The sequence below is a fragment of the Scleropages formosus genome, chromosome 19 (genome assembly GCF_900964775.1).
Source record: "Scleropages formosus chromosome 19, fSclFor1.1, whole genome shotgun sequence".
Lineage (NCBI taxonomy): Eukaryota > Metazoa > Chordata > Actinopteri > Osteoglossiformes > Osteoglossidae > Scleropages > Scleropages formosus.
In genome coordinates, this window is record NC_041824.1 from 1,331,825 (window position 1) to 1,470,797 (window position 138,973).

Genomic DNA, 138,973 nt, shown 5'->3' on the forward strand with positions numbered 1-138,973 from the left:
GGGCCCACCACCCACAAGGTCCTACATGGGGGTTGGGTGCAATGCCTTTCATGCAGCGGGAGGGGATGGGGTGGTGCGTGGCGTCACGGCCCCTCGCGGCAGAAACTGGCTCTTGGCACCTGGAATGTAACCTCGCTGGGGGGAAGGAGCTGAAACTGTTGCAGGGGGTAGAGATACCAACCAGCTCATCGCTGGAAACAAACTTCCAGTCCTACGGGACACTTCCCAAACATGCTGTTTGAGAAAGGTCTGAAATATCATTAAGGACTGCACTCACCCAGCTCACCACCTGTTTGCCACACGTCCGGCAGACGCCTCTATTGTATCCGTTCAAGAACAACAAGACTGAAGAACAGCTTTTACCTACGAGCCATCAGACTACTTAACAGCGAGTAGTCCTGCTCTGCGACACTTATAACTGACACGTTATTACTTCTCTTCCAGAGCCCTGGACATTACTTCTCAGTGTTCACTATTTACTGTTTATTTACTATTTATTGTACTTGTATTTATTTGTACCTGCCCTTTTATACTTGATTTTTGTGCCGCCTTACTTATCAGCACTTCTTTGTCTAAATACATGTTTGTTCATGTCTGTTCGCGTCTATATGAGCCTCGTCACAAGCATTTTAATGCCCAGTGTACCCAGTAGAACTGTGCAAATGACAAATAAGCAACTCAGACTCTGACTCTGAGCTTGCCTCGGTGAACGAGAGAGTCGCCTCAATGCAACTAAAGGTCGCAGAAAGGAAGACTTCGACTGTTGAGTGTGCTTATGCACCAAACAGCAGTTCGGACTATCTGACCTTCTTGGAGAGGGTGGGTGTGGTTCTGGACAGGGCCCCACCTACAGACTCCATAGTCCTTCTGGGGAACTTCAACGCTCAGGTTGGCAATGACTGGGCAATCTGGAGTGGGGTGATGGAGTAGAACAGCTTGTCTGATCTAAACCCGAATGGTGAAACGTTATTGGACTTCTGTGCTACCCATTGTTTGTCCATAACAAACACCATGTTTAAACACAAGGATGCTCATAAGTGTACTTGGTACCAGAGCTCTGTGGGCCAAAGGTCAATCACTGACTTTGCAGTCCTTTCATCTGACTTGATGCCTTATGTTCTGGACACTCAGGTGAAGAGAGGTGCTGAGCTGTCAAGTGATCACCATCTAGTGGTGAGCTGGATCAGATGGCGGTGAAAGTCCAGAATAATTTTAACTCCCACCTCGGTGAGAAATTCTCCCATGTCCTGAAGGTGGTAGAGGACATGGAGTCTGAATGGACCCTGTTCAAAACCTCCATTGTGGAAGCAGCCAGGCCCAGCTGTGGCCAAAAGCTTGTTGGTGCCAGTCACGGTGGCAACCCAAGAACCCGCTGGTGGACATCAGTGGTGAGGGAAGCCATCAAGCTGAAGAAATAGGCCTTTAGGGCCTGGTTGGCTCTGGGGACTCCTGACTCAGCAGATAGGTACTAGCAGGAAAAAAGTCAGCAGCGGCTGCGGTTGCAGAAGCAAAATCCAGAGTATGGGAGGAGTTTAGGGAGGCCATGGAAAAATGACTTTTGGTCGACCTCAAGGAGGTTCTGGAGAACCATCCAGTGACACAGGAAGTGTCGAAGGAGCTTTGCCCAAGATGTGCTCAGTAAAGGTAGAGAAACTCTGACATCGAATGAGGATATTGTTGGGAGGTGGAAGGGACAATCTGAGGAATTCCTAAACCCAAAAGATGTACCTACCTTATAGGAGTCAGGGCCAGAGGCTTCCCGGGTATCAGAGTCCATTTCCCTGGTGGAAGTCACTGAGGTAGTTGGAAAGCTCCACAGTGACAAAGCACCGGGGGTGGATGAGATTCGCCCAGAACTGCTTAAGGCTATGGATGTTGTAGGGCTGTCATGGCTGACACGTCTTTGGAATGTTTTATGGACCTCAGAGACAGTGCCTTTGGATTGGCAAATTGGGGTAGTGGTTCCAATCTTCAAGAAAGGAGACCGGAGAGTGTGTGCCAAGTATCGGGGTATCAGACTTCTCAGCCTCCCTGGGAAAGTCTACGCCAGGGTGCTGGAAAGGAGGCTCCGGCTGATAGCTGAACCTCGGATTGAGGAGGAACCAAGCGGATTCCATCCTGGCCGTGGAACAGTGAACCAGCTTTTTACCCTCTCACAGATAATTGAGGGAGCATGGGAGTTCGCTAATCCAGTCTACATGTGTTTTGTGGACTTGGAGAAAGCCTACGACCGGGTCCCCCAAGAAATTCTGTGGGAGGTGCTTAGGGAGTATGAGGTACCGGGGCCACTATTGTGGGCCATTCGGTCTCTGTACACACGGAGCGTGAGGTGTGTCCGCATACTCGGCATTAAGTCAAGTCCATCTAATGTGGGTGTTGGACTCCGCCAAGGTTGTGTCTTGTCTTCACTCCTGTTTGTCATTTTCATGGACAGGATATCAAGGTGGAGTAAAGGTCAGGAGAGCATTCTTATGCAGGAGTCAGAAGGTGACGTCTCTGCATTTTGCGGATGATGTCCTTTTGGCACCATCACATGGTTGCCTCCAACATCTAATGGAACGATTTGCAGCCGAGTGTGAAGCGGTTGGGATGAGGATCAGCACCTCTAAGTCTGAGTCCATGGTTCTCTCACGGAAAAGGATGGCATGCCCCCTCCAGGTAATGGGAGAGAATTTCCCCCAGGTGGAGGAGTTTAAGTATCTTGGAATCTTGTTCACTAGTGAGAGGAGAAGCGAGCGTGAGATCGGCCGCAGACTGGGAGCAGCGGCAGCAGTAATGCGGTTGCCGTACCGGACTGTAGTGGTGAAGGGGGAGCTGAGCCATAAGGCAAAGCTTTCTATTTACCGCTTGATCTATGTCCCTAACCTCACCTATGATCATGAACTCTAGGTAAGAAGGAAATATGGTGTGGTGGTGTAGTGGGTTGGACCACAGTCCTGCTCTCCGGTGGGTCTGGGGTTCGAGTCCCGCTTGGGGTGCCTTGCGATGGACTGGTGTCCTGTCCTGGGTGTGTCCCCTCCCCTTACGACCTGTGTTACCGGGTTGGCTCCGGTTCCCTGCGACCCCGTATAGGACAAGCAGTTCTGAAAATGTGTGTGTGTGTGGGGACAGAGCAAAAGCAACAGCCCTGAGATGTATAAACAAGTCCCTCGTCACTTGCTCTCTGTTCCTGGGACAAACTGGAGAAACATTTTACTAAAAATAAGTTGTCCTCAGCCAAAAGCACTTTGAATATTCACAACGGATTTTTGCGTGTTGGGTTTATTTTTACATCGGCCACTTTCTCCCGTTAGTCTGGTTGCAAAACGTCAGAGAGGACAATGCAAGTGACGTGAACTCGAACAAGATGCTCCGGGGCCCAGATGAGAAGCATTCAAGGTTTTTGTGTTATTCTCTCCTATTTAACGAATGAATAAGTCGAGACATTGTGTTGTGGCTGAATGATGCCCATACGATGAGAAAGGTGCCGTGTGAAACAGCAGTTCTTTCTGTACCGTGAAGTGCCACTTTTCACTATGCTTCATGGCGACAAACAGGATAAGCTGCTTTATTGGATGGAATGGAGAATTAGTTACATGTTTCTCACAAAATTATTATTTTTTCTTTTAGAAACATTTTGACTTGATATCGCTAGCAGTGATGTTGTAATAAAACGATGCATAATTTCTGTCTTTGAGGCTGTTTCTTGTGTTCTATAAAGCAGCATTCTCCGAAAAAGAAGTAACTTCTGCACAAAATGACATTACATTGGGTTAATCTTTACCTTACTGTGGAACTTCACAGCTTATATGCAATTTGTGTGTGTGAGTGTGAGAGAATCTTTTACCTGACAGCACGGTGTGTACCATAGTAATTACCCCACAATAAGCGCAGGGCTCACTTCCTCATACCATTGTCCTCGAACCCCCATCTCTGCTGTTTAAGCTTTACCACTTCCATACAAAGACTCTAATCCCTTCATTATATTTACCTGCTCTGATGGTTGCTTACATCAGTGGCCATTACAGCAGACAGACAGACACACACACACACACACACACACACACACACACACACACACACACACACACACACACACACACACACACCCTTTTGCACGGGGATTTCCATCCTGGACACTTCACAAATATGCAAACACCATACTGCAGGACACCATGCGGTGACACTAGTTACAGCAGGTATTGTTCCTAAAAGGGTCGTAGTCATGTTTATATCTGGAAAGTTAAGAAGAGTGCGGTACAGTGGTGCAGCAGGTAGCACTCCTGGGTTGTGGATTCGATTGTGGGTCTCAGTTTGACTCAGCCATCTTTGAGGTGAATTATTCACTCTATATTGTCTGCCATGGATGAATGAGTGACTCTGTGTGTGTGTGTGTGTGTCTGGTTTACCGCATCCTCCTCCTCCACCTCAAGCTCCTGCATTGCTCTGTGGCTTTGAAAATCTGCATAAAAAAAAGATAACAAAAATATTTTTCAGAAACATAACACTTATTCATTTGCTTTCAAGTTCTCCATCATAAGGTTTTATTTGAACAACACTGAGTGTTTTATATATAATTTATAACAGCATGTAGGCTACTAATGTCATGGTTCCACCAACAAAACTTTTCTGTGCCTCAATATCCACTAAAAAAGAAACTTGCTGTTGCACCCAAGTGGTACAACTCACCTAAAGTCAAGAAATTTCCCGGAATGAGGATTTTTCCAGAAAGTCAGAAACAGGAATAATCTGTTATGTATAAACTGGTTAATGAATTGCACCAGTTAATGAATTGCGGAGGAACGAGACACTGATGACGCTAATATTGTCCGTCCTTCGCACAGCGTTCTCGGAAATGGGAACCTGCTTTCTCCAAGCGGGAGTGTGTTCCTTCGCGTCCCGCTGGTAATTACTATGGTACGCACCGTGCTGAAACCCCTCGGACTTTCCGCTGCTCCCCTCCAGGTCAGTCCCTCACTGGGGGCTTTGTCCTGTCCTCCTGCACCCCTCACCTCTGTCACAGCACAGACTGGCGTCCCGCACCCATGCAGCCATACACAGGTGAGCCAGAGGACCTAATGAGGCCCAGCGCTGCTCAGGTAACGACACACTCTACGTCTTTCGGTGCCTCCGCTCAGGTGCAATGTTTAGCTACTTACAATTATTTGCACACCTATACAGCTGGGTAATTTTTACCGCAGCAATTTAGAGAAATTAGCACGATCTAGGGTCCTACAGCTGGAGGTGGGATTTGAACCTGCAACCTTTGGATCCCAAGGCAGCACCTCTCAGCCCTTTTCAATTTTTCTATCGAAATGCAGTCCCCCTGTGACAGCTGCAGCGCCTCAAGGGACAACACATCCTCTTACAGTAGGATACAATGTGGAAAAGCCAGTTAAACAAAAGAGGAACTTTCCAGAATAACAGCAGGCAATGAATGTGTCCGAGCCACAAAGTCAGCCTTCGGGCAGGTCCCTGCAGGTAGGAGCAGCGCCGCGGTCAAGAGGGTGTCTCTCTTCCCAGCTCGTGAAAGGACAGGAATAGCATGCAGTCAAAGGACTCTTCTTTGTTTTATGTTTTTTATTTTTAACATTATTTTGTTTTCCACCTGTCCAAGCCAGGGCCAAGTTCCCATTGCAGCCACAAAGGAGCGTGTGTGTGTGTGTGAATCCCCTCCTGCGCGTACATCACGCCTCGAGATGAACACTGAAGGAAACTCACGCCCCCCTCTCCACCCACACCGTCCTATTTAAAGACAAACGAAGCAGAAAAGGTTTTAAAATGTTAACGGTGCTGTTATCCTGTGTGTAACCGTGTGATGTAACCACATGATGCGGTACGACTGTGACCTTTAGTTGTGAACAGTGACAGATGCACATTAGAAACTGTTCAAAAACAGCAAACACCGAAATGTCATTTGGCGGATAATAAAACACAAAACTGTTATTCCTTTTTAATGCTGTTGCTGGAACCGGTTGTGTGAACAAAGGACACGGGTGCGTGAGTGTAAACACCAGCATGCAGCACAGTGTCGGTGTTGAGCTACTCAACAAATGTAAATATTGCAGGTCTGCAGCAGGAAGGAGACTGCTGCTTTTCCTCTTTGGCGACAGATGTCAGTGAAAATTCCAGAAGTATTCCTTCATTTTTAGGTGTACGGCTTTCGTTCCTTAAATGTTGCCGGTACATTTACATGTATTATTTATCAGACGCTTTTCTCCAAAACGACCAACATCTCATAGAAAATACTGTGCTCATTACTTCAGCAGGAAGAGACACTTAGATACAGATGTGTGATTCTTAAGTACAGTTAGTTTCTTCCTTTCCACCATATGAACCGATGTTCATCGCACGAGTAGCTGCATAAAATTTTATCAAAATATCCAGGATTCCTCATCACTCTCCTAGTATAAACTTTTTTTGAGATACATATAAACATTTACATTACATTACAGGAGTAGCTGCATAAAGGTTTATCCGTTGTTTAACAGGTACGATCTCAAAGTTATAGAGCATGAACATTTACACCTTATATGAACTTAAGAGACGATGGGCAAAGTGAGTCTGGAAGAGATGAGTTTCCAGACCCTTTATAAATGTGGACAGAGATTCAGCAGTTCTGAGCGAGAGGGGGAGGTCGTTCCGCCACAACGGAGCCAGAACCGAGAACCTCCGTAATTTACTTTTCGTGCGTGGGACCACCAAGCGGGCAGATGTGTAAGAGGGTAGGGGTCATGTTGGGGTGTAGCAGACGGTCAAGTTGTAGATATCTGGGAGCACTTCTATTGACGTATTAAAGTAAAAGAGCAAAAACAGCAGTAAAGTAGAGGAGCAGTGTGTCTAATTTCTGTGAGCTCATTGATGCTTCTCCTCTCCGTCCAGTTTAAATAAGTGATTGTCCCAAAGATGCTCGCAGGAATCTTGTCCGTCGTGGGACACAGTCCCCAGTTCACGTCAACATGGAGCGTCGGTGTCACAGAGGGGAAGCAGCGGTGATGGTTTATATTTAACAGTCCAGGGAACCGACTACTTCCCGGTGCGCTTATTATTTCCTCTTCACTCCTACATGTAACATTTGATTCAACATGTGCAGCTGCGCAAGCAACGAGGTCGAGTAGCGTGTTCGTGGACACTTGAGCGAGAAACCGTGGGTCGACCTCTATTTTCCTTCACCAAGTGCAGGTGAGGAACAACGCGAGCTTCCGTAGAGCAGCGTCACATCATCACGCTTCTATAGCAGTCAGGACTATGAGACCCTCCGGTGCAAACCCTGTTCCCTCACGATGTTCCCACATGGCAGCATGGCAATGCCCCACACACACTGCTAAAGACACGCAACACCTCGCATGGCCTTTCAGGTGACCACATCTGAACATCACTGAACCTTGAAGGAAAGTTCTCGATCACAGAGTGGGAAGTTAGCACTTATTAAGTGCTTGGTAAGCGTTATTATTAGTTGTAAATTGACATAAAACTCTTTATTAATCTAGAATGCCCATAAGGGTGGGAGGTTACTGGCACTTGGACCCCAGATGTTTTTTTTCTTTATTGACTCTCAGTTGGGAGTTTTTTGTTCCTTTCCTCTGTGGCCAGTAGACATACTTAAGAGTTTTAATAACTGTGTGGGTACTGTATTACTCTAATATATAGTCACCTGTCTTATTAGTTTGTCTAGTCCAGGGGTCTCCAACCTTTTTGTGAGTGAGGGCTCCCTGAAGGGATAAAATAGTCTAGACTAGAGGGCTACTTATTTGATATACTCAAAAAATATATAATTCGTTATAAACACAATGGTGCTTTTTAAACTTTCAGTTAACAACATTATCATGTCAAAAGGAGAATAAAATATCTTGATATCCAATCGTGGCATAAAAAACATTAATGATTTCTCACAAGTTGTTTTAATATTTTTTATTAAACAATCAATCCTGGATAATATTTATTGAAATATGAACATTTATCATTTTTTTCTTTCACACTGATTGATTGCACTGAACACATGATTTCCCTACAGACTCATCATCACCCTGGATGAAAACCATTTTGCACGAACCGAAGTCTTTCTCCAGTTGTTTCGTTACGTTCGCTGACATGATAGCAGTGACTCGTCGTCTTGCGATTGTGTTCGGCCCGAGTTGAACACCGGAGAGTGCAGACATGATTTCATCTCCATTCATTCTTGTGATCTTTAAAACAGTGTTCGCTATCACTGACAGTCACATACATAGCTCACTTGACAATAATTTCGCCATCCGAGAACGATTTTTTTGTGTTTTGTCAAAAAATGAGCAACCCTTGTACCTCTCTTGGATACCGCGATGCTAGCCAGAGGCATACATTCTACACTTTTTGCCTCCTTTGTGACGAGAAATTCTGTCTCCCACTCCTCGTCACAGTAATAAGTCTTTTTGTTTTTTGCAGGACCTGGCTGGTGCACCATCAGCCATAATTAATCTTGTGTTGTTTTTTCGTTATAGCTGATTTCACCTTGTTTATGCCGTCAGCTCGCTACCGCCTCAACTCACAGAGAATCGCCTACGAGAAACGTACGCTGCGTACGTTAATAAGATGCGTAGTAAACTTGTAAATATTTAAATTTTTTAAATGATGATTTTATTTGATGTTTTAATGTGATATGAAATGTTAACATAACACTTTTTCATTTTTTTTGTAAGTATAACAAAAAAAACCAAAATCAATAATTACAATTGAGCCTGTTTTATAGAACGTGCTTGGCGGGCGACTCGCAGACATGGCGGGCACCATGTTGGAGAGCGCTGCTCTGTCCCTTTGTTCAGCTCTGTGTCGTCACTGTGTGAGAAGAGCTCTGTAAAAACACATAGGATTTCACTGAAATGAAGTACTTTTCAGCCTCATTTACCCTCCAAAGAACGGGAGGCTTTTTTTTCTTGAGGTCTTCTGCATTATTCCGTAACACAAACACACACACGCAGGAGGACTTGTACGACTGCATTCCACGGAGGAATCAAGCTGTTTTAAAACACACACACAGAAACCGCTTGCCCCAAGCAGGGTCACGGTGAACCAGAGCCTAACCTGGCAACACAGGGTGTAAGGCCATAGGGGGAGGGGACAGACCCAGGATGGGATGCCAGTCCACCGCAGGGCACCCCCAACAGGACTCGAACCCCAGACCCACCGGAGAGCAGGATCCAGCCAAGCCCGCTGCGCCTCTGTGCCACCGCACCCCCCGCCATTTTAAAAGCAATGCTCCTCACTAGCTCCCTGATATGAACATATTGTTAGGTGTTTCCGTTATTTTGTCCGCCTCCTGCATTATCACATTTGAGACGAGATACTCTATCGTCATTGTATGCGGCGCAATGAAATTTCGTGTGGCAGCCCTCAGAACAGCAGCAGAAAGAAGGACCACTTTAAATAAATAAATAAATAAATACATAAATAAGAATTAGATTGAAACGTAAGTCCTTTCATGTAGCTTTTCTAGGGCTAACGTACCCTTGGCTTGCGGGGAATGTACTGTATTTGTTCATTCTGGTATGATTCTGTAGCCCAAGAAGGAAATTTTGATATTGGAAATCTCTCTGAACTGTGTGAACCTGCAGTGTATTGTTTTTACATATTCTCCTAGAGCAAATAAGGTGGCAATATTATCATTTTTATTCTCTGCTCAAGTGTGAAATAATTTTCATTGTTAACCATTCCTTGTATCTGCGTTTGATCTTTAAGCTCATCAATATTTCAAAGGGGAACTTTCTCATTCCACCCATGCGGCTCTGAAATTCCACACCTTTGACGCATGATTTGCATTGGGAACGAAGCCGTTCCCCTGGTGCAGTGAAAGAAACAGCAAAAAGTCATCGAGGAATTTTCCCTTTTTTCTCACACGGGGTGGAGCTGCTCACAAAGTAGGAGGATTTGTTGACACAAACAAGAAGGAATGAGGAAAAACCGTGCCGGGAGACTATTTAAGCAGTGAGCAGAGCAGAGGCAGGAAACACGAGTTCTGCGTTCACACCTCGTCTCACGCTCGTCTCCTCTGGCTTCACACCTGCCGCAACGCCAACACATCAAGGACCAAGCATGACGTGCTCTTCAGCGTGCACTCTGGCCCTGTTGGCCACCCTCTGTCTGCACCTGTTCGTCTCCCCCTCGCAGTCAGGTGAGTTTCCTCCAGCTTCGCGCCACTCCCGAGAAACGGCAAACCGCAAACGCTCCTTACTGAGCCACGGTCCCGCGTTGGGCCTTCGGTAAGGTGCCCAAAGTACAGCGGTCGGGTCGTTTCCTTTTCTCAGAGCCACGAACGAGGTCTCAACCTGAACTGCAGGATGCAAACTTTGGACCGTAGACCCACCTGTCTCTGTCTCTGGAGGGTTGTGGTCATTCAGCCGTTAGAAGCAATAAGCAGCACTGGACCGTATGACCACTATGAGTCGCTACTGCTTCTACGTGTGAACAAACGGCCACGGTGCTGACGTCCCTGCTGTCCTGCCCCCCCATCCCCCGTCCCCACAGCGAGCTGCTGCCTGCGTTACTCCATGAAGAAGTACCCCTGTCACAAGATGAAGACCTACAGCATCCAGAGCATGATGAGCAGCTGCGACATCAACGCTGTTATGTGAGTGTCCCCTTGGAGGACTTGGATCACTTCTATTGCAGATTCCCATCATCGGGTCCAGCGCTACATCAACTACTGGTGTAAAAAGGTGGTGAAACGAGATGTGACACTGTGACTTGACGTGATGTGAGTCTCAGGGTTTTATGACTCACTGGTCAACGGACTGGCTACTAGTGGCCGCCGTTAGCAACACGAGTCATGATGAACAATCCCGTCGCCGAAGACCACGGTGTTCACTCTCTGCTCTGTGTGTGTGTGTGTGCCCCGCCTCCAGTTTCCACACAATGAAAGGCCGCTACATCTGTGCAGACCCTGCTCAGAAGTGGACTTTGGACAGCATCCAGTGCCTCAAGTAAGTGTCCGCTAGCAGGAATGTGCCCGTAGAAAGAGTTTCACTGCATCGTTCCATGAAAGTCAGTTCCACAGCCAGTCTCACCCTCCCGCGGTTCTTGGCGTGACCTCCCATCCAAGTAGTCCAACCAGCTTTGGAGAACCTGTTCATTTGCTATCTTGTACGTGTCTAAGAACCTCTCCTGTTACCACAATGGGCACTTAACCCCACTTTAATTTTGCCTTTAAGCTGCTGCTTTTCTCTTCTTCATAATTTCCTTTTTCATTTACATGTATTTATTTATCTGACACTCTTCTCCAAAGCAACTTCCAGTGAACTGTATGTAGTGTTATGAGCCCACACACCTTATTCACTGCGGTGACTTACACTGCTAGATACACTACTCACACTGGGCCACTCATCCATACATCAGTGGAACACACACACACACACACACACACACACACACACACTCTCTGTCACTCACACACTGTGGGTGAACCTGAACAGCATGTCTTTGGAGTGTGGAAGGAAACCAGAGCACCCAGAAGAAACCTACACAGACATGGGGAAAACATGCAAACGCCACACTCTTGGTATATAATTGTCTTAAAATGACATTAAACTCGGTTTGGTTGCGTTACCATCAACCGGATAAGGAGTCAGGATGTGGCATGGTTGTACGACGCCACCTGCTGGCGGACAGTGTTGTCACATGGAATTCCTGAGAAAAATCATAAGGAGAATCACTCACTGTACTGCTGTCAGTGCATAAAGTACAGTAAAACAGCCTTAAAAGGGATCCTTTGTTAAAGACCATGTTTTCACTTCCGCAGCGCAAGGACCAAGAAGGCACAGTGAGAATGGCACTTCAAGATCTGGAATCGAGAACGGATGAAAAATATTCAGAGCTTTGATATTTTTATTGATATTTCTCAATTTGAGAGTTTGAATCTTTCGCTTTCTTGAAAGCTGATAGTTGCAATGTCCCTTTTCCTTATACCACACTTTACCCATGGAATCAGGAAAATGTTCTCATCCTGCTGTGTATTCTGTTTTTGGTTGCTGTGCTTATGTTTAAACTATGAGAGTAAGTCCAAATGTCAGCAGACATGTTAACATCACTGCGGGAACCCATGTTTTACCCTCATATTTACATTTGGTCTGTATTTTTGAAGCGCAGAAATAATGCAGCATTGGGGACATGAAGCAATATAATGTGTTAAGCAAAATATTTTTGCTGTTATTTCCCAAGTGTAGCTCTATCTAAGTGCTCAAAAGATCTTTTGTGTCATACTGCCTAATTCTTATAGGATGCATGAAGCAAAAGCTGTAATTGCTGAAATATTTGATTAAACATGTTGATTGGTTCTGTCTGAGCTTTTAACTTTGTTTTCCTCGTGTCCGAGTGTTTGTTCAAGTGCGTCCATGTTACAGGCGTCTGCTGAGAGATCAGTGTCCGATCCTGTAAAATGAACATTCAAAGATATAACACAGAATGATGGTGTCACTCAGCATTCCCTCTCGATTTTTATTTATCACATGTATTGCCTTTCCCTAGATACTGGAAAATTGGCCTTTTTTCCTCCAAATTGGCAAAAGTATTGAAACATAATAATTCTGCAGTGCACACCACTTTATCTAACAGGTCCATGTTAGTGGACTTAGTTTGCCTTAGTTCGGTGTGGCTCCAGGAAAAATCAACATCAGATCCAGGATGGATTACAAATAACACCCAGGCTTAAATCTGCCCTGCATTGTGGCTCAAACACACAATGCCATTAACCACTTTCAGCAAAGTAGGACTCGGACCATTATTTACTGTTACTTAATATTTACCAACAAGATGCTACTATGTTCACACTTGTAGGAAGCCCTGGAGCGAAACGAAACCACCAACTTCTGTCTCACGTTCACGCCGGTTCAACTAATTTAGTCCAGCACAGCTCCACAAAAAAAAAGATGCGGAAAAACAAACTTTGAGGTCACAACCATAAACTCGTTACTTCCGACTGTTATGCCGCTCATTTTCGTTTATTTATGTATTCTGTCGCTGATGACTTTTGTCGACTTATTCAGCTTATCGTTCACAAAAGTGAAATTAAACGAGCCTCACGAATCTCCGACCTCCCTCTCCAAGTAGGAGGAAGTGTCTTCTTCTCCTACGTACAGCTTCCGCCCGCAACACACCGCCCACCACGATCACAGCGCCCCCTACCGGCGCAACTAAGTCTCCGTTTGTGTGAATGAGAAGAGTTGGAGGACTGATCCCTGATTCGGGTTCGAGTCCTCGCTGAAGGGTCCAGATTGAGACAAATAAATCAAATAAAGGAAAACATGAAGACAGTACGTCTTGGTAAAATAATGCATCTTGACACAGACGAGCGCACTTTGTGTATTTTTTTTTTTTTTAGATATTACTCCACTTGCCTTTGACTGAAGCGGGGTGAACGACGGGAACGTCCACGCAACAAAGTGAACACGTGTCCAGTGTAGTGTGGGTAGGGGGACAGGAGCGCAGGGCAGGATTCATTTATACTTCTGTTTTTCTGCGGGGGGTGCGGTAGCATAGCAGGTTGGACCAGGTCCTGCTCTCTAGTGGGTCTAGGGTTCGAGTCCTGCTTGGGGTGTCTTGCAGCGGACCGGCGTCCTGTCGTGGGTGTGTTCCCCTCCCCCTCCAGCCTTGCGCCCTGGGGTAGGCTCTGGTTCCCCAACCCTGTATGGGATAAGTGGTTCAGAAAGTAAGTGTGTGTGTGTGTGTGTGTGTGTGTGTGTGTGTGTGTGTGTGTGTGTGTGTGTGTGTGTGTGTGTGTGTGTGTGTGTGTGTGTGTGTGTGTGTGTGTGTGTGTGTGTGTGTGTGTGTGTGTGTGTGTGTGTGTGTGTGTGTGTGTGTGCGTGCTGGTGGTGCAGTGGGTTGGCCCATGTCCTGCTCTCCAGTGGGTCTGGGGTTCGAGTCCTGCTTGGGGTGCCTTGCGATGGACTGACGTCCTGTCCTGGGTGTGTCCGCTCCGGCCTTATGCCCTGTGTTGCCGGGTAGGCTCCGGTTCTCCCCCCACAACCCTGTATGGGACAAGCGGTTCAGAAAATGTGTGTGTGTGTTTTTCTGCCCGAGACGCATGACTGCGTCAAAAACGACCTTGGACTTTTGTTTTTCTTTAATTTCTTTGTGTTGAAAAGTTTAATCATTTCAAACTCCCGGAGTTTGCCCAAAATTTTTACTTTTGATAGCCCTCCACTCCGTTTTTATGCATTTTATTTATAGTTTGTACTTTTTATGTGAAAAATAATAATTTTCATTTTTAAAGAGTACAGAACGCATGGATGCGGTAGACAATTTGAACAGAGCAGGGATAAGGAAATAGGCCTCTTACGGTAATGAAGTCCTCAGCAGTTTTGTTCCCAATGGTGTCCACTATGTTTATGGAAATAATGATGATGGTTAAAAAAATGTATGATTATAATGTTGACAAAAATATATGCTGTCTCATGTCTTCCAAAAGGATGATATTATTTTAATTTCCTTAAGATTCTTCAACAATGACGACGTATTTAAGTTATGAAAAGCAAAATATGACATCACATAAAATCACGGAATTTAAGGTAGTATTTCAATATTTTAAAATGTGAACAGTGTCAATAAACATATTAATAGTAACTTCCTCATAAATGTTTATCTGCATTTTTCATACACAGATGAGACGGTCGAAGTACTTCACAAAACAAGAACTGAAGCTCAAGCAAGTTAAAGTTCTTAACATTAAGGAAACCCCCAAATGCAAGGTTGGGAGAAATAAAACAAGATAAATAAAAGCAGGCGGTGGCGCAGCGGACTTGATGGGGTCCTGCTCTTGAGTGGGTCTGGGGTTCGAGTCCCGCTTGGGGTGTTCTGTGTCACTGTGATGGATTAGCATCCCGTCCCGGGTGTGTCGTGTCGTGTTCCCTTTCCTCCAACCCCAGGGCTAGGCTCCAGCTCCCCGGGACCCCGAATGGGACAAGCGGCTTCAGACAATGTGATGTAAATAGAAGCAGGTACTGCGCGTTCATAAGCGACTCAACTCTCGATCCCACCGAGAACATTATGCGTTTATGCGGCCGGTAAAGAATATTTACTTTATCGCCACGGAAAAGGGGCGGTTCGTCCAGTTCTCCGTTTTTCTGTGTCACAGGCATCACCTTACAAAACGATCAATGATGAAAAATGTACTTCAGAAATTAAGTGTAATAATATTTGAGCTGCTAGTGCTATTCTGTAAATTTTTTAAAATTGTCTGGAATATGCTAAAGCTCTGTGTGTGCATGTCAATAGTGCGAACGTACATATGGTAATACTGTACTTTGGGTTCACACTTAGGCGTGGGGATTAAACTCATCAATAACGAACTACCGTCATTTTTTTTCGCACGGCTGCCGCCGTTCACCGGAAGTTACGTGTCGGGCGAACCCGGCGCGCTCTGAAGCAGCGCGAGCCGTGATAAGGCAGAAAGCGGGCGCTGAATGAAAGACGGAGTTTCGCGCCACTTCGGCTCCACTGGCGCGACGTGTGCGCGCGAGGCGTATTGCCACCGCCCCCGGCTGTTCGCTGTGCCGAATGTGAACTGCACGCGTAGTTATCATATGCATATATATTGATGCTCAATATTTTACTTAAAAAAAAAAAAACACAGTTCAGGTGCATTAGACTAGTCGAACAAGCTCACGCTCCGTGTTTCGTGCCACGCGCCTGCCGCCGCCAGAGTCGTTCATGAAGAAAGTCGAGTCACTTGTCTTGTCATAATAATTTTCCTGCCAGGTAGGAATCATGTAGCTTTCGGAAGTTTTTCGGAAGCCGTTTCCCTAAGTGCTGCGCTCTTACATCTTCGTTATGTTTTCCACATCCCTCCGTTTTGGTTTTTTTTTTTAATAATATAAACTTTGCAGGAGTCCAAATGGTAAGTGTCACTAATACTGACTGACGCGTTCAGTTAATCCTCCTCCTTGGTTTCGGCAAAACTGCTGTTCCTCGGTACCTCATGGATGTACTTTGCATTTATAGTGTATGTCCTCATTCTGAAGAGAAAAGTTCCCTGAGAGCTTAGCACAAACACACACACACACTTGGTCTTTGGTTTTGCAATTTCGTGGCCTTCGGAGCCCTTCCTCTCAAGTAAAAGGTGAGACACAAGCTGTTTCACACCTATGGTCAAAGTGAATATAAGGAGAGATCTGCTGGATTGGGTCATGTTTGTACTAATTGTCTTTTTTCTGAAAAGGTTTTTGGATCTTCCGCCAACCGGGTCGATGTTTGCCGACACTGCAGACATGATCCAAACAAGTTAATGGCGCCTCCTTGTTATTCATGTGGTTTCATACTAAATATTGACACTGTAGTTAATGGCGAACAGAGCACACAGCCAGTGACGGGGGGTAGAACAGCCCTGGATGAGGACAGTGGACAGATGGACCCCGTTATGCAGATCCCTATGAAATGAACAGTGAAGTTCTGACAGAGCACCACTGACCCTTCCTCAAATACAGCATTGCCTGTGCACTGCATACTCGCTTCTAAACAGCTCACATTTATAACATGGTAAACGTGCGGCACGTCTAACGCTGCCCATCGCCTTTCAGTCCACGTGATGGGGTTTTACCTTGTTGGCTCCCACCCGGACAGAGAGCACAAGCAGTGTGCAACGTGGATCTTTGTTAATATATTTATGTTTCCTTGCCAGGAGGGAGATTTAGTGCTTTATTGCGTTTTATGGCCCATCACTTGTGAACTCGTACATATCATTTTAAGGTTTGTTCCTTGATTTGCATTTGTTCGTTTGCACCACGAGCAGGTTTGTCTTCTGTTATGTCCTGCAAAGGATGCTGGGAAACTGCAGCTTGAAGATGAAATGTGGAAGGTTGATGGATGGTTTTTCATTGCTGTTTTTGTTTTATTAAATAAATTCTTCCATTTAGTGCACTCTGTGTTTTCGTCATGCATTTGGGGAAAGTGAATAAATGTAAATATGGTTAGGCAGCTGCCACATTTATCTTATTAACTGTACTTTTGTGAGATGAGCTCACTTTTGTAGCATTTCAAGAATGGTCCTAGGAAGATGGTCCTAGAATGGGCTGTTTTTTCCTAGAAAATTTATAGCTCTGTTTTGTCTTTTGATATACAGAAAACTAATTTTATCTATGATATTTTAAAGATGGTCAATAACTTCTCGGAACACAAGGGCCAGGCAGGGGATGCTTTACAATATTCTGAACCTGTGTAACTTGATCCTCTTCTTAAGTATGTTGTGCATCTTTCATGTGGGACGTGACTGTGGTGCTTCTCTCCGTCTTTTCGCCACTTTTTCTATAACTGATTGTAGGAGTCGGAGTGCTGAAAGTCCATTTACACATGACACAAGGTGTGTGTGTGTGGATGGGCTGGTGATTTTCTCAAGGATTTAGATTTCTGTTCTGTGTGAGCTCACCCATTTGATGGAATTGGAAAGTATTGTTTCATACCTCAATCTATTTTTTTTCCTTTTTGGGTTGAGGGCATCTTTTTCAGTTTCAGTGGTGTAAATCATCAACCTCTTTATTGGCAACTTGCAGACTTTCCCCTGCATTACAAAATTTAATACTGAATGTCTCTGGGTTTGTCAGAACAAGGTTTTTAACGGTTTTGAAATTCTGGTGCCTTGGGTAGTTAACATGGTGGATAAGCGCCAAAGCGAAAAGCTCAGAGTCCAGACACTGCACTCGCCTTTAGTAGGAGACACCTTGGCGCCCAGGGTACCTAAACCTTCACAAGATAAACCCCAGTTTAGGTCTCTTTAGTTCATCTTGTTTTTTGACCCTGTAGGATACCTGAACACCAGATACCATTAGTATCTGAGGTGTGTGTGTGTGTGTGTGTGTGTGTGTGTGTGTGTGTGTGTGTGTGTGTGTCTACTGCTGTGCGTCTCTTTTCCTGAATGGTCGGTGTTGAATTAATGTAAAGACAGTGAACAGCGATCTCTCAATGGTCCCACAGTTGTGCGTAATGAAAATGATACGTACTATGGTAATAATGGTACTTGTACTGTGATTGCTGTGCCATGGCTAAGGTCTCCAGAATAACAGCCCATGGTTACTGTTCACATTTCTTAACACGTTTCATCTCTGTGCTTGATACAAATATAGTTGCACATGTTTGTGATGTTTTCAGTAAGCATGAAGTGTTGAAATGATAAAAATGAATGAAGGGGTGTGCAATTGTAAACATTGTTGTGAAAGTAGATCGCTCCCCCCCCCCCCCCTTCTTTGAACCTTTTTGGCAACAAACTAAGCGAGGCATCAGTTATGTAGCCATGAAGTCTGTTGGAGTGAATGAGGGCGATAAACGGTTCATTACGCATCATAAGAAGTATTTTGAAATCCCAGCCCCTTAACTACGCACCTGTATATGAGTATTTAAAACCGTGTGCAGGATTCAGTCTGGGCTCTAGAACAGTTGAAGTGGAGCACTGCTCTGTCCTTTAGTTTTCACCTTGCTGTTTTTCAGGGTAAGTGTGATGAAAGTTATTTTCATTATTTCAAATGTGACTTTTAAATACCAATAAATACAGTACATCAGTCTCATTTTATGTGGAGAAAGTGTTATTACTTTTAACCAAGCTGAATTCTTTGCTTATTTATGTAAGAGAAGAGCAAGAGTTAGGGTTAGAAGGAATTAAGTATGTTGATAAAACCAAGTTATTCCTCTTTGGTGCTGATTGGCTTTACATTTTGAGCATAACTTTCTCATTTTGAGTTGTTAATTTACTTAACAGGCTATTTTAATACCACATGTGGACAATAATCATGTTTGCCTTCTTTGTTTCCCTTGGGGTATACTGTTTTCTAGCTACATGCTGATTTGTAAATTTGATTTGCATAGGCGGCAAAGCAATATCTGATTTGCAAAGGGGACAGGATGGCACGGTGGCATAGCAAGTAGCGCTGCTGTCTCACAGCGTCTGGGTGGTGCTAGAGGATCTGGGTTCAATCCCTGCTCAGTCTTTGTGGAGTTTGCATGTTCTCCCCGTGTCTGCGTGGGTTTCCCCTGGGTGCTCTGGTTTCCTCCCACAGTCCAAAGACATGCTGTTTAGGTTCATCCCTAGTGTGTGTGTTCCACTGATGTATGGATGAGTCACCCATTGTAAGTAGTGTATCTAGCAGTGTAAGTCATCATGGTAAATAAGGTGTGTAGGCTGATAACACTACATAGAGTTCATTGCAAGTTGCTTTTGAGAAAAGTGTCTGCTAAATAAACGAATGTAAATAAAAACCACTTGCAATATGGAAATATTTGCACCCAGAACAAATTAATCCTGTGACATAATGCCATTTGTAGAGTCAGGCTGTTGTCTAGTGTACATTTTTTCTCTTAGGTTATGTAGTTGCTACATGTAAATTTACATTTTTTTCCTTTAGTCCACAGTGGTTACAATGGACCAAGCAACATCAGCAATATCCAACATAGTAAGTTTACCAAAATTTATTTGTTTTTAAAAAAAAAAAAAAAAAAAAAGTACAGAAAAAGCTTGAATTAACCTAATTTGTATAAAAACATTCAGATGTTTGAATTTTGTCTGAACACAGTGCAGCACCCTTTCATGGTATGGAATTGCAGCCAGATGTGTCAAACACCATTATCGTCAAGCTTCTACTGATCTCTGTTCAGTTTAGCGGTGAGACGCGCTTCTACACACGCTTCGATGCAGCACAGAGCGAGGAAGGAGACCACAGCCAGGTGGAGATGAAGAACTCCTCTGACACCGAGGATGAGCTTGGGGTCTCTGTGGGTGAACACCCTCAGGACACCTATGACTCCAGGCAGCGGTGCTCCCTGAAATGTGCCTTTTTTCTGGCCTTCTGCACCCTCTTTGTCTTCGTTATGGGTAAGTGAGGCAAGTGAATGGCATAAATCACTCTGGTTAGACCCTGGTTCTGTGTCTGTTTCTCAGTGATGGCCTCACTTTGTTTTTTGAGCAGTTATAACAAACTTCATACAAAATTACATTATATTTTTGTGAAACAACTCATTAATTATTAGTGTGTAAGTGTCACGGAGTGAGTATGTTTCACTTATGCATGGATGAGTAACCCCTTGTAAGTAGTGTATCTAGCAGTCTAGTCACCTTGGTGAATAAGGTGTGTGGATTGATAAAACCATATAGTATCCATTGTAAGTCGCTCTGGACAAAAGCGTCTGCAAACTGAATAAATGTAATTGAGTCGATAGGTTTTATTCGAAATGATGATGATATAAAAACGTGATCATTTCATTTTCTTTTCCGCTCGCTTGCTTCGTTTACTTACTTGCAACTCAGGATATCTGCTTGGCTATGTGACCAGCCCTAAGCCAGCGGTTATGGAACCAACCCGTTCTCCAGAGATCGATGACGAGATGCTCTTTGAACCAGAACCCACTCTTGACTGGGTTGGTGTTCAGAAACTGCTGGGTCAAAAGCTGTCAGCTGCCAGTTTTGAAAACTGCTTAAGGTACTCGGGGCAATATCCTTCTGTACTCATCACACACACACACACACACACACACACACACACACACACACACAGTCTTAACCGCTTGTCCCATACGGGGTCGCGGGGAACCGGAGCCTACCCGGCAACACAGGGCGTAAGGCCAGAGGGGGAGGGGACACACCCAGGACGGGACACCAGTCCATCGCAAGGCACCCCAAGCGGGACTCGAACCCCAGACCCACCAGAGAGCAGGACTGTGGTCCAACCCACTGCGCCACCACACCCCCTTCTGTACTCATCCACTGATAAATTGTTAGCAATATATTTATACTGAAATTGAATGTGTCTTTGGAAATATTCTGCTTTTATAAGAGCATTTTGCTGTTTTCATAAATCATGAAGTTATCAGTGTGATGTTCCTTTTTCCAATCACTTGCCATACTCCAATCACAATGTTTTCCAAACACTTGCTGGTCTGACGTTCTTGATTTTAAGTTGCTGTTTTCCAGTGCAAGTCCATCTGCCTTTTTAAACCCTGTGTGCAGTCCAACTCATCCCTTCTGTATTTCTCTGCCCAGGGAGTTTTCCAGCCAAAGTCATGAGGCAGGATCCAAAGGGGATGAGGAGCTTGCAGCCCAGATACTTAGTGAATTCCTGAACTTGGGTATGAACCCTTGGACGGATGAACACTACGTCAAGCTCCAGGTCCCCTCCAGGTCAGTGTGGAGGACAGTTAAGAGGGAGGTCTTGTTAAACATTAGATCAGACGCTACTTTAACTTCATGGGTTTTTTTTTTTCCAGATTCTGTTGATGGAAATTGACAAATGAAAATGTCTCTTTGGATTGTTTTTTTGTTCTAGGATATGTAATTTGTGTCACAGCTTGAGAAAACCTAATGGAATAATTCAGGGTCTGTGAAGCAGTATACGGACAAAATCATTTTTGAGGGTGTGCTCTAAGTTTTTGCTTCTTGATTTGAACTCAGAACTGTTTTTCTGTGAATATAAACCTGATTTTCATCCATGTCATCTGTCTGACAGTGTGAAACCAAACAAAGTCCTCTTTGGTACACAGGAGATAGGTACACCTCAAGGATATCTGGCTTACAGCAGCACTGGCTTGATAAAGGTGTGCTTTTAAAATGACTTTTGTTAGTGTTTTTTTTATTTTTTTATTTCCCCCATCCCTTTTCCCCATTCTTATTGTGTGTCCTATGGGTTGGTGATGGGTGGACTTCTGCATTTTGTTTTTGTGGTTCATGATGACAAAACCAAGTTGACCAATCATGCCAGTTTGTCTACTTTATAATAACTGAAAATTCCTTTTTTCCTTCCTTTCTTTCATGTCCAGAACCTATTTAGTGTTTTCTGTTTTACATATCCTAGACAGTACCATGTTCCTCCTGCCCATTAGGTACCATGAGAATGAGACAGTGGGGTAGAGAAAAGAATAAATTATAGTGTAATGAAAGATTGTATGGGGATAAAATATTAAATGTTTCACCTTCAATACTGCCTCTGTCATGTTTGCAACTGAGGGCACAACAAAGTTGGGCATAAGGAATTGAGATTTGTTACATATACATGTTTGTCAGCATCTGGAAATTTATTTGCTGGGTAGTTCCTGTAAAGCTCTTGGACAGAGCTATTTCTAAAAAAAAAAAAAAAAAAAATGAAAAATGAGTACAAAAATTAGTCCTGGACAGTTCTGTGATGTCCCCACCCACCCCTTGCAGTACCATTTGAGTCTTAGTGCCATTTGCTGCCATATAGGGTGACAAGAAGGGCATTTTTAGAAAATTGAACGGTAAAGAAAATGTATTTAACATTTCTCAGTTTGTGTTCATAACACGGTATACCAGTGTAAACATAAATGCCACCAAAATAATTTGGAGGAAATGGCTTATTGGCTCAGGTGCAAGGGTATTATAGAGTAATGGCACTGGACAGTACAACAAACACTAAATACACGCACAGCAGCCACAAAATGCCAAGTAAAAACATCTGTTAAACATTCTTTAAGAAGCACTCCCAAAATTCTTAGCTTAATGTCTTCTCGCAGCCCTTAGTCCATGAGGTGGGAGTGTGGGCTAGGCTTTTGTCAGGGCTGTTCCTTTTTATGATACGTAATGTGATTTCTTATCAGTTCAGAGTTGATTCAAATGATGCCACTGATGTTGTTTTTTTAGGGTAGGGTGGTGTATGCTCATTATAGCCAGCCAGATGATTTGGAATTGTTGCTGAATATGAAAATCAAGTTGACTGGAGCCATTGTTCTTGCAAGAGCTGGAAAGATAAGTTTTGCTGAGAAGGTGAATGACCCCCCCCACTTTGACTTCAGTTGCATGAAGCTATTGAGAGTCCCTGGTTTTCATACTGTTGTTGTGCTCCTTGAGTGACTCTGCTGTAGGTTGGTGTATCTACCATTGTAAGTCACCTTGGATGGAAAGCTGTGGGCTGAATGTTACATGGTGTTCATTGGAAGTCACTTTGGATAAAAGCACCTACTAAATGAATAAGTGCAAATCTACTTTTCTTAATATTAAAACGCATTCCTGAATTCCTTTCTAATACATTTACATTTATTCATTTACCTGACACTTTTTCCAAAGCTTCGTACAGTGTTAAGATACTTACAATTATTTACACAGCTGGGTAATAAGCTGTAAATAAGAAACTGATTTTGAGTAACTATTGGGTCAGGGTGTAACCCTGTGTGCCTATCCTGCAGGTTGCCAATGCTGCCAGATTTGGAGCAGCTGCTGTGCTGATATACCCTGACCCTGTTGATGTTGTTTGCAATAGTGACTGCGAGCTCTTTGGTCATGTGAGTATGGATACGCTGAAGTCTGTGCTTAGGAAAATGTCAGATCGAAGTTTCAGTCCTTGAACATCTCCTAGAGCAGAGGTGTCAAACTCAAGGCCTGTGAGCCAAATCTGGTCCGCCCCTTATTTTATGTGGCCTGCAAGAGCTTACAAATTATTTTCTTATTATAAATTTTATTTTCGGGACCTGAAAATGCATCTCAATTTTATTGCCTGTGTGATTGAAGGCATCTAGCCAGTAGATGGCAGTGTCCGGATATGTTTTTTTTTTTTTTTTTTTTTTTTTTTTCTCTCCTGCGGCGGGGTTTTAGTGGAGTGATAGGATTAGGAATAAAAAAAAAAATACGAATAGACCCATCATGTCGAAGAAAAGAAAAGTTGATGCAGGTGTATAAGTAATGATTTTTTCTAGTCTAAATTAATTCATGAAATTATCATAGAAATCTGAGTGTGTGCTCATATACAGCAGAAGCATGTGTTTTTGTTACCTCTTATTTTTTAAATAAACTGTACCTCTGCATTCGATTACTTGAATACACTTTGTCATTATTTGTCCTGGGCTTCTACTTTCAAAGCTAGGTATTAATTGAGTTATTACCAAAACCAGTAGTAATCGAATGTAGAGGTAATTATGTAGTGAGTAGATACATTCATATTGTCTTACAGTTACAACCAGCCCTTCCATAATGCTGATGTGGCCTGGGATGAAATTGAGTTTGACAACCCCTGTCCTAGAGTATGCACAGTGTTACAGCAGGTAGAGGTGCCACCTTACAGCACCTGGGCTGTTAGGGTACAGGTTCAAGTCCAGCTGTGTCTTCGCATGTTCTCCCCATGTCTCTGATTTTCCTCCCACAGTTTGGAGAAAGGGTGGTTTTTAAAAAAAAAAAAAAAAAAAAAAAAAGAAAAAGTACTGGTCAAGTGAATTGGTGACTCATTGCCTGCAGTGTGTGACCATGTGTTCCATATCCTGCAATGAATATCTTGCTTAGGGTTTACATCCTCCTTCTTTAGCCTTGTACCCAGTGATTCTGTGATAGGCTCCAGACCTCCATGGCCCTGACCAGGATAAGCAGTTAATCAAAGTGAAAAAGAGGCTGAGAATGCACTTTCCTAAATACATATGTACACCCTTGTGTTTTACACACACACACACACACACACACACACACACACACACACATACACATTGTCTGAACTGCTTGACCCCGGGAGCCGGAGCCTAACCCGGCAACACAGGGCGTAAGGCTGGAGAGGGAAGGGACACACCCAGGATGGGACGCCAGTCTGTTGCAAGGCACCCCAAGCAGGACTCGAACCCCAGACCCACCGGAGAGCAGGACCCGGTCCAACCCACTGCGCTACTGCGCTACCACGCCCCCCCCCTCCTTGTGTTAGTAACAGTAAACTAAGGCATTCTATGATTGACAAACTGACCAAAGACCTCGGTGGTTGTAAAATGAATCACAGTCCTAATCTATCTTTTTGTTTCCAACAGTAATTTGCATTGATGTTACTGTGTTTATTTTGCATGTCCAGGTCCACCTTGGTTCTGGTGATCCCTACACTCCAGGATTTCCCTCTTTCAATCACACCCAGTTCCCTCCAGCTCAGTCCTCAAGCTTGCCTGACATCCTTGCTCAGACAATCACCCCTGCCATGGCTGCTCAGCTCTTTGGGTATGTTACTGACCTACTGATGGTAGGACTCCTGTTTGAGTACTTCCTCTTTGAATGTGCTTCTTTTGTGGCCACAGGAAAATGGGTGGCCCTAGTGTTCCTCGGTCTTGGGTCGAGACCGGGTTGAACAGAGTTTCTCCAATCAAGCTGGGTTCAGAGAAAGATGTGATTACAGTAGAAGTCAACAATGTCCTTGTGGAGAAAAGGATCCATAATGTGTTTGGTGTCATCAAGGGCTTCATGGATCCTGGTACAGTGACTACACCCCATAGTAAAGCTGAGGGGAAACATGCTCTTTTGTTTTGAATCTTTTATGCCAAGTGTCCCTGATTTTTAAATTGTGCCTCTCATAGATCGCTACGTTGTCATAGGGGCTCAGAGGGACTCTTGGGGTCCAGGTTATGCAAAGTCAACTGTGGGCACATGTGTGCTAATGGAGCTTGCCAGGGCCATCACAGAAATGTTAAAGAGAGGTGAGTAAAAGGAGAGTTCAGTGTGAAGTCATTCTGAGCCTCCGATCATTGAAGAGTCAACAAAAGGAATTTAACACACACAAAAAAAGGTACAGCTTTTATGTTCTTTGGGTCTCCCAAGTGCTGTTCAGTCAGCCCACATCTGATGAACTCTGAAGATACGTCAGTGTCGTCATAGTTTAGACCACCCGCTGTTAAATTGTCCCAGTCAGGGTTGTAGAGGTTTGGAGCACAGGGCACTAAGCTAGGCAATGGTATGCTTTCGACAAGTGCTCATGCATGCATGCGCGTACACACACAGCATCACACTCTTTGGGCAGCGTAGTGGCACATTTACGTGAAACGTGTCTTTAGTCTGTAGGAAGAAACTGGAACAAAGACTTGTACCTCGGTATTTATACTACTCCCCCCCCCATGCTGACTTTAGATGATTTCAGACCCAGAAGGAGTATCATTTTTGCCAGTTGGAGTGCTGGAGAATATGGGAGTGTTGGTGCTACTGAGTGGTTGGAGGTAACATTACATTGCATGATTGTCCATTGTCATCAAGTTGCCTCAAGTTTGTGTGTACTAATTGTTAATTCAAAGCTTAATGTTACTGCCTAAAGCTGGGTTGCTGAAGGTTACTGGTGTAAAGTTTACTGGAGATCATCTGGTCCTTTTCCTCTAGGGCTATTTGTCTTCTCTGAGTATGAAGGCTTTTGTTTATATCAGTCTGGATGGAGTTGTTACTGGTGAGTTAAGTTACAAAATCATCTCCCTTCACTCCCAGTTTCTGTGTGTTGTCCATTAGTGTGGGGGATGTATTGTGTATTGTTTGTTTTTTTTTTTTTTTTTTCAATGTACAGGTTCCCAAACCTTTAAAGCTGCAGCAAGTCCCTTGTTGTATAAACTGATCCGAGAAACAATGATGGAGGTACTAGATTTAAAACTAACTTGGGGTGCACATTAAATCCAGTGTATTTACAGTGGATTTCATTGTAATGTCTTGATGTTTTCTTAATAGGTGAAAAGTACAGTTTTTTCCAATGACACCAGCAAGACTCTTTATGATGAGTTTGCTGGATCAAACTGGGAGCAGTCTGTGTAAGTTAAAAAGGCAACTGAACTTATTGTAACTGGTGGGTTGTTGTCAAAGCCAAGGACAAAATGTTGCAGCTGTACTTCCACTGTCTTGAGAACCGGATATAAAATAAAATGTAGCCATGAATCAAAGCATTAAAGGATTAGAAAGTAAATATTTGTGCTCTAGGGTTTTCAGTAGAAATCTGCAGCAACTTTTTACAGTGCATGTACACATGGACTTCATTTAGGAGTGAATGGAAGACATTCCCCCTGTAGTAGATGATCTTAAGCAACATATCTAGCATATCTGTTACCCTTCCAGGTTTTACATTCAAGGCTTTTACAGCAATTTCTTTAATGCTAGTTTACCCTGTTTTACTTTCAGCATAGTGCCCATGAAAATGGATGACTCTGCATATCCATTCCTGACTTTTTCTGGCATCCCTTCGGTCTCATTTAGTTTCACTTCACTGAAGGTGAGTCTCCTCTGAGAAATGTTACATGATCTCCCCCTCCCCCCCGAAAAAGGTGGCTTTTTTTTTTTTTTTTTTTTTTTTGAGAGAGAGAGAGAGAAGGCACTCTACCATGTGCTGAATTTCCTTGTTTGTAGGATTTCAGCATTTGTGCTTTTGTTGTTTGTCACAGCATGGAAGTAATTACCCATACTTCTGTACGCTGCTGGACGATAAGGACCATTTGGACTTTGCCACAAGGCATCTCACAGCAGATGTGGCAGTTGCTGCAACGCGGTTGGCTGGCCACATGGCCCTCCGCTTGGTGCATGACTACCTACTGAGGCTGGATGTGGACAAGTATAAGTCCCTTCTCCGCAGCCATGTGTCCCAGATCATGCATCTTAGCACTCAGCTGAAGCAGGTGAGTTTGTCCATGTGTCAAAGGTGTTGGTCTAACATCAGTTCAAGATGTACGAATGCTGTAAGTAAACAAAAAAAACTACCGTTACCACAAGCTGCGTAAACATAATAGTGCAGCCACTGTCAAGAATCCATTTACAGGAGGAGACTGAATTCGTGAAGAATAATTTTTTGATTCTCTGTGTGTTCCCAGTCAGGACTGGTGACCGCAGATCAACCTGAGGTGCTGTCCACCCAGTGGATCACATCAGCTTTTGGCTCGTTCAGCCGTGCCGCCAGCTCTCTCACTACCACGATCCAGAACAGCGACCTGAGTGACACAGAGCTGTGCCGCATTATCAATGACCGCATCATGAGGGTGAGTGCAAGCCAACTGATATGTCCCACCTCTGTGGGATTCTACAGCCATGACTCCGTCATCCCTTGGTTCCCACCTGTACTTGCCAGTGGCCTCTATAGCCACCTGCTAACCAACCAACTGAGAAACGTCCAGATGGATTACATGTAACAAATGGTCATCTGGTAATGCTAGTTGGGAGGAGTAATGTTCTGCTGCCATCAATCTGAATTCATACCTTTTATTTTCTTAATTTTTGCTCTTAGGTGGAACACAATTTCCTTTCACCCTATGTGTCTCCTAAAGATGTCCCATTCCGTCATATTTTCTTTGGTACTGGAACCCACACTCTGCAGGCTCTGGCTGACCATCTGGAAGCCTTGAGGAAGCGCACACTAGATTCCGATTGGAACCTCTTTCGAAACCAGTTTGCTCTCATCACCTGGACCGTGCAGGGTTGTGCCAACAACCTGGTCGGCAATGTGTGGGATTTGGACAACGAAATCTAATTCGCCCATTCATTCTTAGTTTCAGTAGGGGTTTAATGTCACCAATTTCTAGGTGCGAGGGGAGAAAAGAGATTATATGGTTATTTAATAAGTCCTAAAACCTTTTCCCGTTAAAATATTTTCATCTGCGAAGTTCCCTAGTTGATAAAATTAGCATCCTAACACTTACAAATTTGACTTGCTGCTTGCTTTAAATGAGAGGGAGAGAACAACAGATAAATTTGTCATCTCTTGGCAAGAACAGTAGAACTTGTCATGGTTGGAGAAGTCATTTGGAATAGCACGCCTTCTTTGAAAGTACATGCCATTGACTTTCCTCCTTTCAAAATAAAAAAGGAAATTTAGATAGGCTTTACAAAAGTGTGGGGGTTACAGACACATGATGTCTTTCTGAAAAGATTTTAACGATATCCACTTTTCATCTAATCTGAAGTCATAGTGCTTCCCTGAACCACACTGTATTATGTAAAGTGTTGCAGTGTTGCTAGTAGCACTGCTTGTTATTCATGCCAGATGCAGATACTACAAATGCAAACCATTGAATTCAAGTTACTCATGTTGCGCTTGTATTGCAGAAGATTCAGTCAAACCTTGCTGCTTTACTTTTATGTCCGGTGACATGCATCTTGTGAATGAAGCACATTAGGTTCACATGTCTACACAAGTATTTTGGGAAGATAAAAAGAATATGATTTGTTGGAGATATTTAAAAGCCATACCTTACTGAAACTGACTTCAAACTGCAGAATTTATTCTCTTGCAAATTTCTGTCTGCAAGTGTTCTTAGTGTTCTGTGATTTGACTGAAATAGAAACGGTTCGTTGTAAAAATTTATTTTCTTTATAAAATACATTGAATTAGTGCCTGAGCTAAAGTACTGCTGATGGTGTTGGATGTGTACTTATTCACTAGAATCCATATATCAGGAAAGGAAGAATGTGGCTTTAGCATTTCAGTTTGTCACTTTACATGTTTATTAGTGACAGGGTTCACTGTAAATGCTTTTTTTAAAACTTATTTTTCTCATGAAATTATCAGAAGCAACGCCTTCCATAATTGTGATGGTTATACTGTCTGTTTATGAAGCAGCATCTGCTAAAATGTTTTACAAACAGTGATTATGGGGGTCAGGGATGTGTTCCCCAGCAGATGTTGGCTTCTTTGCTGTGCTTGGTCAAAAACTTGGCGGTTATACATGGTGTCAATATTTCTAGAACAAGCGTTTTTGATATATTTTATATGTCTTGTCTTAAGACATTATCAGGGGCAGGGTCCTCCATAATGTGATGCTTTGATGGTAGCTTTTTCCTACCGGCATGTACATATTGAGGGCAGTGACTCATATTTCGCTGTTTGGTGCACTTAATTATCGGGAGGAATGTTTCCCATAATAACACTATTTATTGTTTGCATTTACAGACTTGTGATTCATGACATTTCTGATGCATCATTTTTGACACAGAGCTCTTGTGTGCAGAATGGGGGGGGTTGGGTGCCATTGGGGTGATCTCAGAAGCTGTAATGACTTAAGTAGTACCACAGTTTTGTGAGGTTTTTGCTTTTCTCCCAAAAGCTTCAGGCCAAGGCTGCTTTTATGAGAGGTTGTTTACCTGTCAACTTCCACAACAAACTTAAAGCCTATTTATGCTGATGTCTTCATTTTAAACATTACCTCTGGAATTATCCTGTAAGGGGAAGGGGAAAGCAGTGTGGAGCTACCAGATTGGTGGTGTGGTACGGTTGGAAACATTGTATTTTGCTTTTTGAATTAAGAATTGGGGACGAACAGTTTCACCATTTTATTCTTGACCATCCTCAAGAATAGTATAAAAATGTATTTTTGGGACATTTTCAATATTGTATGCAACTGATAAAACCTAAATATGCAATGACTTACTTTGACTTTGTAACCTCTGTGGAAACAGGTGAAGCTGCTCATGAAAGGTTGCAGCTCCAGTAAGATTTCAAGCTGTTGGGAGCAATAGCATGGAAATTGTAAACTGAATCTTAGCATGTAAGAGTTTGAAAAGTGCTTTGTAACCAGATGCAAATTGTCTGCGCTTTGAGAACATGTTGGACACATTCCCCCCTTTTTCTGCAATAAACCTTTCCAAACCAGTCATCCTCTGGTCTGTTGCTCAGTAGAATGTCTAATACTACATTTCCCATTCTTAGCTCATCAGTGTCTATCACCATCTGTTCTATACACTGCTTTTGGGGGGGGGGGGGTGTGGCTTACAGTAGACTGCTGTCTCATCCAGGGCGAACCCTTCTTCATACCCCCTGTTTCCAGTGTAGACTTGACCATCTTCACCCATACCTGGACAAGTAGCCATTTTGACCAAGTAACAAATACATACACTGTATTGATTTCTACTTTAGTCAGAGTAAATTTGACAGCTATGTAGTAAATGATTGTACAGAGTAGAAAATTACATATTCATCCCACTGTTTATTTATGAATTATTGAATAAATTTAATCTAGGCTTTATTAAGCTTCCACATTTATTTTGAATGGAAAATATCCCTTTAAATTTACAAAAAGGGATTAATGTCATTTTCAATAAACAAGTTTTTTCTTTTTTTTTTAAGCATTGTGGATCCCACTGTAATGGTATTTTGATGATGGTTCTGCGAGATCAGCTCAAAAGACAAATGTCAGCTTTGACAGTGGAGATTGGTTCCTTCTAATGCAGATACTGGACAAAGAATATCTTTAAAGTTTTGAGAAAACAACCACTCAAAAACCTTATAAAAAAACAAAACACACCATCCTTCCCACTTCCTCTTTGCAATGTGTACATTAATCATAGCAATCTTTCAAATCACAACTCCAAAATATGAATCAAAGCCACAGTCACACTTCTGCAATAGGCCATGACATTGAAGGGCCAACAGATCAAAAATATGCATTCATGTTAAATTAATTTAGCTAATGCTCTTCTCCAAGGTGACTTCAAAAAAATGTAAGCTGCTGCAATGTACACACAGTCTAAAACTGCTTGTTCCAAGCAGGGTCACGGTCAGCTGGATCCTAATCCGGCAACACGGGCCAGAGGGGACGCACCCAGGATGTGACACCAGTCCATCACACTGCACCCCAAGCGGGACTTAAACCCCAGACCCACCAGAGAGCAGGACCCAGCCAAACCTGCTGCACCACCAGACCCCCCCCCCCCGCTGTAGTAATGTACAAAATTTCTATAATATTTCTCCTTTCTATACTGTTGAGCAATTTTTACAGGAGCAATTTACTTATTTAGAGGATGCTTTCTCCAAAGCAACCGAATCTCATGTACCATGATTTACCCATTTAAACTGTTGGGAAATGTTTACTGAAGCAATTCAGGATAAGTCTTTCTCAGGAGTACTGCAGCAGCAATCATTGGAACCCAGCTCCTCTGAGTGCAAGGCTGTGGCCCTAACCACTACACCACCTACTGGCAGCATGTCCACGGGTGTCAGGACAGGGGACAGTTGCCTGTGGTACCCTTGAGCAAGGTACTTACCCCAGTTGCTCCAGTAAAATTACCCAGCTGTATAAATGGGTAAATAATTGTAACCTTAATACTGCAAGTCGCTTTGGAAAAAAAAGAGTTGGCAAATTTGACAGCAATGTCACGCACGCGGCAGTGTGTTCAGCGGTGCGCCGGCAATCGGAAAGTGGGCCACGCGGAGCAAATTACGGTCGCTGTCTCTTTAAGAGTGGGATGATGGAGCGGGAGCTCGAGCTGCAGGCAGCCGCGCGCACGGAGAGCAGCGATCGTCGACGCCACGATATGTGCGCGAAAAGGTACGAACATAATGACATATGGATGGACTAACAATAACATGCGCTCATAAGTGGCAAGCGACCTTTCCTTCGCCGAGCGCTTTCAATGAAAGCGAGGTGTTCGGTGGCCTGCGGAGAAGAGCCGGTTTAGCGGCTAAGGAGCGAGTCGAGGCGTCGCGCCGAGACGAGACGAGACGAGAGAGCGGGTCCGTCCCGGAGCTCTTTTTTCCCGGCACATGATACATCATCATGAGTTATCATTTCGCACCTTTTGCTTTTCCTCCTTCGCTTCGACGCGTGCAAGCGGTCAGCCGCTCCGAGTTCCTATGCTGCACCGAGCGGATGAGCTTGGCGGTCCGTTGCGTCTGCTATATATAGCAGGACGAGAAGTGCGCTTCGGACTCAGAGGCTCAGGCAAATGGGTTTAAGCGGCGTGAGACGTTCGCAGGTGCGCGAGTCCGCGAGACGCTTACAGCCAGGGGGGGGCGCGTGAGACGCGGGCTGGATGGATCATCATGTGGGGTGTCGGGTGTTTTTTTCCGGGTATCTGCTGTGCACTTGACCCTCCTCGAGTTTTCTTGTTAGAAAAGCGGGGTCGGGGTGAGTTGAGTTGAGTTGAGGGGCGCCGGTGACCTTCCTGTTCTTCTAGTTTCCCGGAGCGACACACCGCCGGCGTCGCGTCGTAACGTGTGTAGCTGCCGCCTTACCTACGTGAGTTAGTGGTGCCGGCGGCCGCTCCGTCCGTCCGTCCGTGAGCCCTGCTGCTTCGCCTTCTGCACTGCAGCTGCTAGGTAGGTACTACAGTCTGTGGTGTACCGTACCGCACCGTATTACTCTTTACTCATATGGCCGCGGCCACTTCACTTGTTTGTATAAAACGGCAGTGGAGAAAAAAAACACGGGCAACAGACAGTAATAATTAATATCAGTGAGTGACGCGCACAAGTTCTTACTGGCGGAAATATTTTTTATAATATAATCATACTGTCGTAACTGAGCAGCTGCCCGGTGACGACGTTTTTGTGCGAACATCCCTTTGTGAAATATTCTCTCTCTCTGCATCTTTGTTTATTTCCGAATTTGGCTTCAGAGCTGCGACTTTGACCCCACATTCGTGTCTGAATGAAGTGAAGAGCAAGAGGCGATGGATGCGCGGCGGTTCGGGCCCTTTCTGCCTCTCTCTCTCTCTCTCTCTCTCTCTCTCTCTCTCTCTCTCTCTCTCTCTCTCTCTCTCTCTCTCTCTCTCTCTCTCTCTGTGTGTGTGTGTCCCTAAGCCTTATCATGAGCATGGCATTGCTCAACTTTGGCAGCATCTTCACTCACTGGGCTTTGTGCTCTAAAAACACACATTTCGCAAATTGTAAAATGTCCCTTGTTGGACTGAGCGAAAATGATGTACAAGACAGTCTGTTAAAGAGGCTGCAAGTTACATGTCGTAGTAGTAGTTTGAGCTGTGAGCGTCACCTACGGGCCCGGAACAGTCCGGCGGTGCCCGCTTCCCCCCGGCCGGTAACATCGATCGCCGAGTCCACCTTGCCGCCCTTTGCGGCTCTTTCCAGCGGAGTGGAGTCAGGTCGAGCCGGACCCAAAGCCCGGTTCCATCGGGACCTGCCGCAGCCTCCTATGCTGTCGTGGCGGCCAGGTTTACGGTTTGCTCACGTCATCCCTCCGGATGCACTTTGATGAGCGATGCTCATGTCAAATTCATGCAGCAAAAGTGACCACTTTAATGCCCTGTCTCCAAGAAGTGTCTTTCTCTCACTTTGTCTGTTTGAACTCAGGTAATTTTTCACTCTCTTTCACTGTCTTCCCGGTAGGATGTGGTGAACAATCAGACCCAAAGCTGAGCCCAGAGTCAGTGGTGATACTGCCCTGGCCTGTTCTTTTTACATGCACCACTCGCACCTGAAGTCAAAACTGTTTCAGTATCACACCAATAAGTGTGTGCGATTGCTGCCTACCTGGATTTCATGCCTTGTCCTGCCCTGTAGAAAGAGTACTTTTCCTCACATACAGCCCCATCGTCGGGATGGAGCTCCCCAACCCCGACACTACCTATGCTAGTCGACTGAGGAAGAAGGCTGACGGTATCATCAAGGACACCACACACCCTGGTCGCTCCCAGTTTGAAGCGCTGCCGTCTGGCAGACAGTTCAGGACAGTAAAATCCAGCACCAACAGACTGAGGGACAGCTTCTTTCCCAAAGCTCTGGCCTCCTGCACAACCAGAGGGAACTGATCCATAAAAGCCAGCTGCCACCTCAACCCCCCTCCCACGGCTGCTTAGAACTGAGGACTTCAGTTTTAATCTAATTTTTATTCATCTATTTTATTTATTTCAAATGTTGTTTCTGTTCTTGTGAGGGTTGCCACACAAAATTTCATTGTATTGCATACAATGACAAAGTATCTTTTATACACTATCGTAAATAGTCTGCCCTCTTTCTCGGGCTCCATCTTAGCTTTTAGAGTGTGGTGGGGATGATGATGATGATGATGATGTGTGGGTTTCCTCCAGACTGAATGGTAAGGGGCCTGAGTGTGCTTTTGTACAAATTGTTAGTCTAATGTAAAGACATTTTACTACAAAAGGTCCTGGAGCAAATGTGTGTGGGTGACACTGTGACTCATATGCCAAGCTCTGGCTTCTGTGTCCTCCATGTGTCTGTGTTACCAAACCAGCAATCTGTTCAGTCACCTGTTGGTGGACAGCAATGGCAGATGTTCATGACTTTCTTTTTGCTTGACTGGGCAGTTTTTATTGATTCATTTAAAGGCCATGTGTCCTGATACAAAGATAACTGACTGGTAGGCTCATTTTATTTTACATCAGACCCCTGTGCTGTGTGTGTAGATACTTGACACTGTGTTGCCATAAGCATGGTTTCAGTGATGGGCCCAGAATGTTTTCAGGTGTGACCTGAGACAAACCTGGAAAAGGTGTGAAAGGTTTGCAAAATTGCATAGAGTGCAGTGTGCGATATGACGTGTGTACAGCCTTTTGCATGGCTAGTAAAATAATGGTGCACCCTTCTACAGTCAGCAAGTATAACCTCATTACAACCTCATACTTTGCGTTCTACTCTGAGCCTCACTGGTAAGAGTGGTGCTCTGGCCCAGTGTAAATGTAGCCAGTTTCACTGGGTTATATTAGAGTTCACATTGTGTATTTATTTAATGTGCATGTTCCGTTCTTTGGGCTCTCCTGCAGTGCCCTGCCTTCTTCACTGAGCGGTGAAGTCTCTCTTCTCAGCACTTGCTCTTCTGGCCCAATGACCCTAGGAGGTCAGGAGATGACTGGCCCAGAGCCCATGCCGGGAGCGTCGCGACTGGGAGCTGACGTCAGCTGACCAGCTGGTGCTCTGAATGAAGGGCTGGAAGAAGGGGGTGGATGCAGCAGGCTTCCACTTTTTCCAAGTTGTCTCAGGAAATGTTGCTCTGCTGTTTCACATGGGAGGTGGCCTGACCTGACTACACATTTCTCTGCTGGCAAGAAGGACTTTGTGTGTGTGTGTGTGTGTGTGTGTGTGTGTGTGTGTGTGTGTGTGTGTGTGTGGAAAGGGAGAGATGTGCCCTGGGCATTCCTCCACCTCTGCAGGTCAGAACTGAGCTCTACTGCGTCACTCTGGCTGAGTGAACAGCTCATTCACTGGGTTTGTACACCATGGAGCACGGAGAAGGCCAACATTGTTCTGCACAGAGAAACCTTCATCTGGTCACGTTTCTGGGGGGGGTTACGATACTCTAGTTCTAACAAGTAGAGCAGTTGAGTGGATAGAGTAACATGCTGGCTTGTGTATTTTGCAATGTGAATGAAATTAAATGCTGTTAATAAAGTAGTAAGTGTCCTATCTGTGGTGTTTTTTTATGTATGTGTAATATATACATACACACAGTCTGACTTAACCACTGGCTCCTTTTATTTCTAGATATAACTGCAAGGGGACAATTCTGTGACACAGCAACCCACTGGCATCACCATAGATGGCGTCAGCCCTACCTGACCCTTGTGGATAATCCGCGACAACGTCTGTCCCAGAGATCTTGGGGAGAGCGAATAAGAAGTACTCGATTGTCGACTCTTCTCTCTTCTTTGTAAGTCCGGTGAAGGGGCGCTTATTGGTACTAGATCTACGTGACTTTAGTACACCTCTGCTAGCTGCACAAAAGTATAATTAAAACAGGTAAGCTGTATATGGAATGATGCCTTTTTGCCACAAGCAGAAGGTTGCCTTTGTCAAGTGGTTTAGTCTCTGAAGAGCATTGGTTTCCCCCCCAAGTTAAATTTACATGGTCTGTTCTGCGTTCACTACATGGGATGTCCATGCATATTCATCTTCCACATTAACTATATAAGAGAGGCTTGAATGTAAGTTACAGGATGTTGTCATAATGAGCAGATGTGTTTGTGTCGTTAGTGAGAATACACCATTTTCTGAAAAAGATGGAGAAGGGGACACTGCATTGCCGTTTCTCTCTTTGTCATCTTGTCACTGTTTGATTCACCGACTGCGACCTGGTGGTCCCAGGTTCTGATAGTCTTGACCAGTTAGCGAACATTTGCTAACCATAACAGCTTCAAGATTTGTGACTTCCATTGTCATGTTACGTTTGGCTGATCGCGCTTCTATCCTGTATGGGGGAGGTGAAAGGTCAAAGGCCTTAAGTCTGGCTCTCGTACAAAGATAGAGATTCTTTAATTGCTGTGGAAGCCTTTTCTGAAATGAAAGCAGTTTTCATGCTATTCTTTGACCCCTTACTACTCTCAGCTGGTGAATGATGATCGCAACTTCTGGATGGTATGTCGAAGCCTCTGAGTGCTGAATCATTTATTTGAACAGTAGAGGGCACTGCTGTGCTGGGAAATGTGATCCAGAGGGATGGTAAGAATGAGATGAAGGCAGGAAAAGCAGCACATATACTGGAACCGGGGGAGAAGGATGCACTTCAGATGGGGAGCTGTGACTCAGCGATTCTACACAGCGTGTTTTTGTGATTCAGCTCTCTGTTAACGGATGATGCATGGACTGAACCAATCAGGCACAGCGAGAGAGAAAGGGAGCGAGAGAGAGGAAAGAGCATCCTTGGTGTGGTTAAGGGATCACAGCCAACGGATGGTGACGAGATGAGATTTCTTGCAGTTCTGATCCTGGGAAGGGGTCCTGAAGGAAGTTACTGAGAGCAGTTATGATCTGCGGGAGGGGAGGCTGGTTGTTACATGTTTGCCGTAGCTTTGACACCAGGATGGTACAGTTTGTGTGGGTGAGTTCAGACTGCTGCCTTGCTGTTTTATGCAGATGAACTTCCTTCTCTAGCAGGTTCATGTCTGTGCTCCTGAATGGCACCGATTGCTACTCCAGTCCTGACAAGAAATGGCTTTTTAGAGTCGGAATTAAGATCAGAATTACTTGCAGAACAGCAAATACTTTTGTCTTGGACAATCCCCGAGTTTGTTCATCCTTTAGGGGACAGAAATAGTACTAGAGCAGTCAAAGTATTTCAGGTGACAAAAGAAATAAATTGTACAGAATAAAGTAAAGATTAGGTTTCTCCTGGAAATAAAATGTAGAGGACTGTTCAGCTTTCTTTGTGTGAGCCAGAAGAGTGCTGCCAGGAGGGAAGGTGTTCCTACTTGTCATAGCCATGGCCGGTGGCTCAGAGTACCAGCGCCTTCCAAGAGATGACGGTGAAGATTTCTGTCTTGCCAGCCCGGTGAAAGCAACTTTCACAGTCACTCTAGATGACTGCTCAGAGTACCAGCAACTTCCAGATGACGAGGGAGGCGATACTCCTGGAGCGAGGGCGTTTGTCGCAGACAACTCCTTGAATAACCAGCACTTACCAGCCAGCACCAGTGAGGTAAAGTCACTGGTCTCTTCCTGTGGTTCTCTCTCTTCCTGTGGTTCTCTCTTCCCCCCCCCAGTCCATTGTACAAGACAACCTGGACCAAAAATCAGTGCAAACGGAATGTAGCTAATGTTATGAAATGCGTTTGTTTTTCCCCAGAACACAGGAGCGCTGTTGCCAGGGACGACAGCAAGTAACCAGAAGGTCAGTCACTGCGGCAGTGTAGCAATGGAAGTTCTGCATTGCAGACAGCATATCGCAATCGGAAATAATGCTTGCAGGTTCTGCGTTTCAGGTTCAGCATTAGAATAATAAAACTGCTGTTCAACTTATGGAAAATGTATATGTGGTGGGGGGGTGGCAGTTTTGAACAGCGGCACATGTCAAGGTAGATAAATGTACCTCTCTGTGGCCAGAACTGATTTTTAAATATTTCTATAATTTTTAAACTTGGGCAGGCGATTCAGGTATGAATTTTGTATTGATTGCTGTGGGACAGTCCTGACTTTGTCTTAACACAAGTCTGATAACCACAGCTGAGTGAGGTGACTTTGTGAGATACAATGAAGGTGAGCTCATGGTAGTTGTCTCAGGTAGCATAATGGTTAAAGCTGTCACTCTGACAAAGATTCAAACCCTGCCTTCTCCTGCAATACCTTTACCCTAAAATTGCTCCACTAGAAATGAATGGAAAGTTAAATGCAGGAGAAACTGCTACAGCTGGTGCTGAGTTCTCCAGAAGAAGTTGAAATGGTGTTCGAAGAGCAGCATACTGTGGTGATTCTCACGCTCACTCTCATTTTTGTTTGAACACACAAGTGATGATGCAACACAAATGTTTCTGCCATGGGCCTTGCTCATCATGTGGAAAGATTGGTAGGACGGATGAGTCGTGACAGTAATTGGCTGTGGCTAATTTCATTCCGGCACAAGCTGTTGACTCTACAATCCTATAACTCTATAACTTTCATCCTATACTGCCTCTGCTCATATGTTTCTTTAGCAGATGCTTTCCTCTAAAGCAACATATAAGTCATGAAATATAAACACAGAGATGGATGCAGACATGATTCTTAAAGAAGTCTGTAATATAGCAATTAGCTGATTTTTTTTTAAGTTAATTTAAAAAATGTGAATTGTAAATTTTTACTTTATTACAGAAATAGCCTGTTTTTTTTTCCCCCACTTTTAAACAGACAATGTAGTACAAGTTTATGGTGTGGATAGATCAGGTGATCTGATCAAAAAGATATATTTTGAGAATCTTCTTGAATATTGAGAGGGATTGAAAGACCAAGATAAGAGGTATAGATGGAGAAGGGTCAAAGGCCCAGCATTGAGCCCTGTGGAATATCAATTTGGAGAGGTTGTGAAGATGGAGTCAGTCGTGCCACCTGGTCAGATGTACCTGATAGGTGGGACTCAAACAATTTTAATGCCCTTATTTTGGTATTATGCTGTCCAAAAGAAAAAAAGTAGAACTTGGTGGTTGAGAGCACCAAATACTAAAGACAGGTTGAAAACACAATGTTCTTTGTTTAAAACATTCGTCATGAACACTGCCTGTGCGTCAGTCCTGCTTGCCCCCCAATCCAAACTAAACGGTTTTGTTCCATTTTGTAAACTAAATTGCATTTCAGTTTATTTTTCATACAGTGCTCTTAAGAGACCGCTGAACAGGTCAAACAGAAAAGTGACTATGTATGGCTGTTAGTCAAGTATGCGGTCTGGCAGTTGAGGAGAAGAAAACAAACTTCTGTTCATGGTGCAGGGGAGGAAAAGTAAACCTTTGGGGGTCCAAGTGCCAGTGCCAACTGATCCTTTCCAGGTGTTCTAATGGGATTGTATTTGATCTATTATGAGTTGTCTTATTCCAGATGTTGACAGCTTTTGATGCTGTACATTTCTGTGTAGTAGGCTAGCACAAGTTCATAATGCCTGAATCCCACTGGGGGACATAAGTGTATTAGAGCCTTGAACTGTACTGACAGTGTGTATTCTTTTTTTGAGGGTTTGTCACACTGAAAACAAAAGTCCATTCTAGTGCTTTTGTTCACCATAAATCTTTTACAGGAGATGAATCTCTAAAAAGCAAGACTTTTGTAATCCTAAAGTATTATATGAAAGTGAAAGAAATTGGGATGGCTAAGCACAAGTTTCATGGGCAGACACTTCTACAGAGGTCTGGCCTGGGCAGTCATCTGTCTAGAATGTGTGTTCCTTGTGTGTGTATTTCAATCAAGGCTGACTGACACATGTACTTTTTACTAAGCATAAAGAATTTGGGTAGTGAAGAGCTTGAGAAGGTGGTTTCTCTCCATGCACAAATCCCTTTACAGAGACTTGGCGTCACCATGGAAATGGAGGAGGGCACAGAATGGCTCCTGGAGCTGCTGACCGAGGTGCAGCTGCAGCAGTACCTTGTGCGTATCCGCGATGACCTCAACGTCACCCGCCTTTCGCACTTTGACTATGTCAAGGGCGAAGACCTTGAGAAGATTGGCATGGGCCGACCAGGTGAGAACTACATCGGTTATTGAGACTATGAATTCTGTAGTATTTGGAACGGCTGTTGTGTTCCTGTTTTGTTGTGTGTGGGGGTTTTTTTTTTTTTTTTTTTTTTTTTTTTTTTTTTCTTCTTTCTTTCTTTCTTTCTTTCTTTTGTGTGTGCGCAATTGTCACTCTATGGGGAGGAGTTGCTTTCCATGTGGGAAGGGGGAACAAATTCCTATATTGCAGGATGAATAATTTTTCTTTTGTTTAGCTGATGCCTTTACTCAGAGCCACATGCCCACTGAAGCAGTATTAGGTAGCCAGTCTTGTCTAGGTCACATAAAGAATCAGTTTGACTGAGACTGTCATTCAGCTTCTCACTCCTTGAGTCTGAGCTTTGGGGTCGGTAGACTTGCTTCATATTAGTACAAGTAAAGCTATCTAAGGATGAGGAACACAAGCATAAGGTTGTCTGCTTAACCATCTGTATAGGAGAAAGTTCATCCACAGATTTGACTTCCTTTCTTTTAAAAACAAGCAAGCACAGTAATTACCAGCAAATTTCTCAAGCCTTGTTCCACCAAGACTGGGCGACCCCCACTCTTAGTTGTAAAAGGCTTTCGTTTGTTGTGGAAGTGGTGGAAAGTAGTCTGCTGATGTAATGGTATAGGGGACTTTTTGCAGAGTTTAGGCATAAAAATACCCTCTTTCAGCTAGTGTAGCTCCACCCTGTGTCTTTGCATTTCATCTTGGTTCACATAGAGCCCCTCACTGTGCTGTTGTATCCACCTGTTTATTCACGCCTCCACAAATGATGTAATGCAATCAGTCGTGTTTGGCTGCGTCCTATAGGGCAGAGGCGGCTGTGGGAGGCGGTCAAAAGGAGAAAGGCCATGAACAAGCGCAAGTCCTGGATGGGCAAGGTATGGGGCAGGACCCATTCCATCAAACCAGTATCCCCAGTCCCCCAAATCCTCCATAAAATGGGGCTTCACAGAGTGGAGTATGAGGTTGTTTTGGCTTGTTGGTTTCAGACTTGTGGAGAAGGACTTTAGGTTTACATTTATTTGTTTAGTTGACGCTTTTCTCCAAAGCGACTTTCGATGGATATATGTAGTGTTATCAACCCACACACCTTTGGTTTGCTGCTGAGCCGGTGTGGCTTCTTCCCTGAAAGAAACAATACAGGATGATTAACCAATAAGCAGTGGACTGTTCTACACTCACTCGCACACTTAAGCTCAGATGATTGGTACGCAAAAAACCAACATGGTGTCTCTGGTTCCCCCCTCAGGTCTTCAGTGGAAAAAGATCTGATGGCGAGCTCCAGCCACCATCTTCTGGCAGCCTATTCCGGCGCTCACCCATCCCCAGCCCCTCAGTCTCCCCATTGCCCACAGAAGCTCAGCCTCTGGCCCTTACCTGCCTTATAAGTGATCGGGACCTACAGCTCTATGAAAAGCTAGGCGATGGCTCCTTTGGTGTGGTTAAACGTGGCGAATGGACCACACCTACAGGCAGCCTGGTGAGTGATGCCAAGGAGGGTATGTGGAAATGGATTTGGTGGGATTTTTGGGGACAGGATGTACAAAAGGTGCAGAGTGATTAAGAGCCTGGACATTTCATTCCTCTGGCAGAAGAGGACTGTAGTGGATATGGAAGATGAACTCAGCACAAAGAAGTTAGCAGTGATTAGAGGTGGGGAAAGAGAATAAAGGACAATGTGATGTGTTGGGTAAGTAGTTGGACAGATGGAAAACTAAGGTAAGAGAGCCCCTTGACATGGTTCATATACATGCTGTTCCTAGGTCAACGTGGCTGTGAAGTGCCTGAAAACAGACCTGCGAGACCAACCAGATGCCCTGGATGACTTCATCCGTGAGGTCAATGCCATGCACTCACTGGATCACCAGAACCTAATCCGGCTCTATGGCGTTGTCCTCACACACCCCATGAAAATGGTGAGATGAGACCCCTCTTCTGTCAGAAAACAGCCCATTGATGCAATAAGCTGCATTGATTGGTTATGCCAATGTTGTCACCTTTACATTCAAATTGAACTCGTATCTACAGGTTTGGTTGCTATGTGTTGGATACTTGAAGAAGTCTGGAAGCGGCTGGTAGCGTAGTGGTTAGAGCTACTGTCTTTGGTTCCAGTGGTCGCAGGCTTGATCCCACCTCTGGCTGTGGTACCCTTGAGCAAGGTACTTACCCTAAATTGCTCCAGTAAAATTACCCAGCTGTATCATTGGTGAATAATTGTAACCTTAACACTGTTTTTGGAGAAAAGTCTGTAGTTCTAGATCACCCAGGAAGAGCCACTTTTCCTGAGCTTCTGGAGAATCTGAAGCATTTCTTTCCCAGTGCCACCTATTGAGATTACTTGTTTTACCGTGTGAATACTTTTTTGCAGGTGACGGAGTTGGCGCCTCGGGGTTCCCTATTGGACCGCCTGAGGAAGACTCAGGGCCACCTCTTGATCTCAACACTGTGCCAGTACGCTATCCAGATTGCCAGTGGCATGGCCTATCTGGAGTCCCGCCGCTTCATCCACCGCGACCTTGCTGCCCGCAACATCCTGCTGGCCTCTAATGATCATGTCAAGATCGGAGACTTTGGCCTCATGAGAGCACTGCCCAACAATGACGACCACTATGTCATGCAGGAGCAGCGCAAGGTCCCGTTTGCCTGGTGAGTCCCTGGGGCTCTCTAACCCGTTCTGTTCTTTGAGCTTTTTTCATGCCATTGATCACCTTCAACAGTGCTAACCCTTTTCAAAGCTGCTCTATGATTTCTGGCTCCTGGCAACAAGTGTCTGACCTGTTTTGAAACTTCTGTTGTGCCCAGGGGCCCCTGTTGTCACTCTTGATTTATCTTTTCTGAAATTTAAGGTTATTTTTGGCTGTTTTATCGTCCGAACAATTTCAAATTTTGTGTGTGTGTGTGTGTGTGTGTGTGTGTGTGTGTGTGTACGCCTTCCCAGGTGTGCTCCAGAGAGTCTGAAGACACGTACTTTCTCCCATGCCAGCGACACCTGGATGTTTGGTGTAACTTTGTGGGAAATGTTCTCCCATGGCCAGGAACCTTGGCTAGGCCTCAGTGGCAGCCAGGTATGTGGGTAGGGCACAGGATCTGGGGTGTTAATGAAAGCATTTGCCCACCTGTCCTCCTGTGCATGTAGTAAGTGTGAGTACGCAAGAAGAACAGAATCTGCTACCCGCTCTCGTCACTCCATCGGCTTCACGTGAATGCTAATACGCGTGTGGTCTGTGTCCTCTTTGGAAGTACACCTGTCTGAAATAGTGTGGCTGTCATATTTTCCTGCCCTGTGTTCGTGAGCTAGATCCTGGGCCATCGTGACCCTGTGTGGTCATGGTCATGCATACAAATACCTTTTTTGGTTTTTAAACTAATTTTAGGTGACTTTTTTTTCATCCAGTTTATTCACACGCATCATTTGAAACCGCTTGTCCCATACGGGGTCGCGGGGAGCCGGAGCCCAACCCGGCAACACGGGGCGAAAGGCTGGAGGGGGAGGGGACACACCCAGGATGGGACACCAATCTGTCACAAGGCACCCCAAGCGGGACTCAAACCCCAGACCCACCGGAGAGCAGGACCTGGTCCAACCCACCCCCTTCCAGTTTATTCTCCAACCTTCAAAAGAAATGTTAAATTGATTAACAGTTAATTGATTATTTAAATGTTGTTGTGATTTTGTTCTGTTCACTAAAAATAACTGAAAAGTCTAAATGCCGCGTGTGATATGCAGATCCTCCATAAGCTGGACAAGGAGGGTGAGCGGCTGTGCAAACCAGAGGACTGTCCTCAGGACATCTATAATGTCATGCTGCAATGCTGGGCCCAAAAACCAACTGATCGACCCACTTTCATGGCACTCCGGGAGTTTCTGGTGGAGGTGAGGCACGTCAACGTGCTCAAAGTAGCCTTCCTTCCGTGGGGAAATGTTTCCATTGCTATCTCGTTTTGTCTGCTCTAATTTTCCCACTTGTTTGCTGATATGGTGTCTCCTGAACATCTGAGTAGCAAACTTCCTACTGTTACAGACTTGTAGGAGATGTTCTCAGTGTATCAACTCAATTCGCTTGCTGAAAATTCACCTGCTGTGCTGACAGATGGTGATTGGGAATATTAGACGCTGCCTTAAGGTTTACAGCTCCCTGCTTTTGACGGGGGCCTCTGTTTTTGCTCTGTGCTCAGACAATGCCCACTGACATGAGGGCCCTGCAGGACTTTGAGGAACCAGACAAGCTGCTTATTCAGGCCAATGACGTCATCACCATCATCGAGGGCAGGTTAGTGCGTTTCCTCAAACTCCCTCTATAAGACAGAGTGCAGGTGACTCGCAACTGAGACGTGTGTTTGGAAGTTCGGCGACACTTGGAATTCCACCTTGAACTCTGGTGTCCTTCAGATTTCTGAAAGCATCTTCAACTGTTCTAGATTAGGTTTTTTTTAAATTTATTAAAGACCTTCTGTTTGATAATGAATTGCACAACACACTTTTAGATTCCTGCTATTTTGTTTCTGTTGGTGTTGGGGTGTGGTGATGCAGGGCAGAAAATTATTGGTGGCGTGGCCAGAACAAGCGTACCCTGAAGGTGGGCCAGTTCCCCAGGAACGCTGTGACCTCAGTGGCTGGACTGTCAGCCCACGACATCAGTCGTCCACTCAAAAATAGCTTCATCCACACAGGTCACGGGGATACAAACCCCCACCGCTGCTGGGGCTTCCCAGATAAAATTGACAGGTGAGCCCATTCCCTCGCTGTCCCTGGAGTAGTGCAGCTCTGGGAAGGTTGTTGTAATGTTGTGAAGCGGTGTCTTCTGAGACATCAGTGTTCGTTCTGCACTAGGAATCCTTTGCTGTTCTGTTTGGGAGTTTCGTGGTGTATTGAAGGTGCAGCAATTGTACGCAGTTCATTCTAGAGCTGATTTTCATCAGCGGTCAGTAGTAGCTGAGAACCAGTTTACATGATTCGAGCTCAGGAACTGCCTGGCAGTTCCAGCTTCTTGGCATTTGAATCGCGTGAAACATGGTGTGTCAGTAGCACAGCAGTCTGTTTGTCCTGGGTCTGTTCGGCACTGGTAAGAAAGGTCACTTTTTAAGTAGACACGGAGTATTCCTGTACGTCTCATGTAGCACTGCCAACGCTGAACTCTTGTGTCTCCCTAGCTTGTACCTTGGAAACCCCATGGACCCTCCAGATGTTCTGGGTATGGATCTGAGCAGCGCCCAGCCCACCCAACTCCCAGGCCGAAGTGAGTGATGTGAGAACTCGGCGCTCCTGCTTTCTTTTTTTTTTAACTCCATTAATGCTTTGAACTCGACACACTTTCTCTCAGCACTGCTCTAATGAGTGTTCTCTGCACTGCGTGTGCTTCCTGGCTTTGACTGCGTCACTGAGAGCGCTTGACTTTTTCTCTTTTGTTGCATACCACACTTTTCCTGGGTACGTGCTGCCCACTATTACCTCTCTCCCCTCCCATGCTCTGCGTTCCAGAGGAGCGCCCCCCACGGCCCCCGCAGCCGGCCATTCTCGTTCAGAGTAAGTGTGAGACCTTGGTGTAGTTGGCATTCTCTGTCTGCTTGCCTCACTGCAAACTGCACTCCTCCACCCAGCTGCAGGCAGGGAACTCTGATTCCGTCGACTCAATGACCACTTGCCTAATTCGGGGAGTTGACGCGGTGACCCAACGTTTCAGGTTCGCTCTGTGTTGGTCCGCTGTTCCTCTTTTCTCTGCGGCAAGAGAACTTTGACATATCTGAGCTGTAATGCTCAGATTCCTTCCTCTGCATATTCAGACTGATGCAGAAGATGTCCTTGTAAGGTAGATTTTGGCCACAAGAACGTGTAAAGGTGTTGGGACCCCTCCCTTCGGTCGTCTTCTCTAGATGGCCTGGCTTGTTACCCCCCTCCAAGTTTATTTGTATAGCTTCTTACGTTAAACACAGTCTAGCAATACATGTGTGTTCTGTGTCTGTTCAGAGCCCGTTTACGACCGAGTGAATGAAGATGGCTTGTTGAGCTCAGGACTGAAGAAGCTCTCGCTGGCGAAACCAGGAGAGTTGAAAAGTCAAGGTCTTAGACCGGCTGCCTGGGTTACCGGCATCGCAGGGGCTGCAAGCCACCGTGGTGAAGTGTCCTTGATTGACTTTGGGGAGGAGGTGACCACCTCCTCCACGCCCTCCCCCGTCGCAGAGGTGCAGCCCCCAACTTCTGCCGAACTCATCCTGGATGCCACACCTCCCGAGAGCCCAGGTTGTGCCCTGCCTCGCCCACTTCACCCCTCACCCGCAGTTGATTGGGACAGCCGTCCCCTGCCCGCGCCCCCAGCCTACGATGAGGTGGCGCTGGACGACGACGATGTCGAGGTGAGCTGCATTACTAGCGAAGGGCAACAGAGTGACGATGTAAATGGCCCAGTAGGCCAGCACCCACTAGAGGACAACCTGTTCCTCCCCTGTGGGGTCCAGGCAGCCTGCAGCTTCTCGCAGTCGGCTGAAATCTTCCGCGAGCTGCAACAGGAGTGTATGAAGAAGCTGCGGGTCCAGGGGGGTTCATCCCTGTCGCAGCCCCCATCTCCTGGACCGGTGGATGCACATCGCAAGATAATCCTTGCTCCGCCCCGCAGGGACAAGCCCCAGGTCCCACCCCGCGTCCCTGTTCCACCCCGTCCCTCTAAATACAGCCTGGCTCCTGGAGCTGTGGAGGAGGACAAGGGGAGGCCCCCTCTGCTCCCTCCTCGCGACACTGTTTCCCAGCCCAGCTCCCGTAGCCCCAGTCCCATGACTTTCCCCTGCGGACCCTCACAGACGAGAACTAGCCTCTGCTCATCTGCCCCGCCAATGTCTCACTTGTCCACCTCCCCTGCCAGGCTCATGCCTACCACCCAGAGCTTTGCCTCTGACCCCAAGTATGCCTCGCCAAAGGTGATCCAGGCACAAGGCCACGATGCCGCGTGGGCACCCTGCATTCTGCCCATAGTGCGTGATGGCAAGAAGGCAAGCAGCACACACTACTACCTTCTGCCTGAGCGGCCTGCCTACTTGGACAAGTATGACAAATGCTTTGGGGAGCCAGAGAACCTGGCAGCAGAGAGGAGGGCGGCCAACACTGCCACCGTTCGACCGATGATGCATCAGCACCTGGAGGAACAAGGGAACATCAAAGGCAACTTCTCTAACAACAACAGCAGCCTTGCTTCTCGGGCGTGCAATGTGTCCATGAAGGAATCCCACAACCTACCCAGAAGCGGAGCTGATGAGCAACCAGGACCTAGTACCGCTGACAGAGTTAAGCTGGTGAGTTGGATGTCCTGTGCATTTGCGTTTATTGGTTTGACACTTTTCTCCAAATTAACTTGGCGTTAATCCACCTACATTTAGACAGCTGGGTGATTTTTATGGTAGCAATTTAGGGTAAATGCCTTGCTCAGGGGTACTACAGATTGAGGTAAGATTCAAACCTGTGACCATTGGGGCCAAAGGCAGCAGCTCTAACCACTACGCTACCAGCTGTACCATTTCTGAACAGTTGGTAGCGTTAGCAGCAGCTGGTGCTGCGTTGGTCCTATAACTTCTCCCAGCGGCTGCAAACTGAGTTTATACTCAGTTGCTATTGATCCTGATGTAAGAGGTTCCGATAGGCTGTGGTGTATATTGAGAGTTTGGTTGAAATTAGTCAGCTTTGTGATGAGCAGGTTCAGGAGGCAGTCCATGGAGTGACAACAGAGGAGTGCCATGCTGCCCTGCAGAAGTATAGCTGGAACGTGCAGAAGGCAGTGCAGTTTCTGAAGGTACGTGGTTCCTGGGCCATTGCCCCTGGTCTGTGTGCGGCACACTGAGCCTTCAGCTGAACGTCACTTCAGATACACCTCTGGCTAAGCAGGCACCAGTGTTTTGGGTTTCTGTGGTTTAGCTTCCCCTTTGCTCACTCTTTGCTGTCCTTGGGACCTCCTGCTGCAGGTGGAGCAGTTGTTCGGTCTGGGCCGTAGAACCCGAGTAGAGTGCCTCCGGCTTCTGGAAAAACATAACTGGAACCTGGAGCTGGCCAGCACCCAGCTGCTAAGTTCCTATAGCCCCTTGCGGAGGTAAGGTGAGCACTTTGCAAAGCTGGGCCCAGGTTACGTACAGTATTTTTAAACAACTTTCCATGCTGTAGATGGGCCCAGGAGGAGTGCAGTCAAGCTGGTGTCGGTGGTGGACAATTCTAAAGAATGAATTTTCCATCCTGACCTTCTTGCAGGCGATGACCACGACCAAAAGCGCCACTGTTCGGGAACCGTGTCCTCGGTCCCGACCCGCCGGCGTACGGATTGGCCCTGACTGCTGCTCATGCTGCTCTTGGATATGGCACTGCCTACAGCTGTACTGGGATCACGTCATCTGCTGACTGCCACCCCGCAAAGGGTCAAAGTTCACCTTACTGTGTATGACTTGTGGCTCGAGCATGTGCCACAGTAGCTGAACCGGGATCTGATTTGTCCACAATGTTCAGTTGCTTGCAGTGTAATATGTAAAATGAAGCTATTTTAAGTCCATTTCTGTTAGCGCCTGCAGGAGCAGGGTGGGGTGTCGCAGGCTTCTGGAGAAGTAGAAGTCGAACAGCTTTTTTTTGGTTTTTAAATGCATTTCCATTGAGTGTTGGACATTTTGCACTTTATTCTACTTTTATTTAATAGTTCTTGTCGGGATTTCACAGACATGTTTAACAAAGGCGATACAGATTTGCATATTTTTCAAAGTATAAGTGAGTATAATTTTTTTTCTCACCCTTCCCTCTCCTGCGTTTTCACCTCCTGCAGCAAATGGTATTGAATGAAACAGTTTTAAGGGAGATGCAAAAGCAAGTAAAGTATTGTTAAGGAACAAATCCTAAGAGATGAAAATAAACACCTGAATTGTAAGTATTTGCAGATAAAGTTCACATACATGTGGTTGTAAGTGAAGTGAAGGCTTATAGCGTTCACTAACGCCCTAGTCCTGTTTATTGTAGTGTTGATATTTATCATCGTGGGTTTATTAGCTGATATGATACAGCTTTTAAATGCAGACCTCGTTCAGAATGGTAGGAAATGACATGTTCATGAGAACAATTCCTCGGTCGCGTGTTTGTAGACGTAGAACCTAGAGAAGGAACACGGTTTGTTACTCTGCCTGCCTCCCGCCAACCCTGCCGTGGGCACTTTACTGAAGCACTGCATTGTCCCGCTTCTGCAGTCATCCTTGGTTTTCCCCGTTTTTGTGGAACAGCTCAGGTGGGTTTTTTCAATTGTAGTGTTTGAGAAGCGCTCTGGGCTGAATGTTACCATTGCTTTGGTGGTCACTGAAGTGTTTTTCATTTTTTTTTTTTTTTTTATTTTTAAAGTCCTGCATAAATCAAAATCTGAATAAATATATGCTTGTGTGAATTTGTTTCACATATATTGCAAGATGTGTATAGAGTGATGGAATGACAGCAAACACTTTGTGCAATTTCAGTAACATTGAATTCACATTAAAGTGATTGAATTGACAGGAATATGTCAATTGACTGGAATTTTACCGGGGTGCAATAGTACGGCTAACAGGAGCATCAGTGATATTACAGCTTTGTTTGCCTTCAAAAGTTTGGCAGGGGTTCCAAGGACTGCTGGATGGCATTTTAAACCTTATTTTACCCATAGTCCCATGATTAGATTGTGATTGTAATGTGTCAGAATGGTACCTAATGTAACGGCTTCATCTCTGAGGCAACGGGTACTAATGGTGTGAGGAAGAAAGATGAAGAGGAATTATAGCAATAATCAATAAGTGGAATGAAGGGGCAAACGAGAGCCGTATTTGTTTGTCACACATGTTACGAGGCACCTTGACACATCATCAGTGATGCAACTTGGGCTCACGGGCTGTTTCAGGTCTCTTAACATTAGGACCCCCCCAGGGCTGATGAACCCCTGACCTGCGTCAATCCCACGACTCGCCTCTCCTGATCCACGGCCATGCAGACATTCTCTCCACAGCCTCAGTAATGACCCTCCTGAGCTTCCTGCTGCTGTGACAGTGGAGGAAGAGCTCCCTGCAAAGCCCTGCAGCCTCCTTCATTGGACTCGGGCCTCTTGGGGGCGCACTGCTCCGCCGCTTCCTCATACCGTGACGATGTCTTTCTTTTGTCGGCCTCTTCCATCCGTTCCTCCTGATGAACTGTGAGCCCCGGCACGATGACCTGACCAGATGCGTCAGAGAGCAACACGGAATCTGTGTCAAAGAGTCCACAATCGGGGCTGCAAACTTAATCTGCCGACTGAGTCTGTGCACCTGAGCGAACAAGAATGGCGCTCGTCACGTGGAGCATCTTCTCAACATGGTACCTTGAGGCCACCCACTTTACTCTGTATGGCACTCGGACACTCTGGATGCTCTGTGTTGCCTCCTGTCCTGCTCCTCCCGCGTCACATGCTCTACCTGCAAGCATTTCGTTTTATCCTGATGGACATTCTGTCCAGCAGCTTCTTAGACACCCTGTTCATACATTCTGCTCTCTCTTCAGTGCGTGTACAAAAGCACATTCTGAAAACCTTCGGTCCAGTCCTGTGTGGAAATTAAAGGAGGTTTTTTTTTTCTTTTTTTGTGGTTCCTTCATGAAGGAAGGGTAGGTCAAACACGCACGCGAATTGATCAGAACACGACTCGCTGATCGGAATACCTGACTCCAGTTACCGTCCTTTTGGTATTTCGTTATCCTACAGGTTCACGTACCTGCTACATGAATGAATTTCATAATTTGTATAAAAGATATGGCAATGTGTTGTACACTAAATGACTCATCTTTGTCTTGTCTTAGTTACAGATCAGATTGTGTTTCAGGAACCATTCCTACAGAAATCCAGAGAATTCCAAAGGTTTCAAAAGCCTTTTCTCACGACCTGTTTTTTTTTTTTTTTTTTTGTATTTATAAATTGTGCAAAATGTAAATACATGAACTAATTTCGGCTGCAGTGCACATTGCAGGAAGCGATAGAGATGCAGCTTTTTGCAGTCATTTTGCTACTGCTTTCCTTTTAACAATCCTAATATGATCTTATGAAAACTACATGCACTAATAATATGCTTCCCAGCAGAATAAAATTCCTGGGAAACTGCTGTAGTTTCTGCATTTGTCCTCCAGAGGGAGCCCTAGAGCTACTGTGACGTTGGCCTTCATTTATTTATAATGCTCTCGCTTCGAAAACCCCGTATCCTCCTGGACTTGGACCTGGACCCCCAGCCTCTCTTCTAACAGCGGCAGACACAGCCACCCCATTATTTTCTCTGTAAGTGCCCCCAGTGGTTACACGCACAGTGGTTTAACGTTATTTCCCATAATGCAACTATTTACATTAAGCACACACTCCCTCCTAAAACAGTAACGTGGGGTCGTTACAATATTTTTTTCATACAGTAGTTGACGACAATGAACCATGTAAAATATAACCCTCTCAGAAAGGAACCATAAAAGTTAATGAGTGACGACAAAGGTGCCCACAACCTGAACTGCTGAACATTTTTAGTTCTCTTATTTCTGTGCAATAAATTTCCAAACAGGCTGAACTGAGAACCTCAGCAAATAAGGGAATAACAGCTGGAGAATAAGACCTAAAACACAGGCATACAACAAAGTCACGCAACCGCAGTGAGGGACAAATTCTATTAATTTTTTAAAATCTTGTAGAAACGGCTAATGTTCTGAGTGGTTTATTCTGGTTCACTCTGATTATTCGGAGCTTTTTACAGAACTGCTACTTTAACATGTTGATTTTAGGTCTAGTTCTGTTACCCCTTTCCCAGGGTACCTTTACCATATTTGTAACTGTACTGGCTGTAGCACTGACTGCTCATACTGACCAATTTTTATGTGGGGTGTGTTGTGTTTGTGATGTGACACCACACTGCTCCAGCGATGCAGATTGCACAAGTAAAAATAATAAAATGAAAAATGCCAACTGTTTCAAGGTACAGCTATCGTTCCAAATCTGAGGGAAATCACTGCTGTTTCGGATATGAAGATCCCTCCGGTGACTGATGCGGTGCGGATTCGTGTGCTGCGCTGGTGGGGCGTGAATATCCGCAGAGCGAAACTTTCCCGAAATCGTGAATGTCGCAGTTGTGGCCTCGGTTGAGCCGTTTGATGAGCATCTTTTCAAAGGTCAAGGGGTGGTAATGTCCGATGGTACACTGCTTGTTGATATGTCCTTTGAAGTAGTAGCACAAGTCGCTTCTTCGGCGCGATGGCAGGAACTCGTAGATGGTGATCTCCTCGCAGAGGCTCATCATCACCGTGATGCCTTTAGAATGAGACAAATTTATTAGTTTCTCTTGACTGTTACAAGTTTTACTGTGGCAATTGAGAGCAAAGATGCTCGAGCACAAGAGCGAGATGTCGGATTCAAGGCCGAGTCCTTCAAGTCCAAGGCAGCGGCTGCAACAGCTTGACTACGTGTAACTGTCTGTGGTTAAGAGTCGCCTTGGAACAAGTGCAGGTAACGGGTTTAACGCTTCCACTTAATATTGTCGAAATGTCACAACGGCAGCGGCCTGCCTCGCGCGTCATCGTCCTTCGGTTCGGCAGTCAGCTCTCACAGGCGTCTCTTAAAGCTACGTCACAGCGTGTGCGAGAATCCTACTGACCCAGCATGCCAGAGGAGGGGGGGTTGGGCTGGATGTCCGTCTCGGAATTCTCCTGAATCACGTCCCACAGGTCCCACTGCACGCTGGGGCTCAAGATGTAAAAAGGCTGCTCAGGGTGGGCCTTTCGGTACTCCTTGTACTTGGGGAAGAAGTTGAAGTCTGGCTTCTTGTACCACTGTGAAAAGAGCACGAAAGAAAGGTCGGCTACGGCTGAGCCGTCAGGGCTTTGACCGCAAAAAATGGAGAACGTGTGGACGCCAAGTTCCCCGAAGGGCTCCTGAAACGCACAACAGTTGAGGAACTGGACGGCGACACTCACAGCATACAGGTCTCTGGAGTAGGGAGCGGGATCCCACACGATGAGCACTCCTGTGTGGTACAAGGGGTTGCTCAGGAATTTCGCCTCAACGGTCATGAGCTGCGCGACAGTAAAAACGTTGTCAAGAGGCTACTTTTTGACCCGTGTGTCATACATGACGTGTTAAAAGAGTGAAATGAGCACTTGGCTAAATCTCTGTGTCGCTCCACAACTGATCGAGGGCTTCAAGGCCTTTCGAATTCCTGCCCGATGACATTGAAAAGGAGGATATTGAGCCCTCTGACGTTTGCACAATTAACCTCGGTAAAGGAAAGGGGGGAAAAAAAGAAAAGGAAAGAAAGAATAACATCTCGTCAGTGTTTTACTTGGGAGTTGATGAGGCGCAAAGTCGTTTTGTTGCCCACGTCTGCGCTGAAGCCCTTGGTTGGAGCTGCGTTGAAGCGAATAACTGCGTCGTGTTCATCTTGGAAGAACAATTGAACCGAATTGAATTGAACTGAACTGAACCGAGACAAAGACTTTACTGTCATCAATTTTACTGATGTGCAACAAAATGAAACTATAGTGGTACTCCCTGCCTGCGTTCTTTGCACACTTGAATTCGCACATTCCCGGCTTATACTCTTTGCATTTTTAACTCGTATAAACTAAGATTTCATTCAACTCCTCAGAGAGGAAGAATCTATTGCTCTTTAAATCATTTTCTTTTATGCTTTCCCAAGTTGCTCTTCTTGATGTAAGTTCTGTCAGGACGTACCGATTTGCGACCCGAGCGACGAGTCCCTCATGGAGCCTGAGGACATGACGACGGCACAGCGCTTCATTGGTCCCAGCAGCTCCCTCAGATCCTTTTTGGGTAAAAACGCGTCCCAGTCGTCTCCCGAGAACGGTCCGTCCCCGGCCCTGACTGTCCTGAGGGCCACGCGCTCCTCCACTTCCCGCTGGAGCTCATCTCGGCTCTTGAAGAACTTTTGACGTCTCCTCTTGTAAGGAACGTGGAATTTGTTCACGGCGTTCCACATCTTCACAGAGTGGAATACCTGCTGAGGGACATTGCTGCTGTTCCAGGGAGAGCGGTATTCTTCTTCCAAACACGCGTTGCCTGCAGGTCTCAAGTTCAGGTGGGGCTTGGCGCTTGTCTCACACCTTCCCGTACAGCAGTAAAGACGCCTTTCCGCTGCGACCAGAGGCACCTTTCCACTTGTACTGCGCCAGCAGACGAACATGGTCATGATAGCAACGAGGAAAAATCCCAACTGTAAGCGTTTCCCCCACAACATTCTGAAGCAAGTCATTCTTCGGTGTCGGGCTCTGGTACGACTTCTGGAGAGAAGTAATAGCAGTAGTAGGTGCTCATTACCGATCGTTACCGAGTGCTAGTGACCGTTAGTGACCGTTAGCAGCTCTCGCGCCACACGTCACCGACACAGCTTTCCGCTGTCATTGTCTCGCCGAAGGGTTTCATCCTTCTCTGTTCCTTCTTATGACACTTCCTAATCAAAGTGTACTTTATATTTATTGCTCTCCTGTGAAGTGCAATAACTTACTTGTTACCGCCCCCACCGCACGACTTCTATAGGACCAAGAAATGTGTACATCCGTTATGAAAATGCACCGATACAATAACTTGAGAACAGCTGCAGTAGAAACAGTCCAGTGACCTTCTGTTGCTGGTCCTCACGTGTTCTGTACCACGTTTACTCTGTTTACTCTGTGACTGACTGTTAATTAGCAAACAGCAGAGCAATTCGTTGTGCTTTGCGCAGGGAGGGTGCAGGGCAGGGACAGGCCATAGCGTGGTGAAACGAGGGGTTTTACACAACCAGGGCAGCCTGAGCTCCCATCCTCTGATCCTCTGAATTCCTCCTCAGCATTCCAGAAGCATTGTTGATGGAGCGGCATTTGGAAGAGTTGGTCACGGTACAAATAAGCCGCTGCTGCTACTGCCCTTTCAGAGCAGCACTGTAAATAGACTCAGAGAAGAGGGTAAAAATAGATGTGTTGCAGAGCAACAGAAGGTACATGTGACACTTGTGAGTCTGTGCTGTACGGCGAACAGCGGCGACCCGGTGCTCGACACCAGGGAGAGAGGTGGGCCGGCAGGTAAGGGGCTGTGCATGCTTTGCTCACCCCTCGACACCAGGGTGTCGCTGTCAGTGTCAGTTTGTACGTCTCCTCCTCCTTGCTCCAAGTTCGGGCAAAGGAGCCCGTTCTTCTCGTGACACTACGCAAAGCGGAGGAATTTCTGTCTAGACCTCAACTGTGGCTCGTGGTACTCTGAAGGAATGAAGGACGAGAGCAGGAGGAAGAAAGGTTTTCCCTAGTTGCTATTGAAACGGGACGTTATTCTCACAGTGTGATGTTTCCCTTCAGCAACAGGTTGAAGTACAGCGTAACTTGTTGTAACGCACTGCGGCACTACTGATTGACTTAACCATTTATTAATCATTTGCTAATTGACTTCTTGGGCCCTTAAATGCTTCTTTGCCGCTGGTTTTACAATACTCACATTTACATTTATTAATTTAGCACACACTTTTCTCTAAAGCGATGTACATCTCAGAGAAATACAATTTGTACATTACATTAGGAGAAAGACATACAGTAGTTGCAGACGTGACTCTTAAGTAAACCTAGTTTTTCTTTATGCACCAATGTTCATCACACGATTAGGTGTTAAAATTCAGCATAGACTAATCCTGATCACCTTCTTACATATATTTTTTAAAGGTACACAAACACACACACACATTGTCAGAACCGCTTGTCCCTGACGGGGTCACGGGGAACCGGAGCCTAACCCGGCAACACAGGGCGTAAGGCCGGAGGGGGAGGGGACACACCCAGGACGGGACGCCAGTCCGTCGCAAGGCACCCCAAGCGGGATTCGAACCCCAGACCCACCGGAGAGCAGGACTGCAGTCCAACCCACTGCGCCACCGCGCCCCCCGGTGGTACACAAACATTTACATACAATACAGGAGTAGTGGCTGAATAAAGGCTGTATCTGGGGATGCTCATAAAGTTACGGTGTGTGAACAATTACACCGTAAATGAGCTGGAGAGATCTTGGGCGAAGTGATTCCAGAAAGGTGAGTTTTCAGACTCTTCTTTAATGTAGACAGAGTTTCTGCAGTTCTGAGTGAGAGGGGGAGGTCATTCCAACACAACAGAGCCAGAACTGAGAACCTCCGTGCTTTACTTTTTATGCATGGGACCACCAAGCGAACAGAAGTAGACGAGCGAAGGGGTCTGGTTGGGGTGTAGCAGTTGATCAAGTCTTGTAGATACCTGAGAGCAGTTCTATTGATGCATTTGTAGGCAATAACCAGGGTCTTGAATTTTATCCGGGCAGCTATAGGAAGCCAGTGCAGAGAAATGAGTAGAGGAGATACATGGGAACGCTTTGGAAAGTCAAACGCAACTCGGGCAGCAGCAGAAGCGTTCTGTATCAACTGTAGAGGTTTGATGGCAGTAGCGGAAAGGCCACACAGTAGAGAGTTGCAGTATCCAGATGGGATATCACCATGTCCTGGACAAGTAGTTGGGCAGAGTCATTTGTGAGGTGGGGATGGATCCTACAAATATTATGCAGGATGTATCTGCAGAACCGGGTTGTGGCTTCGATGTGCTGAGAGAAAGACAGACTCGTGTCAGTCGTTACTCCCAGACTCTTAGCCAAAGAAGTAGGAAAATGAGTGAGTTGTCCAGTTTGATTGATAGATTGCGACAGGAGGACAGGCCAGGTGGGAGATGAAGCATCTCTGTTTTGGAGAGGTTGAGTTGGAGGTGGTGATCAGACATCCAAGCAGAGATGAGCAGCAATGAGTGCAGAAATGTCTGCTCCAGGTGGAAAGGAGAGGAAGAGCTAGGTATCATCAGCATAACAGTAGTATTTGAACCCATGGGAGGCTATGACCGGGCTGAGGGAAGAGGTGAAGATCAAGAAAAGGAGAGGACTCAATACCAAGCCCTGCGGGACACCAGTTGAGAGAGGCAGAGGAGAGGAACGAGAGCAGACCACTTGATAGGATCTGTCAGATAGGTAGGACTCAAACCATCTTAGTGCCGCACCTTTGATCCTAAGCTGGTTAAGAGAGGAGAGTAGAATCCGGTGGTTGACTGTGTTGAATGCTGCAGACAGATTGAGGAGGATGAGGACCGAAGAGAGGGAGGTGGCTCTAGACCTCTGGAGAGCAGCAGACACCGCCAGAAGCACCATCTCCATGGAGTGACCAACTACTGTTTTTTGAGCTGCCTTTCAGTTTCAATTGAGTGACACCTTTTGATGTTTCAACGTTTCGGCACCGGGCATCAGCGCTCCTGCTCTTCTGTCTTCCCACCAGCAGTCGCCGTCACCATGACGATGATGTGGGCCCTCATGCTCAGTTTGCTGCTTGCGGGGAGACCAGGGCTGTCTTGGGGTCAGGAGGACAGCAGTGCGGAGCCATGTGCCAGATGGATGGGAGGAGTGCCAGGGACCCCAGGGCATGATGGTCTTCCAGGAAGAGATGGCAGAGACGGGAAGAATGGCGAGAAGGGAGATGCTGGAGACCCAGGTGAGAAATGGCAGAACAAGTCGTTAATTGTTTCTTGTTTCTCTGCTATACCTCTTCCTTCGGAGGACTACAGGATTGGATCTGTTTCTGGGAACACAGCTGGTGTTCTCCCCTTCGCACAGGTTCCCTCTAGCTGCTCTCTAGGTTTCCAATTTCACCGCTCACGATTCAGTTGAGAAACACAGGGGGCAGGAAAAACCTTGGAAAAGGTTTCTGAGGCTGTTGCATGCGTCGGTGCTGTAGGTCTGTGTCTGTGCTGCAGGTACACCGGGGGGGAAAGGCGAGCCAGGAGCGCTTGGGGCTGAGGGTCCACCAGGCCCCCGGGGCTTTCCAGGCAACCCGGGTCTGAAAGGTGCGCGGGGTGAGAGCTCCTTCACGTACCGTTCGGCCTTCAGCGTTGGCCTCGTGAGTCCCGTTGAGTCAGCCAACGTGCCCATCCGCTTCCTTAAGATCTTCTACAACGAGCAGCACCACTACGATGACGTCAGTGGCAAGTTCCGCTGCGCCCTCCCCGGCCTCTACTACTTCACCTACCACCTGGCCGTCAGTGGCAAGGACGTCAAGGTGAGCCTGTACAAGAGCAACAAGCCGGTGGTGTTCACCTTCGACCAGTTCCAGCCGGGCAACCTGGACCAGGCCTCGGGGGCGGTCATCTTGCAACTCATCGCTGGGGACGAGGTTTGGCTGCAGGTATACGGCGAAGAGGAGTTTTCCGGCGTCTACACCGACAGCACCATCGACTCCACGTTCACCGGCTTTCTCCTGTATCCCAACCTGCCCGTGGATCCACTAGCCAACCGCCGCCGTTAGCCGATGCACGGCAGTCACGTCGACAGCAGGGTGCCGGTAGGGGCTGTGCGGTCAGCGGTGTGAAAATAGTGTGAAAAATGTTGCAGGTGTGTGAAGTCACAATGGTACTGATAGCTCGTGAAACACCTGAAAGGTCTCATACCTGCTTGTGTCAAGTCATCGGATCATTCAGGTCATTGTTTTTGTTTAAGTTTCACGTCTTGTGTTAATGTCTGATCAGCGAGAGCCGGAAAAGAGGAGACGGTTCTCCTCAGGACTCCTCAGACGGAGGCAGCTACAGCTGGCTCACAAATCAGAGGTACAAAAGGTTGAGAGACATGACTGAGACCCGAAGGATTGTTATATTATAGCCACACTTAATAGAATTTTAATGTATTAATGTACAGTACAACATTGGCTCATTGAGTGTCTTCCAGTTCTGCGCTGAAAGACACTTAATGACTCATTGCTTGATGCTGTTGGAGCTCAAATGGTGGTGTCGCAAAATCTGTGTCACGAAAGGATGAGAAGAGGGTCTTTAATTCATTTCATTCACGATCAATAACCGGTGTCCAGTCTGAGGGCTGCAATGGTCCGGAACCTATTCTCAAAGTCCGTGACGCAGGCACACAGCAGTTTAGAGTGACACATTCACCCGATGAACATAAAATGTTCATTAACGTTCATGTTAATGGTGTTGGTTTTGTTGCTGTAGAACTTGACATATATAGAACGTATAGAAAATATTTCTCATGTACATCACTTTCTGAGCTGCTATTGTCTCTCATTCTAGAACTTACATGTTTAATGGGTTAATTAAAGTTACTTCCAGGCCATTTTAATGTTTAATGACTCGTCAGTGTTGACACTCATCAATACACTGTGTGTGTACGCCAACACACCACTTATTGTGTTTCACGTCAGCTTTTGAAACACATTATTTTCTATGTACTGCTCACTTTGTCAGAACTTCCCAGGCAAGATTCTCATGACAACATTAAAATGCTCGCAGGAACTGGGTCTTAGCAAGATATCCAGAACATTGCGTGAATTTCACAGTGAGGAATTGGCCATTGGTGCCCTTGAGCGTACAGAGTCAGCAAAACGTTACAGGAACATGAAAGCCCGCAAATTCCTAATTACCATCACAATTATTATTAATTATAATCTAGTGCATTTTGGCAGCTTCTGAATGCCGGTGCATTACCGTAGCATCTATATCCCCTTCCAGCTCCGTCCCCAAAAAGTCCAAGTGGGAAACAGGTCAGGTTTCACTCTGCTGGTGGACGCCCAGCGGAGCAGCTGCCACAGCATAATCTAGTGCTGAATACCATGTATTTTTACATCGGTGCCCGATTTACGAGCAGCAGAAGTCCATTCCAGCCTCATGTTACACCTCTGAAGAAATCTGGGTAAGACCTCTTATACAACTCTTATATCTCAGTCATTTTAGTAATGAAATTATTATTAAATACATTTAATTGTTCCATTGTCTTTAATATCTTAAAGTGAACATAGTTTTGTATATCAACACACTAATTACAATTATTGCTCTCAACGGAAGTGCTCCTGACAACTTCGCTTTGGAGTGGAACGAAGCAAAAAAGCACAATTTACTACATCTGGCCTTACTGAACAGGTCCAGATATTATTATTGGTGCCTTCTAAGTGCAGTTTGGAATAATTGGACACAATTAAATTAGATTTTCCTTTACTTTAAAACATGCGATGACCTGCTATATAAAATTACTTGAACAGAGAGGAGGAATCATTCTCCTGGTTTACATGAGTGTACCTCACTGAGCAGGGTGCAAACAAAGAGCAACAAGGAACAGTCTGAGGATGTCATTACTCGAGTTAATCATTCACAACCTCAAGTTTACAAGTTCATCTCCAGAGACCTTTGTGCTCCTCTTCCCACCACATAGTGGTATGAGGAAGTTACGGTCCATGGTGAAATAAAAATAAATCCACTAAAGCTCATATAAAGTGCCAAGTGTTTTTGGCACATTTTTTCTTTAAAATATTTGTAAAAGAAAAATCATCATAAAAACCAGGTGAATAATTGCAAATTTAGCAAAGGAGGGACATGTTTTTATTACTCTTTTTGTTCGAGGGAGGGGGTGAAAACTGCAATTTAACAGACAAGAACAGAGGAAAACACAGGCTGTATACTGACAACAAACGAGTACACGGCACAGACTGTAACGTCACAGGGATTCTAACCCAGAAAAACATGTCACTACAGTGTGAGTGTAATACATCTTTTACCGTGTTCCACTTGCACAGCAGAGCTCGCTGTAGGGGAACTGCCAGGTATCATCAGAGCACTTTCCTGCAACCAATTTTCTTCTCACATCCCTGCGTGTGTGCGATCTACAGGCTCTTTCACGACGTTTGTCTGTGTTTGTCACTCTTCTTACTTCTTTCTGTACTCTCCACTGTAAAAGCGGCGGTCCTGCGAGTCGTCGTACTTGGGCACCTGCTCTCCATATTCGCCCATGAACTCCTCCAGCCGTGTGGCCATGTGCTCCTGGGGAGGATAGGCTGCGTAAGGCTCCTCCTGGCCGCTCTGGTAGGGCTCGTAACGCTGCTCATCGTAGCCTGGCGTCTCCCGGAAGGGCTCCTTGTGCCGCGTCTGCTCGTCCTGCCGCTCCCTCGGGCCACCTTCTTCCTCTCGTCGCGTGTCACGAGCCACGGCACCAGTAGGGACTTTGGGCTCATCTGCACGTCGCAGGCGACAATTGCGGTCGTACTCAGGGTCGCAGTCCGGGTCCGGTTCAACGACGCCGTTCCGGGTGCCATCGGGGTTCAGGTGGGGCTCATAGGCCTCGCCGGCAGCGCTGTGCTGAGGGGCCTTCCTTCCGCACGCAGGGTTGTACGGGTGGCAGTTGCTCCCAGTGTCTTCGTAGGAAGTTCTGGCGGGGGCCCTGCGCAAGAGGCTCGCCCCACTTGCCTGACTGTTGTCCTGAGCGCCCAGCGGGAGGCACTCCTTGTCGTAGAACATGTAGCAGTCATAGCCCTCCTTGGTCTTTCCCCGCGGCCCCAGGTGGTGACGGGATTCCTCTTCGGCTCCGAGCGGGACGTGGGGCACGGCGTGAGGCGGGGAGCCGGGCTGCTTCTGCAGCGCTGCTGCCGAATTGTACAGGCAGTAGGGGTCGTAATGGGGGTCGCAGGCAGCGCTGGACACCGGCTCGTCCCTCAGGTCACTCTCGTGCTCAGCTTTGCGGCGGCTCGACAGCTTGGACGCGGTGAGAGGATTGCAGTTGTCGTCAAAGACAGGGTTGCAAGGTTGCTCTGCGGGGGCGGAGGACGGTATGCAGTACGGGTCATAGTTTGGGTCACAGGTCGGATACGAGTGGTACGAGTCCGACGGGCTCTTTAGCGCTGCCCTCGGCTCGCAATTCGCGTCTCTCCCGGGGTCGCAGCCGAGGTGCGCGTACGATGGCGCTGGAGCCGAGGCTGCCCTGTAGCCGTAGGCAGCGCGCAAGTGATATTGCAGACATTCGACATCCTTGGCATCACAGATGCGCAGCAGCTCTGCCTGCTGCTGGGCCGACAGGAAGGGCTGCGCGACAGGAGCGTAGTAGTAGTAGCTCCCCAAACCCGTGGACTTGGCTGGAGCCGGAGCCGAAGCCTGAGCGGCAGGCGCCCGAATGGGGGCTGGCCCTTTAACCCCTGCCGGAGCCATGGCGGCAAGACGGCCCCGAGACCGAAGGCAGTAGGGGTCCCTGTAAGGGTCGCAGGCCTTCACGGGAGCAGGCCTGGACGCCTCTTCCCTGCCTTTGGGTCTGCTCATGTAGGAGGTGACGCAGTCGGGGTTATCCGACTCGGCGCAGGACTTGTAGATCTCGCCCAGGTGACGCAGGTACAGGTCGTAGGATCGGCGCCCCTCTGCCCTGTTCTTGTTTTGCAGGTATGAAAGGTAAATGCGGTCGAGATCCTGAACCTGAGTGAGGAGGACACACACACACACACACACACACACACAGAAACTGCTATCACACACTGTGCAACTGACGACATTTGTACTACAATAGCAGCGGCAGCAACGACGACAACAAGCTTCTCACAGTTATGTAGCTATTCATACAGCAGGGTCTTTTTGGAGAACACTTCACTGCCGGGGGTTTGACACCGTAACAGGAAACAGGACTCATGCAGGCTACGGGCTGCTGCCTTCACGTCACTCGCATGGGTGTGTTGTTACGACACGACTGCCTTCCGTACACACCAGTGTTTGTCTGTGTGGCTACGTTCACTTGGTCGGGAAGAATTTACGTTTCTCTATACACTTGTGCATTATGTGGCAACACACAGCTAATGTGAACAGCTGCTCACAGGCCTTGTGGACATGTGGACAAAACTCCAGGTCACGCAACGAAGGGTGCAAGTTGAGGCACGAGTGTAACTGTGTCTCTATTGAGTGTATAGCTGTCTATAGCCACTGTGCATTTACGTGTACATGTATTATTTATCAGACGCTTTTCGCCAAAGCGACGAATATCTCATGGAAAATACACTGTGTTCATTACTTTAGCAGAAGAGACACTCAGATACAGACGTGTGACTCTTAAGTGCAATTAGTTTCTTTCCACCATATGAACCATAGGTACACGTGACACTGTGCACAACAGTCCGTGTGTGTGTGTGTGTGTGTGTGTGTGTGTGTGTGTGTGTGTGTTCAGTTCACTCCAGACGTCCCTCTATGTAGTTCACCTTTATCTGTATGACAGGTGCTGTGTGCCAGGACTTTCTCTGCTGCTGTGTATGTTTGTTTACTTCATGTGCACATGAAAATCCCAGTTTATTTCTACTCGCCACCCAGGGGACACTTTCAGGTCTCAAGTTCCCTCCCTGTACTGAGGTGAGAGCAGTGACGATGGACCTTGTGCCGCTTTACTACTCACTCCCTTCTGATTTCCCGTGTCCGTGAAGTACTTGTACCAACTCCAGAAGTCCGAGTGCTGCTTATACCAGCTGATGTTTCTTCTGTTCCGTGTCATCTTTTTGAGAGAAGAGTCATCGTCCATCTGCCCTTCGCTGGCATCTCCAGCTGGCATGTGATTTTAGAAAAGATTTTTACTGACTCTTACTATCACTAAGCAGGGGCACATAACGCAGGTGGGTGGGTGTGTGTGTGTGTGTGTGTGTGGGGACAGGGGCAAGTTGAGGAGAAGAACCCGCTCAACATCCTTTACTTACCATCTCCTTTTGGGCGCTGCCCCATTGGACCAGCAACCAGGAGAGCTGGAAAAAGGGGGGAAATAAAGGAGAAAGAGGAGGAGAAGAAAGGCTGGTTTTTCAGGGGTCGCGACCACATCTGTGCTGGAAATATAGTGAAACACTCAGCAGCCACCAGCGCCGCAGGCACAAGTGAGGGCTCTTTGAAGAGCCGCACAAGGGAGGTAGGCTGCCTGGCATCTGGCACGGTGGGGGTACCGCGGTGATAGGCTACCCATAAAACTACAAAGCGGGGGGGTATGCCCAAAGGCAGCCCCTAATTACCACTGAGTCGTAAAACACAGCAACAAAAACCCATCAGGTCAGCTATATACACACACGCACACAATTATTTTTCACGTTTTTCCTTCTAAATTGAACGAACTTCCAGGAAGTCAATGGGGGCCAACAGCAGTAAAAGTAGTTTTTTTTTTTTTTAGAACTGCTCCATTAATCTCACATCACAAGACCCAGCCAGGCACAAAACAGTGTTGGTCTTAGATGGCGGAAAGGAGGAGACTTCCATCCATGGTCTCGTTCTAAAAGCCATCACAGCCCATCCACATCTGGGGCAGGTGTGCTCAGACAGCAAGTCGCCATTTCTGTCATTGAAGCCCATCAGGATGGAGATATACAACAGGTCATAGTACGAGACCCAGGGCAGCAGAGGCCCGTGGGTAGCGCTGCTTCGACACAGTACCTGGCAGCTTTGGGATAAGATCTGAGTCCAGCACAGTTTGTACAGAGAATCCATGTTTGCCCTGTGCAGGTTTCTGCTGGGTGCTCTGGTTTCCTCCCACAATCCAAAGACATGCTTTTCAGGTGAAGTGGCATTGCTTATTTACCCAGAGGGAGTGAATGTGTGCACATGCGGTTACCCTGTGATGTGCTACCCCTCTTAGCCTAGCGCCCAGGGATTCTGGGATAGGCTCCGGACTACCGCCATCTTGACAGTGGTACGTGGTGAACGAGAATGAGTGAGTGAACACATGTACAGATACACGTAGCTGGTATTTATTATGAATGTTTTCAACATTCATTTTAATCAGATACTTAAGACAATACTCTATAGTTTTTTGTTTCTACACTGTCACCCTCAAACGTCACTCTTTGGGCTACACACCAACCTGATGGGATGATTCTGAGTGTCGGCCGCAGATCCTTCTCACCTGGTAAGAGTGCCGTTGTGAGCAGCAGACCAGTGGAGAGAAAGGAAAAGGACGGGCCTCCACAGCGAGCCATCATCAGCTTGTCCCCGGTCCCTGACGAGAGACACACACACGCGTGTACGCATGTCACTCGGTTCTGAAGCAGGTAACCGCAGTGCTGTGAAAAACTGCACAGCTGGAAGCTTTACCCTGACGAAGGGCACCGTCATGAGATGCAGACACATGCAGCTAATTATGCTGAGTGTATTAGCAGTTTTCCAGGAAAAGTGAGAGAGTAGTGTAAACTGGTGTAAATTCCTGCTGTAGGACCCCAACAGAAAATGTTGTTGTTCTTGGACATTTGATATTCCTTCAACATCACTGGGGTTTCATCACTTGATCCAAGTCTCTGAGCGATGTGTCCATGGCGGCGACAAACTAGTGCTGAAAGTAATCATAGCCAAGGAATTATCTGTGTCCCATGAAAAACACATTTTATAGTGCAAGACACAACCTGTTAATAAAATCATTGCATAAAACTGATTTGTTCTTTTTATGAGTCATAGCTCTCACCTCCTGTGGGACATGGAGCCATCCAACACTGTAACCCTGATAAAGTACTGCACACTGAGCAATCTGTACACTCACAATGTCGTGACATTTTAAACGCAGTGCACATCCCATTATCAGCCAGCTGATATTGCAATTCAGCATCTTTTGTTCATCGTTACACATTATAGAAAACCGTATCTGCACAAAATAACACAATAATGCATCTGTCATTATTGTACTTCTGGCCCATGTAGCTTCTAAATGTTTCTGTAAAGGTCCATGTACAATCTTACCCTTGCAGGTTAGGAAGATGGTCTTTGGTCCGTAGTTCCTGGAATTGAGCGAGGACCCTCCGAGGGAGAGTGCATTCACAAGCACCTTGCTCTTTGGACACGGGGGCAGTTGGCCAACGGAACCCGAGTCCTTTTGAACCGTACCTCTGCAATGGCTTCCGGACGGAGAGTGGCAGCAGCCCATGGCGAGGCAGCATTTTATACACCCCTTTGGATAATTAAAACCAAAAGGTGTCTCCCGCAGCAGGGGATTTGCTCTTAGCTACAGTGCGATTGGTTAAGGCCACTGGAAACAGCCAGCCAATGGGAGTGTGTAATTAGGTGTGAGAGCAAGCAGCAGAAAGACAACGCTAAGTGGTAAAACAAGGGAAAACTATAAAAACAGTATCTTGGAGATTAACAGGCTGTAATTTTCTTCCTGCCACGTTTGACATACAGCTGAATTCTAGGCTGTGCAAAGATGCTACATAAGCACTTCCCCCCTGCTGACCCTGCAGCCTTCAAAGGGACGTTTAGGCCTTAAACAGATGCGAACACCTGGAAAAAAGAGAAGAAAGAATCATCCAGCAAAAAGGGAGGCAGTTTTAGGATAAGATTGGATAAGGTAACATCTGCATTTCTTCCTGTCAACAAGACTCTGACATTTGCTGTGCCTGACAAGTGTGTGTGAGACACAGGCGCACTTGTAATACATTATTACATCTGTTCCTTTGGCAGATGCTTTTCTCCAAAGAGACGTACAAAAGCGCACTTCATCAACAGATGGAAATGGACGCAGACACACAATTGACAAAGTAGTCATTTTATCCAATATCACCTTTCCGCTCACGTAAATTACAGGAGCAGCTGTACACAGAATTGATATTTAAGATGTGTATGTATGTTTATATATATATATGTGTATGTATAAATGGGCACGAAAGATATTTTGAGATTTTTTGAATGAGGAGTGGAATTCAGCAGTTCCGAGTGAGGGGCAGAGCCGTAACCAGAGCGTAGAACTTAATTTGGGCAGCTATAGGAAGCCAGAGGAGACGAGGAGGGTAGATACATGGGAACATTCTGGAAGGTCAAACAACTTGTGCAGAGAGTCAGTAAGAGGCCAGACAGAGGGAGAGGGCCTGGACTAGGGGCCACGGAGAGTACGTTAATAAGGGTGGATGCTGCAGGGCTAATTTATGGATTTTAATTAGAGAAGCAGAAACTTGAATCAGTAGTTACTCCAAAGCTTTTAACTGTGAAGCAAATGAGCAAATCATCTGGTTCGAGAGAGCTCCTAGGAGGTAGACAGACCTGCTCTGATTTTGGTTCTGTTTGCATGGAATGCAACTGATAACCATGAGCTGGCGGTGGGATGTGCTGCTCTGGAAAGTAGAGGACAGAGAGAATTGAGAGAGGAGCAAAGGGTTTAGTAGAGGAAGAGCAGCACTGCACCAAACACTGGCTGTCATCACCTCTTCTCCTAAGCAATGTGATGAGCTACTTTTGTGGCAATGAATCTTTTACCAGTCTTGTTACCCAAAAACATGCATAGCCTGACTAAATTTCACACTTTGAGGAGCATTAAGTATTGGGTAGGAAAGAACATTTTTTTTTCTTGTTTTTGTTGTATACTCAGGAGATTTGCATGTCAGATCAAAAGATGAATATTAGACTAAAGTACAAAATTCCAGCTTTTATGAGTGGGGTAATGTTTTTCATACAGGTGAAAAGCATGCTGGAAAAGTTTAATCTTGGGTTAGCACCTCCAGTTTCAGTTCAGCATAAGAATTGGGACAAATGGCTGACAAGTGTTTCTAACTGCTCCACTGTCCCACGTTCCCTTACCTGTACAGAAATAAAAGAGCTATGAATCGTGTGTAGCTGACTCAGGCCATTCCGGAATCCCATATGTAATTAGGAAATTACAAAATCCACTGATAACAGCCATCCTGGAATTGTACATATAATTCTTGCACAACAGGTGTTTCAAAGTTCACAAGGTCCTGCAACTCAGAGTTGGACATGGTCTTGGTCTGGACATGAAAATTATGCATGTAGGGCATCAACTTAAACACTGGGATGGGAAGGATTTCTAAAATTTGGTAACAACTGGTGTGAAACAGATGTTTTATTAGTTTTCTAGAACAAGAAACTGAAGATGAAGGAAAGCACACAATACAGCATTTACAGCCATTGCTGAAACTTGGTGACATCGTATGAAAAATCTGATGCACATAATCATGTCCATATTTTTTTGTATTCTGCATCCATGTAAATACCGTGGTCACCATCCTTTGTCACTGAATGTCATCATCATCAAATAGATCTTCAAAATCTGAAAGGGGGAAAAGAAAAAAAAAAAAAAACAGGAAAATTTAAATATACAAAACAAGAAAGCAACACTGGGACATAGCTGTATCTAAGTCAGCTGTCATAATTCCAAGCCAGAGTGAAAACTGATGTGAATCAACTGGACTGTGTGGCCAAAAGCAATTCTGCAGACACACTGTGTCAATTTGCACTTGTGAATGGGGAGGATGTCGTGGTTGCCACAGAAGCTCCCTGCCATTCCTATGGCGTGACATGTCTTGCTATGCAAGCTGCAAAGGGGGTTAAAAAAAAAAACTACACAAAGTCAGGTATCACACTGAGCTGCAGTTTAGTAAGGGCCTGTAAACTGCTTTATGGGCACTTCGCCTACTCAGTCCTCCCCTTTCAAGGTCCTCTTACACAAGTAGTGGAAACAATGTTCTCTGTTTTAGAATAGACCATTAGCACTGTGGAGCTGGTATAAGCACACAATAACTTCTGTCAACATGGCTAACAGTAAATCCTTAACAAGAAAACAGTGCCACAGCAAACTCATTGGAAAAGTCACTGGCACAGCTCTGCACTTATGGGTCGATAAAGGATTACTGCTTTTGTTACTGACGATGCCTTGTACTTGCCATAAATTAATGAAATAGGCAAACATTTAATAAATTCCAATTTATTTATATGACAGGTGGCTACTCCTTTCCAAAGAAAAGATAAAATTATGAGACTACGCAGTAGTGATTTGAGCTCTGAACCAGAAGACTGTAATAACAGCAGTGTGGAGTAGTTGTCAGAGCACTGGACTCTGTACCTGAGGACTGTAGTGTGAGGCTGGTCTGAAAAGTCACATTCTTTTCCAGACCCATTTTGCCCAAGATCTCTCCAGCTCATGTACAATGTAAATGTTCATGCACCATCAAGAGCATCACCAGATAAAGCATTTATTCAACCACTACTCTGTCATTGTATTTGCTTGCTTGTTGTGTTCTTATTAAAAAAAATAATAGAAGGGCATCGGGATTTGTTTGTCCTGTGTTTTATGCACCTACTCGAACAATGAATCTCGGTGCATCAAGTGGTAGGTAACAAACTAGGTTTGCTGGAGTCACATGTCTGCAGCCATGTCTCTTTCTCTTATTGTAATGCATAAATTGTACTTTTGCTAAGATGTACATCATTTTGGACAAAAGCATCTGCTAAATGAATAAATGTAAATGTAGTGTAATAGTAATGTGGTCACACTGGTGCATCTCAGACCTCTACTCACCATTGAAGAAGTCTGGGTGGACGGCTTTCTCATTGGCAGCCAAGTCCATTAGTAGTCCAGTACTGCCTCCTGCCTGCAACAGTCGGAAGTGTCCAGTCAACTAATATCCATGTGCCACGTCATCAGCAGGCTCTTCTACAGCTTTTTCAACTTTCAAACCCCAGAAAACAAAGCCAACTGAAAACATCATTTTAGACATGTAATAGGCCAAAACAGGTGCTCCAAAGGAGGGCAGAAGCTAAAATTGTATGTATGTGTGTCTAAGGCTATAGCTGTGTCAAACAGAATAGTACCCGTGTCTATGGGTACAATATACAAAAGATAAATTGACATGATTACTGAGTAAATATTAATCATTAATGTTTTACGAGGGCCAGAGCAGATGCAGTTTTGGAGAGACCTGTTGCTGCTGTACTGCTTCAGCACAACTTCACACAGGAAACTGAGCTCCTAACTCGTCGTATCATATGAGTTGTTTGTATCAACGATTTAAATTTTGTTTGAAAAAGAATTAAATAGAGAGGACTCCGAACCGCAGCAACATCAAATCAAAATGTCACCGCACGCCGTCCGTCGCCAGCTTCAGAGTTCTACTTCGTCTCTCTCTGCCTGAGGCAACCGCTGCTGATGGGTTTCTATGAGTTACACTTTAACTTTTCATATTAAAATTAATTCGTAAACCTCTTCAAGGTCCACGTACGTCCCGGCTCCTTCGGGAAACATCTCGTCTACTGCCGGCTTCATTGTGCTCCAATTGGAATCACACGTTTCTTTCGAAGGCATAAATAAACTGACCCGCATTCAACTGCGACTGGGCCCAACTACTTCCGGTATGGTAACAGGAAAATGTTTCCGGGAGGAAGCAAAACTCGATGCTACAGACAAACGGGCCCGGTGCCACTTAATCTCTGTACCGTAAATGTCGCTACAGCATTTTCCTTTGCTACCCGACTGTCGCTTTACGGAACAGTACAATCCGTGTAGCGAAACCTTTCCGATCATATGCAGTCGGCCTGTCCGCAAAAATTGAAAGCGGAGCGTTGCCCACAAACAGTCTGAAACCGCTCGTCCCAAGCGGGGTCGCGGCGAACCGGAGCCTAGCCCGGCAACACAGGGCGCAGGAGCCTGGGGCGGGGAGATACACACCCCGGGCAGGACGCCACGCCACCGCAAGGCACCCCTTGCAAGACTCGAACCTCGGACCCACCAGAAGAAGCCCCGGTCAAACCCGCTGCGCCACCATGCTCGCCGAGTAAAGAGCAAACGCAGTAAAATACTCCACTGTTCAGGGATTGCGGAGCGCGGACAGAATTTGGTTGTTTCACTTCCATCGTAGGGGGCACGGTGGCAAGGAGTTCCAGAAATTATTCTTTGTCAATATTTGTTAGTGAAGGATACGTTTTCATTGATGTATTTTGTTAGATCATGTGTTAATTGTGAAGTTCATCTTATGTAGGGACATTTACAGTCGAGGTTGGGCTCTAGTTTTTATACGACTACGTGTGTGTACTTTGACTGCACGGCAGGTTCCGGACAGGGTCCCCAGGGTCCCCAGCGGAACGCCTGTCCCTTGATGACGGGAAGGAACACTGACAACAGGAGGACCACACTGATCTTCATTTTCATACAAGTGCAGGTCCTGTAGAAATTGGGAAAGTCGGGTGTGCACATTAGCTAGTATAAAGCACAAACCGATTAATATGAAAAGATTTAAAACATCAATACATGATGAGTTCAAATCATCTCCCCTCCTGCTTCAGTACCCTTGGTCAAGGTACTTACCCCTAAATAAATTGCTCCCTTAAAGCTACCTTCAATATAAAATGAGTAAGTTAATCATTACAAATACTGGCAGTCTCCGGTTACGAAGGTCTGACTTGCGTACAACTCGCAGCTACGAACCACCCCGTAAGTGTATTAAATTAAAAATTCGAGTTACAACGAATGGTTGTAATACGAAACGGGCGCTACTTTGCGACGACTAGTGAAGATATTTAATACGAATGAGTTATGCAGTTAAAAAAACCTTTCTGAACAGTTCCGCGGAACGCTGTTTACTATGTTTACATGATGCGGGCTGAAGGCGCCTAAAGAGCTCGGACTCTCGCCGCTGAGGCGCCCGAACGCAAACTGCCCTCCGACGGCTCTTTTTATGCGGTTGAGTGAGGCGCGCGACGCGTAACGGAAATGCGCGGGAAAAGCGACGCTCGCTTGTCTTCGCGTTGCTCCTCTTGCCAACTGGTGACATGATGGTCGCTCCGCCTCGGCGAAACTTGTGTGGAAAGCACTCTTCTTTTCAGCTTTTGGGAAACGGTGGTTGGCTGTTTTTCTACCACTAGTTTTTTACGTTGACATTTATTCTTCATTTAGTAAGCGCTTTTCTCCGAAGCGACGTACCTCTCATAGAAAACACGATTTGTGCACTACATAATGATTAGTCTAGAGAAAAGAGACGAGGACTGAGAAAGTGTACATTAAAACAATTAAAAATAAAAAAACAATTTATCACACATCTACAGCTGTGTCTGCAGATACGAAAACGGTCCCATTTTGGGAGTGATGGTTTAGGTTACTTGTTGACCTAAAGGCTCTGGCCTGGAGTCGAACTGCTAACTGGGCTCCACAACCTTACTTACTGTCTCCAGGGAATCGACCTTAAGGGTTTTTTTTTTTTTTTTTTCCTAAGCACCACAATTCGCCGGCTTTTTCTAATTGCTTCAGCCCTCGGCGTGGTACTAGAGTAGAGTAGAGTAGAGTAGAGTAGAGTAGAGTACAATGTTGGCTGTGCGCTGTCTGTCTGGGTTCTGCAGTGTAATTTGGGATTCATGTTGTAACGTGTCCGAGTGAGTCGGAGTTACACCTTTTTTTCCCAATAGAAACACACGAAGACTTGAAGGACTTGTCCGTTGAACCGCGCGCGGTCTGTAACACAGCCGATTTACAGTGGAAACCGACAGCGACTCATGCTGGAAAAAGTGGGAAACTCTTCCGTTGCCTTAACGGGCTGAGATCCACCGGAATCATGTCGAGTCTTCGTGAGTCACAGCTCGTAACATGTACAATATCGCTCGAGTTTGTCTTTCAGTGGTAGCTATTTCATTCATACATAAATAAATAGTAGTTTTAATTGCTCTCAAAATGTCCATATGCCAGACACCATCCATTCCTTGCATTTTTAGGAAACTTTAATATACGCCGGGATTTATATACTACATTTATTTAGTTATAAATTGTATTACCTCCTCCGTGAACCGCCACCTTATCGTGGTGGAGGGGTTTGAGTGCCTGAATGAGTCCAGGAGCTATGTTGTCTGGGGCTACATGCCCCTGGTAGGGTCTCCCATGGCAGACAGGTCCTGGATGACAGACGAGACAAAGCGCGGTTCAAAAACCCCTTATGAAGGAAAAAGCAAGGCGTCCGTTTACCCCGCCCGGTATGGGGTCACCGGGGCCCCACCCTGGAGCCAGGCCTGGGGGGGGGGCTCGCATGCGAGCGCCTGGTGGCCAGGTCTATGCCCACGGGGCCTGGCCGGGCTCAGCCCGAAGCCATAACGTGGAGCCGCTCTTCGGTGGGCTCACCACCTGCCGGAGAAACCGTAAGGGGCCGGTGCATTGTGAGTTGGGCGGTGGTCGGGGCCGAGTGCCCGGCCGACCCAAACCTCGGGCGCCAACTCTGGTTTCTGGGACTTGGAATGTCACCTCACTGGCGGGGAAGGAGCCTGAGCTGGTGCGGGAAGTTGAGAGATACCGTCTAGATATAGTCGGGCTCACTTCCACTCACAGCTTGGGTTCTGGAACCACTCTACTCGATCGAGGGTGGACTCTCCACTATTCTGGCGTTGCCCAAGGTGAGAGGCGGCGGGCTGGTGTGGGCTTATTAATAGCCCCCCAGTTCAGCCGCCATGTGTTGGAGTCTACCCCGGTGAATGAGAGGGTCTTCTCCCTACGCCTTCGGGTCAGGGAACGGTCTCTCACTGTCGTTTGTGCTTATGCGCCTAGCGGCAGTGTAGAGTACCCGGCCTTTTAGAGTCCTTGGGGGGCGTGCTGGAAAGCGCTCCCACTGGGGACTCTGTTGTTCTTCTGGGGGACTTTAACGCCCACGTGGGCAGCGACAGTGATACCTGGAGGGGCGTGATTGGGAGGAACGGCCTCCCTGATCTGAACCCGAGTGGTGAGTTGTTATTGGATTTCTGTGCTAGTCGCAGTTTATCCATAACGAACACCATGTTCATGCATAAGGGTGTCCACCAGTGCACTTGGCACCAGGACACCCTAGGTCGGAGGTCGATGATCGACTTTGTAGTCGTTTCTTCTGACCTTCGGCCATATGTCTTGGACACTCGGGTGAAGAGAGGGGCTGAGCTGTCAACTGATCACCACCTGGTGGTGAGTTGGATTCGATGGCGGGGGAAAAAGCTGGATAGACCTGGCAGGCCCAAACGCATAGTGAGGGTCTGTTGGGAACGTTTGGCGGAGGCCCCTGTCAGAGAGGTCTTCAACTCCCACCTCCGACAGAGCTTCAACCAGGTCCCGAGGGAGGTGGGGGACATTGAGTCCGAATGGACTATGTTCCGCTCCTCCATTGTCGGTGCGGCGGTTCGGAGCTGCGGCCATAAGGTCTCCGGTGCCTGTCGCGGCGGCAATCCCCGAACACGGTGGTGGACACCGGAAGTAAGGGATGCCGTCAAGCTGAAGAAGGAGTTCTATCGGGCCTGGCTGGCTCATGGGACTCCTGAAGCAGCTGACAGGTACCGACGGGCCAAACGGAGCGCGGCTCTGGCAGTCGCCGCGGCAAAAACTCGGGCTTGGGAGGAGTTCGGTGAGGCCATGGAGGAAGACTTTCGGTCGGCCTCAAAGAGATTCTGGCAAACCGTCCAGCGACTCAGAGGGGGGAAGCGGTGTTCCACGAACACTGTTTACAGTGGAAGTGGTGCGCTGCTGACCTCAGCTGAGGATGTTCTCGGGCGGTGGAAGGAGTACTTTGAGGATCTCCTCAATCCCTCCGACACGCCTTCCGTAGAGGAAGCTGAGGCTGGGGACTCGGAGGGGGACTCGTCCATTACCCTGGCTGAAGTTGCTGAGGTAGTCAAAAAACTCCTCGGTGGCAAGGCTCCGGGGGTGGATGAGATCCGCCCCGAGTTTCTCAAGTCTCTGGATGTTGTGGGGCTGTCTTGGCTGACACGCCTCTGCAGCATCGCGTGGAGTTCGGGAACGGTGCCTCTGGACTGGCAGACCGGGGTGGTGGTCCCTCTTTTTAAGAAGGGGGACCGGAGATTGTGTTCCAACTACAGGGGGATCACACTCCTTAGCCTCCCTGGGAAAGTCTATGCCAGGGTACTGGAAAGGAGAATCCGACCGATAGTCGAACCTCGGATCCAGGAGGAGCAATGCGGTTTTCGCCCTGGCCGTGGAACACTGGACCAGCTCTATACCCTCACTAGGGTGTTGGAGGGTTCGTGGGAGTTTGCCCAACCAGTCCATATGTGTTTTGTGGACCTGGAGAAGGCATTCGACCGTGTCCCCCGTGGCATCCTGTGGGGGGTACTTCGGGATTATGGGGTTCGGGGCTCGTTGCTACGGGCTGTTCGTTCCCTGTATGACCGGAGCAGGAGCTTGGTTCGCATTGCCGGCAGTAAGTCAGACCTTTTCCCGGTGCATGTTGGACTCCGCCAGGGCTGCCCTTTGTCACCGATTCTGTTCATTATCTTTATGGACAGAATTTCTAGGCGCAGTCAGGGAACGGAGGGTGTCTGCTTTGGTGGCCGCGAGATCTCGTCTCTGCTTTTTGCGGACGATGTGGTCCTGTTGGCTTCATCGAATCAAGACTTGCAGCGTGCACTGGGGAGGTTTGCAGCCGAGTGCGAAGCGGCGGGGATGAGAATCAGCACCTCCAAATCCGAGGCCATGGTTCTCAGTCGGAAAAAGGTGGATTGCTCCCTCCGGGTTAGGGGGGAGTTGCTCCCTCAAGTGGAGGAGTTTAAGTATCTCGGGGTCTTGTTCACGAGTGAGGGAAAAATGGAGCGGCAGGTTGACAGGCGGATCGGTGCGGCGTCCGCAGTAATGCGGTCATTGTACCGGTCTGTTGTGGTGAAGAGGGAGCTGAGTCGTAAGGCGAAGCTCTCAATTTACCGGTCGATCTACGTTCCTACCCTCACCTATGGTCATGAACTCTGGATCATGACCGAAAGAATGAGATCGCGGATACAAGCGGCAGAAATGAGTTTCCTCCGCAGAGTGGCTGGGCGCACCCTTAGGGATAGGGTGAGGAGCTCAGTCACCCGGGAGGAGCTCGGAGTAGAGCCGCTGCTCCTCCGCATCGAGAGGAGCCAGTTGAGGTGGCTCGGGCATCTGTTCCGGATGCCTCCTGGACGCCTCCCTGGGGAGGTGTTCCGGGCTTGTCCCACTGGGAGGAGGCCTCGGGGCAGACCCAGGACACGTTGGAGAGACTATGTCTCCCGGCTGGCCTGGGAATGCCTTGGGGTTCCCCCAGAGGAACTGGAGGAGGTGTGCGGGGAGAGGGAGGTCTGGAGTACTCTGCTCGGACTGCTGCCCCCGCGACCCGGCCCCGGATAAAAGCGGAGGAAGATGGATGGATGGATGGATGGAAATTGTATTACTGCTGATGCCATGTGCCTGTGGTATCGCTGATTTTTTTTCCTCTAAACTTTATTTAATAAAGTTATCAATACACAAAACAAACATCGACAAATTTCCTACTATAGTTGGTCAACAAAGCTTACTAAAAAGCCATTACATAAAACGCATTGTCAAGACAGTAACAAACTTGTCTTTCCCATGGTATCGCTGATTCAGCTGTAAGTTTACAGTGAGGCATTTCAGTGCCGTCTTTCACCGGGATCGTTCCCATTAACAGCCCGAGTTACGTAGCCTAGTTTACTAAGTGTCCCAAATCTATGTATACTAATTCATAATCGTTGGGCGTCTGTTAAACGCAAACATACATTTAAATGTAAAACTGTATCGTTTTCCTCCTCCTCAGTCGTATTGTTAGAAACTAACCGAATATCCATTGGTTGGAGTGACAGAATTGTTCTTTTGTTTTCCACAGTTTTTCCATTTTTATGTTGTTTTCCAGAGAAACCTACTCCAAAACACTCATTTACTCTCAGCAGCCCTCGCACTTGCGTTCAGTGCCTGTGTAATTCTGCCACCTGCTGGCCATTCTGAAGAAAAGCGCAGAATTTCTGAGCGAACTGCACCGTCAGCCCTCACATAAATACAGTAGAGTAGTACCAGAATTAAGGGTATTGTCCAGAATGATGAAAGCCAGCATATTTTATAAAAATTCTAAATGTGTGTATTTTGTCTGTCTCATCTTTCAGCATCATGTTTTAATGTAACCCAATCATTCGCTGTTCTTATCCGGTGCAGGGTCATGAAAATGCAGTCTGTCTGGGACTTACCAGGCTGCACCAGAGAATTTCCCATAATTTGGTTCACCGATGTTCACTTTGCACTTAGAGGTGCTTCATAACATTCATGACGGGAAGCCGAAACACAGCTGGGTCATGCAGCAATCCAGTCATGGGTACTGAGGAATCTGATGGCTTAGGGGAAGAAACTGTTACACAGTTTGCCCATGAGGCCCGAATGCTTCAGGACCTTTTACCAGATGGCAGGAAGATGAAGAGTTTGTGTGAGGACTGCGTGGGGTCGTCCACAATGCTGGTGGCTTTGCCGATGCAGCATGCGGTGTAAGTGGCTGTGGTGGGGGGAGAGACCCCAGATGATGTTTTCAGCTGTCCTCAGTATCTGCTGCAGGGTCTTGCGATTCCAAACGGTGCAATTTCCAAACCAGGCAGTGATGCAGCAGCTCAGGATGCTTTCAATAGTCCCGCTGTAGAATGTGGTGAGGATAGGGGTGGAGATGGACCTTTCTCAACCTTCACAGAAAGTAGAGAGGCTGCTGAGCTTTCCTGGCTGTGGAGCTGGTGTTGAGGGACCAGGTGAGATTCTCCACGAATTTGGTGATCTTGACGATTTCCGCGGAGGAGTTGTTGATGTTCAGCGGAGAGCGGTCGCTCCATGCTTTCCTGAAGTCAACAACCATCTCTTTTGTTTTGTCCACGTTCAGGGACAGGCTGTTGGCTGGCTCTGCATCAGTCCGCTAGCTGCTGCACCTCCTCTCTGTATGCTGACTCGTCGTTCTTGCTGATGAAACCCACCATGATTGTGTCATGAGCGAACTTGATGATGTGGTTCGAGCTGTGCATTGCTACACGGTCGTGAGTCAGCAGAGTAAACAGCAGTGGACTGAACACACAGCCCTAGGGGCCCCGGTGCTCAGTGTGGTGGTGCTGGAGATGCTGCTCCCAGTCCGGACTGATTGAGGTTTCCCAATCAGGAAAGATCCAGTTGCAGAGGGAGGTGTTCAGGCCCAACAGGCTCAGCTTTCCAATCGGGTGCTGAGGGATGATTCTATTGAACTCTAAACTGAATTCTATGAACAGTATTTGAACGTACGTGTCCTTTTTGTCCACATGTGTGAGGGCCAAATGGAGGGTGCTGGCGATGGTATCGTCTCAGCGCTTGGGACGATACGAACTGCGATCAACTCACAGTAATAAAGACTAATCTTTCAAAAGGCAATCAGTTAAAACAAACAAATGCATGTAATAAAGAGAATGTATAGCTGGTTCCTAAATAATCTACATCTTAAGTCCTATTTAGTTTGCCTCCCTCTTCCTAGCTCTGTTGAACAAGCCTGCCATCATAGCTTGGGGGATGGGCTAATATACATAATAAGGTACCTTTAAAACACAGCACTTAAATACAATAGTAATTTTAGCCAGTACAAAATTCTGCTGCAAGAATTGTCACTAGAACTAGGAAGTACGATTATATAATACCAGTACTAAAATCTCTGCATTGGCTCCCAGTTTTTTTTGGCCAAGCCAAGGCTGGGGAAATCCTCATGGGGACCTGCCGAAAGGTTATACACGGGTACTGTTTGGCTCTTACCGACTAAAACCCCAGCCTGATCGGGCAATATTTTGACTGTGTTAAGATCGTGCAGTCAGCCCACCAAAAAGCTGGCTAAGTACCCTTCCTACTCTGGTGATGACCTCCCAAAGGGTTTAGGTCACCCCCATCACGTCTCCCTCTTAAAGCCAGCACCCTCTCGTTTTATTACACCGTGTTTTGTGGTACAGCACTACTACACTCCCCTCCAAGCCTTCACTCCCAGGAAGTAGATACTTTCCTTAGTCAACCCAACCGTCCCATAATGGAAGTTCAGACTGTCCTTGCTGAGTGCGCCTTTCCGATCGAACCCTAAGCACTAAGGCTCCTACGCCTACTTCCAGCTCAGCGGTCCCCCTTGCTTTTGTTACAGTATTTGGTCTATCATATTTCTCTTCTTTCTATCTATAGGCCTTACTTAGTGTATCGCCTAAGTTGGCATCGGCAGTGATAGTAGTATCAATTATATGTAATTGCTTTTTATTATAACATTTTAAGTCTGGAATTCTGATACCCACATTTGTTTTCATACGGGGTTCTAGGATGGCTTGGTAACCTCTTGATGTAATTACATCTATAATAGCCTTGTTGATACCATTATGTCAGAGCACACATTTATCATGTACTCTACTTGAGGACTGCATGATGTGGCCCAGACTCTCTGTGGCGTTGCAGCCTTCACTGCACTCTGGGACTGGTCCTCGCCCTCTGACGCTTCTCTCTTTAGTCTTGTAGAGGTTGCCTCTTATTTTAATGGCTTTTATGTCATTTCCGCTGGTAAATAATTTCGACCCATTGCCAACCCAAGTGTTGGCCTGTGGCCACCGAGTGATGTTTCTAAGACCTAAGCCATCCTGGCTACTGTGGAGCTGTAGGGCCCAATAGGCCCTATAAGCTGTTTTGTTGTTTATTGTTGTTCTGCCTTTCTCCATCAGCTGGGCGTCCTTTTGTAACATGGTGTTAAACTTGTACGTGGTGGTTATATTGCAAGTGTCTGCTTCTAGAATCTTTTTCAGATTCTGCATCCTGTTTAACCTAAGATAACCTACCCTAACCTAAGGGTATCAGCATTTTTAGATTAGGTATGCCCAGTCCCCCATCTGTTATATTGCTGTGAAAGATGTGTCTTGGCGCAGCCTCAGCGCCATTCTCACGAAAGCTCTAATCATGTTATCAGATGTTTTTAACAGTTTAGCAGTGACTCTCCCAAGGATGACTTGATGTAGTACTTTAGGAACCACACAAGTCCTTAGCAGGAACATCCTCTGCTGGGGTTTAAGCGGGGCTTTCTTCAAGTTCTTTAACTTGTTTTCTAGGGCTCCGGGTCGGATGACTGTTTACCACAGGCACTAAAGTGTATCCCTGGGTATTTACAGTATAGGTACTCACAATGTTTGCTGGGGGCACCTGTTCTTGCGCTATATGTGCTGTTGCTACTGGGCTGCAGTACCACGATTTGTTCTTCGGATCACCGACGCTCCAGAGTGTGGCACACTTCTTGGCGTTGGAGGTCATGGATAATGTATTACTCTAGTATATAGTCACCTGTTTTATTAGTTTGTCTCATCCCTTTGGTCGTTGCTCTGTGTCACTGTATGAGAAGAGCGCTATAAAAATAAACTGAATTCAATTCAATTCAATTTTAATATGCAATAAAACTGTATTAAAACTGACAAACCCAATAAAGTACAATAATGATATTAATAAATTATACGGAAAGTTACATAGTACTTTGAGTTTCATAGATTTTTTATGCGCACAAACCACAGTAAAGTGTACATGGAACTGTACAAAATCTTACAGTGCACATGGTAACACATTGCACATTCAATCACATAAAAAGCACAGACATTCAATGCTTAAAAGGGGTTACATTATTAGATACCTGACCACCTGTACTTTCATGAGCTGTTGTAACAGTTTTTTCTTGTATGGTACCCCATTAATAATTTATTTTGCACATACTTTTCTCTGCAGTGTTTTACAAAGCTTGGGTTGTATTTTCACAGCTTGGTACAGTTTCTTTTCACAGCCTCGATTCAGGGTAAGAGCCTTGTCCAGAATCAATACAGCTTGAGCAGGGATTCAAACCCAAGTCCTCTGATTGCAAGGCCATGGATGTAGGCACTACACACCACACACTACACTGCTGCCCTCTGAGTACTGATCTCGCTCAGAAAATAGCATTTTGAAAAACTCAGAGACAGCACAAGCCAGCATACAGATTCTGCAGGACCATTCATTTCATCTGGTGACACACAGGAAGTGGTCCTCTATGTGAGAAGGAACACAATGTGCTTCTGCCCTGTGCCCCTCGGAAACAGTGACACCATGTCGCCGGTGCAGGGACACTTTGAAGGTCACTTGTCACTAATACTGGAACCTATTAGCCACCCAATTGAATCACATGGAAATCATTGAGAGAGGGCTCAGTCACACACATGTATTTCAACATGGTGCTTTTGCACACATTTCCAGTTCACCTGTTTGTGCACAGTCAGTTTATTTACATGTATTTATTTTGCAGACACTTTTCTCCAAAGCAACTTCACATGAACTCTGTGTAGTGTTATCAGCCCACACACCTTATTCACCGTGGTGACTTACACTGCTAGACACACTATTTACACTGGCTCACTCATCCATACATCAGTGAAACACACTCTCTGCATCACTCACACACTAGGGGGAACCTGAACAGCATGTCTTTGGACTGTGAGAGGAAACCCACACAGACAAGGGGAGAACATACAAACTCCACACAGACTGAGCGGGGATCGATCCCACGTCCTCTCGCACCACCCAGGCGCTGTAAGACAGCAGCGCTACTTGCTGTTCCACCGTGCTCCCCAGTTTATCTGAGTTAGGGACAGGAGGCTTGTACTTACTTAGCAGATCTGTGGATATACAACTGTCTCAGTTCCTTTTTCTTAAAGCTGTACTTAGGAGAAGCAGTTCAGTTTCAGCATCTCAGGGCCTCTTCTTGGACCCAACCGTAGAGGCCTTCATTCATCCACATGATCACTTTCACGGCTCCTTGGTGGATATTTCCATTCAAACCGCTCACACTGATTGCACAACTTTACATTTTGCTTCTGTAGCTGGAGAGTGTTTCAGCATCACTTATTTACATTTACATGTGTTCATTTAACAGACACTTTTCTTCAAAACGACGCACATCTCCTAGAAAAAAGAGACATAGCTGTAGATGTATGACTCTTAAGTACAATTAGCTTTGTTTCCTTTATCATATGCACTGACCTTCATCACACAAGTAACTGCATAAAACTTGACCAGAATCTTGCCGATGCCTAATCACCTTCCCAATAGTGTTTTTTTTTTGGAGATTCATATAAACTTTCACATTACATTGCAGGAATGGCTGTGTGAAGGATTGATCTGTGCATCATCATGAACATATTTACCTTATGGGCATGAACATTTATACTTTACATGACCTTAAGAGATGATGGGTGAAGTGAGTCCGGAAGAGAGGAGTTTTAAGACCCTTTTTAAATGTGGACAAAGATTCAACAGTTCTGAGCAAGGATTCAGGATTTTCTCTGAAAGGGCTCAACAGCTGATGTACCAACATGACTTCAACTTGTGTCACATGTCCAGCTCCTTTGTCACTGTGCAGCATGTTTATTAAGCATTAAGACTGAAGATTATTGGGAGACAGTGGCCATTCCGCCTAGTAACGTACACCCTTCCCTGCTATCTGATCCTAACTTTCTCCTGGAACTGCACCCCTACGATGGAGACCCACTTATTGAAGGTATTGCCATTTGTCCATCCATCCATCCATCCATCCATCCATCCATCCATCCATCCATCCATTTTCTTACCTGCTTGTCCAACTAGGGTCACAGTGGCCTTGTTGGAAAAATGATATTCTCTTCTTGGCTCAACACAAGTTAAATATATATAAAATATATACAATCAGTAACAACATTATTCTAAGCTTTATAAACAATGTGCTACTTATCAGACCAGTTACCCCTGTTTTACAGTTTCATGTGGCAAGACTATCTGTATTGTCTGATGACCGAAATGACAAATCAAATGCACGCTTTCGCTCTGCTTGCTGAATCAGTAACATACTATGCAACAGAGAGAGAACCCCAACCCTAACCCTAACCCTGTCCAGAACAATTCATAACCCTAATCCTAAGTGGTATAAAATACATGTAGGAGATGTTTGGTCTCCCAGTGGCATTAGTGGCATTAGTGCCCCCCTTCAGTTTGAATGATGGCACAAGCTCTCAAGAAAGCAAAGGCTCTTAATAATATGTGTATAGACAAATAGAATTAACTCTATGAATAATGCAAGTGATAGTAAAGGTGAAATGTGGCACCCCCACCCCCTGCAGACTCAAAAGGGGAGAGGTGTGTGGGGGTTGCAGCTTGGAGGAAATGTGACCTGTTTCCGCCCCCCCCCGTGTTGTATTTAAAATGTGCCTCGCACCCGAGTTGTAGCGAAAACGACAGAGATGAAGCTCCTGGTAACTCCACCGCAGAGTCTCGTCATGCTGCTTCCGCCGCTGCTGCTGCTGCTGCTCTGCTTTACCGCAGTCCACTGTGAGCGACTTTTACGAGCGGCTAATCGCGGGATCGTGGGTCCGCGGGGTTTGGTGGCACTATCATGAGCAGGACTCTTATCAGGGTGGCCCTCATGGAATTATGCTTAGAGAGCAGCAGAAAAAAATATTTTATGAATATATGATATTTTAAATTGCAAATATTCGATGTAAACAGAATATAATTTTGCATTTATTCAGCAAAAGTTCTGCTCTTCTTACAATTGTATCAAAATTTTCTCCAGTGTGGTATTTAATCATCTGAGGAGTCATTTGTGGTTAACGTGGAGTTTTTCGCTGCCTTGCTGCTGATCATATCTGTTCAGCCCCGCTGGGGCGTCCTTGGCAGCGGTTCTGTGAAAACACTCTCTCATAGATGCCTTCCCTGTCATGTTTCCTCAGCCAGCGGACCAGTGCAAACCTGCTGCCTCAAAACGACGGACACCATCCTGCCCCTCAGCAAAATAGCGGGATACTACAGTCAGAAGGCCGGGCTTTGTCCAGTCGATGCCGTAGTGTGAGTATGAGGAGTTTCTGATCCCAGCCCTGCCGTTTTTCCACGTACCGCTCGTACTTACGAACACCGTCGCTCTCGCAGTTTCCTAGGGCAGGAACTCAATGTGGCCGCTAGTAATTAAAGCCTGCCTATCGTTTTAAAAACGATTATTTCTCAGGCCCACATAAGGGGCATAAAATCTCAGTTCTAAGCATTTCTTTGCAATTTTACTCAATTTTTTCCTTAAAATCGTGATCGAGGAGCCTGGACTTTGGAGTACTTCTAGGACTCCAAAGTTCAGTTCCATCATCTCAAGACTCCTTAGGAATCAAGGTCAACGTGCCCTTAGGACTCCTTTCTTACAAGTCACACCAAACAGTCCATCTAACCTGACATTTTTCTTTGTTTTCTTAGATTCGTCACCGTTAAGAATGTAAAAATCTGCTCACCCCCCAATAAACTTTGGGTGAAAAGGGCAGTGAAGTATTTTGGCAGCAAGAAGACAAAGGACGGGAAGAAAGTAACGCCTCCCCAATAGACGACACTGGAAACGCCCAGGAGTTGGACTTTTCATTTAATCCCGAGTCACCACTGTGCCCACAGACCTTTAGGGTTAAGCTATTTAATTTTTTTATTTAACTTTTACAAAAGGAACGTAATTGCTATATAGTACGCCATGCACAACAAATTGTTTTCTTGTCCACTATTCTGATATATACTAAGCTATTTATGTTTCATTTTTATTTTAGTTAGAAATATAGCATGCTGAACATTCTGAATATGTGACTACATTTACATTTTATTCTTAAGATGAATATACTGTATGCATCCAGATGTATGAACAATATATGTACAATTTTATGTGCAGCCTATTCCTTTTTTCTCTGGATAAAAACCATTCTGCACTTACCATTCAGGGTACTTTGTGAGTAGAAATAAATGTTCAGATAAACTTTCCTGTGACATGGTCTTTTGTACACATATTTCTGCAATTTCAAGTTGTCTTTTTTAACTTTATTGAAACCAATAAGAACTTAAATGATATAAAAGCCTGTCAAACACGACCGATTACTAGAAAATCAAACACAAAACAAGAAATACGAGTAAAGAATGAATCCATATTAAAAATGACATACATTTGAACAGAAGTAAAATCTGAGCTGTTATTAAAAAGGTGCTGAAATATGAAGGCCACGGTCTCTTTCATTGGACGCTGTATAAGCCATTAAAACACCAACCCAATCCTCACAACCAAAAACACCAGATGAGCAGGACTGACCAACTCTGGCCTCCACTAGACGGTCCATTGTGTCAGCCCCCACCGCTGCTCCCACCTGCCCCCCAAGAACCTGTCGATGATTCTGTCTTCAAGCTGTGCCAATGTCCATGCCAGAACCGAATACTTTCTCCTCCACTCCTGGTCCAGCAGTACGGGCCTCTGTCCTCCATGACCAGGTTGCAGGTCTTCAAAATGTTGTTGGCACATCATGTCCTTACAGTCTTTCTCTATGTGGCCCTGGTCCCAACACAAGTGGTAGGAAGGAGCCAGAGATGATCATGATCAAATACGCTGCTTGTGCTGCCACAGATGTTAAAATATATAGAGTGGTGGCAGAACTCCTCAGTCTACGCCAGATGAGGGTGGTGAACGGTCCACTAGAATGTTCTCTGCATGCTCCGGACACCCAGCTCTTCACACAAATCTGGGTGTCTCACGTTGACGTCGAGAATTTCTCCCAAGAAGGTTCCCACAGCTGCTGCCGAAAGGAAGAGGTCGAGGGCGTTGACCTTTACGATCCTTTGATCGTTCTTCCCAAGTGGTTCCACAGAGTAGGGGTGGAAGAAGGTGTAACTGGTGCTCTCCTTGCATGTTGTCAATCTGCCAGTCACATTGTTTGCTCTTAGTAACAAGTGATCGGTGCTCTCCTTACAAGTCGTCTGTTTAGATGAGTGTCTTAGTTTGAAAGTTGCTGAATTCATTGTGAGGCCTATGATTTATCAGTGCAGTTTGACAACATATCCATATTGTGGACAGATTGGACCCAGGAAGATCATTGTAAATATAGCTATGCAAAAACTATATTTTTTAGCGTGCACAAAGAGGGAGGTTCAAACTGCAGGAAGGGTGCAGCATTCCCATAAAACGTAGCTCTGCATCAATAGCTTCAGCTGCAGGCCGTCTAATTAACTTTTCATAAAACTGGGATGTTCTCAAGGCAGTGATGCAAGCTTCCGAAAGTCACAAAAATCCATTGGTCTATGGGGTCTCACAGCATCCTGGGACTTCCATGAGGCCTGGTGGTCCATGTCAGCCACTGGCAGGCAGGAGACCATGAGTGGGGCTCCTGTGTTAATGCGCAGTGGAAATAGCATGAATCTGGCGCATTGTGGCATTTTGCAAGTTCCTGAGGTTAACCCAAGTGAGCTCCGAGCGCCGCAGTACAGCTCAGTCATCTGAGCGGGTTTTCCCCCCACACCCCGACCACTCAACGGCGCCTCTTTCCACGGTGGTGTTGTAAAGAAAAAAGTCGTTGAAGGACTTGCGAGCGAAGAGTTTGTTCTGTGGTGGGTACGCTGACTTTCCATTGTAGAAGGCTCTGCCCTCCCATTTAGCTTTAGCTGCTGTGAAAACCCCCAATGCATGTCAACCATTGTCTCTCAACGCCCCCATATCTGTACCTGTAAGGCCTGTATGAGCGGTGAGAGGTCTTGGCCTCAAACTCCACATCCCCCAACATTTGTGCTATTTTAACATCACAGTGTTGAGTTGGCGGTGGGGGATGGAAAGGCTTGATCAGCTGCGTTTCTGCATATTATGCAAATTGTGCGGGTGGGATCTAACGGGGGGTCCGAGCAGTGAGGAGGGGGCTGGATGGTGCGGCTGCTGACAGTAAAAAGAACCTCATGGACCCTCCCCGCCGTTGCTGGACTTTCCACCCTCTCTGATGGGCACATCTGACTCAATGAAGCCCCGTCTAAAAGAGCAGTGAAGTCAGTCCCATTAAATGTTGCAAAAGTATCACTCTTTGAATGATAACATACAAGGCTTTTATCAGCCACTACTCTGGCATTGTATTTGCGTGCTTGTGTATCTTAATATTACTTAAAAAAATTGGTAGGAGGGTATCAGGATTTGTATGTCCTGTGTTTTATGCACCTACTCGAACGATGAACCTCGGTGCAGCAAGTGGTAGGTAACAAACTAGGTTTACTTGATACTTTCATGTCTGCAGCTATGTCTCTTTCTCTCAATGTAATGCATAACTTGTACTTTTGCTGAGATGTACGTCGCTTTGGACAAAAGCATCTGCTAAATGAATTAATGTAAAGTATTACCTGATTTTATTATTAATATATGAACCCCTCATGCCTCCTCTGGTTTAACCTTGCGTTTTTCAGACTGATATGTATCTATAAAGTGGAGGGGTTGGGGGAGTTGGGACTGTGGCTGTCCAACAGGTGAACTTGTTGCACCTACAAGACTCCTGTGCCATAGTTTTGAACATTGATAACACCTGTAGAGCCTTTGCCCCGTAGTCTTGGAATTCCACGTCTCAGTATGACCACTGTTTGGCGTTGGCACGGTGACACAGCGAGTAGCGCTACTGTCTCACAGCACTTGGGTGGTGCAAGAGGACATGAGAGTTCAATCCCTGCTCAGTCTGTGTGGCATTTGCATGTTCTCCCCATGTCTGTGTGAGTTTCCTCCCACAGTCCAAAGCCATGCTGTTCAAGTTCACCCATAGTGTGTGAGTGACGGAGAGAGAGTGTGTGTGTGTTCCACTGATGTATAATGGATGAGTGACCCCAGTGTAAGTCACCACGGTGAATAAGGTGTGCGTCTGTGAGTTCATTGGAAGTTGCTTTTGAGAAAAGTGTCTGGTAAATAAATAAATGTATGTATGGCATACGAATGTGTATATGTAAATGTGTGTATTATATATCCTGTACGTGTGCAGCATTTTCGCAGCGCTCCCACTGTGCGTTTATTGGTAGCTTTGTCTTGACACACACACACACCACCCATCACCACCTTTCTTTCGCTTTCTTTCTCCGTTTGCGTGGGCGTGGGAGCTCGCGGGAGCAGCACTTTAACGTGCGCGCCACGCGCCGCGCCCTCAGTTCAATTAAGCACCGCGAGACATGAGACTCCCGACTGTGGCGGCCGCGCTCGCGTGCCTCGTGGCGCTCGTCGCTCGAGCCTGCGCAGGTGAGTGCGCGAGCGCCTCGGCGAAGGAACTGTGGTCTCGTGCAGCCGCCGCGAAAAGCCGGGTCAGTCTGGCTGGCTGGTTGGCTGGCTGACTGCGCGCGCGGCGGCCCCAGCGCGTGGCTGGAAGCGAACGAGGGGCTCGGCCGTCGCCGTCGACGGGAGCGGCGCTTAATCGTTTCTCCTCCGTATTATATAATTCTGAATTCGCGAGAAAAGAGACGGAGCGAAAGGTTCGTTTGCTGCTGGATGATGACGCGCGGTTTTCCTCCTTGTCCTTCCCGTTCTTGTTGTTTCCAGCGAGCGGACCGACGCTCTCCTGCTGCCTCAGCGTCTCCGACACCGTGGTACCGCGGAGAAGAGTGTCGGACTACAGGGTGCAGAACGCCGCCCTCTGTCCCGTCCGCACCGTGGTGTGAGTACAGTACAGTACAGTACAGTAGTACAGTGAGTGAGTGCAGTAGAATACTACACTGTGTGTGTGTGTGTGTGTGTGTGTGTGTGTGCGCGCTTTCTCACTCGTACGAGCAACACAGTCAGCACTGCAACACCTGTTCTCTCTCTCTCTCTCACACACACTGTACACACATAGTATAGAAATCGCACATACAACTGTGTATGTACTACATTTACACACAGGGTACATTGAACTAAATAATTTCTTTATACTCTGTGGCATAGGTAAGGTGCCCCCCCCCCCCCCCCCAAGACTGAAATGCCCTGCCCGATATTATTTGTGAATAATTTCATTGATTACTAGTGATAATATTGCTCCCCGGCAACTTAAAAGTTCAAATGGCACAATTTAAAAATGATATCGATATTAAAATCCAGGTTTGCATTTCAACTCTAGCTCTAACCACTATGCTACCAGCTGTCCCAGGTGTGTCATTACTATTTGTTTTTACCCCTTCGTCCAAGGCACAATTTTTTTTTTTTTTAAACAATAAACAGCTTGCAGTTTTTTGCTCATTTATGCATTGTTATTATACTGCATTAGTTCAACTTAAATACCTTGATCAAGGGTGCTAAAGCAGGAGTGGGATTGGAAACTACGCTAGCCACTGCTCTGAGCGCTACGCCACCTGCTATCTTGTACCATCCGTCCACATTAAGTTTTGTCCAGACCAAATGAACTGGGTACCTTTCATTTCTTGGCAGCTTCCTGACCACCTCTGGGAAGACTGTGTGCTCAGATCCTGAAAAGAAGTGGGTGAAAAGGGCCATTCGCTGGGTAAACAACAAGAGGGCGAAAATGGGAGGAAGTCTGCAGACAACGGGAAGACCCAAAACCAACCGTGAAAAACCAAGAAATAAAGGGAAGAAAAGGATGAGGCAACGCAAACAGAAGACAAACTGACTTGACATCACAACTGTGCCTCCTGCGTCTGGTTCGCTGTCATGCTCTTAAGGAGAGGAGTTCCCCTTCTCCCCGTCTCTTGGCATTCTGCCGAAACGTACTTTTATGCAATGCACTGGAATGTTCTCAGTTCTCTACAAAGAAACCAAAGGAACACATGATATATTTTTATATTTGTCAGACTTATATGTATTTACTTCATACACATTATTTTTGTACGCATGTAAAATAATTTGTCTTATAATAAATATCTGTAATTGACCCTTTTGTGGGTCATATGCTTTCAAGGAATTCAACCGTTACTTGTTCTCTTTGACTTGTTTGGCAGCTAATTGATTTTGTTGAGTTTGTCATTGGTTCACATTCTCACTGAAGTATGTTAAGGTATGCAAGGGTGTGTACAAGAGTTTAATGGGCTGAAATTATCAGTAGTGTTTTGTAAATAGGAGCATTTTAGTGATGCTTGAGTCACATGGTCACAATACAGGACACAAATGTCCACAGCTTCTCTCTACAGTTACCAGTCCTAGTTTGTTTTTACTTGTTTTTGGTTATTATATAGTCTTAAGAAACTGCAAGTTCACTGTGATGCTATTAATGTAATATGCAAAGTGTGTCCTCCATCCTACTGTATAATTTGTACATGTGCCTCTGTTCCATCTGGAGCATCTGGTTATACAATAAAGATGCACCCAGCACTGATGTGTTGTTTAATTTCATCTTGTTACTGTGCTTTTCCGCGCCTGCCTTTCGATTACAGGTCAGTGGCCAGTTGGTAGTCGCTTCTGCTCTGACAGTTTACTGGGATGCTTTTGGTCACTTCGTTTTGCTCACTATTCATTGCCAGTAGATGACAGCTCTTAAGGTTACTTCTCGGCAAAGGAACTACATGTAATCTTATGCCCTGACATCCGAAAGTTCCTGGTTTCATATTACATTTACATTTGCTCGTTCTCCAAAGCGACACACATCTCGGAGAAAAGTACGGTGAGTGCGTTACATCATTAAGCATTGCATATTAGCATAGTACAGTTTACATATTAGTTTACACGTCAGTACATTACTATACTGGAATGCCTCTCCACCCTGGCGAATGTGAATTTTAACTTGCGATAATTTTATCAAAGAAAACCATGTCTGCTTTTTCGATGTAAGTGACATGAAGCACAGGAGCTCATAGTAATGTCCTTCTGTTTTGTCCTCCCCATGATGCTACATTGTTACAGAGAAAGCGAAGCGGGTTCCTTTCTTTTTCTAGGTACATCCTCTTCTGACTGAAGACGCAGCTGTACTTCTTGTCACCCTCAAAACCACACCAAGTTGAGCTCATTCAGGCCTCTTCTTCTTGCACCTTCAGAACAAGGTTGAAGTGTAAGTCAAGTACCAAAATACCTCACTGCAAACAGGAGTGTGACCACAAATGAACAGATGAAGTTTCATCTCCTTGTGATCTCTATCTCAGAGCGCTACTTTTTCTGCAGGCTATGAAACATCTGCATAAATCTTACATACACAAGCACACAATATTACCTGCATTTACATGTATTTATTGATCAGATGCTTTTGTCAAAAACGTTTTCCCATGAACTCTATGTAGTGTTATCCGCCCACACACCTTATTCACCAAGGTCACTTGACAAGTACAACATAACAAGGTTACCTTGTTATGATCTCATTGTTTACAGATCTGAAGGGTCTTTTTGCAACCTATCCATGTGTATATGTTATTATTATTATTAATAATTCATAATTATTTTCTACTATTTGCGTAGCAATGTTTTTATCCAAAGCAAATTAAACTAGTGTTTCGGATCTAATTAATGTTTTTTTTTTTCCACTTCATATTTTCTTTTAGGGGGCGCGGTGGTGCAGTGGATTGGACCGGGTCCTGCTCTCTAGTGGGTCTGGCGTTCGAATCCCGCTTGGGGTGCCTTGCGGCGGACTGGCGTCCCGTCCTGGGTGTGTCCCCTCCCCCTCCGGCCTTACGCCCTGTGTTGCCGGGTACGCTCCGGTTCCCCGTGACTCCGTATGGGACAAGCGGTTCTGAAAATGTGTGTGTGTGTGTGTGTGTGTGTGTGTGTGTGTGTGTGTGTGTGTATGTGTATTTTCTTTTACTGTTTTAGTGTTTTACTGAGAGTACTGGATTATGTTAAATTATACTAAACTTGTGTTTGAGCAGTTTTCTTTTTGGTCAAGCCACAAGCTTTTCCCTTCCAACATGCAGGTAATGAATGAATGGTACACTCTGGTAATGTACTGATTAGCATTGCTCCCTTTGGACCCAGTTTTTACAGGTTCAAATCCCCCCTCTGGTTGTAGTACCCTAGAGCAAGGTCCATTCGAACCGCTTGCCCCACGTGGGGCATGGGGAACCGGAGCCTAACCCGGCACACAGGGCGCAAGGCCGGAGGGGGAGGGGACACACCATCACAAGGCACCCCAAGCAGGACCCGAACCCCAGACCCACCGAAGAGCAGGACCCGGACCAACCCACCGCGGCACTGCACCACCGCGCCCCCCACCCCTAGAGCAAGGTACTTACCCTAAAAACTGCTTTAGTAAAATTTGCCATGTGCATAAATTGTTAAATAACTGGGTAACTTAACACTGCAATTCACTTTAGAGAAAAGCACGAGGTAAATGTACTGCGTAAAAGTTCAGCTGTGGCTCGTTCATGAAACAAACAGCAGAGGATGCTGCAGTTGGAGAAGGACCTGATGAAGGCCTTCCTGCTCATCCAGGTGTACCCCCAGCGGTGGGGACTGAATAAGGATCATTCTTTCGTGAACAAGACAGCACTAAAGGATTAAGAGTGACTCTGGCACAAGACACAGCAACAAGTGTAGAACCAAGATCTCACTGGAGTGCAGGGTGTGATCGCAGCCCATTACGCTGCTCTTACCCCAAAGGGCCTCCTGTCCAATACCGCCGTGTGGCCTCCGTGGCACAACTCTGAGCTGATGCGTCACCAATGAGTCGCCACATTGAAAGAACATTCTCTTCCTTTGTCACACACCCCCAACCCCACCCCCACCCCCACCCCCACACTCACCTTCACCCAGACACCTACACACACTCAACATCAACCCCCACAGTCACTGTCAGCTCAGCCTCAGACCTCTTCTGGGCAGTGCGTCTCGTGTGGGTTATGCAGTAGAACAGGGGTTTCTGAGGAAAAGCACACTGCTATGGAAAGTTCCATAAAAATGTGTGTGTGTGTACATACAGTATTTTGGTGTGTTTATGTAACCATCAGGAGTGTGTATGTGTAAAAGTACCAACATATATGTGTGGATGCTTATAAGAGTCTGAAAGTGTACGTGTATAGAGTCTGCAGTGTGCATATGTGAAAGTGTGTTTGTGTGTGTGTGTTGAAGTGTGCATTTCTTAGTTTTCATCAGGCTTTTTAGAGCAAACACTTTTTTTCTGTTTGGGGGTTTAGGGTGGGCTATTCGCACTTGTGTGACAGAGAGACAAACTGCAGTAACCAAAAACTCTTCCTCTGAGCAGAGCCTCCACCTGCACACTGGACGTGAGTCAGTCGTGAGTGTGACCACAGGCAGCGCGCCGCCTCGGCACAGGCAGGAAGACGCGAACGCTGGAGTCCGACTGCAGGGTGGTGAAAAATGGAAGTTCCAAAAGCTGTTGGTCACACACACACACACACACACACACACAAACCCTTTGAGATCTCAACCTCAAGGTCTCATTGCATGACTGCCAGCCCTGTTCTTAACTTTGCAGAACCTGGCTTTGATAAGCAAATGAAAAGTCTGACGTCTTCGTTGGGGTCTCGGTGTCGATGTCACTGTCCCTGTGCCAAAGGGTTGCTGCAGTGTGAAATTAAATGCATGGAGCCCTTTCTCTTTCTTACCGTGACAACAACCATCATCAGGAAACCCAAATGAAGGTTTGAGCTCAAAGGCGTGATGTCCATTTCACAAGCCCCCCTCTGCCCCCAGGCCATTGCTCCACACAGCCGATAGAGGTAGATGAGTCAGCCTTGGCCCAAAGCTTCTCTTGGCCACATGTTTCCATGATGCCTCCTCTTTGAAGACCTGCAGCAGGGTTACTATAGCAGCTCCGTTCCATTGTGAAGGGAACATGAACATGTTCCAACAGCTGGCCATTAGAATACGGTGTACCATAGTAGAACTGTCCGTTACATCGCAAGAGCAACCTCACAGCAGGAAAGTGACTCAACTGCTTTGATGTGGGTGGGGTGGGGGTACGTGACTAACACACTCGATGTGGTGGTATGCCATTAAAATGGAAAAAAAAACTGAAACCCAATACAGTACTTTGGTTTGAAATGCAGTTTTAGCAAGAAACGATGATACAGTTTTACTTTTTTTTTTCCCCAAGTCCAGGTGAAGGTTCTTGTGGTTGTATCTTCTACTGCTGTCACACACTCTTAAGTTTCCAAAGAGGGCTGTAGGACAGTTTCTCAGTCGTCCACACAGGTAGCATTCTGGTGTTTGGAACATGCACAAATGGTTTGGGAAAAACTAGGTTTTTACACTCTGGTTCCTCAGAGCTCCGTTGACACCGAGATGATCATGAACGGGCTTGTAATCATAAGACAAAATGACATAATCAAACATTTTTATACAGTTGTCAGTGATCAGTTTCTGCACATTTAAATCTAAATGCAGCATCTATACCTTTTTATGTCGAAAGGTAATAAAACCGCTGCTCCGTTTTGGAGGATTACAGCTTTTTCATTGTTAAAACTTTGCAGAAGTGCCAGAGGGAGACTTGTCTCACAGTCTGTCCCAGTCAGACTCCAAAGCATCTTGAAGTTCTCTGAATAAAGGAATAAAGACCTTACTATGTACTTCTACACAGGACATGAAAATGGGCGCAGTCGCACCTCTGTCCTCGACCGTGTTCACCGCTATCATCTAGAAATTTGGAGTCATCATCCCGGTCACAAATCCACACTCCACTCAGAGGACGTCTGGTCTATGATGCTGTGCCCCCCCCCCCCATCCCCTCCACACTGTGTCCCACCTCTTGGACATATAGGCCCTGCTCACCCTCCTGCCATTCCGTTGTCCTTGTGACCAGGTTGGCCAAGGAATGAGGAGAAGAACGTGAGGAACGTGAGGCTGGGCTGTTTCCACAAAGCTTTATTTCCAGATGTTCAGGTGTTCGCTGAGCTTGGCATTCAGTTGCAGTCTGAATGCCAAGCTCGGTGAACACCTGAACATCAGGTTCAACAACCCGAGCCACAAACACCATGAATCTCCTCCACCATTTCTAGCTTTCTTTCCATCAGTAGCTGTCCCAGTGCCCCGTTTACAAGTGCAACGAACCCAGCGACTTTGTACAAACGTAACACTTCCACTAGTGATGCCAACAACAGTCTTAACAGCAATACATCTTGCTACTGCTGCTGCTTTTCAAATTTTTTCCCCCCGCACGCTGGTAAGAAAGTGACAATATAACACAGGCTCCTCTTTCAGTCGTTCCATTTTCCAGCTAATATACACACACACACACATTTTCAGACCCGCTTGTCCCATACGGGGTCACGGGGAACCGGAGCCTACCCGGCAACACAGGGCGTAAGGCCAGAGGGGGAGGGGACACACCCAGGACGGGACGCCAGTCCGTCGCAAGGCCGTCGCAAGGCACCCCAAGCGGGACTCGAACCCCAGACCCACCAGAGAGCAGGACCCGGTCCAACCCACTGCGCCACTGCACCCCCGCGCCCCCCCCCAGCTAATATAGTTAACATTAAAAATATCCACTTCACATTTAAAGTTCAACTAATAACAATCCAATTACCTAACATTTTCCAAACACAGTACATTATTTCATACATCTGTTCACACATCTAGTTCAGATGATATAAACAATGTATCCATTTCAACCATGTGTTTTCAGTGGTCTCTGCCTGACAGTATTTCAGAACTACAACTCCCATAATTCCCTGTTTGCCACATTGGCCCCCAGGTTCCATTTTACCCAAGGTAATCATTTGTTTGCTTGTCAGTGTAAAAACACATCTCTCGCCATTTTCACTTACAACACGACATATTCTCCCGTACTTATCCATATTCTTATGAAAACCATCCTTAATACATGAGCGGAGCAGCTGCTCTGCCGCAGTCCAGCCCCGATCTCTGCCTGACCTGCTGAACACCTCGGCGACGGCCTTCGGTGAGTCTGTCAGTTCTTCTCAGACAAATCAAACCAAGTCGGCAGCAGGGACTGCCAGTCTATGGGGGGATGCCGGTGAGATGCCTGACGTCTGTCTCCTTCCCCTTGCATCAGCAGTCGGCTCCTCAGAAGCCTATAGCAAGCAACATGTCGACTTTCTGTTTTACATTTCCCCTCGTGCATAATTTAGGAACCCCGCACTGTTCCTGTCAGTGTCAGTCTGGGGTGGAAATTTCGGTTCTGACAAAGGGAGGACTAACACAGCCGTAGAGCTGCCTGACGCAAATAAGGGCACGCTGGTACGGTTCGTCCGAACCGCCTGGTCGATTCGGCGGCCCCTTCGCACGCCAGGCGACTACTGGACTATCTGGGTTTAAGGCTGTTATTGTCTGCCTTTAATATGGCGAGGAGCTCACCGTCACCAATCTCCTAACGCTGGCACGCACAAACGATTTAAAATACGTGACAGTAATTGGTTCAGTGCCCGTCCTTTGCCGACAGGTGGGACAAGTCCTCCCTGCTTACTGTACACGGGATGTGGTCGTTTGGACCAGTCCTGCTTCAGAATACACTTTTGGATTGATCTTCCTCTTTGTCTTCATGTGCCCCTCTCTTCGCTATTGCTTTGTCTTCGTCTTTAAGCTGGACGCCGTCTGCAGAACATGAAAGATGTCTGCACTCGATAGGCTACCACTCGCTGAACCTTCATGCATCAGATGACCCAGAGGTTAAATGGGGTCACGATCAAGGGTCAGTTGCCCACAAGGGCTTCCTTAGTGTCCTAAAATTAGACTACTGGTGTACAGCTCGAGCCTCTACATAACCAGGAGCCATTAGCTCTTTGGAAATACTTCTTCTAATTGTGTCTGGGTGTTACTGTTACTGTTGGTTGTTATTACCTAGTTTTTCAGAAGGAAGTTCTGAAGTCAGAGAGTCTGGATGTTACACCAGGGGTGACCAAGTGTCTGGTTCGTCTTAATTTTCCACCTGGACGGGAACCCAGAACCCGTGTCTCTCACCAAACCTCTCACTAAGTCTCAGGTGTGGACTCTGCACTCTGCAGTCGCATCCTGCTCTGCCCAGGACATCACACCGACTGCTGTTATCGTAGGTAATGCAATCAGCATGGGGGGGGAGAGATGCTTATTTCATCAGAGGGAAGGAGGCAAGGAGAGACAGAACATGATGGAGAGGGGCAAGACCTGCCCACCGTTGCAGGCATGCTGCAGATTTGATTATCTGATGCCCAAAACAAGGGGTATAATCCACTTTGGAGCTCACCTGCAAACCTTCCACTCTGATGTCTTCCATTTTCTCTGCCTTCTTCAGCTTCTTTTTCCATCCGAGAGCTGGACAGTTTCAGTTTAAATGCAAAGACCATTCATTACCAGATCCACCTTCGTCTTCTAGAATGACTGTAACGTTCTGCCTGAACTTTCTCTCGAGTGTCATACGAAGATTCTCGAAAAGTTCAGATAACAAGGAGACGATGGGCTCTGAGGGGGCCGAGGACCACTCTGCCAGAGTGCAGCAAACGCCCTTCTTTACTAAGACTGGTACAACACAACTGCTGCCTTAATAAGGTTCATTTAGCCATTTTGCCTTCAGAGAAAACACGTACAGCACGGCGCAAAATTCAACCTGCCAGAAACATTTGGGAAAGTTGCACATTAGTTAATATTTACTAATATTTATAAGATTGGACAAAAAGCACATTTATGAGGAAATGAAGAAAAAACTGCAGATTTACGTGACAACAAGCACTAAATTTAAAATTTAAAATACTGTTAAATGGCAATGGCAATATGAAGCAATGGCAGCTGCCTCAAGGAGACGGTTGTGCTTTTGAAGAGGGAAAACATAAAACTGCCAAAGAATTGTCTCCTCTGGCCATGTTCTTAATGAAATCATTATGAGACTGTATCAACAGTCATCAAATATTAACTGCGTTGTGCATTTATATTCGTGGTTTAATCTCTCAAGGCTTTCCTGAAGATTTCTTGCAGGTTCTGTCAAAGATGTTTTATTCACTACAGTGGGGTTTGCTTCCATTCCTACTATAATCGTACAACTGATCGCACCACAAAAACAGAGGGCGATGAAAACAACGTTTGGTTTGAGCCCAAAGCTACACAAAACAAGGTACTTGTCGCAAGATGAAGGGACTGTTTTCTTTAGTAAACCGTTTCAGAACTTTTGCACTGAGCGACATGTGAAAAGGGAATATTTCACATCAGGTGTCAGCGCTCATGCATAGAGTAGAGCCACAGATCCAATTATATCAGCATCTCCTCACCATAGCTCATCCCTTTCCTGTCGTGTGGAAAAGTGAGGAGAATAGCTGTGAGGATGAAAAACGTGACTTTTTTTATTAAAAAAGAAAAAAAAAAGCAGGTAATACATCAATCTGAGGTTTTAGCAAAGCTGCAAAGGCAGGTTTTTGTTGTTTTAAGTATTGTTTATCAAGATGTTTTAAATCAAGAAAGGCGTGCCCTTTGGGTGAATTCAATGGGAGGACTGCGGGAAAGATAGAAGGGTTAGGAGTGCGAGGAAGGAGGAGTGACTATAAAAACACTGCCGGGCAGCATTAACAGAGGATGGGAGAAACAACACAGTGACCTCCAAATGTTATCAAAAAGCCCACAAGTGAAAAGGCTTAAAAAAACTGCACAAAGGACAATGAAGGAGAACACAAGTGAGAACTGAAGAGGGAAAGAGATCATGTGGAAAAAGACAGAAAACCTCTGCTGTACAGGATCAGCAGAACTGGTTAATATTAACTAGCAAAATGGGAGTCACATGTGAGGTCAGCAGGTTCCCTCAGTCTCCTGAGCTCATCCATTTCATAGGGTCCTTCCAGCACACACACACACACACACACACACACACAAAGAAGGGCTTTCCGCTCGAGAAACAAAGGGCAGTGCAATCATAGGCAATACAAACTGTGTACGGAGTGTCTGGAAGAGAGCTGGCGTATGGAACAGTGTGTGAAATTTAGTAAATGTGTAAAAACATCATTGTCCCCCTGGGGAAAGATCAGATGGTGCTGTAACCAGGAGACTTTCCTCACCTGCAGGGTGTCCCACAGCACTGTCTCCGACATTTGTCCACATCATTACTGCCCCCTGCTGGTGACATTTCTAACTAGTGGACTTGAGGGTAAACGGTGATGCTGAGGTCAAATTTGCTTCCCTGTTGTCACAGATGTTTCGGACTAATAAGGGGTCAAAGGACGATGACACGTCTCGTGATGCCAACTTCACTTTCATGACATATTTAAGGGGTAAAGAGGAATTTTTTCTTGCACCTGGAAAATAATTCTTTCTAGAAAAATAAAATCTAACATGTCCAATATCAGAAAGCTGCCAAAACGCTGTTACATTTCAGTGTCTTTCTGATTTGCTTTTGATGAACCGATAGGAACTGTTTCCCATGGCGTCGCGTGGCTGAAGGAATTGTGACTGAAGCCTGGAAGATGTGTGTGATGCTGTTTAGCTAAAAAGTCTCAATTTGAACCGTTTCACACATGTGGGTTATAACAATCGAAACGGGTACCAGTGGCAAGACCAGATCCCGTCCAGGGGTGTGACGTTCGTTTACACGTTCGGCTCCCTGCCCTTCCCCATCTCCAGTGGGCTCTTCATTACTCAAAGTCAGCCAAGACCAGCCTGTCAGTTTGTAGGGTATCGCTGTTCATTAGTGTCTGTGGCTCTCAAATGTTCTCCAGCCCCACATTTCATGCTCATACCCACCATTCCCCAGTAGCCTATCTCTCAGGCCACATGTGATGGTCGTCTGTGTCAAGTGGCTGACTGAACCGGAGACAGGAGACCGAGATGGGGTGGGCTGTGAAGTTCATCTTGGGTTCTAGTCCACCAGAGAGGTTTTCACACCACAATCTTGCCCGTCATTGGATTGACCTTCACGCTGAAACACCATCTGAAGGGATTACATTTAATCTCAAGCAGCCACCCCCTGCCAGCCCCTGAACACACGAGGCAGAAAGAGATTTGTTCCAGGGGGCGGCTCATGGTGCGTAGAACACGCTGGACGAGGGATGGCTTCGTGCCCTAAGTGACTGGAGTCCAAACCCACTTGGAGATCTCCACGGATGAACGATGATGCCTCTGACACGAGAGCGAAGCTGCACAAGGCCAGCATCTCCAACAGCGAGCGTTGTTTGCGCAGGCTAGGCCAGCTGTCGGGAGCGCTAACATCTCCTCGCTCTTGGGGCAGTGTTGAAACGTAACGGTCCTGCAAATCCTCTTATTTCTGTGTGCACAAAGCAGAGCAGCACACGTAGAAATTGAATGTTCAGCTACAGTGCCACATGATTGTAGTGTCCCACGCTATTGACTGGCGCCCCCTAGGAGCAGGAACAGGAACTGAATGGTGTAAATAGTTGTCATTTGCATAAACAGCTGATGGGTAATAATACTGTAAATTGTGCAACTGCCCAGTGGTCCATGAGGGATGGTAGGGGGTGGGAGGCTGTTACAGTTTCTGAGTAAGTATACATATTTTCACTCTGGATCCATCATCAAGTGCAGTGGTTTTGGCAGTACACTGTTAAGGTGTCTTGGCCCACTGGAGCTTTAGTTGTTGCATTACAAGTACTGGAAACGTCCAGATCTCTTCGGTGTCACTACAGGTGATGCGGTGACTGGCGCTGCACCTCTCACAGCACAAGGACGATTTGGGCGAATCTTTCAATCTGGCTCAGTCTGTGTGGGGTTCCTCAAGGTGCTCAGGTTTCCTCCCACAGGGAAGCTGAACTGCCTGTAGCATTTGGCTTATCTGTGGTGGGCTCGTGCCCCAGCTAGGCACGTGACAGTCCCAGGTTTGAATAGCACCTCCTGCTGCAGCATCCATCCACATTTATTTTATTTACATTTATTTAGGGGACGCTTTTCTCCAAAGCGACTTCCAGTGAACTCTATGTCGTGTTATGAGCCCACATACCTTATTCACCGTGGTGACTTAGACTGCTAGATACACTGGATCACTCATCCATACATCAGCGGAACACACACACACACACGCACACACTCTCTCTCTCTGTCACTCACACACTGTGGGGAACCTGAACGGCACGTCTTTGCACTTTCCACGTGCTAATCCGGAATTGGTCCGGTGGAAACGGCCAGACTGTAAAAATGAGTAAAACAGTGTAATTTGCTTTGGAGAAAAGCAGGGCTCCGGTCACAGGGGCTCAAGAGGTCACTAGAGCAGCGGCGCCGGAGCCCGAAGAGCGGCCGGTCGGTGCTGCCCTTTCTTTCACCTCCGGACAGTGTGGCACCAATGATTGCCAATGCCAACGAATGGTCGCACCTGTCAGTGGTTTCCGACCAGCTCACAGTTTCACTCTTTCAGGGGAGACATTAAGAAGAGGTGGATGTAACGTGGTGCGAAAAAGTTCATCGAGCGCCGAGGTAAAACGCTCCACGACTCACTCGCTGTGTCCGTTTGTGGCGCCTGAGGCGACGTTCGAGTCGAGTGTTCGTGTCAAACACGCAACGCGTCACGTCCACGTTCAAAATTCACCTCAGGTTTTGCAAGTCGTCGCGGAGGAATTATATGTCTCATTCTGCAGGGCAAAAAAATGGAGGCAAAGCCCGCAGGTTAGAGGCTATTTGAGGCACACGAGAGGAAAGCGGCCGCTCGATCTCCTCCTCGCCACTCGGATGCGCCGCGACTCCCGGGGTGTCGCCCCCCCCCCCCCCTCCTGCGCGCCCCGTGATTGACTGTGCGTCGCTCGCGCTGGATCCTCCTTCCTCGCGCTCCGTCTCCGTCCCCTTCTCCGTCGCTGCGCTCTCGAGACACTGTAAGTTCGCGCACGGGGATGCGGGCACGCGGGGCCGCCTGAAGATGCCAGTCCACTGGATGTGTTCCTCCCTCCTCGTGCTGCTCGCGCTCGCGCCCGCGCCCTTCTCGGCCCTGCGGAACTACCCGGACAATGAAGGTAACGCGGCTTCGTTCGCGACGCGTCCGCCGCCTCCCGGTCGAACGGCGCGTTTCTTTCTCGCCTTCGCGCCGCTTACGGACGAACTACGAAAGACCTTCCGCCCGCGCGCTTCCACCGAGCCGAGCGCGCGCTCTCCGCGCCTATCGCCCCCATGATGGCATGAAACGTGCATGTGTGAAGTGGAAGGAGCGGAGAGCCGCGGCGGGGTAGAAATCTTCTTCTTCGGCGCCGTTAAATAGGAACGCACGAGACGAGTGACGAGGTTCCGAGTTTTATTCCGCATAAAACTGCAACAATTCAGCCAAAGTCCAAGTTTGAAATCATGTTTAGGCGGGTTTGTGGCTTGTTGGATCAGTCGGGCGCCAAGTTTTATTAAATTCCACCCGGGGAGGAAGAGCAAAAACAGTCAGTGCGAGCGGATGAGCGATATATATTTTTATATATTATAATTATTGCAAGTAGGGCGCATACGACGTGGATCTTGTTACATTTAAAACCGAATTATACATTTTTTATATACACATGATTATCATTATTACATATTTGTTAGCATGGATGGAATCGGTCCATCAGTTGGTGCTTCGGCGCGACTCGACGGTCGTGTTTGTTCACAATTTTAAATTGGTCGCGAACTCGTGTAACGTTTTATGACACAAAGTGACGAGACCTGAGCGGCAGGAGCGAAACATGAGCGACTGAGTCTCCAGTTGTTTCGCACTTTTAATCTGCGCTCTCAGTTCTGCTGCGCGGCTTTTAAACGATCGATTCATTACAGAAATGGAACGGATCAGTGAATTTTGGAAATGTGTCATTTCTCTTTCGTCCATCATCATTATTATTATTGTTATTATTGTTGCTGAGTAAAGGAAAATGTAATGGGAGGTGACAAAAGTTTTCACACTGGAATTTGTGTGGAATTGTTTCCTTTGTTTTTCTTAAACGAACAATGGAATTGCCCTCTAAAAAAGATGCCGCTTAAAGTAACTGTCATCAGCATTATTTATTATTATAATTATCATTACTATTATTATTATTATTATAATTATTACAGAGACAGCGTTTATTATATTAACAGCGTTCTTATTATTTGCCTCGCCACATCTGGTCCGTTAGCTCAGCTTCTGCGCTCGCCTCAAACTTACATTACATTAACCAGCGCGGATCTGAACCCCCAGCGCCTTGGTATTTCTTACAGCTGACCCCTCTTTTCAACTTTACAGCGATTTACCCGCTCATACAGCAGGGTTTTTTTAACAGGAGCGCTGTAGCCTCTGCAGCAGAACGGATGAAGAACCTTAACCGCTGCGCCACCTTGCGGCTCCAGCCCACCGCCGCTCTTTGCAACGTCAATTTCTGGATCTCAGCGCACTTTTCCCCACATATGAACCATAAAAACACATAATCACTCGTTTGGTTCACATCTGCTATTGTCGGGGAGAAGAAGGAGACCCGCGAGAGGAGCGGCTGACCTCGTGGCGACGCGCGCGCATGAAGGAGAGGCGGGGCCGTGTCTTGGGGTGGGGGGTCGGGGGCAGGTGTGAACCATCTGACGGGACGTTTAGGCGCAGCGAAAAGCGTTAATGATCCGTCGTTATTGACCCGCCGCTTGTTTCGCCGAGGCGTGAACCGCGGCGCGCGCCCCTCGCCAGCAACGCGCGCTGCACAAACCGTTTTATAAACCGGGCTTCAGGATTGAAACGCGTCGCGTGGCGCCGCACGCTGCTGCTGACGACTCCTCCAGCAGATGGCGCGCTGGCTGCTTTCCTCAGCGTCGCGCTATTTGGCACCGGTTTCATGGGGCACCTTTAATTCGGAGGCACGAGGACCCATAGAGCGCTGTAGCACGTGAGCAGAGCCGCTGCTGTGAATCTGACCAGTCGCTGGGCTCCACTTCGACCGACTGTACGTTGGTGCAGAACCCGGTCCGTCCCGGCACAGGATCCAATCCATAGGAGTAACGGGGCGGTGGACGTGTCGTCCCCGGTGTCCACCCCAGTGTCCTCTCCAGTGTCCTTGCAGTGTCCTCTCCAGTGTCCTCCCCAGTGTTCACCTCAGTGTCCTTGCAGTGTCCTCCCCAGTGTCCACCCCAGTGTCCACCCCAGTGTCCTCTCCAGTGTCCTTGCAGTGTCCTCCCCAGTGTCCACCTCAGTGTCCACCTCAGTGTCCTCCCCAATGTCCACCTCAGTGTCCTTGCAGTGTCCTCCCCAGTGTCCACCCCAGTGTCCTCTCCAGTGTCCTCTCCAGTGTCCACCTCAGTGTCCACCTCAGTGTCCTCCCCAGTGTCCACCCCAGTGTCCTCTCCAGTGTCCTCTCCAGTGTCCTTGCAGTGTCCTCCCCAGCGTCCTCCCCAGTGTCCCAGCAGCACTGTGTACAACTAAAGGCAGTACAGCACAGTCACTGCTGTATTTCACTGTACGCTGCTTTATCTGTGACACCTGAAATCTGAAAGTCCGTTCAGAACGCTAATTTCTTTTTCTTGGCCTTGACATCCGACATTTGCACCGTATGAAACGCAGAAGGTCTGCTGCGGCCCAAAGGCGAGTTTCACATCAAACGTCCTTTTCTTCTGCTCAGCTAAAAAGCATTGAGATAGAATCCCTTTGTCCTGTCGCCTGCTTTGCCCTTTGCCGTGTACTACGGTGCCGTGAGATCGGTCTTCGTTCGCAGATAATGGCTCGAGTCACAGAGAATCCTGCTCCTTTCGCGAGCTCTCGATACTCCGCGGTGTGGCCCCTCCGTGTCCGTGACGCCCTTTTTTACTTGACAGCTGCAGCGCACAGGTCCGCTCTCGACCGTTGGCAAGCGCCAAGCGGCTGGACAGACTGCCAGCGCATCTGATTGTAGACTCCAGCGGACAGTAATTTTCTTGACACGTCCCTTTTGTTGGAATTCGGAGGGTTTGCTGCACCGTCGCTCCGACTCTTTGTGCATCGCTGGGAAGGGACCTTCGTTTCCACCTGCAGCTTCTCAGACGCACTCTGGCATGATGGTGAGGGAGCTGAGCTCTGCTCTGCAAGAGGGAGCTTTGTTCGAAGGTGCCCAGTTATTGTACCTTTGAGAAGAGCTGTTGAGTGTGAGCTGTTTCGTGCAGGAACGTGGAGCCGTGAATATCGATTTGTACTCTTCCGGTGTACTGGTTAGAGCTGTTCGTACTCCCAGATTGAAACCACACGTCCCCCTGAAGTCCCCCTCAACAAGGTACTTATCCTGTCAAACTGCTCCAGTGAAAGTTACCCTTCTGCATTAACAGGTAAATTGTTACAAAAATGTTTGATCATCTGAATGAATAATAATAATAATAATGATGAGAAGAAGAAGAAAAAGGAGCAACAGTGTAATGTAAAAAGCCGTTTGATTTGGTCTGTGTTTTTTAGGAAACCAGGCTCCATCAATTGGTCTTATTTACCACGGTGTGATCAGGTAGAGGGTGAGCGTCGGGAAGAGCCCCGAGGACACCGTGCCAAGGCTGAACGAGGACTGTAGCGGTGACCGCGAGAAATCTGCTGTCCTCCATGTTGTCTCCTTCCTCGCAGGACCCCCCCCAGAGGAAGGACGGCCCTTTTTTCAATCTCCTCAGATCCACCAGGAGACACGCTTGTGGTGTACAGCTCAATATTTCCTGACCTCGTTCTGCTCCAGAACAAATGTGTTTGGCCTCAGCCTCAGCGTTGCTGTGCGCACCTTCAGGTCCAAGGTAAAGCCTTCGGTCTTCAGAGCTGCCCTGGGTTGCTGTGGCTCTGACCCCACGTGGTGCTACGTGGCTTTTGACCAAGAAGTGCTGAGCTCCTGACTGACAGCTGCCGCCTTGGCTCAGGACTTGCGCCCGGCTGTCTTTAAGCTGGAGGATTGCTCTTCTGCACCGCTCTGCAGAGGCCGTGTTGATTCAGCTGTGTGTGCGATCCGCTCTTTCTTTCGCTTGGTGCCTCGCTGCTGACCCAAGGCACCGAATCCCAGACAGCAGCTGCTCAGTCCTCGCCGCTCTGCTGGTTTTCGTTAAATGGTGGGTTCTTTTCGAGCTCTTTCCTCCACGGTGTTCACCCCACCCCACCCAACCTCAAGGGTCCAGGCAGGAGGTCTAGCACTACCTGCAAAGTTTGCATTTTATTGATTTATTTCAGCTCTGCTGTTGTGTAAATATTCTACCTGATGAATAAATGAGGTTCTATAGGTGGGCAGGTGGCGCAGCGGTTTGGACCGAAATGGATTGAAATGTTGCCTTTTTCACGTCCAGAGTGAGCCGTGCTGTTGAGTAAGGATCCTCCCCTAAACTTGCATCCCTGCTCTGCTAGCACGGGTGTGGGTTCCAGAAGGCTCTTCGTTGCAGCTGATGGGACGAAATCACCCAATTTTGTGTATGTGCTCAGGGGCCAGAGGTCACCCTTGTCTTTAATTGCAGCAGAGCCCTTTCTCTGGGCAGGTCCATCTGCGGGACGGGAGCAATGGGTGAGGTGATCAGCAGGCGCTGTGGTTCTCGATCTCTCAATTTTCCCAGAATGACTTCCGAACAGTAATCGCGTTGACCGTTCCGCAGCAGCTTCACCTTTGCTCGTAAATCTCAATACCATCGCAGCCCTGACGACGGTGCCTGAAGATGAGCGACGTTTTCTGCACGTCTACCGCTCTGTAAACCAGATTGCTTTCATTACCGGGGCTGTTCCAGCCTGTGTTACTGCCCCCCCTGCAAGATTATACATCTTTTGCTCTGAAACCTAACTGCCAGCGTGCCATGACTAAAATAACAATGAGGAATGATGCCGAGTGCTGGAAGAAGTGGGTCATCCAGGGATTTCAGCCCCCAGCGTTGCTTCCTGAGTGATGGCGCATGAGACAGAAGAAGAGGGACGAGAGCAGGTTTTGGGCTCAGCTTCACCTGCAGTGTCTCGCCACATGGGAGTTGTTGGTCCCATCCTGTAGACGTTGGGAAATATCTTCGGCCTGGTCAAGTAGTGTTGATGAAAGCAAGGTGTGACTCAGATAAGGCAGGTATGTGTTACCTGTGCTTGATGAAGTGTAGGAGTAAGAATTTGCTGTCGTCACAGTAGAGGAAAGCTCTGTAGATATGGCAGGTTTGTGCTTTTTTCCATTAATAATGAATATTGTCATAATGATACATCTGTTGATAAACTTTGCAGTTAAACCTTTTGGTCTTGATTGAAGTTCCTAACTGGCGCCCTCTCTGCTTTCCAGTGTCCGTCCTTTGACTCATCCCACTGGGTCCGTGGCGCAGGAGTGCGGTAAAGCACACGGTTGGTACTGTACATAATGTCCAGTGACCTTCTGCGATCTTGCGTGACGAGCGTGAGTGGTGCCGCCGCTTGCTTCTCAAGGCACATTGTATCCTCCCTCCTTGTGTGCCTTCATTCTGTGTTCCCTCACAAAGTTCCCGCTCAGGAGCAAGTTACGCACACCTGCTTTCAGCTTCGCCGCACTCTGTGTCGCGCCTCTTCTGCGTCCCTCTGCTTTGTACAACGGACCTGTTGAAGAGTGGAACCGCAAAGCGCTCCGAATGGCTCTCGGGCAGGAGGCCCGTTGAGACCATGCGTTCGTGAACGTCTCCTCGCCTCTGACCCGTGGTGTCGCGGGGGGTTCGTCGGAGGACGTACGTTGCGGGTCGGAAAGCACTCGTTCAAGACAGCGATCACACGTGCGTGCGTCACGTGTGCGGAGAAGCACCTCCGTCCCGAGTTGCGCGGCTTCTACTCGGACAGGGCTGGTCTTTCCGAGGAAACGGTCACGCATGTTCTGCTGCTGGGGACCAGGAGATTACAGCACTGCACTTACTAGCGGGAGGATGAAGCTCATATCACACCTGGCCTGGTACGTAACCACGAATTTCTCGAGTTCGGTGTCTTGCTGCGTAAACGTGCAGAGACTGAAAGGTATGCGAGGTGCCTTGGATTCAAAGATCTAGCGAGAAGATAAATGCTACGGAGAAGAACTTGAGCGTTTCCCCGCTGGCGTTTGTGGTGCCGATAGCAGGGAGTCGAGAATTGCGAATGACGGCTCAGGTTTCGTTCGCTTTCGACGGCTATGACGTCATGCACAGAGCAGGTGGAGCAGAGCAGAGCAGAGCACTGTGTACGTACAGACCTGCATGCGAGGTGTGTGTGTGTGTCAGCGAACACGTGCGCGCACGTGTGCTTCGATGCAGTGTGACGTTACTCCGTTTCACCGCGGTTTGTGTGCCGCAGCAGCAGACACTGTCGTCAGCTTATTAATTCACGAAAATGCATTTGATTGGAGCTCCAAGCTTTCAGCCTTGCACAGTACAGTGTGCTCCAGTGATGGAAGAAGGTGACCGTGGTAGGTCTGCATTTGTGGGGGTGCCGAAGGGCCGCAACAGACTTCACCACACCAAAAACGTGGGAAAACGATGTACTGGGACACGCGGCCACGCTGGGTTAAGGGCAGCTGCAGTTATGGGATAATAGGGCGCAGATGAAATACAGGAGTGTCTCAGCAGCGCTCTGCTCCAGAGAATTGGGTGAAATGCGCTCTTGGATCATAGTGAAGATGAAGCGCGCAGTGGTCTGATCTTGTGTGTCGCGGCAAGCGGGCCGGAGCCTTGATTAGGTTACGGAGGCAAAGGGCTCGTGGGCCGTAAGTCAACATTTTTTCTTTCTCCGATTCTTTCCAAGCCTTCGGGGAGTAAGTGCAACGGAAGCATGCCGAGCGAACGATATCCCTGCAGAAAGTATTTATTATCGCAGCTGAAGCCAGAAAACACAACATGACAAAGTCAGCGACACGGAGAGGGTGTTTGAGATGATGGCATCGATAAGGGGGAATCGACGTGAAGGATGAGCTCAGGAGAAGGTCGCCGGGTTTCTATTCCCGTACAGCCATGTCAGTCTCATTCATTTCCCAACTGTTGTTCCTCCGCTCCGCATATCGTTTGTATGGATGGTCAGTTCACGTTCGGCCTGCTTCCTGAATGTTAATAAGGGCCACACGATGTCAGCATCCTTGTGCTATGAAAGAAAACATGGTAATGTGTGCTCACGTGTTACTGGCTCAGAAAGAACCTGGAAGCTCCACGGAGAAAAATTCTTTACGCTGTTGGGAATGTTTGTGCGTCACACCCACGCCCTCGAGCCAAACGACCGCACCTGCCCTGAATCGGAGCCGCAGAGTGTAAAAGATGCCGTCCCGGTTCACCTGGTTGCGGAACCTCATCGAGTCAAACCGCCTCTCCTGCGAAAGCCAAAGAGCCCCACTTACCTCCTCGTCCTTCCAGTCCCTCTTCGCCCTTCGTCCTTCGTTCCCTGTTTGCTGCCTTCCTGCTATCAGATCTCCCGCCTGGCCCGATCGACATAAATTCCCGTCTCGTCCCAAGAGCAACATCCGCACCTCGAACCCCCCACGCCTGTCCCCGACTACCATCCCCTTGTCTGTGCCGCAGTGAACGAACCCGCGATCGGCCCCACGCACACTCCTCAGTCTCCCGCCCTCGTCCCCGTGACATTCTGCTCTTGCGCTTGGTGAGCAGTGTCTTTGCCTACATTTGGTGCCCAGTTGCTGCATATTTTAAAGTCACCTACTGTACGTAGCTAGGAGCGGCACAGTGGCGCAGCGGTAGGTTCCTGGGCTCTGGGTTTGGACGTCGGCTTCAACGTGGCTCTGTGCGCGTACGCTTCACGTGTGATTCCCGTGTTCACGGATTTCCACCGAGCGCTCAGGTTTTTTCCCACATTCTAACGATGTGCTGTTTCATTTAGACAACAGTAATAGGTGCGGTTGGGGGGGGTTCTGACATTTGTTCCGGCTGTTAACTTGAGCGAGTCGGACCGAAGGAAGGCACGGCTGACCTTGTCGGGTCGGCCGAGGAGCCGTGCGTTAGGAGGGAGGTTGGGGGTTGACAGAGTGCGAGGAAGAACGAAGCGTCAGCAGATGGGCTGCGATTAAAAATTAACCTGATTCGCACCGAGTCGGAATGGTGCTCGGAGCCGGAATGACGGCCCAGAAGCGGAGAAGAAAGCGACCGCAGAATTTGAATGGGCTTTTCGACCCTTTCTAACCTTCGTGCCCTTTTTAAATAATTCAGCTGTGCTGTATTCCTGATGATGCCGCTTGACATGAGGCTCGGAAGAACATCCGTGCACGCGCTTCCAGGTCAGCGCGATAAATTACGTTTGGTCCTGGTCGGCCGAGTTGACCTTAACCGCATTTCGGCAGAGACATCTGGGGATGGGTGAGGAACCTGAGCGGAGCAAACCGAGGCTGCTCGTTGTAGAAGGGCACGGGGGCCCTTGTACCACAAGTGCGGTAAGACTGCGGACCTTTGTGTTTGTGGAGCGGCGCACAGGTAGCACATCCATGAGCTGCTGCACAAGTGAAAAATTGCCTGTGTCAGCAGTCTGTGGTACGTCAGCTTTTTAGCGCATAACAAACTTTAAAAGCCCTTAATGGAAGCCGCTTAAAATATTGACAAATTAATGCCATAAAGCGAGGTGTCTCGGGGAAGGGGAAGGTACTGCGCTCACTCAGCTCGTTGGCCGAAAGACGTGGGGAGAGACGCTTCGACCTCATTTATTTCTTCTTTCATTCATTGTTTTTGTCTCCTTCTCCGCAGTGACGCTCCTGGACTCCATGTCTGCTCTGGGGGACCTGGGCTGGGAGGCCTATCCGGCGGAGGGGGTGAGTCCTGGATTCGGAGCCGTTCGGACGAAGACGACGATGGTCGTCGTTGCACCGATGGAGATGAGGGTATCGGTGAACGTGCCCATAGAAGGAGGAGAGCGACAGAGACCAGAGAAACGTTCACACCTGCGGATACACAACGCGTTTCAGACCCATCGCTTGTTTCGCTTTGCACGTTCACACACGTTCCCGAGCGGAGGGGAGACGCTTGGAACACACACACGCTTTGGTGGACTAAACGCACACACTCACGCACGTTTGCTTTCCTGTCTTTGTGGATCTTTCGCACGGATTCTCCCGTAAGCGCGGTGTAACGTTCGAGGCCGTACCGCGGTAAACCCCAGAGCCAGACGTAGTTGCCAACAAACAGTCTCATACGCTCTTTTTTTTATTAACGGGGACATCCTCCTTGTGTGTTTCTGCCTTTTTTTAAAGCCCATATAGAACATTTTCTCCAAGTCAGCAAAACGCGGCGTCTGATCACAGACGCACACCTGTCCAAAGAGCTGCGGAAGCACAGCAACTGACAGTAGGCAAATTTGCCTTCGCAGTAGGTTCTGTCATCTTACGAAGCCTCCAGCGATACAGTTTAGCTGAAAGAGAAACCCCAGGTGACCAGTGGGTGAGAGTTTTCAAGGAGCACATAAATAATGCAGTGTGTGAACTGAACAAAGAAGTGCACTTGGCTTCGGGGGCATAGAGAGAGAATCTTGCATCCGATGGCTTCCTTCCACAGCCCCAAACACACACACACACACACACACACACACACACATGCGCGCGTTTGTCCTAAGGCTTCAGGTGTCTCTGGAAGTTAGGGCTTCTGGCTTTTACCCTTTCTCTTGGCTTTTGGAGGAGTCGGGAAAGACGGAGCGCCGGGCCCCAGGAGGAGCAGTGTGGCCCCAGGAGTTATAGTCGTCTCCGGAGATACGGTAATACGAGCGATACCAGGCATAGCAGGGAACATCGAGGCCCCGGCGAGGACGCTCGGGTGTCATTTGTCAGCATCGACGTATGTGGGCCACTAGGTTGTGTAGGTGTTAAAGTCACCACTCGCTTTGGACTCGATGGACCCAGGTTTGAATTCCACCTCTTGCTGTCGATTGCTCGATCGAGGCACTTACCCCGAATCGCTCCGGGAAAAACTGCCCACATGTACAAATGGGTAAATAATTGGCTAAATAAAAACACCAAGTTGCTTTGTAGAAAAGCATGAGCGAAATCAATCAATGCAAATGTAATGTATGACCCCAAGACGCTGTGTGAGGCCTCAGGAGCAGCAGCTCACCACGTTACCCACAATACAACAACAGCTACTGTATATCTAGACTCCAGTTGAAACGGAGGATTACAGAATTCGAACTGCGCTGAAAAAGAGTTTGTTGATCAGCTGAACTACTGTGGTCACTGAACACCGGATCCCCTTCTGTGTCACAGAGTGTTGGGGGCCAAAAAAAAACTGAATTGGCCTGGTTACCTGTGGAAAGAGGCTCCTCCTCATCCTCCTTGTCTTGTGAATTGTCCAAGGAGATTGTCCTGCCTGACCTCTGAACTTGAGATGCTGGTATTGGCTTAAGTTTCCTCTGTTTACCTTAGTGACTCCATCCACAGGTCAGGCGAAATACGAACCGTCCAGATCCACGTGTTGGAGGCTCACCCAGTCTGAGATTGCTTAGCTACACTGGTGGTCTGCTGGGGGTGTGGCCCTGGACGCTCAGTTTCCCTTTCCCTGGAGGTCAGCAGTTCCGGCATCCAGGAGCTGAAAACCGTTTTCCTGCAACGGTATTTCAGTTCTGCTGCAGAGATGCCGGTGATCCAATAAGGACGCGATGAACTTCAGTTCAGACGCGTTTTCCCGGCGTCCGTAACCTTCAGTCCGCTAGTCGACCCATGGCTGTATGGTGGGTGGGAAGCCCTCGGGATGAAGACCAGACCGTAACACTGACACTTTGCTTTTCTAACAGCGCCATTTCTTTCACCTATCGCTGTGAAAAGAACAGAGCCGTCCAAAGAATATGTTTTGTTTCGGCAGAGAGAGCTGGAGGTCTGTGGAGCTTTAAATGGATGGTTATGGGTTCAAATCCCTTAAGCTGCAGTTCACCCCTTCACCTTTGGCTGCGGCGTGTCGTGGGTTTGGGTCTCGTGCACAAGACACTGAATGGTGTGACGTGCTCAAGTCTCCTCGATGGAACTGTTGATGACCCGCTGAGCCACAAGCAGACTTTTGCAGCTTGTAATTTTGCAGAGGAGCCATTGAGTTCCATGACAACCATGACTGTTGTGCTACCTGCCTTCTCTCCTCTCTCCTCTCTCCCGTAGCGTGTGCACTGAGCACTGAGCACGAGTCAAGATCCGTTAGCATCTCGCCTACGAGAAGTGGCAGGTAAAGGTCGCAAGGCAGTCGCCTTGTGATGGGTGGATGTGTAAGCGGATAGGTGTTTATTGCTCTGCAGATATGAAGACATAAGAGATCTATTTGAGTCTGAGCTGATGGGGAAGCCCCGTATTTCCTACTACCCCAAATTAGATTTTCACGTCTGCATTTCATCTGAGTCACGTGGGCGACTTTGTTCTACTTGCTCCTCTTCCTTGCAGTTTTTCGTCTTCCGAACAGAAGGTCTCGTGTCCGCTTACTTCTTACTCATTTACACTTTCCTCCAAAGCCACTTACAAACTTCAGTTACCCATTTGTGCAGCTGGGTAATTTAGGGTAAGCGACTCGCTCAAGGGTGCTACACCTGGAGGTGGGATTCAAACCCACTGTTAGCTGACCCGGACACTTTTTCAGTACGGAATACGCGCGGAGGTGATGGGGTGCATATCGTAGAAGACGTGAAAAACAACGCTGGTTGTTAAATCTTTATCAATTATCATTAATGCCGCAAGTGCGAGCCGTGCACAGTGTTTATTGGGGACATCCCCAGCAGCGCCTTCCTCGACCTTCCCCGGCTGTGACCCTACGAGCCGACCGCGACGGCACTGACCGTTCCCTTTCTCCGCAGTGGGAGGAGATCAGCGTGATGGACGAGCGGAACACCCCGATGCGCACCTACCAGGTGTGCAACGTGATGGAGGCGAGTCAGAACAACTGGCTGCGCACCGGGCTCATCCCGCGCGAGGGCGCTCGCCGCGTCTACGTGGAGATCAAGTTCACCCTGCGGGACTGCAACAGTCTGCCGGGTGTGCCGGGCACCTGCAAGGAGACCTTCAACATGTACTACCACGAGTCCAACAGCCCCAGTTTGCGGCACGTGCGGGAGAGCCAGTTCATCAAGATCGACACCATCGCCGCCGACGAGAGCTTCACGCAGGTGGACGTAGGCGACCGGGTGATGAAGCTCAACACGGAGGTACGAGACATCAGCAACCTGAGCAAGAAGGGCTTCTACCTTGCCTTCCAGGACGTGGGCGCCTGCATTGCCCTGGTCTCCGTGCGCGTCTTCTACAAGCGCTGCCCCATGGCTGTGCTCAACCTCGCTCGGTTCCCTGACACGGTCACGGGCGGGGACTCGGCCCTCGTGGAGGTGCGAGGCTCCTGCGTGGAGGACGCCGAGGAGCTGGAAGCCCCACGCATGTACTGCAGCGCCGACGGGGGCTGGCTGGTGCCCATAGGCCGTTGCGTCTGCAGGCCCGGCTTTGAGGAGCACGAGGGCCGCTGCCAGCGTGAGTCTCCGCTCTCTTTTCTTCTCCTGCTCTTGCTGCGTGTGTCGAGCTTCGACAGCCACTCGCGGCTCTTATTGATTTTGCTGTTGCTTTCTGTTTCTTCTCATTATTTTATTCCTCGCTGGAGAGATATTTGGTTACTCAGTAGTGCTAGTTTTTCGGCGTGGTTTCGAAAGAGCACCTGGTGCTGGACATATATGTAATAACATCTCGTTCTGCCGCTGTGGCTTGATTGCGCGCGCGCGTGTGTGTGTGTGTGTGTTTTGTGAAGGAAAGCAGGAGCTAAGCAGGGAGGAGAAAGCAGCTGCCGCTGCCTTCCTCAGCGAGCAGTTAATTGCGGGAGGCGCCGAGTTAGAGAGACGTCCTCGTCGTGCTGACAGCTCTGTCTCGTTTTACGCTGCCGCTGCCTCATTTACAGAACTCGGCCCTGGCAGCTCTGCCCGGGTGTTGATAGAAAACGACTCTGTTTTTTTTTCCCCCCATTTTTAATGTCCCATTAATGATCTAACACTCTCTTGTCCTGTCCTGTAGCAGTGTGGGCTGTCCTCGCTCAGCCCACTCTCGTACTTCTTCATTAAATGTGATCATTTGAAACATCTACGGTGCCGGAAAGCTGCTCTCCACCGTATCTCGCAGCCTGTCGCTGGATTGCGTTGGACACCAGACCTTTTGTGATTTACACTTTTTATTGAAGCAATGGAGGGTCAGTGGAGGGTCTTGCTCTAGGGTACAGCAACTGAACTCCTGCCGGGGACCGAACCTTCGGTCTGGCCCCAAGAGCAGCCCATTAAGCAGCTACCTTCTCTAAGCCCTGGCCCCAAGAGCACTTGTGGCACTGGGTCCATGAGCCCTCCGCCCAGAGAGCAGCTGTAGTCCCCTGGCAGAGTTGCTGAGCAGCTATGTGGGATGTTGAACCAAAAGATGAACTGAGATGGAACCAAGTTCAATTCGGGTGGTGGCAGATCTTCCCAGCAGCCGCACAGCGGACACTAAGAGTCATGCAGCAAAGAGCTGTGAATTAAAGCTGCGGGCAACATCCGATGTTTGCTTTTTGCTGGAATTGCTTTGGGGTTCGAAGCGCCGTGGTCTCATTCAGACAGTTGGGTCCGGTGGATGGAGCGCCCACAAGCTCCCAATGTGTGCAGGTGTGCTGACGCCAATTCTTGAGCGATGTGTCGGTAGGATGTGCTGCTGGTAGCACGCTTAGCTTTTCTCTGCTTCTTTTTTGGTGATTTTTGGTCATTTCGTTGCGGTGAAGTCCGTGCCTGAGGATATGAAATGTGATTAACACAGAGTGAAAAAGGATAAATGCACTATTTAGCAATGAACATGTGGTTGATGTTCAGAGAATGTGTAGAATGTAATGTGACGACGTGCCTTTGCATGAGCAACATGACTGCTATTGTGTGTGTGTGTGTGTGAGTGTGTGAATCTAGTGTGTTGCAGTCGGAAGGGCGTCGACCTCTTAAAAAAAGCCAGGGAACGGAGGATTCGGTTCTGTGAGTGCGGTTTGGACTTGCCTCTGCTCCTGCTCGGCCGTGTCATGCGGTAAGAACAGGGTAAAAGCACGAATAAAACAAACGTAATAAACGCGTCACTTAATTGCATTGGCATCTGAAGGAGAAGACAAATTGCCCTAATGAGCTCGTTCCTTGCTGTACCCCGGGGGGTTTGGGGGGGGTAACATTCACGCCTTTTACCATTTGGTGTCGGCTTCTCGAAAAAACACCTTGGTGTAAAGAAAGAACCGAGTCCCTCGAGACAGGTGGATGGCGGCGTAATTTCCGTTGTCACTTGTTGGGGTGCTAATGGATTTCAGTGTGTGTGTGTGTGTGTGTGTGTATGTGTGTGTGTGTGTGGGTTCCTGGCAGGTGCTAATGACCTCATTAATATGTCTCGCTTTTCGGGCTGAAGTGACTCTCACCCGTAATTTCGAGCATCAGTATGTTTCTGCCCGCCATGTGACAGCGCCGGGCTCGGGTTCCGGTGTGAGCGGGCAGAACGGGGAGTAGCGCCGAGATCAGAGCCACTGCAGCGCTGGACCAACATTATCTGTTACGTTAAACAAAGGCATTCGCTGAATAATAGCAGTAATAATAATCATAATAATGGTGATGATGTTGATGATGATAATTGTGAAGGCGTTCAGCAGACCTGGGCCTCTTCAGCACATTTCAAAGCAGTGGCTGTGTCTTTATTTCATGGAAGGTATTCCCTGGTAATGTTTGGGTTACGCTTTGATGAGCTAAAAAGGGAGCAGCTCAAGTGCGGAAAAAGTGCCATTTTTCCCCAAAGAAGGAAAATAACATTTCTTTGTAAAAGGAACCAAAAACGCAGCCTTTCTGTGTTAGAAGTAACCTTCAGTTTCGAAAAGCCTAAAACATCCCAGCATCACGTTTTCCTCTGAGCAAAGAGTGAGTGTGAATTGGGGGGGGGGGGGGGGTGTGAGTAGAGAAAAAGGCTGAAAGCAAAGTGTTTTACTTCGTAAGAAGTGTGTGGCGCTGTGAACGTCCCCTTCGCACCTTCGGAGGGTAGCGCTCTCCTCGCGCCATCTCTCCTTCTCCTTGAGTGATTGGGCTCCACAGCCCTCGGACCACGTTTACCCTTGTTCACAGTACGGTCCTCTAGGTATCATCTCGTGGTCCCACACACACGCACACACGCGTTCTGTGGCTGTGCCACCTGTTGGCGGAGCCGGTTCCTGGCCGTTCCGTTACTCTGAGGTCCACAAAGCCCATGAGAAGCACCTGCTGGACCTCATGTCGTATCTTCAGGCTCCCGGGTCTCCCAAATGCCTGCGTGGGGCGCCAGCTGAATCGATGGTCCTTCGGGACCTTGGAGGGACTCTGTCGTGTCACATGGCACCGGTGCCTGTCCCGGAAGGGGGTTCGGGCCGAGCCGCGTGGGTCTCCTCACCTCAGCTCAGGAAAAGAGCCCGGTAGGAGACATGGGGGGAACTTACACAACAGCTGCGCTTGGCCCCCCCACTCTGCTGCGGCTCAGACGGTGATGTGTCCCACCGTTCACTTGTGATCCCTGAGGGGAGGGTTGAGTTGTGCTGGGTTGCATTGTGTTGTCTTGTGTTGGGTCGAGTTTTGTTGACTTTGTTGGGTTGTGCTGTGTTGTGTTGTGTTGAGATGCGTTGTTTTGAGTTTTGTTGGGTTGTGTCGTGTCGTGTTGGGTTGAGTTGCGTTGTGTTGAGTTTTGTTGGGTTGTGTTGTGTCGTGTCGTGTCGTGTTGGGTTGAGTTGTGTTGGGTTGTGTGTTGGCATCGCATTTCCTTCGCCATCCTCTTGTGTCACAAAGCACTTGTGCCGATGCTCGTGTTCGGTAGGCGTCGACCCACCTGTCAGTGCACTTCGTCTCCTGCATTCTTCTACACCCCCATCCCGCTTTTCTCCTCCTCCTCCAGCAGTCACACAACCCCCCCCGTGTCACCGTTTTTTTCCTCCTCCCCACATCTGTCTCCTTCCCCTGAAACACTTTCTTCCTCCCTCTCTATTTTGGTCTCTAAATGCCCGTCTCTCGTTCCCTCTCGAGGTTTCTCTCGCTCTGCTGCTCCTGACCGTTCCCCCCCCCCCCCCCGCCCTCCCCCATCTCTCACTCCCTGTCTCTGAGTCCTTGGTGCGCCACCCCCACCCCCACCCTCCCTCCGAGTACGCATGTCGTCTTGCTCCTCTCCAGGAGGCTGGCTGTAGTTCTGCCATCCGTACCCTTCGTGTCGTTCTACCTCCATCCTTCTGGTCTCTCACACTCTTCTTCTTGCGCTCTAGGTCAATGTGTGTGTGTGTGCGTGTGTGTGTGCGTGTGTGTGTGTGTGTGCGTGTGTCGAACGGGAAGAGACCCTTCGCTGTGCTCTTTTAGCGCAGAGGGCTCATCATTTCAATATATGCCTCCTGACCTATGAGACGTGGTAAATAACGGCGTCAGAGTGTGTGATCTGAGCTCACAGAGAGGTACCTCACGTCGAGCTGGGGGCTTTTCGGCGAACAATTCCCTTTTCCAAAGTCACCGTCACAGAGGCCTGTATTTCTCAATAAACCAACAGGTCACATCCTTGGGCAGCTGCTGTTATAGGAATTTGTGTCGACCTGCTGCGCTCTGCTTGTTATTGACACCACATGGGTCTCTATTCATACACAAGTGTAACGGTGTAAAGGCCACGGCTGAGCACCGCGAGACCGGTAACGCTAAACCCTTCTGAGCCTTTTCTTACTCTGGATCAGAGAAGCAGTCCAAAGGCACTGACTAAATGAAAAATATTACTGCTACTATTACTATTACTACTACTACTACTACTACTAATAATAATAATAATAATAAGTAGAATAACGATGCCTACCAGGTCTTTCTGCCTCTTCTCACTTTCACACAGAGTGGAAATTGAAAAAGATGGTGTTTAAAAACAGCTTTAATAAGAGCCACCTGACTGCCCTCCTGCTTCCTCTCCGAAGGTCAAGTGCTTCTTCTCAGCCTTGGCCTCCCACGTGCAGCGGCCTCCTCCGTTGCCGCTTTGGGGGCAAGAGCGAGGATTAAGCGGGATTTTCTGCGCAGCGCAATCGGGAGGGACTCGGACTCCCAGACGAGACGCGGCAGCTCTCCGGCTCTCCGCGTCTCCAGGTCTCCAGAATCCAGGTCAGGGCTGGGCTGCGTAGAGCAGCTCAGCCGGTGCAAAGCGCTGTGTGGATGTGGGTTCATCGTAACGCCCGTGTGGACGTAGCGCTGAGCCCAGGTGGACGACAGTGACGATCAGAACGAGTCCCTTTAAAGTGAGTTTAGATACAAAGCTCTACCTGCTCTCTCCCCCCCAGGAAAACGCGTGTGGGTGGAATCAAGGCCGGGGGGCTTTGTTTTGTTTGCGTGGGTTCGGGTTTTTTCCACCGACATGAATGGGCAAATGGCCATAATTGAGCAAAGATGCCGCACGTCTGGACTCTGTTGCTCCTGTTAATTGTTTCATTCCCATCTGTGGCGCAGAGAGGGTCTGTTTTTGAGAGGCAGCCAGAGGAAACTGCTAATTGATTCCACGCCCGGGAGGGGAGAGGACGGGTGTGGGGGCGTGTGGAAGGGGGGGCTCAGGGAGACATGGAAGGAGCAGTTGCTGTGTCTCTCAGAAACAAAGAAGGATCCTTCCTCGTTGTGGGAATGGTTTCCAGATGTGGGCAGATGTGCTCCTTACCAGAGGCTTCTGCTGTTGACCTTGGGGGGGGGTTGTGGGGCGTTGCAGGACTGTTGATCATGTGACTGCTTTCTTCATCATGTTCTCCATTGACCCCCTGATCCCCCCACCCCATCTGAGCCTTTACACCCTCCTGGGGTCCCAGTGAAAAGGACACAGCGCAACATGTGCAATGATTGTGTGCGGCGCTTCAACATGACACTGTGTACATTTTACAGATATTTCTGGTTTTACACGTTTACTGTAAACAGCCCCTGCAACCAGAGTCCTTCTTCTCGAAGCACTTGCGTAGTGTGCGTGCAGTTTTTTACCGTCTTTTCCCTTGTATTTCCTCTGACTGCTGTCCCCACTCCTCAGTCTTTCCCGATGTTCCCCTTACCGTATGCTCTCTGTTACCTTCATTGTAATGCTGGAATACATTTCCTTGGGTTCTTGTTCTAGCAGGAAAGAGCAAATGGCCAGATGTCCATTACACACTTTTCCTGCCATTGTCCCTGAGCGCTGCTGCTCTAACAAAGGACTGGCTGCTCTTTCGATCCAAAGGGACCCTGTTAGGAAGGCAGGCAGTGCTGTTGTGGAGCTGGGGGTTGCTGTGCAACGCATTGTGTGCACTGGTAAAAAGTACCCCGGTACTAAGGTAAGGCTCTCTGACACAAAGCCCTCCCACTGACTCTGGGCTGCTTTTGCTCTAAATCGCACTGAGGTTCTGTAGCACAGAAGGAAACTGTTAACAGTCAGTCCGGCCGCAGTGGGACGCTTATGGTGACGGTGAGTATGTCCACATGTCCACATGTCCTCGGTGCCGGGGGGTGGGGGGAGGGGGTGGTGTCCCGCTGGCATTAGTGGCCCGTCGTCCTCACAGGTGTGTGAGCGAACCCCTCAACCCCTCACACCAGCGCTAAGCACAGGGCCTTCCGGGGGGGGGGTCACAGAGCTGGTCTCACCTGCAGCGTAACTCCGTGTTCATGGTAACAAGAGGAATGGCTTGGCAGTCTGGTCCCGCTGAGCCTCCGTGTACAATTCTCCTCTCTGCTCACCTCACACACACACAGCTGGGATACTGGACGACCCCAGGTGTCGCCGGAAGGCCACCTGCCTGGCGACCGAAACCTGTGCTCCTGCTCCTTACCTGTGCGCTTGGACGTGTAACTGGATGTTTGGACTGAGATGTTGCTGTAAAGAGCGGCTGTAACAACAGTGGTACCCTTTCATTTCTGCTCTGTCAGGGATTCATACCTTTTTTCTGTTTTCGCCGCTCTTTGCATCTTTCACTGCGTTAATGTCACTCCTGCTGGGTACCGTCATGTAACTTGTCTGGCATGTACACGAACACACGGCACACACGGCCACGCTGACTCACATGTAATGCCCTCCCAGAAACACCCATTACGAACGCTAGCTGTCCCCCCACTTGTATGCACACCCACACATAAACCGACAGCCAAACGCTGCCAAACACACACACCTCTGGAGGAAAAGAATCACACACACACTGTTAGACAGATGAAAGTGTATCAGCTCTGTTGGCACTGGATGAGTTCTCAGTGTACAGGCCTGAGCTGCGGCACCCAAAGCCCTCTGGTCGGACACATGGCCCGCACCGACTATTGTCTTGATCCTTCCGGACAGCTCAGGTCAGCACGAACGGGGTTGAGTTGGACACCTTGTCAATAAGGCACTATCGCCGAGGCTCGCTGGACAGTGGGCAGCTTTTCGATAAGGAATTATTACAGTAGCCGTCACCGTGCGGCAGACGTTTCATCGATGAAGAATTATTACCGTATTTCCCTGGGCGGCAGACAGCTTATTGATGAGGAAATGCTGTTTTGTCCTTGCTTCTTTGCACCCTCGCAAAGAGTTTCCAGTGCAGAGTGTCGCTTCTGAGTAGGAGCGTGATGTCAGGATCTGGGATGGAGAACCAAGGCTTCGCCGCCGAGTGGTAGACGATAGACAGATAGAGGTGAGTGTCAGAAGGCAGTACCTCGTTGCTGCAACAGCCCTCCAAAAACAAATTTCCTGATCAGCAGGGAGACGCAGAATTCAGGAAGCCGGTGAGAATCGTGGGCTGCCGATACGTGTGTCATGTGCGGTGATGGCAACGTAGATACATTTTTACTCCGCCAACGTTTCATTACTTGGCTGCTGCTTGTGTTATAGCCAGGTCTGCTATGAAAAATTCTCCTTCATGTCCTACCCATGTAGGCCACTTAACTGGTCCCCAGGGGCACCGTGAGGAGACTCCGCATACCTGGGGTGTAGGTGAACTACCTCTCCACAGGCATCCTGCTCTGCCTTTGAACTCTCTGGCCAATGAGCTGCAACATGACCAAATGAACAGAAGAACTTTTTTTTGGTTTTTCAACACTGTCAGCACTCCCTCAACATATTCTGCTCACCCAGCCCCCTCCTTCTCAAACAAATAACCCTTCAAAACTGGCCCAGAAAATCTGCACCTGGTATAAATTACCTTTCGACGATTATGATGTTGGCTGGAATGCATGAAATTGGCAAGCAATCATCTTGGGTCAGGAGTGCTGCCTCTACTATTACACCCCCTCCACCCAGTTGCCTCACCCCCCCACTGCCAGAAAATGAATGACCGTGGATAACTTTGTGTTATTCCAGGGGCCGATTGACAGCCAAAGGGGCAGGGAGGGGATGTGAGAGAGCGAGAGTCGGGGGGGGGGGAGCATGTTGGACCCATGATGTGCCGATACATGTCTACCAGACAGGAGAGAGGCAGGCATGGTGGTGCGGTCCCCACTTACCCAACCCACTCCACCTTTGCCTATGACCCCATGCTAATATTTACCTAACATCATGCTGACTTTGCAGCACTTAAAGGTCGAGATGTAGCAGTGATCACCCATTAACTCTGAGCTCTGGAGTTCACAGTCAGCTGGAAGTGATAATGCAGGGTGTAGAAGAATAAGAAGGAATTATATAATGAAATAAGACGAAGGGTTAAGCGTAGCCCTGCTCTAGGGCAGGGGTGTCCAACGCTTGGCTCGCCATTTCCTGCAATGCTGCCCGCAAGAACATCGGTGAATTATTAATGTGTGTTATACGTACCATGAGTATTATACTTTGTTCTGGATCCACGGTAGCAGAGACACAATGAGTGCAGTGAGACACAGAGCGACAGCTCAGAGGACACTGGACACCAGACCTGCTGTCCCCACTTGGGGCTCTGCTGGAGTTTGAGTGTGTGGTTGGCTGCAGTTACACATCATCAGTTGCAACAGCTGGTCATTCTCTCTTCATAATATTTGTATTTACTTGAATCTGAGTGCTGAGCAAGAAGAAGTGAGAAGATACCGATGAATGTGGGACATTTCGTGGAGACGGACAAAACCTGTATTCTGTTGTTGAAATAAAGGACAAACCGATGTTGTCTGATATGCAGTAAAGCAGTTTCAGGGCAAAACTGCGTGTTGTTCTGTACTCGTTCTGCAGTTTACACTTACTATGCTGTCGTCACGAGACACTTTTCCTGAGATAAGACTATCTGCAAAATGAATATCTGCAGATGAGTTGGGGACATATTCAGTGGAAACAAGGAAATCTTCAAATACTTTATATTTCTCAAATAACTGATTTTTCTGTTGGACCCGCTACTGCAGCAGGATGATGGGATAGGTGCAGGTCATCTTTTAAAGGACAAGTCGTTGGAGGCACCAGAGATCTACGTTTGAAACAAATTGGGCAGGAAGTCTCTTCTTCAGGTCACCGTTTCCCTGTCAATGCATAGAGTAATTGGTTAGGATTCCTGGGCGGAAGTCCCACCTGATCGGTTGTTAAATCGATAGACCTTTGGATGACCTCCAAGCTTCTCCGTCAGTAAGGCGTTGCGGTTGGTTGGTCTGTGAAGAGGCTTTGCCAATGTAAAGAAAGTTGGCTAGGGAGTCAAAGAAGCGAATTCTGGAGGGCTGGACGTGTCTGGTGGTGTTGGGCAATGGGTCCCAGGAGTGCTTCACCTATTTCCAAGTACAACAGTGGATAGTGAAAAGGACGCTGTCAGCTCTTGCCTTCATTACCCATTGTGTTTGGTGCTGTAACCACACCGCCTGTAATTCCTCACTGGATATGTGGCATCCCTTACTAGGAGGATCACTCCTCTTCTCAGATCATTTTGACCAAGCTATCCAGATGCCAGGAAGCAAAAATTGAAGGCTTCTCCAGTGCTGACGTACTGTCTTGGTCAGCAGGATGGAAAATCTCCATGGTGGGCTCACCTTCCTGTCCGTTGATGCAGTGCAGCTAAGGGGACAATAAAAAGAGAACCTTCTTTATGGAGGAACTGCTCATGATAAATTATGCATCACCGTTTTGGGTGCAAGTTCGAAGTGTTCTGCAGACTTGCTCAGACCTGCTTTCCCAGTGTTTGAATGCAACTGTGGGCAAACAGTGATGCTCTGCAACCAGGCATTTAGGGTTAGTGTCGTCACCTAGTGTGTGTTCCTACTGCTGCAGTTCACTGATACACTGACACCGATTCTCTCCCCCAGGACCTCACTTTACCCTACTGGAAGATCACGAGCTCTGTCAACCACGCACCTGGAGGGATTTGGTGGACTTCATTGGCTTTCGGGATTTCGAACGATGTTCCGGAACAGTATGTGTCGGCATTTCCGCAAAAGGGTGCTCTTCCGTTTTGTAACTTCTGTTACCAGTGTCAGCAGAGCGGAAGCCAACCGAACATTGACTCCGACTCTCCTAACAAAGCTCAGGGTCTAAGGTAGATCTTTGGATAGCTTTAAAACTTCTTTAAACGTGAAGAGCTAAGAAAAAATTAAATGCAATGGCCTGTTTCTTAAGAGAACTCGCTTGGCTTATTTGAAGTCTGCGTCAACGACACATGAAACTGTTTGTGAAGCTAAAGTCTTGTGGGAATGTTTGGGCTGAGAAGGCTGATGTGGAGATGAAGGGAGAGAAGCCATGTTGTTTAATTCATCAGTACCTTGCAGAGGTGGAGGGGGAGAAGTGGGGAGGGCAGGCATATCCAGGGCCCCCTTGTGGCCCACCCCCTTGTGACCACCAGTTGCCCCCAGCAAGCAGGCAGAACCAGAAGGACTACGCGGCGATCCGACAGGATGTTGCAGTTTTCAGAAGCTGCTGTCAGAAACGCCAGAGAAAGGAATACGGTCTAAATGAAAAAGATTGTTTCCGGGCAAAGAGGGCTGGGGAGGGAGAAGAAGCAGCATACTGATCAGGTGCCAGATAGAAGCTGATGTACGAGATCCACCAAGAATATTCCGTCAAGGGGTTGTTATCGACCTTCAGTTGTATACTAAGGTTTGGAGCCAAACACTTCACAGCTAATGATGGCTCAACACCTGACAATTGCTTGACACATGACACCTGTCACGCTTTTAATATCATGACATTAGGATGCGTCAGCAGGGAAAACACGAACACACCACGCATGACACACTGCAGTTTTTTGAAGCCCGAATGACTGACAGCGAAAGCTCTAGAATGCCGAACATCCACCCCGTTAGGGTTGCTCTGGGGCGAACGGTTTGCTCTTCGGCGCTGCCAGACGGGAGTGTGTTGAAGCGTCCGGCTCTGGGTGTTAACCCTGTTCGGGAGGCAGTGTGTTTGTTTTTTACTGCCTAGGAGAGGTAGCAGTAAATTAAGTGTTTACTCCAGAACTAAGTCCCTCACGTTTGTGACTGAGGGGGATTTGCGCATTTCTGACATTACTTCCTTAAGATATACTGTATACACTTGCATTTGTGTGACACAGGCATGTAAGCATATGCGAACAACGTTACTGTCACAGGTGCTGTCAAATATCACATCTGAGACACTTAAAAATGTAAATATTCACTGTAGACAGTTTTTATCGACGTGACGTTTCGAAATCCATCAGTTTTTGTCAGAGCTTCGGTTATAATATTGCCTGGGTGGTGCGGTAACTGCTGTAAGTCACTGGCGTGATCTAGACACTTGCGTTAGTGCTTTTTACTTCATATTGAGAGCAACGTCGCATCGAAACAGCCGATGTGCTCCAAAGACAGCAGCAACAGGTCAGATCCGCTCAGGATGCCGCTGCTGCTGCTGCTTGTTGCGTTCGCTCTTCCCTGTCGCCGCCCGCGTGCTTCATTTGTATTCAGTGACACTTGCTGGATAGATTACCCTGTTTACCTTGAACGATTCAAGGTGTTGAAAAGGGCAGCAAAATCCAATCCTGTTGTGTGTAGCTCTTGGCGGGCTCCATACATCACGTGTTTGGTGTGATAAGGCAGAGTGCGCAGCGGTCCCAGCGGACCCAGCGGTCCCAGCGGTCCTAGCGGACCAAGTGGAGAAGGGCTATTCAGAGAGAGGCTCGCACCTGACAAAAAGGACTCCTTTCTGGAATTACGTTGCCATGGAAACCTTTATGGTGTCCTCTCTGTGGTGTCTGTGGCTTCCACCTTTTTTGTCTATTATACGTGACTGGGAAGGTGCACCCGTCTCTATACAGAACATACATCCCCACTCCAGCTCCGCACTTTCTATAGTTCGTTCTCACTTGGTGTCACTCGGTTCCTTCTCGCCATTCACAGCACAAGAATGTGTGCCCTCCTTAAATTCAAAATGAATGTTGCTTTGAGGTGATGACACTTACTGTCCTCTCCTGACACTCCTTTAGAGGGATCCTGGTATCCAGGGCCCCCGCAAAAGCCGTTGGGGTGTGGGGTGCGGGGGGGGGGACGAAGACTAGATCTAAAGAAGTTCCTACCTCGTCTCTTATGCTTTGTGGCCGTAGCCATAGCAACAACCCGGAATGACTGCCTGATGCTTCAGTTTACATTTGGTCCTTTATCTGCAAAGTAGCTGCAATCCTTCCATAGCAGTGTATTTACTACCGTTATACTATATACATTTACGACTATATTCTACACCACTACTGCATACAAACTCTTTTCTGTACACACACGTCCCCTGTTGAAATTCATTGTCAGTGCGGAGTTCTATGCAGATCAAGCATAATATTTAGCTTCTTCTGGGCTCACGTTAATTTCTTGAATATCCCGTAGTAGGTTCGGTCAGGTCTGGGCTGGATGCGAATTAACACCTTCCAAATGTAATCGACGCTCTCCGGGGTGCGTACCACAGCCGTAGGAAGGGCTGCGATTCTCCAGGGCAGCTCGGCGGTGGTGCAGTCGCTATTATTTCAGCGTTTGTCTTTTTTTTCCACTCTCTTTATTGGATTTCACACCCACAGAAGACTCCTGGTGTCTCGGTGGGGATCGGAGTGAATTTCACTGCTTCCGCACCTACATCCTGCCTTAGAGTTGAAATGAGTAAAACATGACACCACGTTACTTACATTACTATTGGACGTTATTAGTTTTGCTCTGCTTTTTACAAATTATATTAGTAATTTAATCTCTCGGCTTTAGCTCTGTAATGAAAAAAAAAGGAAAAAGAGCCAAACAAACACCGTGGAGACTCGCAGGGCCTTAGAGAGAGTGCAGCACGTCTTTGAAAACGCAGCTCCAAGCCCACTTAAACAATATGTAAAATGTGTAAAGCACTGAGTCAGCGCTGAGGCTGATGCCAAAGTGATTTCTGCATTTCTGCTTTTGGTTTTTAGGCTGTTCCCTGGGCAGGGATTGGAATTCTCCACCACGTTGTTTGTTTAATGCAGTTTCTCTGTTAAAAGTTGAAGCTGCCAGATGTATAATTCATGAGACCTGAAGTGGCTCCAAAGTTTCAGCGGATGTCATGAATACTACACGATTGCCACAGGCCTCCGGAAAGTTTGTTTTATATTTATTTTTTCTTCTCCCGACTAAATGACGCGCATGACCCCGAAGAAAAAAAGAACCCAGAATTACCCTGTTCCAGCGCAGCGCTTGGACGCTGCTTACATGCACTTTGTTTTCCATCTTCTCCAGCACTCTGCTGCCATGTGCTGAACACAGAGCAGAGGAACTGTGTTTCTCTGTCCATGTCCAGCACTGCAGTACAAAGTGTGATATTACTGGCAGGTGTGCAAGAAGAAGATTTCCAACATTAAGATCTAGACATGATCCGTGGGCTTCGACCCCATGGAGGAGCACCTCTTGCGCTTTCTTCAGCTCACAGGACAATAAATGCTGTAAAACCACGTAGATCCTGATGAGCAAGACCGGCGCGGTACCATGACCCGTGAACACTGAAGAAGCCCACCTTAATGAACCTTTGGTTGACCCCAGCTCTTGGTAACACATCCCGTTTTTGAGGTAAAGAAGCAGAGTGGAAGATGAAGCAAGAGGGCTAGCGAATACCCCAGATAGCTTGGCTGCATGACTAAGTGCTTCCGAAAAGCCATGCTGGCTCCAGGACGCGTCACACCAGCACCCCTGTGGTTTGCGACTTTAAAACCTAAAAGCTATTGATCGCCATAAACAAAGAAGTCCTGGCACGAGTATGTTAATATTTAATATCGCAGCTCCGCAGAAGCTGTCTGAGATGTGTTTTATTTAGGTATTATTTTCTCTCTCTGCTGATTTACTGTTGGAATCGATTCATGATGCACTGCGTACAGCTCCCCTCCAGCAGAAAACCCCTGGGTGGGATTGGGATCTATGCAGCGTGATCAATTTGTCGCGCCTGACAGATGCCCTCTCGCGGAAGGAGGCTTTCGGCTATTGATTAAGGATGCCTGGGAGCTGCGGCTTCTCCCGCGTGCTGCTGGGAATTCCCTGCGCGTCGGGGCGGCCGTACCGTCCTCGGCCGTTTGCTGCCTTCAGTTGCGCACGTTGCGTAAGCGCTCTGCACCCACACAGCATGTGGCACAAGCAAATTAGCTTGGCTGGAGCTCCTGCTTCCCTTGACAAATTCACTTTACCTTAATTGCTTCAGCGAAACATGCGGCAGTGTAAAAGGACGAGGTGTAAACTAGTAAGCGATGTAAATAAGCCTGCCGAGCGAGGGACTGTTCAACAGTCCGGAGAAATCCAGCTTCCCAACCACCGATCAGCAGTGAAGTAGAACAGGTCCCAGGTCCCAGGTCCCAGGTCCCTTCTTCCACCGTCTACGAAAGCAGCGGAATCATCTCACGGCACGTTAGATCTTCACAAGGTGGGAAGGAATCTGGAACTTCAGAGCTTCTGGAAGTGTTTTTGTTAGGCTTGGATCTTTTCCATCTACTGCCCGTTTCAGGTTCGGAGTTTCTGGACTTGCGACCTAAAAATAAGGTGCAGGATCCTCAGATGAAAAGCTTTTGGGTTTAATGGGAGTTTGCGTAGAGCCGGTGAAATCAACGTACGGCGATTGAGTGTTTGTATCAGAATGGTAATATGAGCGTGGTTACAATTTATACCAGTTTAAATGAAATCCTGTACAGCGGTACCCTACTGTAAGTGCCTTTCCTTCTCTATCTTTTATTGGGTCCCTTTTTATCACTCACGGTTACAGTGGGACACAACGCGGGTGCCTTGATTAAACTTGTGGCCCAAGGACAACCAAGAGCAACATGTACAGGAAAGAAGGTTCATTGGAAGACCATTTAATCAGTCAGATGATCAATCAGTCAACTGCTCAACCAATCGCCACTTAGACTAATGAGTTTGCATGCAAAACGTGACACGTTGATGGCCGCACAATTATTATCCAGGATTGTATTGACTCCCGATGTGCTGCTTCAGCTAAAGACAGCACGTGTCTGCTTATTTGACACGAATACACTCGTTCGCTCTCCGACGCCTACGTTTGTGCAGCAGTACACGCTCCCCTGTACTCACCTTCCTTACATGGCACTTACCTTGCCCACATCCTTACCTTCTATCCTTGCGTTTTCCTTACCCCCCCTCATGATGCTTTCCTCGTTCTTTACTTCAGCCTGCAGGTCTGGTAGCTACAAGGCCTCATCCCTGGACGCACACTGTTCGAAGTGCCCAGCTCACAGCCATTCCACCCAGGAACAGGCCTCTGAATGCCCCTGTGAGAAGGGCTTCTTCCGGGCTGACGTGGACCCCCGCTCCATGGCCTGCACCCGTAAGCTGAGATGGCGCTGCCACACACCCTCGCCAAGGTTTTAAATGCATAAGGCAGAGGAGCAGAAGTTATGCAAGCTTTGGGGTCACTATGGCAACCATAGAATTTCTGTAAGAAACAAAGTCACAGCCAAGTGTGTCCTGGCGAGAGTGACCGTAATCCCTGTGACATTTTAAGACCGTGTGTCTTGATACGTTCTGGGTGTATGTGGGTTGGATGAGCTGATATCTGGAACATTGTAAAAAGAGAAGAACTGCCTATAATAACTATAATATGAGTGTATATTAAAGTCAAGATTCTTTGGTTTATTAAAACTCAAAAGGAGGGCAATCAGTGGAACGTGGGAGCTTTGTTTAGACAACCCAAAGTGCCAGGAAGCAACAACAAAGCAGTAATCTAATTATCCAGATTCTGGGCATAAATCACGCCTCTGCACTGACACACATGGCAATAACAAACAGCAGAGGGAGAAGATAGCTCTGCCTTTCATTACCATCTTTGTCGGAATAGAAAAGCACGGCTCCCACCTCACAAGAACGGAGGTCCAACTGCTCGGATTTCAATTTTCAGCATCCATCCGTTAATCTCACTGCACCGGTGATGTCGGAGCCCCTGTGTGCAGAATGGAGGCGAAAACCCCCAGGTTTACAAATTGTGCTATTCTCCGGCAGAGCTTCCACTGTTTTTTCATAGTGCCTCACAGTGCTGCGAGGGACCTGTTGAGATGTGTAAAGGGTTGGAAGCAAAGGATAAATACGTAGGTTAGTGGACAAAGATTATAAAAAGGCCCCGTTTCCACAGCATGTTCCCTGGGACGACTGAGGGCCTTTCCGTGTTTTTAACACTTAATATGTATTTGACAGATGCTGTCATTTAAGGTAACTGTAGATTGCTTGCAGTCTGATATCCTTGCTTATTCATTCACGTTCATGTACCTGGACTTTAGCTGAAATCGGTCAGGTTTGGTTAAGTTTGGTCAATGACGTGGTACAAGTTTGCAGCGAGCTTAGCTGAATATGACCACACTACCTTGATTTGTACTGCGTTGCTTCCGGACTCCTGACTCATAGCAGTGGCGCCGTCTCTCAGGTCCAAGCGACATGAGAACAGTGCACGAGACCTCCTTACAAGTGTTATAGCAGTGAAACAAAGTTAAAAGGCCCCTGTCCAGCGTAAAAGGGATGAGAGGAATAACACACGGCTTTGGAGAATCACTCAAGAACAGTGAACACGCAGTGACTCATAGAACCCTTCACTCGTTCCAACTTTCTCCTGTCCTCTCCTCCTGCTCCCATTCGTTCCACGTCTGCATATTTGGCTACTTTTATGCTTCCACGTATGCGTGTGTGTGCTGGACTGTGCCCGTGTGTGTTGCCCTAGGGCCTCCCTCAGCACCGGAGAGCGTCATTTCCACCGTCAACGAGACATCGGTGGCCCTGGAGTGGAGCCCTCCTCGAGACAGCGGGGGTCGTGGGGACGTCACCTACAACGTCCATTGCAAGCAGTGCACCGCGGACGGCGTGTCGTGTTGGCCCTGCCGCAGCGGAGGGGGTGGCGGTCCTCACTTTGTCCCACGTCAGTTTGGCCTGAGCCTCCCCCAGGTGTTGGTGACGGACCTCCAGCCCCGGACCAACTACACCTTCAGCGTGGAAGCGCTCAATGGAGTGTCGGACCTGAGCGGCAGCCCCCACCAAGTGGTCTTCTTCAATGTCACCACCAGCCAGAAAGGTGAGCCTTATCAGACAAACACCACAAAACACAGCACCCACAAGCCAGTCGAGTCACGTAGGCCGGTGCCTTGTCCCATCACCACGTTTCCATAAAGTCGTACATCGCAAGGCCTCTGTTGGGATTTAAACTTGATCCTGCTCAGTTACTGGTCCGTTTCTCCAATCACTGCGCTGAGTTGCTCCCATCCGGACACTTGTAAATATGGTTTGCTTAGTCACTGATGAAAAGTTTTGTCCTTGTACCGCCGTTTCCCTGCCGGCATCTCACCCTCCAGGGTAAACCGCGGTATATTTCTAACGGAATTGATTCTCTCTGACAGCTCTGACTGCTGCATTGCTTAAAAGGGCTCGAGATGTTTCTGAAGGGTTCGAGTCTTTTCATTGCACTGCTGCTGAAAGCCTGACACAAGTGTTGAGAGACTGCAAGTTTTAGTTGCTCCCTGTGAATGGAAGCATCTCCGCTAGACTCCGGCATCGTGCTTTATGCTGCCTTTCAGGTGGCTATGAGTCACCTTTGAGTTGAGAGTGGCCGATTTACAGCTGAAGGAGCTCTTTCCTGTTGGATCACGTCATTAATCCGCTGAAGCACTTTGATGTCGCCGTGTCCAAAGAAGGCCTTTTTGCCTTTCTGGATGAGCATTCTTACCCAGGGTACACCAGGCTGTAAGTGGGTTTTTGTTGGTGCTAGGAAGTAGCTCAACCTCAGATTCCAGCGCCGTACGAAAGATTACGCAGTGCTTCACGTCCAGTGACGTGATGGTGTGGAGAATTGCTTGTTCAAAATTCCCGTAGCAGCTGCTAAAATCACCTTCAGTTGCCCACAGATCCAATCCTGGAGCTCTGTGGCAGCCTTGGGTGCGTATGTGTGGAGACCGCTATGGAGTACATATGGTAAACGGACTTGGCACCACCTGGAAAACATGCTGGAGGTTTATGTGCGTGCGTCTGTGTGTACGTGTGTGTTTGTGGAGGTTGTCCTCACCAGGTGCATGCAGTGGAGTGTGTGCAATCGCATCTTGAAGGATTTGTTGCCTCCTTTGGCACCATGGGGCGGATTTCCTGAGCCAGAGCTCCTCATCTCACCTCCCCGAGAGGGTGGATGGTGTAGGGATGCTAATTCACCCCCCCTACCCCCACCCCAGGAGATTCAACAGCTACCGTTTCCCATTTCCCAACTCCACGCCCCTCCTCCCCATTTCCAAGCTCCTGCACTCTTTAATTAGCAGTGAGATGAATCCTCCTCCCTCCGCTGTTGCCATCAGTCCCACTTACTCTTGTTCTGTGTCTCCCCCTGCTCCATCTGCTTCTTCTCCCCAGTGAACGTGGTCCTGAAGGAGAGAAAGAGCAGGGACAGCATCACTCTGGCCTGGCAAGAGCCCGACCAGGCCGTGGGCACGGTTCTGGAGTACGAGGTTATCTACTACGAGAAGGTAGGATCCGTGCTGATTCCCTGCGATAACCTTTGACCCCTGCACATTGGACCGTGTAGACTGTTCTGGGAACAACTCCACTCCTTACAGAAACAAATGCGCGGTCTCCTCACTGTGTTAGAGCACGTTCCGGACGCAAAGGAAAAAAGGCGGGACAAGCAGCCTTCGAGCTCTAGCCTCTTCAATGGATTTCAGGAGACATTCACTGTAAAATGTACCGCGATATGAATCGAAACCTTGAAAAGTAATCTGACCAGTCCCTTTGCACAGTAACACTCTGTTTAAAATTAAAGTGCTTTGAATATAGAAAAGTGTCTGGCAGCATAGCCACAAAGAGTAAAGTGAAATTCTCTGGGCGATGGGTGCGTACGGTATTTCGGTTACCCTTACAGAAGACGCTGCCTTTATGAAACACTCTACTATGACGGTTGTTTTTACGGCGCTCATTGAGCATGACTGGAGTGACATTTTTTACTTATGTATGCACAACGAGCTGTTCCATTCTGTTTGTTTGTAGGAGCTCCTGAAAAATTCAATTACCTAAGGGCTTCAGTTTAATTAGTTGTTTATTGTATGTGAATCCGTGCGTCACAGTGAGGACCCGCAGTCCTTGATCTGTGAAAGCAGTTGAGTGAGAGGAACATCTGTCTGATCAACAATGGTAAAACGGAAGAAAAACAGATGATGGAACACTGGAACTGCACATAAACATGTTTCCCACTGGGCTTCGCACATCGTCAACGCTTTTAATCGGGCCTGTTAAATTATATTCTGGAATGTTTACCACTGATCTTCCGCTGGAGTTCAGAATGGCTTCATAATGGGACCTTGGTTATCAGTTGTGTCAACGTTGTGTTTCGCTTCTTTAACGGTCGTGATGCGTTCCTGCTTCAGTGTCTAGCGATGGACTCTTCCAGATAGTTTGTCCGGTACAACCGGATTCTAGGCCAGCGGAGATGGCTCCGTATGTTAACGTTTGCTTTTATTCTGTCAGAATCAGAGGCACCAGAACTACACAGTGCTGAAGACCAGGTCCAATATCATGACTGTGGATGGTCTGAAGCCGGGCACCACGTATGTGTTCCGGGTGCGAGCGCGCACCGATGGCGGTTATGGCAACTATGGCGGTGAGATTGAGCTGGAGACCAGTCACGAAGGTTGGTGCCTTCCCTTCACTGATCCTTCCCAAGGCCCCGCCGTTCTTCTCAGTGTGCGCCCCTGAACATCTCCAGTCCTCCACTACATCAGCATCCTGTTTCTGTACGCTATGTAGTATCAGATCGGTGGCTCTGAGATCCACTTTTCCAAAGTAAAGGATACGAGACACGACACACACTGTGGCCACAGCCACTCTTATCTTAAATTCCAATTTAAAATTACCACGTGATTTACTGCGTCACATTTATTCATTCAATGGACGCTTTTCTCCAAAGCGACTTACGATGTTAAGGTTACAAGCTTACAGTTATTCAGCCATTTATAAAACTGGGTGATTTTACTGGAGCAATTTAGGGTAAGTACCTTGCTCAAGGGTACTACAGCTGGAGGTGGGGTTTGAACCTGCAGCCTTTGGGGCCAAACACAGTAATGCTGACCGCTATACTGCCAGCTGTCCCCCTGTATGCATGTAGTCAGGTAAAAAATGCAAACATTTTGACATACAAATGCACATCTTGTGAAGTTGTTTGTTAATTAACTTTATTCAATGAAGTGCACAATTACTTTTCATGAGATATCAGACGTAATATCTGGATCGAAGCTGGAGAGCTTTGGGTTCGTGTCAGCCTCAATGCTTTTAATGTGGTTGGTAGACTGGAACCGATCCCATTAAATTAATGTTTATTGTGACAAAGCACATTAAAATCAGTTGGTGCAAACAAAGGGATACATTTGATGACCAATTTTCATCAGAAATAAAAAGCCCATAAAATTAAGAAGTATTTTACAGTAGTGAAATCAGAGCGACATTATAAATAGCACGGAAAAAAAGTGAAGTTGACATATGACATGACTTGCTAAGTGAGGGTTTAAGGTGAGTGAACGGTAGGCATGTTTACATTTTGAAAGTATTTCATTCCATAATGGACTCATGTATCTGAGTGATTTGAACATCCCTTTGCTCAGATATGATGACGCTCAGCCTTGCAGACCACTTGACTATTTTCTGTACCCCTTGTATTAATTGGCTGTTTGTGCCTGTATCAATGGTGACATTTATTAATATATCATGTACATACAGTGTCCAGCTTTAGTATAATAGACCCAGTACATATCCCAGTATATCCCAGTATATATATCCAAGTGTTCCACACATGGGCCCTGGGTTCAGAACCACACTTCTGGACCCCCATGTTAACAAACCTGCTGGTTTTTCTTCTCCGCTTTGCTCGTTCATTTTGTTTTTTCTCACTTAAGCCTTGGCTGCTTGAGAGCACTTCAAACACTGTGCTGTCCAAACTGTTCATTCTATTCTGCAACACAATCAGCTCCTGTTGTAATTTGCATGGATTTACAGATTTATTCCGTGTGACGCATTGGCTTTCAGAAGAAATATCTCTTGTTAGGAGCCTGTTTATTATCCCCAAACAATGTTTTTTGGCACAGATGTCACTTTAAGGCAGCTCATTGAAGGTCTGGAATGGGTCGAGGCTTCCAAGATGTTCCCTAGACTGTTCACTAAATCTTTGCAATTAAAGCTCCTTGTTTTTACACAAATTGCCACCTCTATGTTGTAGTATAAAAAAATCTTCCAGTTACTCTTGGAGGTGAATATCTGGAATCTGGAGTCACAAAACGTTAGTGTAGCTTGTGCCGCAAAGGACTTCACTGCGTTATGTTGAGTGTTACTGTACTGTAACTGTAACTCTAGGCTCCCATGTGATATAAGTTGTAGCTCCCTCTCGTAAATCAGGCTTCAGCACTCAATGTAATAATAATAATAGTAATGGATCCACATAACGGACTCATCAGTAGTATCAGTCCCGTGGATCAATATCTGTTCATGTTTTGCTGCTCTTCCTGCCTCTCCCACAGACATGTTGGCTATGGGTGACCCCAACCAGGCCACCATCCTGGCTGTATCCATCGCTGGAGGTGTGGTCCTCCTCGTGCTCCTGGTTGCCTGCTTTGTTGTGAGCGGCAGGTGAGAACTCCCACATTCTACATCACTAAATCACTCAGAAGCACAGAGAAAAAAGCATTTTCTGCAAGTTTCATTGCACAAACAATTGGTTTAAGTGGACTGCTGCATTTGGAAATTTATTGCTTCAACATATGCTTCAAGAGATTATGTGCCCATTCCAATTACACGCGCTGGCTGAAGCCGCTCGTCCCGAGCCGGAGCCTAACCCGGCGACATAGGGTGCAAGGCTGGAGGGGGAGGGGACACACCCAGGACGGGACACTAGTCCATCGCAAGGCACCCCAAGCAGAACTTGAACCCCAGACCCGCCAGAGACCCAGCGAAACCTGCTACGCCACCGCACCCCCATCTGCATTCCACTTAGCTTCAAGGAAATCACTAAATGAATGTGGTTATAAGAGAAATCCCATTTCTGCTCCATTATTAGTGTTAGTATTGGCCAGCTAAATGAAATTGCTCTTCCTCCCCGGACTTGTATTGATGTCTCCTATTGTACTTTTAATGTACAGCCAAGGTGATTGCCTGTGTAGCTCACCACTGTACACTTTACTGATTACACAAACTCGAAATTCCAAAAAAAAACACCCTATACACACATATGGCTACGCAGATACACTCACGCACCAGTGAACAGATGCACACATATGGGAATACAGCCACATACAGGTAGTCCTCGACTTGTGACATATGTTACTTACGACAAGCTGACATCCATCCCATCAACCTTGTTATGTTATTTCTAAGTAAACGTTTGGGTGTGAGGGGGCAGTGGGTTGGACCGGGTCTTGCTCTCTAGTGGGTCTAGGGTTCGAGTCCCGCTTGGGGTGCCTTGCGATGGACTGGCGTCCCGTCCTGGGTGTCCCCCCTCCCCCTCCGGCCTTACGCCCTGTGTTGCCGGGTTGGCTCCGGTTCCCCGTGACCCCCGTATGGGACAAGCGGTTTAGAAAATGTGTGTGTTTGGGTGTGACATCGATTGACGACCAATCAGTCCGCTGTGCGATAACGTCGGCTGGCTGTGTTGCCACAACTCACACATACCTCTTACCGACAGTCACTGCTTCGATCAGCGATTGCATTTTATCAACAAAAACTTTGTCTTGTTTACAGAACGTTTTGTTTGCGATTCCAGTAAAGTCTTTTTTTTTTTTTTACAATGGTGAGCAACCAATATTGTGAGTATGCTGGTGAGGTGGAGGAAAAAAGCAAAAGATTGTAGATTTAGAAATGAAGGTGAAAATATTTGTGCAGCAGAAAATGTTTTGTACTATATTAGTGTTATCTGTGAGAGGCACAGTGGCACAGCAAGGAGCCCTGCTGTCTCACAGCCCCTGTTTGGTGTGAGAGGATGTGGGTTCGATCCCCGCTCAGTCTGTGTGGAATTTGCATGTTCTCCCTGTGTCTGCGTGGATTTCCACTGGGTGCTCTGGTTTCCTCCTACAGTTCAAGCACATGCAGTTCAGGTTCTCCCATAGTGTGTGAGTGACACAGAGAGAGTGTGTGTGTGTTCAACTGATGTATGGATGAGTGACCCACCGTAAGCAGTGTATCTAGCAGTGTAAGTCACTGCGGTGAATAAGGTGTGTGGGCTGATAACACTACATAGAGCTCATTGGAAGTCACTTTGGCTAAAAGTGTCTGCTAAATAAATAAATGTGTTATTATTTTCTATTAGTGACTTTTGAATCATGTGTAAAATTCATGAAAAACCTTACCAAAGCTCTACTGTACAACGTATGTATGTGTGTTGGTGTACATCACATGTTTATATAGTGTCCCTCCCTATGGCTCATGTAATATAGTATGAGGGCCTTTGCAATAAGCTCATTGGAATGGAATCTATCATAAGTTACCTGCACTCAAACGGGAATGCATCCTACCTGTACATGTACTATGTCTTCAGAATGTTTCAGTTCCATCTCTGATGCATCTTTCTGAAGACTGATGATAGACAAAGAGGAAGAGCCGGAGTGGTGGCGGGGGTGGGGGGGTGGGAGAGGGAATGTTGGAAACGTGGAGAGAAAAGTACTATAGAAGAAAGAGTCATCAGGCAGGAGAGCTTTGAGAGGAATGTGGATGTGATGTGAGCAAGGTGAAGTGTTTCTGAGTGCGCGTACATTTTGCGCGTGTGTTCCTTTTAAACACAAAAAGGACCATCTCTCCGGATGTGTTTATGGCTTCTCTTAGACATTGCAGCACATCAAAGAGGATGCTTTAGAGACAAGAAGTGAGAGAAAAAGCAGTGGTGGGAAATAGGTGTGGGCTGGAGGATGCTGAGGAGGCAGAGAGGAGAGGAGAGAAGGAGAGAAGAGGGGAGGAGAGCCGAGGAGAGAGAGGAGAGGGAGGGAGGAGAATGATCCAGAGGGGCAGATAAGGAGAGAGACTGATGGAGATGAAGATGAGCGGCAACAAGACGGCACCAGCCAAAAAACACTTATGTTCCTTTTTGTTTTAAAATGTAATATGGACTTTAATTAGATACGTCATAGACAATCATAAAACAGTATTTTTTGTTGAACTGGAGTTATTTCTTTCCTTTTTCTTTTTGTGAGTTCTGCATGACTAGGGTTAGGGGGAGTGTCTTACTTAAGAACATGGTCCACAGGACCACTTCCTTAACCACAATGCCACCTGAAACCTTACAAAGTACAGTACAGTGTATTCTCATTTCTTTTACAGCCTTATACAGTGTTAAATACATGTTGTTTAGCAGTCAAAGTGGTCAGTGGTCCATTGGATCCTGTTTTTACATATTTTCTGTAGAAATTAGCAGTCCCTGTCTAGGTTCAAAAAGAACTCAATTTATAACTATTTCTTAATCCCAAATGCAAATCACAGTGCTGCACGCAGGAGCAGATGTGTGGCCTGGTTGTATTGTGGCTCTAAGAGGCCATGCTTTGTAAAAGCTCCTTATCCTCATCAATTAGTCCCCGAGCTTTAAAAGGGCAGGAATAGCCAAGTGTTGGAGAGTGTGACAGTTTTAGGTCAGCGATCTGAAAACTTGTTTTCGTTTTGGAGTGGGAACTGCAAAACGTGCCTAAATGTGTTTGGAACAAGAGTATCCCAAACATCGTATGGTAATTAGAAACCCCACACAGCGTGAAATTCTGGTTAGAGCTGAAAAAGACACTGAGGCTCCATTTTCAAGGCTTGGCTTGCATCTCCATCCTTTCTCCAGTTTATCTTTTTCTCTTGGAGTCTAAATAGCCTTCCAGAAATCCTGTGTGTAAGGAAAAAATGTGGAAGCCTATTATAGTGTATATAGTATATACAGTATGTATATATTATACAGTAGTACATGTAGTTAAAGGGAGCAAAATTATGACAAATTTTTCATTGTACATGTTTGGATTTGGACTCCGGATGTTTTTCTTCTGAACACTTTTCTTTCTGCTTTTTCGTGACAGCAAGAATGTGGCACATGACTGGAAAAATAGTTATAAAACTACTTTGGTCTGTAAAAGTGTTATGTATACAGACAAGTGAACACGTGTAAATACAGTATGGGCGTGTGTGAATTTGTGCGCATGCCTGTTTGTATTTATGTGTTTGTTTTGAAAGAACAAAGTAGTGAGTACCATCATTTCGAGTACCTGTGCCTATACAGCACACATTACAGGGATCTACCGAAGACACAAAAACATTTGCTTGCAGTACAATGAGCAGGAGAAAATAGGACAAAAAGGGAAAAGAGGAACATCTGGAAATGCTTTAGAGTGAAATCCACTTCACAGTATCTTAATCTTACGCTTTCAAACTGTGGGGCTGAGCTCTTTTACGTTTGAGTGTGTTCCCAAACGTGTACACTTTCATAAGAAGTCATCCATCCATCCATCCATCCATCCATCTATCCATCCATCCATTTACACTGACTGCTTGTTGTGGTTAGGGTTGCAGGGGTCCAGAGCCTATCTGGAATTACTGGGCACGAGGCTAAGTGGGGGAGGGGGGTGTCTACACCCTGACCGGGTCGCCAGGCTGCACTCTTCCCTATTTTCTTTATTGAATTTGATCACATTTCTGTTACTTCTTGTATTATGTGAAGGGAGTCAGAAATAAAACCAACATTGTTCTTTCATTTCTTTT

At 47.2% G+C, this 138,973-nt stretch overlaps 10 protein-coding genes across 18 annotated transcripts in view; 7 read left to right on the forward strand and 3 right to left on the reverse strand.

Annotated features, from left to right (window-relative positions):
- Positions 1–9,967: 9,967 nt before the first annotated feature.
- On the forward strand, positions 9,968–12,205 carry ccl20b (chemokine (C-C motif) ligand 20b). The gene is made up of 4 exons (XM_018741125.1): positions 9,968–10,123; positions 10,477–10,579; positions 10,854–10,931; positions 11,747–12,205. Exons 1-4 carry the CDS (start codon positions 10,045–10,047, stop codon positions 11,769–11,771), a joined length of 285 nt encoding a protein of 94 aa, XP_018596641.1. The 5' UTR covers positions 9,968–10,044; the 3' UTR covers positions 11,772–12,205.
- Positions 12,206–18,269: 6,064 nt separating this feature from the next.
- On the forward strand, positions 18,270–30,335 carry LOC108927770 (transferrin receptor protein 1-like). The gene is made up of 19 exons (XM_018741305.2): positions 18,270–18,418; positions 19,329–19,376; positions 19,579–19,795; positions 20,228–20,399; positions 20,960–21,097; positions 21,423–21,510; positions 22,571–22,693; positions 23,113–23,208; positions 24,747–24,886; positions 24,964–25,136; positions 25,240–25,359; positions 25,787–25,872; positions 26,030–26,093; positions 26,208–26,275; positions 26,366–26,445; positions 26,810–26,900; positions 27,070–27,300; positions 27,493–27,657; positions 27,903–30,335. The coding sequence occupies exons 2-19, from the start codon at positions 19,344–19,346 to the stop codon at positions 28,143–28,145; spliced, it is 2,328 nt and encodes a 775-aa protein (XP_018596821.1). The 5' UTR covers positions 18,270–18,418; positions 19,329–19,343; the 3' UTR covers positions 28,146–30,335.
- A 1,524-nt stretch (positions 30,336–31,859) lies between these two features.
- On the forward strand, positions 31,860–51,030 carry LOC108927754 (activated CDC42 kinase 1-like). Of its 7 annotated transcripts, XM_018741262.2 has the most exons (20): positions 32,139–32,708; positions 33,008–33,075; positions 35,847–36,012; positions 37,518–37,776; positions 37,924–37,968; positions 40,104–40,281; positions 41,110–41,180; positions 41,552–41,782; positions 42,066–42,218; positions 42,671–42,948; positions 43,241–43,367; positions 44,030–44,176; positions 44,479–44,573; positions 44,834–45,028; positions 45,454–45,539; positions 45,782–45,826; positions 46,268–47,583; positions 47,982–48,077; positions 48,247–48,371; positions 48,527–51,028. In XM_018741262.2, exons 2-20 carry the CDS (start codon positions 33,066–33,068, stop codon positions 48,531–48,533), a joined length of 3,630 nt encoding a protein of 1,209 aa, XP_018596778.2. In that variant the 5' UTR covers positions 32,139–32,708; positions 33,008–33,065; the 3' UTR covers positions 48,534–51,028. The 7 variants fall into 7 exon arrangements, with proteins under 7 accessions (XP_018596781.2, XP_018596783.2, XP_018596779.2 ...); XM_018741265.2 differs by lacking the exons at positions 32,139–32,708; positions 33,008–33,075 and adding an exon at positions 31,860–31,938 and having other exon boundaries at positions 47,967–48,077; positions 48,527–51,029; XM_018741267.2 differs by lacking the exons at positions 32,139–32,708; positions 33,008–33,075 and adding an exon at positions 32,084–32,123 and having other exon boundaries at positions 47,967–48,077; positions 48,527–51,029.
- LOC108927597 (beta-galactoside alpha-2,6-sialyltransferase 1-like) lies at positions 50,285–54,477 on the reverse strand. Its single transcript, XM_018741008.1, has 6 exons — positions 54,003–54,477; positions 53,611–53,708; positions 53,246–53,344; positions 52,927–53,101; positions 52,330–52,583; positions 50,285–50,485 (listed from the first exon to the last, which is right to left on the reverse strand). Exons 1-6 carry the CDS (start codon positions 54,475–54,477, stop codon positions 50,285–50,287), a joined length of 1,302 nt encoding a protein of 433 aa, XP_018596524.1.
- A 780-nt stretch (positions 54,478–55,257) lies between these two features.
- On the forward strand, positions 55,258–59,429 carry LOC108927582 (adiponectin-like). 2 transcript variants are annotated; one of them, XM_018740994.2, is made up of 3 exons: positions 55,258–55,348; positions 57,592–57,804; positions 58,067–59,429. In XM_018740994.2, the coding sequence occupies exons 2-3, from the start codon at positions 57,606–57,608 to the stop codon at positions 58,612–58,614; spliced, it is 747 nt and encodes a 248-aa protein (XP_018596510.1). In that variant the 5' UTR covers positions 55,258–55,348; positions 57,592–57,605; the 3' UTR covers positions 58,615–59,429. The 2 variants fall into 2 exon arrangements, with proteins under 2 accessions (XP_018596510.1, XP_029102001.1); XM_029246168.1 differs by having other exon boundaries at positions 57,595–57,804.
- A 689-nt stretch (positions 59,430–60,118) lies between these two features.
- and1 (actinodin1) lies at positions 60,119–67,714 on the reverse strand. 2 transcript variants are annotated; one of them, XM_018741349.2, is made up of 6 exons: positions 67,637–67,714; positions 65,810–67,173; positions 64,986–65,078; positions 63,799–63,843; positions 63,504–63,649; positions 60,119–62,542 (listed from the first exon to the last, which is right to left on the reverse strand). In XM_018741349.2, the coding sequence occupies exons 2-6, from the start codon at positions 65,991–65,993 to the stop codon at positions 61,013–61,015; spliced, it is 1,998 nt and encodes a 665-aa protein (XP_018596865.2). In that variant the 5' UTR covers positions 65,994–67,173; positions 67,637–67,714; the 3' UTR covers positions 60,119–61,012. The 2 variants fall into 2 exon arrangements, with proteins under 2 accessions (XP_018596865.2, XP_018596864.2); XM_018741348.2 differs by lacking the exon at positions 67,637–67,714 and having other exon boundaries at positions 65,810–66,346; positions 67,103–67,627.
- A 45-nt stretch (positions 67,715–67,759) lies between these two features.
- On the reverse strand, positions 67,760–70,200 carry LOC108927793 (COP9 signalosome complex subunit 9-like). Its single transcript, XM_018741350.1, has 3 exons — positions 70,056–70,200; positions 69,375–69,447; positions 67,760–68,126 (listed from the first exon to the last, which is right to left on the reverse strand). The coding sequence occupies exons 1-3, from the start codon at positions 70,173–70,175 to the stop codon at positions 68,089–68,091; spliced, it is 231 nt and encodes a 76-aa protein (XP_018596866.1). The 5' UTR covers positions 70,176–70,200; the 3' UTR covers positions 67,760–68,088.
- Positions 70,201–82,854: 12,654 nt separating this feature from the next.
- On the forward strand, positions 82,855–84,103 carry LOC108927697 (C-C motif chemokine 17-like). Its single transcript, XM_018741128.1, has 3 exons — positions 82,855–82,937; positions 83,339–83,453; positions 83,847–84,103. Exons 1-3 carry the CDS (start codon positions 82,886–82,888, stop codon positions 83,968–83,970), a joined length of 291 nt encoding a protein of 96 aa, XP_018596644.1. The 5' UTR covers positions 82,855–82,885; the 3' UTR covers positions 83,971–84,103.
- Positions 84,104–87,570: 3,467 nt separating this feature from the next.
- Positions 87,571–89,691, forward strand: LOC108927598 (eotaxin-like). The gene is made up of 3 exons (XM_029246416.1): positions 87,571–87,642; positions 87,940–88,054; positions 88,801–89,691. The coding sequence occupies exons 1-3, from the start codon at positions 87,576–87,578 to the stop codon at positions 88,997–88,999; spliced, it is 381 nt and encodes a 126-aa protein (XP_029102249.1). The 5' UTR covers positions 87,571–87,575; the 3' UTR covers positions 89,000–89,691.
- Positions 89,692–100,954: 11,263 nt separating this feature from the next.
- Positions 100,955–138,973, forward strand: part of LOC108927775 (ephrin type-A receptor 3-like) — a 54,707-nt gene continuing 16,688 nt past the window's right edge. Inside the window, exons 1-8 of the mRNA XM_018741315.1 lie at positions 100,955–101,132; positions 109,708–109,772; positions 112,778–113,438; positions 128,433–128,588; positions 129,969–130,316; positions 131,636–131,748; positions 132,743–132,905; positions 134,782–134,890. Coding sequence (XP_018596831.1) covers positions 101,039–101,132; positions 109,708–109,772; positions 112,778–113,438; positions 128,433–128,588; positions 129,969–130,316; positions 131,636–131,748; positions 132,743–132,905; positions 134,782–134,890 — 1,709 coding nt within the window. The 5' untranslated portion in view covers positions 100,955–101,038. The remainder of the gene's footprint in view (positions 101,133–109,707; positions 109,773–112,777; positions 113,439–128,432; positions 128,589–129,968; positions 130,317–131,635; positions 131,749–132,742; positions 132,906–134,781; positions 134,891–138,973) is intronic.

What these genes read in the sequence shown, in the direction of transcription:
- LOC108927597 (XM_018741008.1), bottom strand. Translation starts at nt 54,477, where the DNA reads ATGACCATGTTCGTCTGCTGGCGCAGTACAAGTGGAAAGGTGCCTCTG. An exon ending in TGCGCCTCATCAACTCCCAA is followed by an intron (nt 53,345 to 53,610) that starts GTAAAACACTGA and finishes ACTGTCGCGCAG; the next exon opens with CTCATGACCGTTGAGGCGAA. An exon ending in CCAGCGCAGCACACGAATCC is followed by an intron (nt 50,486 to 52,329) that starts GCACCGCATCAG and finishes GCATCTGGTCAG; the next exon opens with GTCATCGTGCCGGGGCTCAC.
- LOC108927697 (XM_018741128.1), top strand. Translation starts at nt 82,886, where the DNA reads ATGCTGCTTCCGCCGCTGCTGCTGCTGCTGCTCTGCTTTACCGCAGTC. An exon ending in CTGCTTTACCGCAGTCCACT is followed by an intron (nt 82,938 to 83,338) that starts GTGAGCGACTTT and finishes ATGTTTCCTCAG; the next exon opens with CCAGCGGACCAGTGCAAACC. An exon ending in TGTCCAGTCGATGCCGTAGT is followed by an intron (nt 83,454 to 83,846) that starts GTGAGTATGAGG and finishes TTGTTTTCTTAG; the next exon opens with ATTCGTCACCGTTAAGAATG.
- LOC108927754 (XM_018741262.2), top strand. An exon ending in TACCAGCCAGCACCAGTGAG is followed by an intron (nt 37,777 to 37,923) that starts GTAAAGTCACTG and finishes GTTTTTCCCCAG; the next exon opens with AACACAGGAGCGCTGTTGCC. An exon ending in CACCCAACTCCCAGGCCGAA is followed by an intron (nt 45,540 to 45,781) that starts GTGAGTGATGTG and finishes TCTGCGTTCCAG; the next exon opens with AGGAGCGCCCCCCACGGCCC.
- ccl20b (XM_018741125.1), top strand. Translation starts at nt 10,045, where the DNA reads ATGACGTGCTCTTCAGCGTGCACTCTGGCCCTGTTGGCCACCCTCTGT. An exon ending in CGTCTCCCCCTCGCAGTCAG is followed by an intron (nt 10,124 to 10,476) that starts GTGAGTTTCCTC and finishes CCGTCCCCACAG; the next exon opens with CGAGCTGCTGCCTGCGTTAC. An exon ending in GACAGCATCCAGTGCCTCAA is followed by an intron (nt 10,932 to 11,746) that starts GTAAGTGTCCGC and finishes TCACTTCCGCAG; the next exon opens with CGCAAGGACCAAGAAGGCAC.
- LOC108927582 (XM_018740994.2), top strand. Translation starts at nt 57,606, where the DNA reads ATGACGATGATGTGGGCCCTCATGCTCAGTTTGCTGCTTGCGGGGAGA. An exon ending in GGGAGATGCTGGAGACCCAG is followed by an intron (nt 57,805 to 58,066) that starts GTGAGAAATGGC and finishes TCTGTGCTGCAG; the next exon opens with GTACACCGGGGGGGAAAGGC.
- and1 (XM_018741349.2), bottom strand. Translation starts at nt 65,993, where the DNA reads ATGGGCTGCTGCCACTCTCCGTCCGGAAGCCATTGCAGAGGTACGGTT. An exon ending in CATCTTCCTAACCTGCAAGG is followed by an intron (nt 65,079 to 65,809) that starts GTAAGATTGTAC and finishes GTCTCTCGTCAG; the next exon opens with GGACCGGGGACAAGCTGATG. An exon ending in ACACGGGAAATCAGAAGGGA is followed by an intron (nt 62,543 to 63,503) that starts GTGAGTAGTAAA and finishes CTCCTCACTCAG; the next exon opens with GTTCAGGATCTCGACCGCAT.
- LOC108927770 (XM_018741305.2), top strand. Translation starts at nt 19,344, where the DNA reads ATGGACCAAGCAACATCAGCAATATCCAACATA. An exon ending in ATGGCTGCTCAGCTCTTTGG is followed by an intron (nt 24,887 to 24,963) that starts GTATGTTACTGA and finishes TTGTGGCCACAG; the next exon opens with GAAAATGGGTGGCCCTAGTG. An exon ending in TCTGGATGGAGTTGTTACTG is followed by an intron (nt 26,094 to 26,207) that starts GTGAGTTAAGTT and finishes TTCAATGTACAG; the next exon opens with GTTCCCAAACCTTTAAAGCT.
- LOC108927793 (XM_018741350.1), bottom strand. Translation starts at nt 70,175, where the DNA reads ATGCGGGTCAGTTTATTTATGCCTTCGAAAGAAACGTGTGATTCCAAT. An exon ending in CGTACGTGGACCTTGAAGAG is followed by an intron (nt 69,448 to 70,055) that starts GTTTACGAATTA and finishes CGACTGTTGCAG; the next exon opens with GCAGGAGGCAGTACTGGACT. An exon ending in CCACCCAGACTTCTTCAATG is followed by an intron (nt 68,127 to 69,374) that starts GTGAGTAGAGGT and finishes TCCCCCTTTCAG; the next exon opens with ATTTTGAAGATCTATTTGAT.
- LOC108927598 (XM_029246416.1), top strand. Translation starts at nt 87,576, where the DNA reads ATGAGACTCCCGACTGTGGCGGCCGCGCTCGCGTGCCTCGTGGCGCTC. An exon ending in CGTCGCTCGAGCCTGCGCAG is followed by an intron (nt 87,643 to 87,939) that starts GTGAGTGCGCGA and finishes TGTTGTTTCCAG; the next exon opens with CGAGCGGACCGACGCTCTCC. An exon ending in TGTCCCGTCCGCACCGTGGT is followed by an intron (nt 88,055 to 88,800) that starts GTGAGTACAGTA and finishes ATTTCTTGGCAG; the next exon opens with CTTCCTGACCACCTCTGGGA.